This window comes from Citrus clementina, unplaced genomic scaffold (genome assembly GCF_000493195.1).
Source record: "Citrus clementina cultivar Clemenules unplaced genomic scaffold, Citrus_clementina_v1.0 scaffold_5, whole genome shotgun sequence".
NCBI classification, from domain to species: Eukaryota; Viridiplantae; Streptophyta; class Magnoliopsida; order Sapindales; family Rutaceae; genus Citrus; species Citrus x clementina.
The window spans coordinates 35,617,700-35,758,531 of NW_006262201.1; the positions used below are offsets into that span (position 1 = coordinate 35,617,700).

Here is a 140,832-nt window from a genome sequence, read left to right on the forward strand (position 1 = left end):
CGCATTCAAGAAGCTCACGCTTCAAAGCAGGGGAATCGTCGTTATTAGGGTTTTTGAATTTCCCTAAGAATTTACCAGCCTCTAATTCGGGGAGCTCGTCCTCTTCTTTGAAATCGAAAACGCCGAGTTCGCTCTTCATCGCGTGGAGAAGTCGCACGCAGATCGAGTAACCGACTCAGCGAGTCAAAGCGACTCAGCGAGTTTCGACGATCGATTGTAAAAGTATGTAAGTGTTGGGGCTTTGATTAAAATGAAAGAGCTCGCACGCAGAATGGCCAACTCGAGGGAAACAAATTTTTTTAATTAATTTATTTGAGTCAATTTGGGTAAAGCGGCCTGCTCCAGCTCCACGCGGGAGCAGTTGAGTGTGGATTACACTGTTTTAGTCTGATTACAGGACACATTGTAAGAACTAAAGAACTGGTTGTGTGAATACCCACTTGATTCAGCGCGCGTGCATCTGGATGTGTGTTTAGTTTGCAGAAGGAATTAATTAACAATTAATAATCTTTCGAACAAAAGAAAATGGTAAATTTAAATTTTTTTTTTTAAATTTTTTGATTTATGGTAAATTTGAAGTTGATCCATCTAATTAGCTCGCTTTCGTGGAGCGAGTAAAAGTTTAAGTCTCAACTAGTCAACGCCACAAACTGTAGTAACTACGTTACGAGGTCTATACATCATAGCTTGAAATTCTATGTCAAACTAAAGATTGGACTTCTAGAGAGAGAATTCTCATTATATCATGGGAAAAATGAGGATTACCCCTAATTCTTTACAAAAATTCAGTGAAATTTATTTCATGTTTTTAAAAATAAGTCTGAATCCCATGTAGTTAAAATGACATTAATTTTATATATTAGTTTATTAATCTACTCCTAATATTAATGTTAGTAATAAAATTTAAATTTTTAAGAATTTTCTTAAGCAAAATGACTTATATACCATTAATAATTAAATTACTTAAATAACAAATTACAAAGTGTGATGAAAGTATTTATTTAAATGAATATAATAAGTTTGATATATTTTATTTACTTCTTAATCCAGCACACCATTACTTGTTATGTTAGAGAATCATAAGCGGGCCACACCATACACCTTTCTTGTTTTATTACCATTGTCATTGTTGCTTTCTTGCTAATTAAGCAATCTTAATAAAATATTTCTTGTTAAAAAGTAGCAAGTGTGTATGACTTATGATTTTGTCAGTAGTTAGCTTATATATCCCTTTTATATAGTGATTTTTTTTTTCTCTTTAATCTACTATATTTTATTCATTTGTAGTCAATTGCCAGGTCAATTTTTTGTGTTTGGTCCAGTTACTTATTTGGTCTTTATTTGCATGTATATTTGGATTTTTCCTACAATTGTTTTATTTTATGTTTTAAGAGGTATATTTAGAACTCTAGATTTCACACACTTAGAGCATGTACGTTTATACAACTATTATGAGTGTTTATGACATTTCCCTACTTGTAATTATTTTTATATAATTTATAATTTATTATTAAATTAATTTAATAATTAAGGACATATAAGTCATTTTGCTTAAAAATACTCTCAAAATATTTAAATTTTATGGCTAACATCAATATTAGGGATAAAATAATAAAATAATATATAAAACTAATGTCATTTTAAATGCATGGGATTTAAACCTATTTAAAAAAATGAAGTAAGTTTTGCTTAATTTTTCCAATTAATTTTTCTAAATAGTATATGATAATTCTCATTTTCTCTTATATCATGCTTTTAATTCAACTAATTATAATATGTTATATCAATTTATACATAAATTTTTGTGACTATGTCATTACTCAATATTATGATCGAACGAATTATTATCATCGAACAAATATGATTGTCTAATCAACTAGAAAATGAAAAATAAAATTGTTGGTTCTCTATGAAATATTGGGATAAATTGAATTTACCCCTTCATTTTCTATAAACCTTAATGGGCCCCCAATATTTCAATGGTCTACAGCAATACTAGGGGTGGGCAAAAAAACCGTAGTCTTAAAAAAACCGAACCGAACCGACGGTTTTTTCTAATTTGGTACGGTTTTTTTTTAAAAAACCGAACGGTACAATTTATAAAAAAACCGAAAAACCGAATTATTTTTAAATTTTATTAAATTAAATATGTGTTAATTTTTAACCGATTGTGTAAGATAGCTAACATAAACTTGCATACACACAATCAGAGTATATATATATGTTAGTGTTACAATTTCGTAAATTTTTATTTCCCAAAATAAACCCTAAAATCAAATATAAAAAAATTTCGTAAATTTCGTAAATTTCAATTTCTTGAAGAATTTTTTAGGCTAATGTAATCTTAAGAACAACAGCAAGTAGCTGAGGAGTAAATGATAGTTGATTGATGTTGCTTACCAGTAAGTTTTTTTTTTATTTTTTTAAACTAGCATCTTATTATATAGATTGTTTATTTAATTATTTATTAATAGTTAGTAAGATATTATTGATAAAATGTGTTTTGAATACTTTGTATTTATTGTTAATATTTGTAATGAAATTAGGATGAACTTGTTGAAAAAAATTATTACATTTATGAAGCCCAATGGGCTAAAAATTTGAAAATTCAAAATAGGCCCAGAACCGAAAAAACCGAACCGAATCGAACCGAACCGAAAAGAACCGTTTGAGTTCGGTTCTTTTTGAGTTTGGTTCTTATTCGGTTCTTTTTATAAAATAACCGATTTAAATCGGTTCTACTTAATTTCGAATCGAACCGAACCGTGCCCACCCCTAAGCGATACCTCATTTTGTTACTCCTTAGGTTGGTTGCTAAAATAGAAAAATGACAATTGAGATTGATCAAAGAGAAAATTGCATAAAGTACGTATTTTACGATGTTCTTATATGAGCAGTTACAATAGAGATAATTGCATAAAATTTTGTAGAAAATTTTAGCACACTATCACTGTAAGATAAAAAAAAATTACTACAGAAAAAAATTTCACTATAAGATAATTTCTTTTTTGTAATTTATCTTTATTGTATAGATATCATTCAAGATAAGAGTGGCAATATGGGTCAAGATTCGTTTATTCGATTCGATGCGAATATGATAGTTTAATCAACTAGAAAATAAAAAGTAAAATTGTTTATTCGTTTCTTTTTATAATTTTAGCACACTATCACAAATATGATAGTCTAATCAACTAGAAAATGAAAAGTAAAATGGTTGGTTCTCTATGAAATATTGGGATAAATTGAATTTACCCCTTTATTTTCTATAAACCTTAACAAGCCCCCAATATTTCACAGGTTTACAGTGATACCCCATTCTGTTAGGTGGTGTTTGGTTTAAGGAAATTAGAGAAAAGGAGAGGATATGAAATGAGAGGAGTAGAGAGGAAAAGAGAGGAGAGGACGAATGGTTTTCAGATCCTTTATTTGGTTTAGTATAGAATTCTAATAAGAAAGAAATTAATTATTTTTACTTGGACAATTCTACCCTTTAGTCTTAAATTATTTATATTTATTATTAAATATAATTGAAAAGATTTAAATTATAAATTTATTTAATTATTAAATAAATTATTAGTTCAAATTATATTTATATTTTTTATTTTTAATATAATTTTATTATATTATTTTTTATTTTATTTCTTTTTACTATATCCATGCTCTATATATATATAATTATATATATATAGAGAGAGAGAGAGAGAGAGAGAGAGAGAGATTTCAATCCAAAATTAAAGTATCATAAATCTGTCCTGAATTTTAATCCCACGTATATATATAGACATTTATTAATAAAAAAAAGTTAGTAAAAATTTATGAATTGATAGCAAGTGCATTGTTACATAGGTATATAATGGCTGAGGTCAAAGTTGGCAATTCATATATTTTAAAATAACGGAGGCTGAATTCCGCTATTGTAATAGAGGAATCTCAACTCCTCGATCAACCGGAAGATGAATTCCATCTAACAGTAAATTTCGGATCAGTAATGCTAACCAAATAAAAGAAATGACGAAGGAGTTTGAATTATTTTCCTTTTACCCATCCTCTCCGTCCAACTAAACATCACCTTACTTCTTAAGTTAGTCGCTACAATAGAAAAATGACGAGCATAAAAATTAATATAAATTTTAGCACACTATCACTATAAGATAAAAAATTACTACAAAAAAAATCACTATAAAATAATTTCTTTTTGTATTTTATCTTTATTGTACAGACATCATCAACACATTAGTACACCAACACTCATAGGCAATGCCCTAGAATCTCACATTGCCTAGTTGCATGGATTTTCGAGCTATACACATTATGCAATAGATTATTGAGTGATGCAGCGAAAGTTTAAAATTCAAATATTCTGTTGATTCCAGAGAATGTTGGAATAAAAGAACAACTAAACTCACGTTGATTCAAAAGAATGCCGTAAATTTAGCGGTTAAGGCTCGTTGATTCCGCAGAATACCGAGAATTAACGGAACTCAAATACTCACAAAGAGATTTGAAAATTGAAAATATCATTGAAATCGAACATCTGCTTGTAAAAGCTACAAAAGACACTTATTTATACTAAGTAAGACTTATCCTAATATGATTAGAAAACCTATTTTAATAAGACTTATGCATAAATTAATAATATTACCCAAATAAGCAATACCTAAACAATAAGACTCTAAATAGTAAACCAAATTAAACTAGAATACAAATTAATTAAAATATTCCTAAATATTATACATTTAAATCTAATTAGGATTTCTTCAATTTCTTGCTCTGCATCATTCCCGTCAGGTTGGAGAAAATTCGTCCTCGAATTTTGTCTTCAAGAACATCTTCATGTGCATAAGGATTAAATTTTAAAACAGAGCTTTGACATAGACGACAAACTTTAAATTTTCCAACTTTTGTAATAATGTCCATCCAATCACTCCAATGGCGTAAAATAAGTTCTTCTATCAACAACTTCTCCAATAATGTCTTCTCGTATTGTTTGTGTCGAACTTCAACATAGTTGAGGAAAAACGATTTCTTCTCATAATCCACTAACTGTTGAAAAATATCACAACTCTTTTTGTCTTCTTTTGGCAAATCAAGAGAACAATAAGAGATTGTATCAACAACTATCTCTCTTTCCTCCACAAGATCAAAAGATGGATGAACAATTACCTCTTCTCGTCCCACAATATCAAGATACTCATCAAATTTCGGCAGTTGATCCAAATCAATGTCTTTGTGTTGAGGATTTGTTGTAGACATAAATGACCAATTAATATTCTTCTCGAAATGAATAATATTGTCAAGAGAAACAAAGTTACCATTTTCCTCATTATCCTCATAACAAACATCATCATAAACAACTTCATCAAATCCATATGCATGCTTTATGTGTAAAGATTTTCTATCTCAAAGTTTCTCTAAATCTTGAGAAATCAAACGTAAAATCCTCAACATCTTATTTAAAACTTCTTTGAAGACAAAATTTTCGTGGCGATGTTGTCGTTTCATTAATCAATTTTTTTCTTTTCTGTTTTTTTATCTTTTTTTCCTTTTTTTTGTGTTTGTTTGGGTTTTTTTTGCTAAGATTAGAAAACAAAGGGCAATAATGGTATAAATGAAAGAACTGGATCAAAACTATGAATAAGTAAAAAATAGAGTTATTGGCGACGGTGGTCGGAAATCAAGGATAGGTGGAACTGAAAGATTTGATGGTAAGGAACGCAATGGTAGCAACCGTTTAGCCGGATTCATGACGGTTTGGCCGGAAAATCAACTTGAAATGGTGGCGGCTTATGGTGGTTCGTGGCGGTTTTATGGCCGGCATTCAAGGGCAAAGGGTGGTTGGGTTTTGGTCGGCAGAGGATGGGGATGCTTTTGGTGGTGGTGATCGACGGTGAGAGTGGCTAGTTTCGCGGCGGTGAGTGGGAGGAGAGCTTGCGGGTTTTGGGCGTTTTGCGGCTATTCAGGTGGTGGTTGACGGCATCAATGGCTAGAATTTGGTCACTGGATTACGAAGAGTTCGATGGTGGTAGCGGTTGTTTGTGATGTGGTTGGATGGTGGTAGTAGCGATGGTGGGCGGCGGTGTGGTTGGCAGCTAGGGTTTCAAATTCTGTTTTTTTTTTCTTTTTAATTTTTTTTAAGCTAAACAGAGAAAATCAAACAGGGAAAAAAGAAAGGTTTGGTAGTAGATGATGTTAGATTGATGATACCAGGTTTTAGCTCTGATACCAAGCTGATGCAGCGAAAGTTTAAAATTAAAATATTCTGTTGATTCTAGAGAATGTTGGAATAAAATAACAACTAAACTCACGTTGATTCAAAAGAATGCCGTGAATTTAGGGGTTAAGACTCGTTGATTCCGTAGAATACCGAGAATTAACGGAACTCAAATACTCAAAGAGATTTGAAAATTGAAAATATTATTGAAATCGATCATCTGCTTGTAAAAACTACAAAAGACACTTATTTATACTAAGTAAGACTTATCCTAATATGATTAAAAAATCTATTTTAATAAGACTTATACCTAAATTAAGAATATTACCCAAATAAGCAATACCTAAACGACAAGACTCTAAATAAGAAACCAAATTAAACCAGAATATAAATTAATTAAAATATTCCTAAATATTATACATTTAAATCTAATTAGAATTTCTTCAATTTCTTGCTATGCATCATTGAGCCATACTCCGAGAGCTATTTCTAAAGTAGAAAGTGTTTTTTTTTTTTTTCAAAAGCGCATATAAAATACACATGCAGTCGTCTCGAATCTCTTGATTGCGCAAGAGCAAGTTTTATGATTATGGTGTTTCGTGTCTATTAGCTTCAAGTAGCTTCGCCTTACCCAAATTAATACCTTCCGTCATTTGAGTACACAATAGGAAAGCTTCCTGGTTAAGCTTCGTTGCAGCCCACGGCTGATCACATGAACAGGCAGAAAAAATTTCAAACCCGTAAAATCAAGTGAGGGAGACTGCATGATTGAACAGTGAAAAAATACAGGAGCGATTTTGGTTTACAAATTAATATCCTTTTAGTTTGGTGATCATTCTTCCAGCCCACAAGCTTAAATATGTCGGCAATTATCCAGAAGTGCTTACACAATTGGAAAAGACAAATAAAAGTAAAAACCAAAAAATAGCTATCTTGTAGATGTCCACAATTAATGCAAACATATACAGTACAGTACAATCACAAATAGCAGTGACACCAAGCCAACGATAATCGGATCGGCGAGAATCCAGAACAAGTCTCTTCTTGGATATGTTCCGCTTTGACAATTCCATAAACACAACAGCATCTAAAAAATATGGCAGGGTTACGACTTTATTCACTGTGGAATTAATCCTCTTTATTTGATTGTCTGCCCCCAGTTCAGCTGGAGTAGGGAAGCCTGCAAAACAGTTGAAGCAAAAGCTTATATATATGTATAGAGTAGATTAGGAATTGTCATGCTTATGCTTATTTGACTTTTGAATTGCTCGAGGAATAAAAAGCAAACGATTTTCCACCATGCATAAGCATCAAATAATTTAAAGCAAGAATATATATGTGATTAATATAACTTGAACATGAACATGCATGCAAATTGTCGACTGCTAATTAATAAAACTCACCCTAATTTGAGAGAAGTATCAGAACTATCATCCTCAGGAGGAGGGCCACTGCTGCAGCTGCAGACGTTGTTTACAGATTCTGATGACATGCCTTCTTCTTGGATAGCAATATCTGAATCCACTAAAACAACTCTTTTTCCCTTGCACGAGGAGGCCACCTGCAAATTCCAAGAATCTCCATCCGTTGCCATTTTTCAAAATTATGGGAACCCTAGATGGTGGTTCCACAAATCAAATAATCTTACCTTCTGCTTTAGATTCTTGTTCTCCTCCAGCAGCTTAGCTCCCTATATATTATTACCAAATAGTAAATTTGAGAAGTCTTCAACTATAGGAACTTGATAACATGAATTTTGTCTTTTTTTCCTCAAATAAAGAAACTGCTATTAGGTTTCTGACCTTCCTTTCAAGTGTAGAGATCTCATTCATAATCCGGTCACCCTGAAAGAAAAAGTAAGTACTTTTTTTTAGTTACTTTACCAAAGCCTAGCTAGCAATGCACGCATGCTTCACAAAGAAAGCAACTAATAGAAACCTTTGTCTGGAGCACACGGCTAAGTCCCTGTTCAAGCATTGTTTCAAGGTGCTGGAGTTCCTCAATAGTCAATCCATGAAGATCCTCTCCTCTCATCTGCCTGTTGGTTAATATTGGACGGTGTACATGTATATATATAATGAGTTTAATCTGAGATAACTTATGAGAGAGCCAAAATATAAAATACCTTAGTTGACGGCTCTTATCAGCAATTTCCCTGCTCAAACTGAGATACTTGCTATTCTCCAACTATAATGAAGAATGGTACATTGCAAGTGTAATTTTTATTTTTCAAGCTTGAAAATTAGGCAAACACAAAGTACATGATCACAAAATGAAGATGATGATGCAAATCTGCGCAAGCCAAATTATGTACCTGCAGTTCAAGAGATGGATGATTCAATTTGCTGATGTTACTTGAATGCATGTTGTACCTTGCAATTATGTCCTTCATGCTTCACAACACATTACATATACCGACACTGTTAGACATGAAGTGATCAAAACTTCCAGCCGAGTTTCAGATAAATGCATCAAGCAGTACTATAAAGTATAGATTAGCAGGTGATGTTAGAGGAAAACTAAAGATAGTAAGATTACTTAAGAAATCCTATTTATACCAATATAATTACTTAAGAAATCCTATTTATACCAATATAAATTAAGGAAATTTTTAATTTTAAAACTATTATCTAACACTTTACATAGAATAGAAATAGCATCCAAGTAAATCATCCATTCTACACTCAATATACATGTTCAGCTTGTAAACTGACTAATTAACAGCGACAACAAGGCAAAAGGCTAAGTATGTGTGCTTATCTTCTTTGTATGTGGCAGTACTAGGAATCAAGGAAGAGACCCTTTAATAGAAAAATAAATTTCCAAATCATGACAGAATGAATTCTTTTTTTTTTTTTTACTAATTCCATTTTTCATTTTAAGTGTCGCATAAGCAGAAACAAGATTTAAATTCCTTCCTACCTTTGTGCCGATGGGTTTGAACCTAAAATCTTTTATATCACTCCCAAGAGATTTAATCAATTAAATAATATAACATAAACACTATTTTTGTTCACCTTTGATAGCATTCCTCTTTATAGTATCTTTGTTTATTTATTTATTTTTTGGCATAGCATTAGAAGAAACATGATTTCCTACCTACCTTTGTGCAGAAGAGTTTGAACCTAAAATCTTTTGTATCACTCAAAAAAATTTAATCCGTTGAATAATATAACATATACACTATTTTTTGTTCACCTTTTATAGCATTCCTCTTTATACTATCTTTATTATTTATTTATTTATTTATTTTAGTGTTGCATTAGCAGAAACATGATTTCTTTCCTACATTTGTGCAGAAGGATTTGAACCTAAAATCCTTTGTATCACTCCAAAAAATTTAATCAATTAAATAATATAACAGAAACACTAATTTTTGTTCACCTTTGATAACATTCATCTTTATAATATCATAGCAAGTACCACATCAAAGTTTCATAGCGTGGGAGCAACAGCAGTAGAGCATGGTGGATTGCACAGAGTCCAACATTAAAAAAAATAGTCCACATATATGCTGCCACACGCTCTAGAATGTTTGTAATTTCCTTTTAATAAAATAGTAAGGTAAAATCAGATTTGATAAGTAAAATTTGATTAAATTCTAAAGTAAAGCTAAGGTATTTACTAACACTTCAGTATTACATTTTTGCTTTGGAAGCACAAGTTGTCAACCTACCAAGATCTTTTGGAGGCTATCAAAATTATTATAAAGATTTTACGTACCGCATTACATATGCCAAGACTCCTTCAAAATATTCTTAAGAGATAAGAGAAAGGTATAAACAATCTTGAATTAATTCCAACTTGAATGAACAAATGGTGTACTGCTTATGACACGACTAAGTGAATGACTGACAAAATATGTTTTTAAGCATGGGAGTTCAGACCCCCTAAGAAGTATACATGCTTCTCAAATGTAGAGAAAATGTTACCAGTGTCATCAAGGAATAATAAACTCGGTTTAAAAAAAATAAACTCTATACTTGAAGATGTGATCCTTCAAGCTAGACACCAATGACTTGTTAACAAAGCCTTTCATCAATAGACAATTGTTGACAAATTTCAAGCAAGTTCAAAATCCACTTCCTGGCAGTCTCCTTAGAATAAAGATTATTTAGATAGTTAGACTGGCTCCTAAACAATAACAAGGCAAGAGGCTCTTTAAGCACACTGTATGCAGGATTATCTTATTTCAAATAAATAACACATTTGTTTTTGGAACTCACTATCATATATAACAGCAGTAGGAAATCATGAATACATCTGCACACTCTCAAATTGGATCACCTAACAACTAAAATGTCCTTTCATGGAAACTGAGTTTCCAAAATCATCCCATCGTGTGTTCTTTGGTTTCTAAAATTTCTTCTTTAAAATATTACATAATTGTATACCAAAATAGATTCTTTTTGAAAAAAAAAAAATTGGGAGTTCATAAATATAAACCAAACTCCTCCATTTTAGTGGTCGAAAACTCAAATTAAAAAAATATAAACCTAACTCCTACATTTTAGCTGTCAAAAATCAAATCTCTGGTATAACCGAAAAAACCAATTTAATATCTTTTCACAAAAGAAAGTAGAGCTACGAGCAAAGTCTAAATTAAATTTTAACTATCTACATACTCCAAGATTCAAATCAATGTGATCAACTATATAAAACTACTTGAAAGCTACTCAACCAAGTACTTAAGTTAAAAAAAAAAGGAATAATATATAAAACAATAACAATTGACATTTATGAAATATGATCATAGCATTACAAGAATAACCAATAATGGGAGTATGCATGCAACACATATAAAGTTAGGATACAAAATTTATATTCAAGTGCGTATACTAACATAATCGATGATTATCATATCTTATATTAAAGTAGATGTTATTAACTTTCATTAATTAGGTAATGATTATCATTCATCACTAATGAACACATCAAATGCCATATTAGTTACTATACAAGTTTCATATCCCATTTTTTATACTTGATAATACTCAAGAATATAACAATTTTCACTTATGTTTTCACTCTTCAAAGCACTATCTATATTACAGACTCAGATATAAACCTGCAACATTTAATCTTAAAGAGAACAAAGCCAAGTGCAGTTAGTTTATATGCATATTGGTACTACTCAGGCCCCTATAATTTTTTCAAAATGAAAAACTTCAAGATAACATGGAACAACAGTTGGGCAATAAATTTCCAATTTTAAATAATCCATTATGCTATCTTACTATTTAATTAATGAAGCTTCATCGTTAATGATTAAAAAAAAAAGATAGGCCATATTAATTGAGATGAACATGACAAGTTCAAAGGAATTAACTCCACACAACAAGAAAAATCAACCATGAACCAACAAGTAAATCAGTAGTATCTTTGTCTTACTATGATTGCAAAGGTTCTTCCCTTGATTAAAGTGTACCGACCTCAACTTAAGCTACATAATTAATCATGGACTGTGCAATTAAATGTTTAAAGTAATCATAAATGATAGCTTCCTGTTACGCAGGCCCCTGGAATTTTCCAAGTAAACTGAGATATTTTGTCAAGTTATAAAAAAAAACTAATCCCAAAGTTAAAATCAGCTCTCATTTTCTCACTATATCATAATTTGTACTTTGACTCTTTTTTATCTATGACAAGTCATGAAATAACAATATAACTGTCAGAAATATTAGCCTCCGAGCATTCAATTGAAGAAAGTATTCGTAACTCTGCGTTAATTAACACAAATAAAATTTTATAAAATATTAAATAAACCAATCTCCTTCCAACCCTAGTGGTTTAAACCTTAAGACTTTTCATATCATTCTTAGAGGTTTTACAAACTGAACATCCAAAAGTTAACTCATTAATGTAACATACACATATAAATAAACACATTATTTAGAATTTAACATCAATGAAATCTGAGGGTTTTAAACTATTCTTATAAAAGTTCACATGACACCGATCATTAACTTATATGTGTTTATAGTAGAATGCATTTGGTTAACTTTTTGCAGACTTTTTTGAAAAACGAATTGAGAAATTTTCAAACGTCGCATTATGGACTGTAATTATCTCGTTAAATATTGGAAGATCTTTCACTGTTCATCAGAATTATTCATTTCGAACAAATAAACAAATGACCAGAATAATAAATATTTATTCATATTTACTAATTAATAAGCCTTCTTGACTTTCATTTTACTCTCTGAAAAGCTGGTAATATTGGAGCTTTTGTGAAACCAAAGAGTAATGAAACTTGAAAATACACACACACACTCAAGAAAAGCTAAGGTATATAAACAAGGGCTGGGCTTGAAATTAAAAAATAAAATAAAAAAAACCTGGAGCTGGAGGACTCAAAGAGCTTGCCAGTAGCAGAGAAAATGATGACTCCAACCTCAGCATCACAAAGAACAGAAAGCTCTTCTGCTTTCTTGAAAAGGCCTCGTCTTCTCTTTGAGAAAGTCACTTGTAAACAAATATTATGTTATCAATCTTCCTGATCTTGATCTTCTCTCTCGCCATAATCTATATTATTAATTAAGTTTCATGAACAAAATGCCGATAATTCATAATAATAATAATAAAAATAATATATAATAAGCAGAAACCCTAGTGAGAGAATGAAAGAGACAGACCCAGTTCAGATCCAAGTGAAAGAACCCAGAAAAAAATGCCAAATTTTTTTTTTTAAAAAAAAAAAAACCCACCAATAGAAAACTCATGAACATGCAAACAAATTACAAAACTGCAAAAAGAATGAAAGATCTTTCAGGATAGGGATTTGTGTATTTTTTTTACCTATATATGTATATATGGTATTTACCTAATAGGAGGCCTGGTTCAGGACTGATCACAGTAACCTAAAGCCACCAATTACAGAAAGTGAGAAGAAATAGAGACGGAGAGACAGACTTGGATTGTGTGTTCGAGAAAGGAAAGGTTGCCTTCCCTTTTATAGCAAAACAGTATCTTCAATTTCTTTTTCTTTATTTTGCTATCTTCAATACTGTTTTTTCCTTTTATATATATTAAAATGATGCTGTTTATTAGTGCTTATACTGAGTAATATTATTCCAACTAAACAAAATAGAAAGAAAAAGTGTGATGGAGACGAGGAACAGGAATTAGAAGCTTAATATTTTTTTAAAAAAAAGTACTTTAATAAAATATTTTTTTAAAGTTGTTTTTTTGTGGACGATCGCTTTCCGTACAATCTGGGCCATAGGCCACGGGCTATAGCTAATGCCTAACTCTGCCGCGCACCAGCACATGTTCAGATATCCTGCTAATTTTGCATATGGCAATAATGACTTGTACCTTCTTCTTTCAGACTCAGCCGCGTGGTCAATACCGTCCATTTTAGTACTTTAACCATTAGTCCATTACCATGGGACATTTTTCTCTACTTCTTTTTAATTTTTTTTCATTAGTCTATTTGTGGAGTCCTTCTGAGCTGCGTCAGTTGCACAGTGCGGCCACAACATTTTTTCTAAGACTGGGTACGATGTCCCATTTGGTTTGGTTTTAGTAGGGGTGGCATATTTTAACCGAACCGATTCAAATCGACGGTTTAGATCGGTTTCATTAGTAAAAAAATTAATTTCAGTTTATTAGATTGTAAACTGACATCATTCGGTTTGGATCCAATTCAGACATATTATATAATTATATAATATTCTAAGTTAAGTAATCTAACTAATTATATTTATCATTTTATGCAGATTTTGACAAATCAAAAGTAATTGGGCCATAAATTTTGACGGACAAGATACACAATATTTTAATTGTCAAATGTTGTTCAAGTTTATTTTAATTTTGTGAGTTTATTTTGAATAAACATGTTAAGAACTTCTTTATTAAGATGTATTATGCTGTAAACTTGTATGGATGTATCTTTGAATTGTTATGCAAATATCAAAGTAGATATGAATAATATAAAAGAGGTATTAATTTAGATTACGGACACAAAAAATAACAAATAATTTAGGTAAAATAATATAAAAGAAGTAAGATTTTAGCTAATAAGCTCAAACCGAGGATCCAAACCGATCCAGTCAGTTTGGATTGGTTCGGTTTGAAAAAATTTTAAATTGATATCGATTTAAAAATATTTCAAACCGATAAGTTTGGATCGGTTTGAGAATATGTCTCAAACCGATCCAAACCGAATTTGCCCACCCCTAAGTTCTAGCCTATCTATAATCAAATTCAAACCAAAATTAATTGGTTCATATTTTGTGAATTAAATAGTAGAATCAAACCAAACCGAACAAAATTAATTTAGTTCAGTTCAGTTCAGTTAAGTTCGATTTGATTTTATTTTATTTTTTTATTCAAGTTTTTTTACTCCGTATGTTTACTAATAACAACATAACAGTGATATACTGTTTATACAGTAACAATCTTGACTTCATAAATCTAAATCAAATCAAATCAATCAACAGAATAAAGTCAAATACAAAATAAACATACATAGTTTTAAAAATCCACTGCAAATTACAAATCAACAATGATAAATAAAACAAGAAAGCAACAACGCAAAATCACATATTAAAAAAGGAAATCTTAAAGTTTATACTATCACAATAATAATCAATCTATTTTTAATTCTAATATTTTATTTTAATTTTTCTCTCCACACCATTTCGTTTTTCGATTTGTTTTGGTTTAAAAGCAAACCAAACAAAACCAATTGATTTTATAGATTTGTGAACTATTTAGGTTTTACTGAACTAAAATATCGATTTGGTTTGATTCAAACTGAACTAAACGTTGAACCCTAATTTTTTTTGTCATGAAAACTATTTTATTGTTGGAGATAAACTTTTACATTATATGTATAACTTTTGTATTCGCTCAATGTACGTTATGATATCAAACTAGCTATTCGATTTTATTTCTGAGATTTATACAATAGTGATGTTGATTTCACAAAAAGAGCAAATCAAGAAGTGCACAAATGGTGTTCACAGCGACAACATACATTGAAAGAGAATTTATGACATATCTTAACTCAAAATATTGAGCATCTATATATTGGAATAAATATTAGAGACGTCGACGCCTTTATTATTATTATTATTATTTTTTAAATTATTTTAATACAAACTTTGTAGCAATGGACTTGCTAAGGCTCAATGCTCACGCACACCCTAAATTTATAAACTAAAATGGGTTGAAATTTTGTACTTAATTCAGCTCATTGGTTGAATGAATTTATTTCTTATAAAAAAAAACTAAATTGGGTTACGTCTAATTTCAAATATGAATTTCAATATATCTTATCATGCAAGTTAGAAAAGATCCATTAATTAAACCTTTGTGGTATGTTAGGTTTGAGGATTAAAGGAAGCGAAAATCGCCTGTTAAAGCCTAATGACTTAAAAAATATTTACATGCAATAGATGATATACTACAGGGCTTCAAGTACTTTTTTTTTCATGTAGTTCTAAGTTGTAAGTGATTCTTCTCCTCCCCCACCCCCACACCCCCCCCCCCCCCCGGCGGCGCGCCGGGCACACAAAAAAAAGTTATAAAATTGATTAAATTTTTTTATGTTCATCGAAATGAACCAACCTTCATATTTACAATTATTTTACTTAAACGGCAAAGAATTAATATATGGATTACATATTTATATCTTAGTTTTTTATTATTTAATTTAACGAAAACAATAATGTATTCTGAATGCGAGGGACTTGCAGCCGTTCACATACTTTTGACATCTTAAAGTGTTCGCGAAAAGTCATTGTCACGTCTATCAAAATATCAAAGCAATATATATTTTTCTATTAAAATGAAACATGCCTATCATGAACAATCAAGAAAATATCGTTGTAAACCTGTATTTACAGAGTACAAGATCATATAAATGCTTAAATACAATCATTAGGGCAATATCTAACATCTAAGCCTTAGTACAATATTTACAACCATATAATAATTGAGAATTTCTTTCATGATTCTAGTATGACACATATCAAATAACAACCCTTACTTAATATTGGAGGGAAATATACTTTATCTCTAAAACAGCGAGCCAAATAAATCTTTATTAAAGGGGAGTCGATTCCCAATAATGCGAATGCGGCTGAGGTTATTGGACATATGAGTTGTCAATAGGTTACAAGCCTTAATTAAGGTAACGTTTGACAACATAAACACAACTCTAATTATTATGAATGAGGAAAAATCAACTTTACACACTAAAATCTAATGAGGTAAAAGAAAAATTTTAAGAATTTGACTTGTAAGTTAAAAAAAAAAACCTCAATCAAACAGAAAAAAAGAAATTCTTGTAGTACTAATGATACAGAACTAACAAAACACGAGACAGAAACTAACAACTGCTATGTATATGTATAAAGGGTGAGGCTATATGCACTCTAAAAATTACTCTGAACACTCATCTATTAATGTTAACAAAAATTATACTTTGTACACTCTTTAAAATGTCAAAAATGTCCTCATTTAATCATTTTAAATTAATTATCTTTATTTATTCTACATTATACACACTAAAAAAATTTCTCTAAACACTCTTTTATTACTAAAATTAAATTGTTTGGTTATAGGATAAATTTTGCCAATAAGTGAAGAATGATAAATAACAAAATAGGAGCAGAACATTCATTGTCTGGTGTCCAAGTTGATGGCAGAAAGTAGTCTATTAATTGCGGAGATGACAATGTTGTAATATTGATAATATGTAATTGTTTTTGCTTGCAAATTGCAATTCAAATGGGGAGGGTTTTTCTAGTAGAGCTTAAAGGGAGGTCTTATTACAAATTCATAGAGCAAACTTAGTTGTTTTCGCTGATAGCGTTCTTCCTTGGTCTTTTAATTGTCATCGAGGAAGGGCATACATCTTCCATGATATGGAGATGTTGATGCTCTCTAGCATGCACACTGTGAAGGATATATTTTGTTGCTGGTGTAGACAAATTGTTGGCTAGAAATACATTGCTACACATGACAAAAACCAAAATACAAAGAAGGAAAGTTTGTTCTGAAAAATGGAGGATTGTTGGATAGGTCATAGATTGTTGAAGAGGTCACACAGGAACTTATTCTTGAAAGTTCCGAGTAATAATATTATTCCGAGAAATAATATTACACATGCTCTTAATAAAGTGTCCTTAATAATAATTTACATCATGAGTATTTTTGTAATAAATTTTTTTATAATAATATGAGTGTTCAGATTAACTTTAGAGCGCATATAGCCCTACCAATGTATAAAAGTTTACGGGATAACCTACGTTAAAAGTTTCTACCTTAATCCATCAAAACCTCCATGCACCAAACATAACAGATGCTATAATTAACTTTAACACAAGCATTCATTTTTTATCTAGATATTTGAGAGACACCATTTAAGAGGTCACCAAAAAAACCTTGAGGAGCACTGTAGCAGCACAAAACAAATATACAACAGCAAATATAATTAACAACACAAAAATAGAAATACATAATATTAGGTATGGGCAATTTCAAATTCTGAATCCGACCGGATTTTGATTAATTCGGATTAAAAAATATATTATATTCCAAATTTTAACCTCAAATATGATATGATCCTATCTGAATTAGTTCAAATCGAATTCGAATCAAATGAATATTTCGAATAAGTTACAATTTGGATAAGTTCGGACTAAATTCGGATTTTAAGACCTTTTTGACAATTTTCACAAAAAAATCCATGAAATTTATAGTTAATGGAAACATAAGTAATGTAAACCATAAAAAAAGAAAAGAGAATTTATAAAATAAACATTTACCTATGCATTCATTTTGTATAAAGATTCCCTTTCATAAGCAAACGATCCTGGGGCTGGCAGCAGGAAAGGAGCCAAATTTGCTATAATAGTGTCGGTGGTGAGTCTGGTGATATCAATCATTGTTGGTCTCTTCTTCTTGTTATTGATTATTATATTCAAAGCTGAGCTTGGTTAGATTTTCTGATTGTGTCTCTCCGGCGTCGTGGTTTTGGAGGACGTCGATCAAGACGCGGCTAGGTTTGTTTGGCTTGTGTCGTCGGCGGCGTAGGTCATCTTGTGTATCAAGTCAAGTCGTGGGCGTGGTTTGTTCTCGAGGGTCTGGTTTGTGGTCCGGATTCGCAGCTACTTTGTGTCTTGTTGATTTAAGAATTGAGTTTTCATTTTCTTAGTTTCTGCTTTATATTGCAATCTGGTTGGATAATTCATATTAACTCAAATCTGATCGATCCAAATAAAATCCTATCGGATTGCATAAATTATATCTTATTGGACTTGAAACCAAATCCAAATCAGATCCGAATTTGTACGGATTAATATTAAAAAAGACAAAGAAAAGAAAAGAAATACCCATATTGATTGTATACACTGACATGGCAACAGCAGTTTAGCTCTCTTATTACGCGACCATCATTTTTCTTATGAAGAAGAAAGTCTTCGATGGTGACTGTGTATCGCATGACCAACTTATTAGATGTTAAAATTACCATTCACTTATATGCCACACAATAGATACACAATATACTGATATTGATTTAAATATCACATGTCTAAAATTTGTCAAACTATTAATACGTTTGAACATGCATCTAAACAAATTCGTTTTATTTATTTATTTATTTTTGAAAATAGAAATAACTAAATCTATAAATTTCACAATAAAACTTTAGCCAGAGAATTCTAATCTAGCTTTCATTACACAAAAACATGTATGGAGTGCGAATGAAATCACGGGTGCGTGTTAATTCAATTAAGGTCTGTTTAGCACAATATATTGTATTGCTTAACTATATTACATTAGGTTGTATTATATATTATATTTCATTGAGTTGTAATGCAATAGTATAGTTTGCATACCATAGATTGCATTATATAATATAATCTTTTTATTTTAATATTTATATTAAACTAATAATTTAAGATTAATTTATACTTTATTATTTTTATATTCAATTAAAAATTTAAACTTTTATAAGTATAATAAACAATTTTCATCACCAGCCACCACAAACCACTGCGCAGCGCTGCCAGCAATTATATTTTAATGTTATTTGAACTATATTTTAGTATTACTAGAATCCTTATGATCTAAGGTTACAACAAAGAAATTTTCATTAGTCGTAGGTCTATAGTCAGAGTTTTAGTTTTTAAATTTTTTACTATGAATGTATACAAATAGAAACTTTTTTGCCGGTAATAGTTGTACCATTATGTAGCCTTAATCTATTGGTACCAAATTTTCGTACCAAACACCGTGTTATGTAATGACCACCGGTGGCTGGATGCTATTGAACTATCATTGGCAGTTCATCGGCGTGGATATCAGCATTTTGCATTTTTAATTTTATTTAATATTGTGTACTTTTATTTAGTTTTTATTAATTTAATTATAATTTTTTTAAAAAAATTAATGTGAACAGGAAAATTTACCAAATTTAGACTTGCATCGCATTAGAGGTTTGAGATTCGAACCCTAGTCACGTATATACAGTGGTGATGCCGGCAAGGATTTCAGATAAATAGGTTTTCTAATGAAAATGAAAGGAAAAAGGAATCACACCCTTTAACCACCGCCCACCTTGTGTGTTTCTACTCTGCCCATTTCAATCTATCACTTACTGCTTAGTCCTTGTTTATAACCAACACATACTGCCGATGTAGATCGGATCATTGGAATGATAAAGCATTATCGTTGCCGTTTGTTTTGTTATTTCTCTAATCAAATAGCTATGCTTAAGGACAAACCGCCCCCTCTTAACACGCTCACTGACTTCAAGCCATCCAGAACTTCCCATCGCTTCCTTTTTTCTTTTTTTTTTTTCCTATTATTGTCATTTGTAAAACCTATTTAATTGAAATTCGTACCATCGTTGCCAGCGATTTAAGTTAAAGAGCTTTTGGCCTGGGAAGGATTCTCTCACGCCCTTTCCAGGTAGCACGACATTGTTTCTACCCTATTGCTTGTTTTTGTCTGAGCTTTTTCTTTCTTATACCTTTCATTTTGTTTTTTTTATTTGTTGGTTTTTTGTAATTATCTCTGCTGCTTCGGGAGGTGTTTCTAGTGACTATTGATGGCGCATCGAGAGTGTACGTACGCCTGTGTTGAAGTCTCTTTTTTGGCTTTTTGTCAGTGGCGCATCGAGGTTTTCGGATGGCCTAAGGCGAGAGTTTGTCGTGGATTTTATTTATTTATTTTTTTAATAATATCACCGGATTTAGTTCAAATCCAGTGACTATGTTGTTGTTGCGCAATGTAGTAGTGATTTTACCTTACAAATTTGAGTTCAGTAGTCAGACCCATAAAATTCTCCATTACCTCATGAGACCCATCATGCGAAACTACTTTTCATTTTGATTATAAAGAGAAAATTCTATAGTCAACAAGGGTCGAGTCTTAAACTATCTTAGATATTGCATTTCTGTCTATTTGTAACGACATATTAATTATTGACAATTTTCGTCTTTAATGAAAGATTTACTTTTCTTTAAAAAAACGACAACCACGACAACAACGACATCATCGACAATAACAACAACAAAATGACCACGGCAAACAACAAAAACAACAACTTCACTCCACCGTATTCTCATTAAATAAAGAAATTTTCTGGTTTTCAAAATTTATTCTGTGGTCCTAAAAAGGAGTCTCGTTTGTACAAACTTTTACAGTTTTGATAAGGTGTTTCATGCAGTGCACGCACGAAATTACTCTCATTGGTAAACAAATATGCCTGAAATTAAGTTATTCTTGAAGCAATAAACTCACCGGGGGGAAGTTATTGACAGAACCAATCCAAAGACTTACATTAAAGGTTTATAGTAAGAATCTGTAGTGCGGTGAAGGTGCTTGTCACAAAAAGGATTCTTGAATTTTACATCCGTACAAATTCTCACTCTATTATCTTTAAATAAAGGTGGGACTAATGAATATGATAACCACGTGCTTTGTTTCTTTTATGGGTTCCCTCCATGGTTTGCCGAAGGGTGAGAATCAAATTTAGATGAACAAAAATTTCCCAAAGCCCATTTAGATTTTTTCTTCTTTTTCTTTTCTCTCCACACGATCAAAGCTCAAAAGAATCCCCTTTTTTTAGTTGATTTTGTTTCTTAGAATGCTTGTGTTTCTACATGCAAAATGAAGTCAGATGCAACCTCGCAGCTATTGTTTATCACTTTATTGCAACGGTCAAATTTTTTTTTTTTTTAATTACATCTATCAGCTCCTACTTTTATTTTATCTTTAGCACTACAAAATTTTAAAAATATAGTGAACAATTTGCAATTGATAACAAAAAAATTATCCTTGTAAAATATATAAATGGTTATAAATTAAAGTAGACTGACTCAAAATGCAATTGTATAGTTCAATAAGTGGCACACAATTAAGAGAGAGTATGGGTTTTTACTCATGCAGTTATGCGGTTGCAAAACTAAAATTTTGGGTGGTCTGCAACGTAATATTAATAAGGGAGCCTCTAAGTTACAATAATTGTACCATACATCTCTCATGTGAACCACACAAAATTATAGGACCCACAATTTGTGTGGTTCACATGAGAGATGTATGTTACAATTATTGTAACTTAGCATTTGCCTATTAATAAACATTAGTGGGCCATATCATAAAAATGATGAATATGGGTAGCCAACAAAATTTCAGCATAACCTGTTATGTTCTTAGAAATTCCTTTCGCCAGCCTATTTAGTCTTGTACTCGTGGCAATTTGTAAGTCTTGTAACAGATATAGAGTGTGTTTAGAATTGAGGTATTGAAGCTTTTTAAGCTACAGTTGCTGCGAAAAAAAACTGTAATTATGAGATAAAAGTTAGTAATTTATAGTAAATATAAATTTTAAATAATAATTTTGATAAAATTATTAAAGATATAATAAATTTTTCATTATAAAAATAAAAAATCATATCAACATAACTTATAAGTTACAGCAGCTAGTGTTTAAGATACAGCTGCCCAACCTCAATGTCAAACACACCCATAATCCACAGTTATATGTTTTCTAATGGCAATATATGAGTAAAATTTAATTTGTTTCAATTTATTTATTTATTTATTAACTATTCAAAGTTACAGCTGCCCAACCTCAATGTCAAATGCACCCATAATCCACCGTTATATGTTTTCTAATGGCAATACATGAGTAAAATTTAATTTGTTTCAATTTATTTATTTATTTATTAACAATTCAAAGTTATAGTTGCCCAACTTCAATGTCAAACGCACCCATAATCCACCGTTATATGTTTTCTAATGGCAATATATGAGTAAAATTTAATTTGTTTCAATTTATTTATTTATTAACTATTCAAAGTTATAGCTGCCCAACTTCAATGTCAAACGCACCCATAATCCACCGTTATATGTTTTTTAATAGTAATATATGAGTAAGATTTAATTTGTTTAAATTATTTATTTATTTATTAACCATTCATCACCGTTTAAATTTTTACTCCATATAAGTCCATTAGCCAAATGATGCTTTGTTTGCGCAACTTCTTTCGCAATCATAATTTTTGTTTGAACAATAATGCGGGTTAACTGAGCATGTGTTTAGACAAATTTGGCCTTGAAAATCAAAAAATTCTCCTTCACCTACAAAGATGAAAGGACATTAATTAATTGATTAAACAAATTTGCATGACCCTCGTAGCTCGCACCAAGTGTTGATGAGCTTGTACTCTCGTCTCGATTCGAGGAGACCGAGAAACCTCAGGTGGATTTAATTTGCTAAGCCCAAAGTTTTTCCCCCCTTTTTTTTTAGAGAAAAAAAAAGTGTAAATACAGGTAAAAAAAAAGTGATTGCTGCTGCTGTCAAAGTTTCTAAGTTCTATGGTGATGTGTTTATTGCAGAGGCTGAAGCAATCGAATGGGGGCTTCGTCTTGCAGAAAATACCTGTACAGAGCCTTTGATTGTGGAATCAAATGCGCAAGAGGTTGTTAAGTTAATTAACAATAGTCAGGGCTGCAGATCCGAGATCTTCTGGACCATTTCAGAGGTGCAGAGAGTTTTGAAGAGCTTTAGCTCAGTTTGTGTCCAATATACTCATAGATCTTATAATGCAATAGCCCACTCTTTAGCTAAATTAGCTCTAGAAAAACTCGAAACGATTATTTGATTGGGTTCATACCCTCCCTACTTGTTGTACTTGTTTTCTTCTTTAAGCTGAAATGAAGTTATTTTCCTTTCAAAAAAAAAAAAACATCGAAGGAGCTTTACAAAATAATTGGGTATTTTTATGGTGATTTTTGGTTCAACTTTTTGTCAACCAATTAAATCATTCATTGGCTACATGTCAGCACACGTGCATGCGTGCTATGATCCATTAGAATAATAGGATGTATATATTAATTTTTTGAAAGCAGCATTAAGCATCATTTTACAATCCCAAAGTAATGGAAGTAAGTGACATTCGCCATGAAAATGTAATGTGGTCAAGGAGAATCTCATTGCTTCTGATGTCTGAGCTCAAATTTCAGCCTTCCATTTTCATACAACAGAGAGGTGATGGGGTTCAAAAACTTTATATTAGATGAAATTAGAAATTATGGCTGTGGCCTGTGGGTCTTAATATCTCGGCTAAAGTTATAGTCTTATAGGTTGTAATTTTAGGAAAGTAAAAATATAGACTCCGATATAAATCTTTTTTACTTTTACTCGTTATAATTCGTTCAGTTTTTGTCATTTCCATTGACATGTTTAGGAGGCTATAGTGACGGTAAAGTAGGTTGCACGTCACAATTTTAAGCGTTGTTGAGGATGGGCCGGCAATGACTGTAAAAAAAGGAGGCCCATAACGTTTTCAAAAAGAGTGGAACTATATGCACCCCTGTGTTGTTCTAATAAAACCCTACACGTATATTTACAATGTTATCCTTAATTAAAATAAGTACTTTTTACTTTCAAGCTACAAGAATGATTAAACTAAGAATTTGAAATGAGTGCTTTTTACTTTCAACTGCAAACAAGAAAAATAAATCCACCCCATACATGTATCCAACCAATACAAATTAAATCAACTATTAAAATTATGAAAATTATAGTGAAAATTTTTATTTGTGAGGAGACAATATGGTGAAGACTTTTTTTACGTGAGGTTTTAGCGGAAGAAAAATATACGTGGATATTAAGAAAGAAACAAAAGTTGGAGCAGGGTTTTACATAGAAAGGTTAGTTTTGGAAATTGTGGATATGTTAATAGAAGTAACATTTTCCTTTATTATTCGATGGGGTTTAGTTAGAAAAGAGAGCTCAAGGGGATTTCAATAATAAGGGTGCTACTAAGCTCGCCCACTCTTTGAAAAAAAGCCGAATTGCTGTCACTCTTTCACTCTTTCATGGGCTACCCTCCTCGAATTAGAAACCCATCCAAACGAGGCCCAGTTTTTAGACTTTCTTTTTTTCCCCTTTTTTGGCAAGCAGTTTTTAGATTTAAATTATCTCAAGTCCTCAACACCGCATGCATCCCCAGTTTTGGCGAAAATTTATGCAGCCATTGAGGATTATAATAATAATAATAATAATAATTCTGGAGCATTTAAGTTTTACTTCTTGATAAACTAATCATTACACCGTGTATATATATGTATATATGATAGCTATAATATTTCTTTGATTTGTTGATAGTTTATAAAATAATAAATATGTGAGTTTATGTGAACTCAAATTTGACAAGAGAAACAAATTTAAATGTTAGTTCTAAGTTTTGTTATTTAATTTTTTTTTATTTCTAGTTTTTTAAATGCGTAAAACATTTAAATTTCAATTGATATAACATTTATATATTATATGGTTAAATAATAATTTTACAAGAGTTATGCATGATAATCAAGATTCAAATATTAAGAACTCTATTACTATTGTTTTTAAAATTATTTTTTTAAAATCAAATAATTATTCATGTTTTTATATTAGCCCAAGGGTTGCCAAGTTCGCGATAGTAGGGATAGGCAAAATAACCACTGCCCTGAAAAAATCAGACCAAACCTTAATTTTTTTTTTTTAAGAGAAAGAAGATTGATTTATATGAGAAAAAGCCATAAAAAAAACCAATAAAAAACAAAATGATCTGTAGTTGGAAATTGAAAAACCAAATCAAACCGAAACAAAATATTGTTCGTTCAAGGTTCAAATTAAAACATTTCAACTCGAAACAAAATATACACGATGGAATTTTTTTTTTTTAAGAAACAGAAATTGAAACATCATATTCAGTATTCACACGCATCACACATTAGGTCTTGTCAGGGAATTAGAAACCCTATTATTATTGTTTTCAAAATTATTTTTTAAAAAAGTTAATAATTATTCATGTTTTTATCCTAACCCACATATTGCCCAAGTTCACAATAGGAGTAAGAAAAATATTGTTGCTGTAAAAAAACACAAACCAAACCTTAATAGTGTGTTTACTCGAGAGTTTAGGGAATAAAAATAAATAAATAAAAATAAAACACATGTTTATTTAATAAAGTGTAATTTGGGAATGTGAATAAAATTTGTGGGCCTCACACAATTGGGGAGGTTGGGAATGAGGATTCACATTTCCTGAACTGACTTTTGTATTTTTATAATTTTTTTATATTTTATGAATTACTCTCGTTCAAATCACAATTAATTTTATTATTTTAAATGTTATTATTATTATTATCATTATTGAAATTTATTATTATTATCATCATTATTATTAATTTTTTTTAATTAATATCATTTTTATAATAATATTTATACATATATCTAGTTAATGAAAATTACATTATTTAATATTACGAGTATTTTGGTAAATTGATTCTCATTATCATTACTTATTCACATTTATTTTACCGAGTAAATACATTAATGACATTCTAGCATATTCTCATTTTTATTTCTTTTTGTTAAATAAACATTAAAATCTCATTCTCATTCCTCATTCTTATTTCAGTCCATTCATATTCCCAACATATTCTCATTCTACTCCATCCTCATAATCACACTATAAATTTTATTTTATTTTATTTAAAAAAAAGGATCGGTTTATACGAGAAAAAGTTAAAGATTTGAAAAAGAAATACAAAAGAATTTATAGTTTGAAACCGAAACAAGAATCGAACGGCACCCACTTTTTTTTTTTTTGGGAACAACAATCGAAACACAATATTCAGTTATTCACACGCATCACGCATCTGTTCTTGTCCGAAAGTGACCATATTATAATACTAAACCCGCACCACTCATCCTTAAGGACTAATATACCCTTGTCCCCTCGGTTTGTTCATCTGCCATTAAACCAAAACCAAAAGTTCATTTGATTTTATATTTATTTTACCTTCATAACAGTCCCAGCATTTTCTCGCTCCCCAAACAAGACTCGGGAAGAAAAAAGAAAAAGCCAGAAATTAATGGAACCAAATTCGAACAGAGCGGAAGCGGAACGCTTGCTGGGAGTCGCGGAGAAGCTCCTAAATCAACGGGATTTAAACGGGTCAAAAGAATTCGCAATCCTCGCCCAAGAAACCGAACCCCTTTTAGAAGGCTCAGATCAGATCTTGGCCGTCGTCGACGTGCTTCTTGCCGCAGAAAAGCGTGTAAACAACCACCACGACTGGTACTCCATCTTGCAAATCGACCGTCGAACCGACGATCAGGATCTAATCAAGAAACAATACCGCAAACTCGCCCTGCTCTTGCACCCAGACAAGAACAAATACCCTTTCGCAGATCAAGCGTTCACTCTCGTCGTCGACGCGTGGGGGGTGTTATCAGACACCCGTAAGAAAACGCCTTACGATCACGAGCTCAGTCTTTTCACGAAGATCGATTTAACGACTCATTCTGATTCAATGCACCAGAGTAATAAGTTGCCTGTGAGAAGGAGCCAGAGGCCGAGTAGTAATACGAAGAGGCCGAGTAATGCTAGAGGAGTTGATGGCGAGGATCAACGGGCGAGATTGTCCAGTTTCTGGACGGCGTGTCCGTACTGTTATATCTTGTATGAGTACCCGAGGGTTTATGAGAACTGTTGTTTGAGGTGTGAGAATTGTAAGAGAGGGTTCCACGCGGCGTTGGTTCCGAATTTGCCCCCGTTGGTTTCCGGGAAGGATGCGTATTACTGTTGCTGGGGGTTCTTTCCTCTGGGGTTTGTGGCTGGGAATTCCGAAAATGGAGGGCTGCCCACTTCTGGGTTTCCTAATTGGATGCCTCCGCTCTTTACTGGAGGAGGTGGCGGCGGCGGCGATGCTGGTGCTGGTGCTGGTGGTGCTGACGTGGAGGGGCGGGCGAAGGTGGATGGAAATGTTGAGAGAGTGGCCACGGGAGCTAAGAAGAGGGGAAGACCGAGGAAAAATCCGCTGTAGCTGTGACTTTGGGGGCTTGTTAAACATGTTAGAGCAATTACAATGCTTTTTTGGCATGTCTATTCACAAAACCTACTGGATGACAGAACAGAGCTAGGACGGCGATGCTCAGGCTGAAGCTGCTCCTTTCTTGAAATTTCTAGGTATTGTTGTTGTAGTTGTTACTTTTTGTAACTAACTGCTGGCTAGGTGCAGTCATTGTGATATGAGTAATGTTAATTTTTGTTAAGTTCTTAACTTGATTGGATTGAGCCTTGTACATAATGTTGAGTTGAATTTACTGTTCTTGGTTGCTGGTTTTATGTATAAATCATATGTTTTATCTTCACCAGTCTCAAGGTTATAGACCAATTGAATCATGGTAATCTTAAATTCTTGTTAGATTTGTTTGAACATTGGATGGTTATGATGATTTAATTGCAATGTTGCAGAACTTTGTGCATACTGATAGACAGTTGAGTAGCGTGGTATGTTATAAGATTAAAACTGGAAGAGAATAGCTGTGGGTTTGTTATTTGCTGTCGGATTATAGCATTATATGCAATACCCAACAGTGGGGAGGATTCAATGGGTTTTATAAGCATTAGGTTCAAGCTATTTTTATGAATCAGTTATTCTCGCTACGCACCAAATTTTGCTGAAATCTAGGGTCAGTATGGATGGTGAAGTTATAGTAGTTTTGATTTAATGCGAATCATTAACAGCAGGTCTGTTGTTGCATTATTAAAGGCAACAGAACTGAAATCAGTGAAAGATCATTGTTGTTAAAACCTTTTCTATATGAATGATTTTTGTATGTATTTTTTAGTGTGTCATGCTCAAAACTACTTAGCAAGGAGAAATTGATTCTTGATTACTTCTAGTTCAATGGGAAAAATTCGTGTTAAGAGTTATTGATTCTTAATTGATTTTCATTCTACAACTGATATCTGATTTATTCATTTGGTTTACCTTGCATGTTGGTCATATATCGTGCAATAATAACCTCTTTCCAACATTGCAGATGCTCACTAACAATATATTGGTAATGAACCAGCTGCGGAGAACAGAAAAGAGTGGGCTAAATTTGGTTTGTGAATTAAATTTTTTGTGCCTTTGTAATAATTTTCAGTTGAATATTTGGATTGTAATCCTAGAATGAATTGAGGGGAGTTGAATTTGCAGTTGATAGACATCAAGTTGGTGACGAGGAGCCTTTTTTTTTTTTTTAATTGCTCTCTTTCTATTTTCATATTGGCATAAGCGGCATCTTGTGTTGGGCAACTAGTATTATCTCTTAGTGATAAAAATGAATTCTGTTTTTATATTGCGTTTCTAGAAAGCTTGTTTTGTACTTGCTTACCAATTAGACATCCATACATCATTTTCATTCTCCTTGGTGCATAGACAGTTTTTTGGATGAGCAGTCGTTTTCACGGATGCTCACACTTAATACTCAGTTAGATATTTCAAATAATGGGGGAGCCTGTGGCGCAAAGTCTAACTTTAATTGAAGTTAAACCATCCGACCAACTTGAAACTCTTATGTTCCTAGACCATCAACTTGAATAGAATACTAAAGAAAAGGAATAAAGACCAACAAGCTCGTAAGCTTATATGTGTATAATCATCTTTTTTTCAATCAGTATGGCTCAACTCCAATTGTTTCTCAACCATATACACCATTCCCTTCAGGGTTCAAGCACAAACGCAACTTAAACTTAATTCCATCTTCTCTCAATCCGTCTGCTGATGCATAAGTTGTACTTCTCATAGAGTCATACCCAATACAATTCTTACACTGTCCTAACAAGTTTTGGCAGAGTTAAGTTCATTGAAGATGCCAATACATTAAACTGCTACATAGAAGCAATTTTCAGCAGACATGTTAACTCTGCTGTGGTTAAAAACTACTTCTTGGACCCTCCATGGTAAATTGTGCATAAGGAAAACGAAAATGAATGGGCATGCAGTAACCATTCCCCCACCCAAAAGATTCCTACAACAGGAATCATTCCAGTCTGGTGGCTTAGTGGTGGCTGAACAATATTTCCTCCAACCAAGACTGAAGGAAAGGCACCACTTTCATTCTAGCGATATAGCACTTGGGACTTGAAAGAGGATATAGCACTTGGGACTTGAAAGAGGATATAGCACTTGGGACTTGAAAGAGGAGAATAAAATGGAGAAACAAACAATAATTTGAAACATCATGAGAAAATTTTCTAACCATCCTGATTACTAACTACATTGGGCCAACAAATATGATAATCTAGAATCAGATTCTGACAACAAGAACGCAGTTTCAACAGATATAATTGGAACTCATGGAATAGGTATATCAATTCACTAAATTAAATGTATATTGCAAGAAACTAGTTTTAAAAATTCCAGCCAAATAGTAGATAGGGCAACATGAAGACAATGCTATTATGACATGACAGAGGAATTTGATAACCTAAGGCACTCACTTTGGCACTTCCTAAGACATATATCATTCCAATTGGGGACTTGGTGTTGATTGACACAAACAGTTCTTGCACATGCATCAGCACAAGCATCAATCTGAGAAACACCACAAACAGTGACACAAGTGTCAATGGTCGGCTCTTTAGATAATGAACCAACCTTCTTTAGCATCCTCTTTGAAGTGCACACCCTCTCGCATACAAAGATATCATCAGAGCTCTTCTCACGCCCTCTTGCACTCTTCAGCCTCTGTTCTTCCGCTCTCCTTTTCTTCATCCTCAGAGCTTGTCCCATGATTACAGCTGGTATAGCTGCGCCTAATAGTGACCACCATGGATCCACCATGACTGTTAAAAACAAAAACTTGAACGTAAAATAAACCTATACTCTTTCACCTATTGAAGTACAAGCTCAGTTGAGGAATGCCCAGAAGCAAAATCTAAAACACTTGAAGCATGCAACGGGCTTCTTAATATGAATTCCAATTCAACAAAAAATCACTTCGGATGATAAGCCGCCTTTTGTTTGATGAACGTCTAAACAAAAATCTAAGGTGGAACTACACGCGCGCGCACACACACACAGAATTTATACAATGTAATAGGTAATTGAACAGGAATGGATTAAATTAAAAAGAAAAAATCATTTTTTTCTCTAACCCACATGCTTATCTTCCTTCTAATTCAAAACCCTTGAATCATCGGTCAACGCCAAGTCATTTATACCCAAATTGGGCAAAAAAGTTAATTCAAAACATTTTTCACGCTTTACGACAATCTGATATATTCTTGAGCAAATTAATGACTGCCCATTTGTTATTAAGTACCAGGGTGTGTTTTGGACGACGGCTTAAAGAAAAGATTAGCGGAAGTGAGTACAACGGAGGATTTACCTTCAGTGGGAGACGGGGCTTAATGATCTCGGCGATGGCGATGGCGATGGCGGAACGGAGCTTATCGACCGGAGAGGACACGGAAAGAACAGCTAAAGGAGTTTTGCAAATTGGGGTTTTGAGTTTCAAGGGTTTTGGATTTGTTTCTAACTCTAACCTCTTTAAAGTTTGGGGTTTTTTTTTTTTAAGGGTAAAAATTTATTTAGTTTTTATATTTTAATATTAGTATCTGATTAGTATTTATATTTTTTAAAATGGCTCGAAATATTCTTATTATTAAAGTATTGATACTCTTATCGTTATTTTTTATTTTTTTAACTTATTTTTATAATATTATCCTTTTATAATAATTTTTTTGTTTGAACATTAATAAAAAAAATAATTAAATTACTAATTTCACCTTAGAAAATAAAAAAAATTATATTAATTTTTTTACGAGCACCATTTGCACACTCGGTAGTTTGCATACAATTTTTGACAATTTAATTTTTGATAATTAAAAATTAATATAATTTTTTTATTTTTAGGGTTAAATTAATAATTTAATTATTTTCTTTTTATTAATGTCCAAACAAAAAATTATTATAAAAGGGTAATATTGTAAAAGTAAATCAAAAGAAATAAAAAATAACAATTTAATTTTTGACAGTTAAAAATTAATTTTTTTTATTTCTTAGGATTAAATTGGTAATTTAATTATTTTCTTTTTATTAATGTCAAAACAAAGAAATTATTATAAAAGGTTAATATTGTAAAAGTAAGACAAAAGAAATAAAAAGTAACGGTAAGGGTATCAATACTTTAACGACATAGATGTTTCGAGACATTTTTTAAAATATAAGGACTAAATGGATATTAATCTTAAAATACATGGACTAAATAAGCTTTTATCCTTTTTGCAAAAATAAAGTTGACTACTTCTGGCCCATTGGCGTGCTCATGCCCTCAGCGTGCCCTCAACAACCTTGAGGGCATGGGTTCAAGTCCCAACGCAGGGTCATTGTTGGGACTTGCCTCCGTGTAAAATGAGAGTTAATTGGCTCCCCACATTGGGGTAGGATCAATTTACCTCTAATAATGGTGAGGGTAAATCTTCTTCCAGTCTAATGAGGATTTATATTCAGACTCTACTGTAATAGAATTACTCAGATAAAATTCCGACGAATTTATGATTATAAATATCATGATTGTAATATATAAGTGTATCCAAGAAAAAAAAAAGTTGACTACTTCTGACTTGGGGAACTGCCTCCACTTATTAATATTTTTTAATTATATTTAAATTTACCTCTTATTTTTTATAAAAAAAAAAATTTCACTCGCATTTTTTATTTTTCACCGCTTGAAAAGTCTAGGATTCAATTCTCACCAGGACGAGAGATCTTCATCTTAAATGAGACAAATTCTCAGGACTTCGACTGTTATAAGATGTAAGTAATGATATATAGAATCGACACGATCTAAACTCTGAACAATAGAATGTCATTGATTTTCCAAAATTTCGTCCCCACATTTGCTTCTCATTGCAATTATTATATTGTCATATCTCGGATACCCAAGGCTTTGAAGCGTGATATTACCAACAAGTTTGAACCTAATAATACAATTCATTTTTACATCCACTTTCTTAATAAATTCTTTATTAAAAATTTAAGAACAAGACATACTTTTCAAACATATGCGTGAAAATAATGTAGATTGATTTAACAGATCTTTGATTGGAAACTACCAATAATATTATAATTTAGAGTTCAGTTATGTTGTAATTGTAGTACCTTACCACAGTTATAATATAATTTTACCTATAATTTAAATAAAAAATGTACTTTTAGATAATTTACTTCATAAGTATATTTTTAAAATAAACTTTTAGAAAAAAAAGGTAAATTTTTTTAAAAAAATTTTATTTGTTCAAATATCCTCATATTTGATTTAAAATATTTTACTGCAATGTAAAACTGTCTATACATATTTTGTCTTTTCTCTTTTTAAATGGAAAGGAGGTACACCTTCCCTTTTCTAAAATAACCTTTTCTAAACAAAAAAAAAAAAAAAAAGACGTGTCGTGTAAAAGTAGATTTTGTTAAATTTTTGAGGGCCCTCCCAGGTAACGTCCAGCACTCTCTAGGGTGAGTTATGTGAGTATCTAACTGGGAGTTTATTTTTGTTCATAATTGAGTAGGAATATATAATACTTTCCCGAATATGTTAAGAGTACGTATGCAGATACATACATATATACTTTTATTTTAAATATATTTATTGCACTTTAAAAATTTATTGAACTAGAAATCAAGATACAATACATTTATAGTGCATCCATAAAACATAAAAACTTAAAAATTTACCCCATAATTATTTAAGAGATAATTACTTTTATAATAGTAATTTTTTTTCCCGAAAACTTAAATAGTTGAACACTTGAACTCATGCTCTCAACATTAATAGAGCATTTATTTGTTGAATTGAGGAATTAAAATTAAAATGAGAATGATCGATGGTGTTTATTTAATAAAATAAAGAGAATGAAAATAAAATATGCGGGGTCTATATATTTTTTGAATTGTGGAATGGAACTCGATTTCCACAAAGGGGTAGGGAATCATGTTTTTATTCTTTGGACTCCCCATTTTATTCCCACCTAAATTTTATAATTCCACTTTTGTCTTCAAATAAAATATTATTATATTATATTATATTATTGTTATTGTTATTGTTTTATTATTATTCTTTTTTTAATTGTTGTTGTTAATAATAATAACGACAATAAAATAAATAATCTGTTCTGATTCTTATTCTCTGTACTTATTCTAATCCCTTCGATTATTATTTAATAAATTCACCGTATAAAGGCACGATTTCTTTTGCCATTGAACTGGGCTGACCTACGTTAGTTTGTAGACGTATTAAAAAAGAAAAGAAAAGAAAAGGAGTGAAGGATGGTATGTTAAAATTTTTAAAATAAATTTTTTAATAAGTAAAAAAATAAAACATTCCCGAGTGGCCGGCCTGCCGAGAAAAATAATCGGGCTTTGTTTATAAGTGAAAATGCAAAAAGGTACGGGCTCCTGCAAATCACAGACATAAAGCTGTTGGATTAGGTGGGTTGCCCGTTTTGCTTGTTTCAAGAACAAGAACCTCCCATGAGTCACAATAACTAGGACTGTTTTTTGCTTTGACTCTTCGCATGAATTTGGGGCCATAACCAGCCAATCCCTTCTCTGCTTAGACAATAGACGCAACGCATTTTGCCAGAAGCTGCAGAACTGTAAGCAGACACAAAACAGCATTCCTTTTTTTTTTTTTTTAATTTTCTTTTCATTTTTTTTTTTTTGGGTTATCAAATTGTTAAGGCTTTTGAAATGTGTGTATACTGTTTGGTTTGCTGAGAAATGTTGGGAAGACGATTAAAGTTTTGATTTTGACACTTTTATATGCATAAGCATAGACTGAGCTTAAAGAGACTACCTCGCGTTGATTGATCGCAGAATTGGCATGATCAAAGATAATAATAATAAAAAAAAGAAATTCTTATCAGCTGTGTGACTTTATTTGGGTCACTAAAAGTTTCATGGTATTGAACTTGTAGATTTGATGATATGAGATTCGCTCTCGTTAACTTTTGTCTGTGGAACATGAAATGGGGATTGAAATTGACAGTTTTAATGCAAAGTAATTTTTTCCCCCCGGCGCATTACTAGTACTTTATCCGGTAATAGAAGAGCAAATGTAGTAGATTTACTAGATGGGTAGTAAGTGTGAAAAGTCAGTTACCTTTGAAAGAAATGTCAATTTTGGTTTTACGTGATGGAAATGTCTTTGTTTGGTTAGGCTTCCTATCTTATTTTTCAGAAAAATTATTTATTGGTAGGTAGTGTTGCACGAAGTATTTTTTGATGTGCTTACTTCAAAAGCTCTGATCATTTACATTTAGGTCACAAAAACGAGCAATGAGAAGTAATCGAGTCTCTGGTGGCAGAAATTGTGATAGTGATCGGGATGGAGAGAAATTTGTGGTCAAGCAGTTAGAAGGACAGTTCTTCCCTGGGGATGTTACTTGGGCTAAGCTCCGTGGTAACAAATGGTGGCCTGCAGTGGTATGCAAATCATGTTTCGGTTGTTTTTATGTAGCATTTTCTGTATGAAATTTTTTATGGTTATGTTTTGTGCCACATAAGTTTGATGCCTAATTTGGCTGAAAATGTTTGACTGCTCAGTTATTTTTTAGGTCGTTGACGAGAACACTGTTAGTGAATGCAATAAACCTAGTAAGAGAGCATCTGGAGGCTTTCTTGTCAGGCTTTATGGAAGCTATGAATAGTTTGTACTATCCCCCCTTAATAATTATTTTTTGTTAACTTCATTCACTAACTTGCAGTGATTAATATATATTTTTTTTGCTTGCAGTTTATATGTAGATCCTATTAAATTTCATTTAGAGTTCCAGAAAGTAAGTTTTGATACAAAGAACCATCGATTTGATGCGGCCTTTCCGCTTTGTAGCTAGATCTTCTTGTTTCTATGCTTTTAAATATTATCAAATGATACTTTGGTTTGAATGCTCAGGTACTTGAACAAAGCAATGGTTCTCATAGGGAAATATTTGAAAAAGCCTTGGAGCAGGTAACCTTAATTTTTGTTTGAAGTCTGTATTCTAGCAATCCTGAGAAGGTTGTTATTCTAGCTAGTTGCTCCCCCCAAGGTATCAAATAATATGCTTTTAATGTGCATTTCCTTTTCTCTTTCGGATATGGATACAGGATTTGTCTCATATGAAATCTGGTTGCTCAAAAGGTATAGGATCAAAATCTACAGGTCAGCCTGTTTTTTTCTTGTGATAATGATTTCTTGTTATTTCTTCTACTTTGTATTGCTTAGGACTACATATGGGATATATGAATAAGTTAGAGGTCAAACACAATTAATATTTACTAAAACAGCACACCCGCTTTGGATTGGAACAATAGTGATAGTCTAAATACAGAACTGCTGGTAACTTAATTGTTCGCATAGAGGAAAACTTTTGGTTCTTCTAGTTCTTTGAACACTTGGAATGGAGAGGAGGTATTCATTTTCCTAGGAAATGTGTGGCATTGTTCTTTGTGTCATGGTAAAAGAGAGATAAGAAGACTTTATGTTGTTTAAGTACATTCTTGGTTAAAAATTTCATTACATTCATTGGGGTGGCATTGTACATGTCACAGGAGATAAATATATGCATTCAATATGATAAGTCTACATAGGCACAAGGAGAAGATTGATCTGTAATGTTTTCATTAGAAATTGCCATATACAGCACTCCATGCTCTTGATGCAACATGAGCTTCTATGTTATATTCACTGAACTCAATAAGTTGAAACTATTACAGAAGGTAAATACAAATCAGATAGCGCAAGTGTTCAAGAACAGCTGAAACGGAAATATTCTAAGCAAGGAAGTGGACACAAGAAGCTCAAGCCAAATAACACAAGTGATGAGAAACGAAGAATGAGTGAGATCTCTATGGAAGAGCAAGATGAGAAACCCATGCTGAATAGCCCTAACTCTGTGAGTTTTATTGCAATTCTTTTTCCAATTTCTTCAAGAAGCTTGCCACTTTACCTTCCTTCCATGCAGAAGCTGAGTTATTATATTGATTATTGCTTCCAGGAAGCAAGTTTATTAGGGACATCTCATGAACTGAGTGCACGGAGATTGAGAGTGATGCAAAGTCTTGGTTTGGTTGCACCTTCTGGATCTCCATTCAGTTAAAATGGACAAATTTTTGTGAGCTCATGATATTTGTTTGAATTAAGTTGTTCTTGTATCAAATATCATGGTACTTGCTCGTCAACTTTTGCACAGTGTAAGACTGTTGTTGCTATTAAATACTGTATACCGTGTCAGCCTTTTGTCGGCAATTTTTTCATACATACTCTTGCTAGTCGATTTCAGGCTTGTATGGGTGGTGCAAAGGATTTTGGCCAGATATGCAATCTAGCAATTGTGTAGAGCACATTCTTATCTTGTCACTGTATCGGATTTCTCTTCAACTTGATATTGACAATCTTTCAGGTCACAGAATAGACCTTGTTTATGGGGTACAATTCTCTTGCTTATGGTTTTCTTTCCACCCAAACTCCCCCAACCCCTCCCCCCCAACACCCCCCTTTCTTTTTTCCCCTTGAAATTTTTAGGCGAGGAAATTGTTTTGCCCGAATAGAAATAAAAATAATTAGAAAAAAAAAAGAGAAAATTACCTTGGCATTGCAGTGAAAAGTCAAGATAGAAAAGAGCCGAAATTCAGATTTAGACTTTGGCAACTATCCTTGTATACGCTGTATATTGAGCATATTGATTGTGCGTACTTTGTGCGCTTATTGTAGTAAACCAATGCCTTAACGAATTCCTTTCTTGGAAGATTAAAGCTGTTAGCCCCCTATAAATTCCTAAGAGTACCCATAATTTTTTTTTGTTTTGGACAGAAAAGTCATGTTTTCATCGATTCAAAGCAAAAATAAACACAAAACTTCGGGTGGCGCATTATCCATCTATACAATAGGTTCTTTGCATCCTAAAGCCCTCTTGGCTAAGGAATGGGCATTAGCATTATGGATTTGAGGAGTGTATTGTATCTGAAAAGTTTGAAAATCTTTCTTTCCTCCGATCTTGATTTTCAAAAACTACCCAGTAAATTTCTGTCCTGTTACCCTTCCTGTTGTTTGCCAGATTTGCAACAACTTGGCAATTTTTTTTCAAAAATGACACGTGATAATAGCAACATCCACATTGGCCCGAAACTATCCACAAGGAGGGGGTCTCCATTAATTGTTCTTGGCAGATTTCTTAATATGTGCTTGACCTTTCAATTTAACTCTCTTGAAGGATTCTAGTACTGCTTCTGCTTTGGCAAAGGACAGAAGAGGATTTGACTTCTTTCCTTCAATAAGAAAACGGTTTCTTGCATTCGAGGCCACCTACCAAATGCATTTTTGCAATTCTCATTTCCGTCCTGCTCAGATTCTGTAAAGCATCTAAAGTAAAATTCATCCAGTCTTGTCCTGGGAACACTGACTTTTCTTGATCAGCAAAATAAGCAAGCCTCTAGAACTCTATCAATACCTATACTTAAAATTCCTTTCCCGCTCAGTCTTTTGTCCGAAAAATGGCTATTCTAAAACTCTATCAATACTTATAACTGATTTGAAAGGCTAATCCTCATTGAACAAAAAGTATCAACATTGTAGAAAAAAAAAAAAATCATTTATTGAAACTGATGAATCTTGAAAGTCATGATTTAATCATCTTAACAAATAAAGTTACGTTTCAACTATTCTTCTCTTTTTCTTCTCATGATCGTGGGATCATGAGTCAAAATTTCATCATTTACAAATGAATTATATTTCTTTTTGTTTTCTTATTTTTTATATTTTACGATAAAAAGAGTCAAAAAAGTAAATTGTTATAAAGAACTACACACTAATTCTAAATTCATTAATTATCGCTTTTCCATTCGGCAATTTCTTTATCCATTTGCGTCAAATTATTATTATTTTTTTAAAAATTGCATCAAATTATTATTATTTTTTAAAAAATTGCATCAAATTACGTTTAAAAGAGAGAGAGTTTGTATTTATGGGGCGTCAAAAGGATAAATTTAACGTCATTGTCTATTTGTGCAATTTAAAAAATCTTTAAATTTATAAATGTTAAAATGGGGTTTCTTAAGGAAATGCAATTGGTTAATAAGGCCTAATTATTGACTAAAACTAAAGAAATCAAAGAGTGACCAAATGCCAAGAGATGAAGAAGATTGTGACCAATGCTCAGATTACAACTCATATTATATGAAATTATTACTGATATATTATAATCAGACAATTCCTAAGATTATAGTCTAAATTTTTACCTTATTTAATATTCGAGAAATGTTTACTCAACTCTCATTTTGAGAGAGAGAAGAGATGAAGAAAATTGAATTAAATAAGATGAGGTTCAAATCAGAAAAAGTTAACTGATATTGAGTCAATTAAGCGTCAGCCAATTATAGTCGATGAACTGTTATAGATAGAGAACGTATTTTAGCACATAATTAGAAAAATCTAAGAATAGTTGTCATTGTTATAAGTCACCGTTGTAAAAAGAAAATAGTTCTGTATTTCGAAACCTCTCCATCTTTCTCCTTGTGTGGCTAATCCCAGCATCAAAACATGGATTTTGTTGGCTAATATATAATAATAAGAAAAAAAATTTGTGATTGTTCTAATAATTCAAATGGAACAGAGAAACACATAAATAAATAAAATAGCCAGAATAATTATCGTATGACATCTACCTTATTTTAGATGCAAAGGCACATAACAGACCAATAAGATATTTTCTTAGTTTATTTTCTCAGTTGGCATCTACGTACTGTTCTCATATATTCATTATAATGTTGAGTAAATTTTTTCTTTAAGAGACATCATATACACTTCGATCGAGTCGCAGTGTTCTTGTTTTTTTGCTTTATATTCGGTTTGTTGTTATCGTATCTTTCATCCATGCAAGTTAATGCTAGTGGTTTGCGAACACAGAATCGAACAGGAGGGATTTTCTGAAGGGTGTGTGCTACTTACTAGAGGACAAGACTGATTAAATGACAAGTCATGAACGAGAGAGGTCGACATGTCGTCAAGGCAATACAAAAAGCAGGACGACAGTAGTGTGTGTTGGACATTAAAGTAAACAATAAATTTTTAATATATATATATATATACACATATTTATTTGACTATAAATAAAATTACCTTAATCTCTTTTCTAAGAGTAATGATACAGCCACAAACTCTTGTACAAACTTATTTTGTACAAACTGACGTGTCATTAATTCATTGGTTGAATGAAAATATAAATTAATAAAAACAAATCATGTAGGCCAAGTGATATTTAATTCAACCAATTTTATCATGCCACATCAGTTTGTACAAAATAAGTTTGTACAAGAATTTGTGGCTGTATCATTACTGATTTTCTAAATACACGATTGACCAAATCTAATAATCACTTTAATTTGCAATACGTTGCTGACCAGACACTTCAGTCTTCACATGACTTAAGAGCAAACGTTATACTGTCTAATAAGTCACAGAACAAATACCAATTAATAAAATAAAGCAAACAGGAGCCTAGGTGGACGGGGACCAATATTCAAAAATGAGTAATGACATTGTTTTTACAAAAATGGCGGTAGGAAACAGCTTCTGAAGATACTATAAATATCAGTGATGACTGAAGACCACAGCATTAGTTACTGTTAAAATGTCAAGCTTTTAGAGGACCCTCCCCAGTGTTGCTTGTCTTAATCATTTTCTCTTTTAGTTTCCTCTTGTTTCTTCAAAAAATTTGGGTTGGGTAATTGGGTCGAAAAAAAAAAAAAAAAAAACAAAGTGAACACCAGAAAATCCATCAGGTTAATTTTCTGGCAAAATGCCCATGTCTCCTCTCTTCACGTGATGTGGCATCACCGTTTTGTCCCTTGGACTTAGTTGCAATTTTCACATCGTGTTGTTATATAAAACACTCTGGATGGCTGGCTGCATCTCTCTTTCAAAAATTATGTAACTTGTAAATTTTCTTTTGAGTGATTCCAGACGTCCGATAGTTTGAATATTCCTCCTCATCTGAATGGAAAGAGAGTTTGTTGAATGAACACACACTAACTTACAAAATCTCACGAACAGTTTGATTCGACTTTTAACAGTTAGGTTTGCGTAGTTGCAATAGCAAGGCATGTTTCTCGGTTCAGATGGATCACAAATGACATATATTATACCATACAAGTTGGGGTCCACGCCGGGAAAGGAGACGCCATTGGTGCCTAGAATCATGCTAATTGCATCAACGAAATGTCATCATCATTCTTCACGAACTTGGAATTTTTTTAATTGCTAATGTTGTCTCTGACCATTAGATGTTGATCGCACCTTTCTGCTTCGATCTGATCTGATCTGATCTGACGGACTCACCGTGGGGGTCCACCCTACACTTTCACATGCAATTTCAACCGCCTTGTCCTAACCTCTAAATTTTTCTTCTCGTGGTGATCTTTTCTTTTTTGTCCCTTTTGTTTCAACTAATTAATCAAACAAAATTATGACTATTTTAATTAATTGATAATTTGGCGTAATGACATAGGATGAATATTTTGCACAACAAACTCAAATGCGCACACTTAAACAATTTTTGCATGAAATTGTTAAGAAAATCTATTGAACTTCTTAACTAGTTAAGTAATATTGTTTGCGAAAAAAATTATGGAGAAGAAAGAACAAATATAAACCAAATAATAAGTATACTATTAATAAGAGTGTTTACAAGGGAGATTTAATTAATAGCTTACATGTATGCTTGAGTTGCACTTACTTGTTGCTTGCTATGTCTCTCAAATAACAAATGCTAAGCCCTAAGAGGCTTGCCAATTCCTGAATATTCTAAGTTTAGAAAGTTTTCAATCGATTATTGAGGATTCTTATACCTAGCATGGCCTTATTGAGATCAAGGGAATACTATGTATAAGGTAGCTATAAGCTACACTAACCTCATAAATTTTAAAGAATTCCTAGCTATGTACAAGTCATGAGGATGTTGTTAAAATATACTGAAAACTTTTAGAATCAAACCAAACTAGCACACTTGAAGAATCAGTTTACCCCCTTTACTGAAATATCTGAGCGGCTCGCGACTGTAGGCTTGATTAGCTTTTGCAGTTTGAACACAATGATAACAAGGGCCAGAAGGCAGAAAGGAAGTGTGGAAGTGAAGCAATGTATTTTTCTTTCTTTTTTCCCAAAGATATAAAGAAGTTGTCGGCCTATGGAACGATAATAATAATAATAGTTAGTGTGCTGTCAACTTTTAATTCTGATTTCAAATTAAGAAACCAGTTAATTTGACTTGGCGCCGCCGTGTGCTTGTAACTAGTGATGTGCAGCTGCTGTACTTTGAAAATGATGGCCCCACGTTTCGCTACTGATCTATACATCCACCACTACCAATTTGTGGTGGAATTAGCTTTCATGATCGTGACTCACCCCACTACAGCAATTATAGATTTTAATCCCTAATTAGCCATGCACAAGCCATTTGTTTAATTAACTTTTGACTACATACACCAGCAGGTAACGAGTTTTGACCATTATTCTGCTTTATTTTATGCAGAGCAATTCACTATCTAAATTTCATTTGGTTTATTTACCTCTTTACCTTCATAATCCGCCCTCGTATAACGAAAATTAACCTTTTTTAACTGTCAGCTCTGCGGTAAAAGCCACCCCTGTCTGTCTCCTATTTAGTTTTACATTTGTAACTACAGTTCTACTTCAAGTACTTCAACTTTAACTTCTCTCTCAGGATTCTCGTCGCCCTCCTCTTACTACCCCTTTAAAGCTAAGATGTTTCCGTTTCAAAGTCACCATGGTTCATACCAGAACTACTGGTCTCATCAAAACGGCTTTGTTCAAGAACCCAACTGGCCGGGAACGTTGATCAACGGTGAAGGTTCAATCATGAGTAGTACTTCATCGGCCTCAAAGGTGGAGAAGAAATCAACTTCTGATGCATGCAAGAGTCACAAGGAAGCTGAGAGGAGGCGCAGGCAGCGTATCAACTCTCATCTATCCACTCTCCGCACGCTCCTCCCCAACACCATCAAAGTAAACGTTCTTCATCAATATTCAATCCTCTTTATCGTCTTTTTTTGTTGAATCTTGAGGCTATTTTCGGGATATTATTTTTCTAAATGTTAAGTTTTTGTTTGTGAACAACAGACGGACAAGGCTTCGTTGCTAGCAGAGGTGGTGCATCACGTGAAGGAGCTGAGAAGCCAAGCTACGGACGTGGCGGAACGTGATTGGAACTCATGTTGGAGCAGCAGCAGTGGATCGGAGGAGGAGTCATGGCCATTTCCGGGAGAAACAGATGAGTTGACTTTGACTCCTTATTCCGATAATGGAATTGAAGAGAGGCGGCAGGAGCAGCAGCTTATAAAAGCGACTTTGTGTTGCGAGGATAGGCCAGGACTAAACCGGGAGTTGACCCGGGCCATTTCATTGGTCCGAGCTAGGGCGGTCCGGGCTGAGATGACGACGGTTGGTGGGAGAACTAAGACGGTGGTGGTGATAGAATGGGTTGGGGGAGGTGGCGGAAATGAGGAAATGGCGGTTTTGCAAAGGGCTTTGAAAGATGTTGTGGAAAATCGAGCCTCTGGTTATGGCCTGGGCCGAATCGGATCGGGAATTAAACGGGCCCGGGTTGGTGGTTTGGTTGACGAATGTGATCATCGTGATTAGGCTTTTGTGATGTGTTCGTGCGATTTTGTAAAAATTAAGAGGCAAATGAACTTGTTCATATTTTCTTGTTCGCCAAAAAAGAAAGAAAAATTGTTGGTCCAATGTGTTACAAGAAAAGAGATGGAAAGCTGTTTAATTACACAATGTTGGTCGTTGAATATTTTTAGTAAACTAGGGGGTTACAGAATACTTCAAACGTTTTTATATTAAAGTATATGGAGTATGGAGTATGGACGGTGCACTTTCTGCGAGCGTAATGTAATTACTAATGAGAATGGAAAGGAACGGCTGCTGCTTTGTCTCAAAAAGAGAAAAAAGAAAAAAAATTAATAATAAAAATAAAATAAAAAGGCGTTGGTAGTTTTTACCTTTCACTTTCAGGCCCTCCCTCGATCGTTTGCCAACAGTACTGCTCGTTATTTTCACATTTTAAATAAAAAAGAAAAATCTAAAGAAATATTCGAGCATGCACATACCACAAAAGATTGGATAAACATTGGCCACTGGTAATTGGATAAGCATAAGCTTGCGTGTTGTGTTGCCTTCCCATCTCAATTATTATTATTATTATTATTATTATTTCTTGTCTGTATGATCACCGATTAACGTTTAACGACTTTCCAGTTAGCAAAGGCGGGAAGATAAAAATGGTCTACTCAATCCGTAAGTGCTAATAACTAAGCTTTATTAGAGTTGAAATAAAATGATCCTAAATGAAATTTCTCGATATTTTGTTGATGATAATTCATCAGGATCAAAATCTCGTTCTATTATCTCGTCCATGGCAGCTCTAAAAACTTCCGTTGAATCTACATTTGCCAGTTCTCCCATAAACCGCCCGGCTGGTTCAAAGACTGTGAGTTATCTGTTTATAAGATTTGGTTGCAAAATTATTATCACATCTTGATCCTGGTGCTTTCTCTTTTTTTATTTAAAGATGAAATTGGAGAAAATTCGTGATGCCCAGCAAGGATTTACTCCTGTATTGAAGTAAGTCCTTCTGTAGTATTTTCAACAATATAAACAAAGACTTTTAATATGTATATGTGTGTGTGTGTGTGTGTGTGTGTGTGTGTGTATTATCTCATCTGATGCTACAGTTCTGCCACACATCTTGAAAAACAAATTCAATTTGAATATTTTAAATTTTAAAAACTTGTGAATTTTGTGCATTCTCTTTCGTATGTATTGCACTTCCATCAGTTGTATCCATCTGAATGGCAAACCATCAAGCAGCCTAAAAATGGCTCCCAGAACTTTATATCACTGCACAATAACTTTTGCTTTCGGCTCAAAAGATAAGGAAGTATTGCAACACGTTTTACTCTGTGAATAAAGAACGGGCTTCTTCATTTGTAGGAGAAGATCATTTTCGAAATTAGAGACTTCATCTTCAAGCACTGCCGCAGCACTGACTCGAGATCGTACAAGCTATAAAGTGCAAGATGTGGCCAAATCTTGCGGTGGGTTGGACTATTTTGAAGAGATGAAACAGAGGTTTCTCAGCTTTAAGAAGAACAAATATTTGTGAGTAGGCGCCGCAGTTTTTATGTTCTCTGTGATAGCAATGTACTTTTTGTCAGTTTGGTAACGTGATGCTTAATTTGGACAGCGAAGAGTTGGAGCATTTTCAAAATCTTGCCAAAGCTCAATCACCAAAGGTGATCATCATTAGTAAACAAACTCATCCTTCCGTTGCTTTGAGTACACTTTAGCATTTAATTCTGTTTAAATTGACAAGTTGGAGAACAGTTTATGGTGATTGCTTGTGCAGACTCTAGGGTATGTCCCTCTTACATCCTCGGACTCCAACCTGGAGAAACTTTTATGATTCGTAATGTTGCTAATCTTGTTCCCCCGCTTGAGGTATCTGTATAATAACATGTCTAAAGTGTTAACTATAGTGTTTGCAAAGTTGCAATATGAATGTTTAAATGACTTTGCCTAATTTTCCCAAATATGACGCGAGTAATTATTCCTTTACTTGCAGAATGGACCATCAGAAACTAATGCCGCCCTCGAGTTTGCAGTCAATACACTCGAAGTAAGTTAAGACTGCCTATATTGAATCTTCCAATATTTCTGACAAGACAGAAGTTTGATTTATTACACGACTCCTTTTCCGGGATCTGCAAAATTGTTAATGCCTTGTATAGGTTCAAAATATATTAGTTATTGGACATAGTGACTGTGGAGGAATTCAAGCCCTTATGAGAATGCAAGACGACGTAGACTCAAGGTTTTTGATACATCATTCATCTTTTCAATTTCTTGTGCACCTGCAGTTTCTGATGATTAAATCTTACTGGAAGTTTTGCTTTACTTTCTCATTGCAAATTTGATTTGTTCTTTCAGACAAAGCTTAACTGAAAACTGGGTTGTGAATGCTAAAGTTGCCAAGTTTAGAACAAAAGCTTATACAGCCCACCTTAGCTTTGACCAACAATGCAGGCATTGCGAGAAGGTATGTTTGGAATTCGCCACCAGAAACCAGTGCATTGATACTAACCCAAGATTTAATTGATAAACTCAAGCATAACTTTTGCTAAGATATAGGTAGTTAACTTGTTAACTTGTGACAGGAATCGATCAGCCGTTCAATACTTAACTTGTTAACATACCCATGGATAGAAGAGAGAGTCAGGAAAGAGTTACTATTTATTCATGGAGGATATTATGATCTTTTGAATTGTACATTTGAGAAGTGGACACTGGATTACAAGGGAAGCAAAGTTGATGAAGAAGAAGTGGGCAGACACTCCATCAAAGATCATTCATTTTGGTCCTGAATTTTTTTTTTCCCCCTTCTATCATTTACTGTACTGTAACTATTATAGATGTATATAATGTAAGCAATTTGTCACTTTCTAAAGTTACTTAACAAGTAATAAATTCAAGTCCATAAGCTCGAAGAGAACAATATGCCAGTTGCTGAGCTGAACAAAAAATTTTCTGTCACAAAACTAGAAATCTAGAATTACTTTGCTGCAACTTCGTATTATAAAGAAATGTCCTGTGAATCTACCGGGTGGTGATATCAGTTTGCGGTACACATGTAGCATTAATCGCAGTGACCCAAACTAAAAGGCCATTGTTGAAACATTGGAGGTCTATATAGTCACTAGACAGCAAACCTTAAAATCAACATGTCCTTTATTATTTTTTTCCCTTGAATGTGTGACATTAATTTTTAACAACACATCGGGATACAGCAATGTGTATGGGTATGACTTCAATACTGCCCAAATGTTAGGGGTCAAAGTATAATTAACAAAAATTACACATAACGCGCACAAATTGACAAATAAGACTTGAACTCATCAACAAACGAAACAAGCATCAACTCAACACAGCAAAAGCATCAGATCTTAAGTTCAATTTTGCAGCAGGAAAAATGATATCGCAATTCTTCGTACTCTCTCAACGAGGCGATAACATCGTCTTCCGCGACTGTGGGTTCTGTCTCCTTAATTTTCTGTTGCAATCTCTTTCTTCATTCATTTTAATTTTGACACCTGTAGCTCGTTGATCTGAATTAAATTTCTATTAAGCTAGATTCAGCGCGATTCAATTCATTATAAGAGCTCTAAAACGACTATAATTTTCACCGTATTAGGGGTTTCTTAAGTTGTAGTTACTAATATTTTTTAACTGTAGATCGAGGCGAAGTTCAGAAAGGAAGCGCGGAGATATTTTTCCGTAAAGTGAAGTTCTGGAAAGACGATGGAGAGGAAGAGGCGCCACCTGTATTTGTAGGTATTATTTGTAATAATGAACGTTAGGCAATAATAATATGTTTTATTAGGCGCGATCAAAATTCTCTAGCAATTTGTTTAAATTTTTAATTTCAATTCTCTGATTTCAATCTACATTTTAAATTTGTTTCTAAGTGTCGTTACTTCTGTTTGCAATATAATCCATGAAATTGATAACTGATTTTTAGGTTAGTTTATTGATGTTTCTAATTATTCTTTGTTTTTGATTGATAGAATGTGGATGGTGTGAACTACTTTCATGTCAAAGTTGTTGGATTATTGTTTGTTGCAACTACGAGGGTTAATGTGTCACCATCTCTGGTGTTGGAGCTTCTACAAAGGATAGCTCGTGTCATCAAAGATTACCTTGGGGTTCTCAATGAAGATTCACTTCGAAAGAACTTTGTGCTTGTCTATGAATTGCTTGATGAAGTCATCGTAAGTTTTTGTGTGATTCTTCATATCATTTCGGTGGTTTATTTCTTGAGCAAAGTATTATGATTTGCACCCTTTTAATTTTCCATTCATATGCTTATCAGGCCTGATTTATAGATTAGTCTACAACTGTAGGAGCTCTTGGATGCTTGATAATTTCCCCAACTGCAGCCTGTTGTCTTTTCATGATATTTATCCACTAGTCATGAGCAGTTGTTCTAAAATTTGAGACTGTCAAGTGTTAGTGCTGATTGTACGGGACAAATTTGTTCAGGATTATTCCATTGTGATGTAGCTTATACTAATCAGTAGGAACATGTTGTAGAAAAAAGTATTAAGTGTCTCTTTCTGTTTAAGAAGTATTTAGAATGTCTTTCACAAAACTTGTTAACCCTTGTTACTTTACTCATGTTTGATTATTCTTCAATTGGTATCTTTGAAATATCGACTATTGTCTTTTTCCACCAGGATTTTGGTTATGTGCAAACAACGTCTACTGAAGTGTTGAAGTCCTATGTATTTAATGAGCCAATTGTGGTTGATGCTGTACGCCTGCAACCGCTAAGCCCTGCTGCTATTTTTATGGTATGTTGTCGTCTAATCAATCACATTCTCTAGTATATTGTTAACTTGATAGTCAACTTGCACATATGATTTGATTAACTCTAAGAGTTTGGATTTCATGCAGCAAGGGACCAAACGAATGCCAGGAACAGCTGTAACTAAATCTGTTGTGGCGAATGAGCCTGGAGGTAGGAAGAGAGAAGAAATTTTTGTGGATATTATTGAGAAAATTAGCGTGACATTCAGCTCAAGTGTGAGTAGCCATGTCTCCATTTGACTTCAATTTCTATAGTGATTTTCATGCTATTGTCACTTTATGTGTGGATGAATTTTTATTTTTAAGATACAATGTGCATTTGTGGTGCAATTTAAACAAACCAACCTTGATAATTTACAATTAAGTTTGTCAAGAATAAATCTTATCATCAACAAGTAGCTTTGGAAAAAGACAGAGACTACATTAATTTCATAGTCTTTGTCTCTAAGCTTAATACTAGAAGGATTCTCATTCAGGCGTCTTTCTTATCTGCCAGCTCTCTTTATTGATGACGAATCGGCCCCTAAAGTAATATGTCTTGTTATATCATTTAGGTTATTGTTCATACAAATTCTATGTTTATCATTTTTTTTTCAGTTTTAATATATATTCATTTACATCATTAGTTATTACGTTGTTTCATAGCTTTCAATCATGAATTTCATTTTTAAGCAAAGTAATGATGTTTTAACAGGGATATATTCTGACTTCTGAGATTGATGGCACCATTCAAATGAAGAGCTACCTCACTGGAAACCCGGAAATACGTTTGGCTCTTAATGATGACCTGCTCATTGGGAAAGGCGGAAGATCAATCTATGGTACTGAATCTTATACTGTCTTTGTGACACTTCGCAAGTCTATTGCCTTTATTAAAATAAAAGAACCGACATGAAGATTTTTAAGCTTTTAAGCCATTGTTGTTTTTGCATGTGGTTAAAAGTTTAGTTTATATTGGTTTGACAGCTTTTATCATGGCTTTCCAGTCCGTTATTGAAATTATGCTTTTGAAGTTTGTTCTAAGATGGCTATTGCCTTTCTGTGCCAGCAATTAGTATTTAGATATGCTATTGTGGTTTCTTAAAACGTATAATTCAACGGTTCTTATTAATTTCATTTAAAATCTCTCTCTCACCCTGCCCTCCCCTCCCCCACAAAAGAAAAAAGCCTTTTGCAAATCTCATCAGGTTCTTCTTTCTGTGACAGATTACAGAAGTTCAACTGGGTCAGGAGCTGTGGTACTTGATGATTGTAACTTTCATGAATCTGTACGTCTTGATAGTTTTGATGTGGACAGGACTTTGTCCCTGGTGAGTGAAACCAAGAAGATGTGGCTTTGATAATTGTATATAAATTGAAAAGATAATCTATTTCTATGCTGTTGTGTAAAAATTTGTTTAATTCTACTTTTTGTGTCAGGTTCCACCAGACGGTGAATTTCCTGTTATGAACTACCGAATGACCCAGGAATTTAAGCCTCCTTTTCGTATTAATACATTGGTTGAAGAAGCAGGAGCCCTTAAGGTGACTTTTGTCTTTGTTTATGGAATATTTAGAAAACAAGCAGACATGACGCAAGTAAATTTTATTGTGCTGTAACTGTGGATGCCTTGGCTTATTTCTTGTTATTGCCTTATTATTCTCTAGAATATGATCTTTAGCTAAACCTTGACTATGATGCTCTGTGATTGTATAGGCTGAAGTGATCATTAAAATAAGTGCTGAATTCTCCGCAAGCATTACTGCCAACACAATTGTTGTAGAAATGCCGCTGCCAAAATACACTACCAGGTACTATTTTTTCAGACGCCATGTCTTATTTGATGATGTCACTGGATGATTTTTTCTTTGCATCTCCTAGAACTCTTGATTAGATAATTCATGTTCGGTTAAAGTATTCATTTTGTTTTATGGTTTTAACATGTTGCAGTTATTCGCATTATTCCTGTTTTTGCTACTTTATGCAGCCTATTCATTCTTTTCTGGATTTCTATTGATATTCTGAAAAATTTTGATTAACCCTTTGCTCCAATACATATACTCAGAAATAGATAGATGGACTTATAATGCACTTGTTTACAGAAAACAGAATGTGAATTTGTTTTTAACTTATTGGAATGGTTTAGAGATCATGGTTCATTTTTTGTAGTTGCAGATGGTGAATCCACGCAGGTTATACTGCCTTTTCTGACCCTTTTAGAGGAGTCATGTTCAGAATTAAAAAAAAGGGTTTAGAGAATGGTTTCATAGGCAGATCCTTTAGATTTTTCTTTGTATGTTTATATTTAACAGTATACGTGCTCACTTTTTTGGATTATCATTTCTACAGAGTGAGTTTTGGGTTGGAACCTGGAGCAGTTGGGCAAAGAACAGATTTCAAGGAAGCTAATAGGAGACTTGAATGGGGTCTAAAGAAGGCAATAATTTCTTAGCAATTTTCTTATTAGTTGGTGTCTGTAAATAATTTGTCAATTAATAGTACTAGGTTTTCGCCTATGCATTATTCAAAAGTGAAAACCACTGATAAGCACTATGCATAACAGATTGTTGGGGGATCTGAACATACCCTACGTGCAAAGTTGACATTTTCACAGGAATCACACGGTACTGGCTATAGACTTTTGGCAACCATCATTCTGCAAAGTTTAATTATTTTCCCCTTGTTTCCATGTGATGGCTTCTACATTATCTTTTCTGCCTCATCTTTCTTAATATGATTTCCTTTTCCTTTTCCTGCTATATTCATTGTTTGATGCAGGAAATATCACGAAAGAAGTTGGACCTGTTAACATGACTTTCACGATCCCAATGTACAATGCATCAAAGCTTCAGGTAAGATACTATGTTGAGGTTGCTAGTTGTACAACTGTATTCTTTGCTAATAAAAAGTTTCTAACTTAAATTTGTATCGAAATAAAAGTTTGTATCACCTTAATGTATGTTCACCCCTCTATCAAAACCATCTGAGTTGCAATTTTACTGCAAGAGCAGAAGCATTAAGGTTACAGTAGGTTAAAGTATTATGAAATTCTCAATGTGCCATTGTAAATGATCAGCTTCAATATGATCCTCCATGCAGGTGAAATACTTGCAGATAGCAAAGAAATCCAGTACTTATAATCCATATCGATGGGTAAGATATGTAACTCAGGCCAATTCATATGTTGCCCGGATATGAGGGTAGAATTTCCGTCCCATTCCTACCCAATCTGTTGATGTACCCTGTTTATGTGGTGTCATTTTTTAACTACTTGTTACGGGTCAAGTGAAACGAAACTTCAAAGTTTGTAGTCGTGGCTAAGTGGAACTAATCCTTGTACGATTGTATCAATGTCTGTTATATTTACTAATCTTGCAATCTCTTCATACACTTGTCTTATTGTGGATTTGTGAGTTGTTAAAGTGACGGGTAATGTTTTAGTGTAAGATAAAATATCAATTAGGTAAACAAATGCTGACTTTACAAAAATTTGAGCTAATTTGGGCAGGCGCGCTCATCAACCTGTTTTATATTTGTTTTGGTAGATAGATGGTGTTAAACTAACAGCCCCGTTTATGGTGTGTTTCTGTATAAAAGAAGCAGACCTCTTATTTCAAACAATTAAATGATCCTGACATGGCTTCTCACCTCAACTCATCCATTCTCTTCGCTCTGTTGCTCACAGCTCTACTGTTTATCAGCGGCAATGGCGTTGCTGGCTCTCGCCAACTTTTAGAGAAAACGGAGCCTGAGATTCCTGAGTTTCCTAAGCCAAACATTCCAGAGTTTCCGAAGCCTGAATTTCCACCTCTTCCTACAATCCCAACTTTTCCAAAGCCAGAACTTCCACCTTTTCCTTTTATCCCTAATGTGCCAAAGCCTGAGTTTCCATTCGTGCCTCACGCCCCTGCTCTTCAAAAGCCAGAGGTGCGGAAACAGCCTGAATCGCCCCACTCTGCCTCATCTCCCTAATCTGCTGAAACGGCCCCACATTGCCGACCATTCTTCCCTCTCTCTAATACACTCGTTTGTTAAGCCCCAAGTTTCCTATACTATAGCCGCGTTTGGGACAGCTGATCTGTGGTCCCAAACGGGTTCTATGAATATTTACGGCTGCATTGGGACTTAGGATATTTTCTATTAAATGAATGATTAGTGCAGTATTTAGTTAATATAATAGTGATGATATTACTAATAAGATTTGTAGCAATGTTATTATATATATATTTCCGTTGGTTTGCCATGTAAAATATCTTTGTGATTACTAGTCGGTCGATGTGTTTGCTTTGAATTTGTTGTTCTCTGTCTGTTAGTATATTTTGCTGGTTATTTTCGTTGTTTCTTCTCAAAGAATCCCCCTTTCAAGTCAGAACATTCAACGTTGTAGGTCAATAAATGGGATTTACTTCCTCACTCTCTGTTGATACACAAATTTCGGACGCAAGATGAGGTCAAATACTCATAATCCCCAATTTGAAAACGTAATTAAAAACGATTTGTTTGACTACATAAGAAAACTCCAATAACTACATTAAATCATCACAGGAAGAAAAATATTCTAAACCCACCGATGAGAATATGAATTTTTTTAAAAAAAAATTCAATGAATTTTAAAAGGTCAAAAAAAAATTTTTTTTTAAAATAAAGTATGGCTACTGCTTCAAATCTCCAAGTGTATTCCATCGTCACTTATGATAACTTTTAGTTGCCCGAAAATTGCCGCCTTCTACCCTTTTGCTTTTCCAATTGAATGAACAGACGAGAATATGAATTTTAATATCAATAACTTGTACACGCAAAGGCCTCAAGTTTCAACCATGTCTTATCAAACATCCCATTAGTTATCTTTTTTTTTTTTTCTCGCCACGATGATATCACACATTCATGATTTAACCCTAAGAATACGTCCATCTAATCAAATGATGATCTTTCTTGTAACGGCGACCAAATCAATTTGAAGAAAGAAAAGGGGGGGAAAAAAAAGGGCAGAAAAGAAGTTTTACTTGCTTTGGTTTTGCTTTTATTTACTGATTAACTAAAGCAATCTAGGTGTCTACCCTAAAGTGATTCCTCCCTCTGCATGTAAGGTGAACCTATAAAACTCGGCTATATTTAGAAGGAAACGCATCTCTAGCCCTACCGATCTAGGCATCTTGTAGCAGTTCTTTTGTTTGTTTTTAGCCAAAGTGATTTTGGGAGTATCCTTCTGTTCACCATTAATGCGACACCACCCTTCCCTTTTATAAAGAAAAGGAGAAACAAATTACTTGAGGATTCAGTGACATTTTATAAAGATTAAAGAACTTTTTGAATTTGCAATCAATCACGTGAGTAGATAGCTCAGTAATTGGATCAAGTGCAACTAGAAGTCTTGCTTCCGAATAATTGTCGTAACGCACGGGGGATTCGAGTCATTTTTGTACGTGGGCAGGAAGGTGATTTACCACCGGACTAATAGGCGATCCAAGTAAGATTGTGGCTTCTTCTCTTCATACAGGTTCTGTAACGTTGGTTGCCATTTTCCCAAGATAACAAAAGTTGAAATCGTCTGGTTTAAGTTTCAACTTTGACTTAACGACCAACACTCTCAGAAAAAAGCTTTGGTTTCTTCCACCTACTTCTTCTCCTATTTTGACATAACACGATCTCACTTTCGGCTTTTGTTGCACGTGTCGAAGTTGGTGTCCAATTGGGTACCAAAAAATTGAAATTTATGCTTTCGAAATTGGAATCCATGCCCAGTCACTAATATTCTGTACTTGCCATTCAAGCATTGGCATTTACTGCAAACTAAATGGCACGAATCTTTGTTTCAATGGAAATTACGGTATCGGTATCGGTATCGGTGTCTAAGTTAAGCTAATAAATTAATGTGGAACTATTCTATGCATTCAGTCCACCCATTAAAAATGCTTCAGCCAAATTTTTATATTATAAAGAGCAGCAAATTGAGCCCGCCGTCCCAACAAGCATGATTTCGTAAAGGCTACTAAAATTTCGTGTTACGTTAGGATCCTTGTGCTATCAGCTTCCACCTTTTAAGTCAATTCTTGTCTTTGAATCCAATCAATTACGTTCTCCTGCATGTGTTTGTATGTGAGCGAGCTTGTGATGAGTGCGCTGAAAGCACCGTTTCAGGCACCGAAAACACCAGTGAAGTGATACTGCTGATGCCCATATCTAATGGAATTTTGGAAAAAAAATACATTAATTTTGAAATTGACGAATTACTACGACAGTGAATATTAGATAAGAGAAGGAAATACGTGACGTGATTTTTATTTTTTCACTTATTGTACTTTTATCTAGGATCGAAATACCTAAATCTCTTGAAAATACGTACAAATTACGGAGAGAAAATTATTATTATTATTATTATTATACTATAAATGTGTTCATCTCTTGAAAATACGTACAAATTTTCTATTTCTTTTCGTTTTAAATACATAAAAAAATTATTTGCAACTATGCATTTGTTTGAGAATTGAGATGGGGGAATATTTTCTAGAAGTTCTAGGGCTTTCAGTCTTCCTACTTGTTCCTGGATGCCCATCATCAGTCATTTGAAGATAAAAATTTGATTACATCAATGAATGAATGTTCCCTAAACGAGAAAACTCGCCATTTTCGAACACGGTTTTCGCCCTACGACTTTGAATTGAAATTTCTTTTTAGTTGACAGCATGCTCGAAATATCTATAAATGTTCCTTTTATCCCAATTTCTTCTAGGTGCGGTTGCTGTTTCGCTTACTTTTCTGTAATCTGACGTCTCTTGGAAAATTGAATACGGAGAGCTCTAAATATATGATTTTCTTAGTTATAAAACTTTTGTCACGAGTTTAAATATATTGACTCGAAGTAGATAAAATAAGAATTTAAATGGAATATATATATATATATATATATAACTGATCCTACTTGTTAGGCGTTTAAAAAAGAAAAATCCTTGTTAGTGAAATAAAAGGGTGCTAGTTTATTTTTATCATATGCCAGAGGGTCCACTTTGATATTTACTTTTGCACATTTTCTTTGGTTAAAAAAATAGTTTTTTCTTTTGGAGGGGGGGGGGGGGGAGAAAAAATGGTTAAAAAAATAGGTTAAAACAGAAAAGTAGCACTAGTCTTTCTCCTCTTTGTCTTTTAGATTAACCAAAATCCAAATGTGATTCCTAAGCAAAATGATTATCATGCTTGAAAATGGGTCACCTTTGAAATGGAGGCTGAAAATGCTTTAAAAAAGAGTGGGAAAAGTCACCCTTGATCAACCGAAGGAAGTTTGCAGAGAGAGGGCTTCATCTGATTCAAAACAAAAATGAAAAATAATAAATAAACCTCAAGTCAAAGTTAGTGAGCTGAGGTTTAGAATTTAATGCAGATTGGAGAAACTGAACTGCCCGAAAACCAGCCCTAAGCCAATATTGCTCCCATCACTCAGATAATGACTAAAATAGATGATGAAAAATGCGGAACCCACGTTAATGTGAATATGATTGAAACAAAGACAAAGATAAAGAGAATATATTATTATATTCATAGATTGAGCTAGAAATGTGGAGAAGAATAATGTTATTAGTTATTAAATTAAAAAAAAAAATTGCTGGTGCGAGTTTAAGTTTTCGTGAAGAGTAATTTCTTCTATGTAAATTAAATACTTCTTAAAATAATTATAATTATAAATTTTGAATTATGTCTCAACAAATATTTAAAATATATTTTAATACATGTATTTAAATTCATATATAAATATATACATATTTATAGTCTTATCATGCATATTAAAATATAAAAATTTTAAATTTTAATACATTAAAAAAGATAAAACTGCGGTGCCACCGTGCCACAGTTGCACTCAATCGTTGAATTCTTACTTATTTAAATGGACCCTATTTATTTAAGTGGATCCAACCTCTGATGCAATTGTGATACGGTACTACAGTTGCATCAGCCGATAAAACTGTAGCCCCCCATTAAAAAATATATTTTTGTTTATTTATAATATTGTCATTTATCAAAATAAGAATATTTTTATTAAAAAAATTATTATTTTTGTGTGCGTTTATATATGTATGGTTGAAATAATTAAAAAAAAAAGAAAAAAAAAAGGGACATCCCCCATTACCGAAAAAGAAAGAAACATCAAAATTGTCACAATCAAATCAATCCGCTTCGGTCGGATTGGGAAGGACCCAAATGACTTTTCCTATTTGTCTCTCACTCTCTTCAAACTTGACGAAAAGGAAAGCTGAAAGAAAAAAAGTTAAGGCGGTGCAATGTTAAGTTGAGCTAACGAAAGCCGAATCTCTTTGACATTTTTGCCCCTTTTAGCTCTTCGCTTTCTTTCTCTCTCTCCATGGAATGGGCCCTACGTATTACTATTTAGCCCCCAACCAGCGGCGCCACTAGTCTTTTTGTAACTTGGTTTCCAAGCTCACCCACCCTCTCTCTCTCTCTCTCTCTCTCTCTCTCTCTCTCTCTCTCTCTCTCTCTCTTCTTTCATTTATTATAAAACAAATCTAAATAGCCAACATCTATCTTCTTGCTTGCTAGCTTAGCCGCTTCTTTCTTTCTTCTCCATAACTGTGTCAACTTCTCTCCTCTTGTTCTTTCTCTTCTCTTTTTTTTTTTTTTTTATTAATCATTTACACCTACAGCCAAAACCCCAGATCACCCAACCAATCATTCATACGTATACATCAAACCCCATTAAAAATATTAAACCCCCAAAACCCCTCCCCCCCAAAAAAAAAGAGGGTTATAATTTAAAAGAAAATAAAACCCAAAAAAATAAAGAGCATGAAAAGTGATTATGTAGTAGAACCCAAAAACGCAAACTCTCAAACCATGTTCTCGAAACTTCATCACCACCAGCAGCAACAACACCATCCTTTCTCTCATCACTTCCAGCTCTCACGTGACTCTCAGGCCTCCGAGGAAGACACCAACAGCCACAACTCCCCTGTTACCACTCCTCCAACCACCAACCCCGCCGCCGCCGCCGCTAAATCAAGACAACAACAACAACAACAACAACAGCTTCAGGAACCCACCACCACCGGAGGGGATGGTGCTACTATCGAAGTCGTCCGCCGCCCTAGGGGCAGACCCCCTGGCTCCAAGAACAAGCCCAAGCCTCCTGTTTATATCACCCGCGAGCCAGAACCCGGCATGAGCCCTTACATTCTCGAAGTCCCCGGCGGAAACGACGTCGTGGAGACCATCTCCAACTTCTGCAGGCGCAAGAACATCGGTATCTGCGTGCTCACCGGGTCGGGCACCGTCGCTAACGTTACCCTCCGTCAGCCCTCCGCGACTCCTGGGTCCACCATCACGTTCCACGGGAGGTTCGACATTCTCTCGATCTCCGCGACGTTCTTGCCCCAAAACGCAGCGTATCCGCCCTTGCCCAACATATTCGCGATATCTCTGGCTGGGCCGCAGGGGCAGATCGTGGGTGGATCCGTGGTGGGACCGCTGCTGGCTGTTGGGACGGTGTTCGTGGTGGCCGCTACATTTAACAACCCGTCTTATCACCGGCTGCCGGTGCAGGACGAGCAGCAAAGGACTTCAGTTTCAGCTGGCGGTGAAGGGCAGTCGCCTGTGGGATCTAGTGGCGGAGGAGGAGGTGGAGGTGGAACAGAGAGTGGACACGTGGCAGGAGGAGATTCATGTGGGATGTCCATGTATAGTTGCCATTTGCCTCCTGGAGCCGGTGGTAGTGATGTGATATGGGCTCCGACTGCAAGACCACCACCACCGCCTTATTGATTGATGATATGATTACTCAGCGGTCGTTAATTTGTTTTTTGTTTATTGGTTAGTGTTTTAATTTCCTTTTTTTTTTTTCCCTTCCTTTTTTTTCTTTACACTGTCAACTAGAGCGCGAATGATTGAGATTACATCATTTTACATCGCTTGTTAAATTTTGAAAGTTTGGGACATGTTAATGTTAATTATGTAATGTTAATTAATTAATGTTTTAGATTAGTGCAAAGCTAGTAGCTGCTGGCCTAATAGCGGAGGATTTCAGTTTCACTTGGAAATTAAGCAATGAAAGGAGAGAAAGAAGCGCAATACTTTTTTTATTATTATTATTATCTTTGAATTCCGTTTGATGGTGTACTGGTAGTGTAAGTGTGTGACTCATGCGTCTCAATCAAAATTTTGTTTATTTCTTTCTTTCTTACCCTCCCTTGGGTCCTTGCTGCTGCTGCTGCTGCTGTTTAGTTCTGTGAAGCAAATTATTAACAGTTGATGATGATATTGTTGCTGTTGTTACACGTTAAGTTAATACAATAAAGGGTAATGACATGGGCTGGGCTGGGATTAGGATAGATAGATAAATAAAGTGTTTTTTAACTGTTGGTTCGTTTGGGTTTTTTTCTTTTTTTTTTTTGAATTAGTGTTTGGTTGTTTAATTAGCTTTGAAGTTTGAAAAGGAAGAGACGTATGTCGTGTCTGTGGAATCTGCATGATCTGCAGGCGCAGAAGAGTGCAGCTACTGCGCCACTGGCTGAAGAGATAATGCCGCTGCAGATTCCAGTTGATGATGAACGATCTTTTCCTTTTCCTCTTTTTTTCCTTCCTTTTTTTTTTCTTGTCTGGCATAACAGCAAGCAACAGCAGCAGCAGCACCTACTTGAATCCGATAATAAAGCGTATGGCAGTCAAAGAACGTGGCTTAGGGTTATGCTTGCCAGAGAAAGAAAGATATAGATGCAGCGAGAGAGAGAGAGAGAGAGAGAGAGTGGTGTGGTTTGATTTGCTTGATTCAATTAACAATGACCAACAGCTTCTTCAAAGCTGCGTCTGAGACATCCATTCAAAAGAAAGACAACCATATCTCTCTTTCGATCTGAATCCAAAATACGTGTTTTGTACTTTGGTTTGTCTCTTTCTTCTGTCCCATCTGCGTTTCTTTCTTATGTCCCATCTTTGTTTCGTTTGATGGGCAAATTGAAATTAGAAAAACGGAAAGATTTATGAAAAGCAAAGACAGATAGGATTTTTATCAATATATATATCTAATATATCTATCCACCCATCCATTCTGCTGCGATGCGAGCATTTTTTTTTCTTTTTTTTTTTTTTCTATATTTCACTTTGAATCTTAAGCTGTTTCTCACCGTATTATTAACAAGCTAATTGAAGACACTAAATAGCAGTAATATATGCCGGATGTGAATTTTTTTACCCGAGTTAGAATGGGCACCGAGAGACTTTAATGAAAAATCTGATTTGATGATAATTCATCGACTCCCATTCTGTCATTTCTGGGTCCACCAGGGTAATCTCTCTGTAACGTCCGTGTGCCAGCAGTGACCGCCCGCCAGTTGCACAATTGCCCATCATCAACTTGTTCTTCTCTTTCCTGCTCCATTCCAATCCAAATTTGATATTATTAGTTCACTTATAATAACGATTTCTTATTTTCAGAATTTACATGTAAAGATATTTGATTTACACAACCATGCATACTCTTGAACATGCATTGATATCACGTGTATTTAGGGGTTTCTTAAGATTTAGCAACCATACACTTTGTACATAAATGCTACTTTTGATTATATATATATATCTACAATAAAGAAGTAACAATTGATTGTCAAGCATGGATAAAAATCACACATGTCAAAGAATCATCAAGAATGTTAGGATGATGCAGGATCATAAGAGGATTCTTAACTCATATTTCTCATAAATCTCTCAAATTTTAGCACTTCTCCTTTATACTCATATATGATTGCATCATTAATGTTAATTCCAGTTTATATGCATAGAATAGTACATAATTAAGTAATATGTACCGTTTTTTAACAACTAGTTCAGTTATCAAGTTGATAGGTACAAGGGGCATTCCTTCTTTAGTTAGTAACCTAGGGTTCATTTGATAGGTATTAAAGAGGACATCAGTAAAGTGTTTGCAAGATACTTCCAACTATGTAAAAGTTAAGGCGATTTTACCTTGTAGTTGTTTGGTGAAAATCTATATTACTCTTATCAATTAGAACTTCTATTTTACCACAACATAATACCAAATTAAGTCTCATAAATCTAGAAATCTTATATGACTTGAAGATTTGTATGTATGAGTTCCTATAATATTTTCATATTTTACAAACACGAAATAATTTTTTTCTCGAACAAAAAGTTATTAATTCGATAACTAGTGTTAAATAGGTCTTGGAAATTTCGATCTATGGGAAATAAACTATATGTCTAACTTCTGTTGCGAAATGGAGCTCTATTGGTTTGGTTAATGATTAAATCTTTATTCTAAGAAACAACTCAATATGTGGCTACATAATTGTTTCCCCAATCAGGTCTTTTACTTCTTCTGATCATCACTAGCTATTTGAGGTCCAACAAATGTATTTGAGCTATTTGTGACAAAAAGTAACTAATTGCCAAAGGAACCTTATGTCCATAGCTAGTGTCTTTCTCTTTTAAACAACATATAGAAACCCCCAATATCACATTCATAGGTTACATGCATGCATATGCAACTCATTTTTCTTCAATTCTCTGCTCACATCGTGAATGGTTAATTAGGTTGCAAAAAAGTCCAAATTGGTTGGTCGAGATAGCTCTTACCCATCTGCCATTGTCAATTATTGATGATGGCACTGATAACGGATGCTCTTCATCAATTGAACAATCTTTTTCATAACATTGATTTTTAGCTCTGCTACTTTCTTCCCTTTTGGTTAGTAAACCAAAAGTTAACACGAATGTTTACAAATAAGGGTAAATGCTCCGTTATTTTAATTTGAATCAAATACCTAGTTGATCTTTATTGTTTGTAACATTTTGTTCGAATTTTATATAAATATAAATATTATTTTACTCTGAAAAAAAAAAAATTCGTCTGATAATTACCAAAATAACGAAAGGAGTATTTTGAATAACTTTTTCAAAAAATATATAAGAGTAATTAGAAGTCGTGACGGCCATTTTATTTGACCATTCATTGCCTTGATTTCGCACATTTAAATGTCATTGATGCGCATTGCACTTCTTCACGAATATGTTATAAATGAATCAATTGATCAGCAATTCTACAGCTTCAAGCTTTGTCGTTCACTGGGTTTAATGATTGTTACACAGCACACGATCTTTCTTTAGTTCCTTGGGCACCGCCGCGATCTGATTATACTTCTTGGTCTGTCTTTTGCATAATAAAAAAAAACATGCATGCTTAGAAATCTGATGATACTACCTTTTGCCGTCAGCAGTTGACTTCAGTTCCCATTCTGTCGGTGTCGGCGTCGGCGTTTATGCGGTCCATCGGTGGAGATTAGCGAACCAAGATTTGCCTATTAATTAAATTTGGATTTAATTGTATTAATTACAGACAAACAACAAACAGTAAGCTCATCATGTGCACGCATGCATGTGTGGCTGCTGCTATCATCTATCATATACTTGGGATCCGTTTTCTACTACTGTGTAACAGTTGAGCTACCAAAGCAATTTCAACTTTGCTTTAGGGCCTTTGGCCAAAAATTAACAAGAGAAAAAAAAAAAAAAAAAAAAAGCACACTTTCTTTAGGAACCAAGTTACTTGTGATTTTAAAATATTTGATGCAATTTTACCCTTGGCTTCAATTGTCTAAAGCTATCAGTGTCAATTTATGCATTTCCAATAGTATGATCACTTGACTGCTTGCTATCTATGGATGGAGAATAAAAATGTTTTTTAAAGGTTAAAAATAACAAATATATAGTGTACAAATATTCGATTAATTGATAATGAAGCTGCTACGTACTTTAATGGCGTATATTACTATATATATATAGATAAATGAAAAATTTTTTGTACCTAACAAATAAATATAAGAGGATGCAATTCAATGAAAAGACAACTGGAACATGCTTACATAAGGCAATCAAAATATGCCTTATAAAGGCGGTTTATTCCGTTACCACGACAAACACATTGGCTTGGATAATTTTTATTATAATTCTTCATCTCCATCAAGGGTATAAATATATAAACACTTGTGCATTTTGCGCACAATCATTGGTGCCTTTTCATTAAAATTATTGATGCTTTTAAAGGCACTACTCCAAATTGTATTGAAAAGAAATGTATGTAATATTTAATATGCCTATATATAATGCATGCAATACAAGACTAACAAAAATAATTGAGCCGATAAGACAACCAATAATTTGGACATGTGATATAGTTAGATTGTGTAACACTTTATTTTAATCTTTGATATCTTGAGTACATGATTTATATCAAATAAATGAAAAACTTTTCTTATATATATATATATATATAGTATGAGAAAATATAACGTTATGTTAAAATCTCTTATTTTGAGGTTTGAAGTTCTCATTCATATTAGTAAGGATGGAATTAGATAACTATTAAGCATAATTTTTTTTTGGGGGGAGAGGGGGGGGGGGGGGGGGGGTGTTTTTTGTCCCCAGGGTTGGGGGCCAAAAAAAGAAAATTTAAAAATTGTTTGGGCTTTTCTATAAAAACATGAAAAAACCAAAAAAAGGTCCTTCTAACCTTTAGCATCCACTTTTAAAGGGTAAAATTCTTTAAATTTATGATTATAATTTATACACTGAATAAAGTGCGAGAATTATATATTAATTTGCCTTGCATTTTATTAAAATGAAGATGTCGTAATTAAAAGAAAACTTTTGTGTGTACATTTGAATTAGGAATATTAAAGTGAGAGATAAGTGTTTTTTTAAAAAAAAAGATTCCAATATAATGTATTTTGTCATGTAAATTTTTGAAATGTATATTTTTTGTATTTTAAATTTTTATTAGATCTGTAATAAGAAACTCACTATATATATATATATTCAAACCGAGAAGTATTGCTGATTAGCCTCCCAAATAGGAAGCACGAGTCAAATCTTATGACTATTTCTTTCACTTTGCTTGCTTAAAGAATGACTAAAATTAATCAATTTTGGAGCAGGACTGAGATTTTTCATCTGAAACGAAAAAGTTGCGGCCTCTCAAAGACAAAATCGAGAAATATGCATTGCATCAATGATTATTGAATATCCGTTTCCTAATAAAAATCAGGGTCAGGGTCTGGGTTATTTTGTGAGATTGGAATCAATTTTATGTTTGGTTCAGACAAAATGGATGCGTCTTGGGTCCACATTTTTTAATTCTTGACAAAAAAATTTTTTTATCCCAGTTGACACTTGTATTCTTTTAGCTTAAAATAATTAGTTGAATTAGTCCATTCAAATTTGTACGGTGGTGCCACTAGGCGTGGCTTAATCATAACACAAATATGCAAAGCTTGAAAACTGGGTGATTGGAAAGATCCGCAACGAACAGAATGCCAGATGGAACGCCAAGCCAAGCCACCATGCATTGACTTCACGGAATGTCCATATTAATTGTGCTTATTTTAATTATGGGCTGGGCGAGTTGAAAAGAATTGATATGGTGATAAAGATTGAAGAGAGATGAGATTTGAAGATAGACACGCACCATATTGTCTTGCAGCTGGAGCTGCTTTCTTGGACATCTCCTCAACACAAGGGATTCTTGCGTGTCGGCCGGACTCTTTCCTTTTTTATTCTGGCTCAAGTTCAATAAATATATGGATTTTACTTGTTTCTAGGAAAAAGCCACACCAATTAAAGCGTGTGTATGGCGATCACCATCACCATCACCATGACTCTTTGACAAATTTGGCAACTTGTCTACCCTAAAGCTAGATTAACGATTGCCTCAATATGAAAAAGGAAGCTAAATTAATGTGTCCAAGTTCATCCAATCTTCGACTATTTATTGTTGTTATTTATGACCCGTAAATCAAAATCAACTTTGCCAAAATCAATCTCTCCAACCACTTATTTTGAAAAATAGGGAACGAATAGTTTTTAAATTCTAATTTTGAGAATTATTTTTTTCCTTCAATATAATTTTACAAATACTCTTAAAAATTATTACTTAAACCTAAAATTATTCTTATTCAAATTGGAAATAAAATTAATATTTTAATAAATTTTTATTATAATTCATCAATATAAATTTATTAATATCAATTTGTTGGTCGAATTGTTATTAAATTTGTTTCACCATATCATAAATTTAATTATCAGTTGTTTTAAAATAAAAAAAAATCATTATATTATAAATTTTTATTTTTAGTAAAAGTTATTAAATACATAGTTAAAAATGTAATATGTACATGTTTTTATATGTATAAATAAATTTTATCCTACATTATGTATGTTTTAATCATTTATTTTCTCTCAATAATTTAATAGTAAAATTTATCAACTATTCGTAACTACTTTTAAAACTCACAGTACTTTTGAAAATAAAATTTAACAAATAGTTAACCGATTCTCTTCACAGTTAATTATTTATACAACATAACTAACGGTAATTATTTTAAAAGATACAGCATTCCCAAACTGACCCTTAGTAGTACTTGATTGTTGCAATTTTAAAATATCTGCTATCAATTTTTATGTCATAATTGATTAGTATTTCGATGAGAGTTAAAAAATAGATTTTACTAAAATATAAATTTTACTCAGAGCAAGATTCTTGATGTATGCATGCATGTTTTCATCTAAAGAGATGTTCACAAAAATGTACACAATACATTTATAATTCATTCCAACCTCATGAAAGACCGTCCGTCCTTGTGACGACAGACCATATATAATGCCCGAGCCGAGATCGAACGACGAATTTGAGAGTGGGTGACATAAATAACCTCACTGTACTTTTTTATTTAAAAGAACAGAATTAAACATATATGAGATATTGTTTTGGCTTTTGATTTGAAAGCAAAATCGTGTGAATTGGGAACCCATGTCCCAAAGCGAGCAACTTGAAAGCCAAGGGGGGTCCCATGTTATCCCCTGGAAAATTGAGATATGCTGTCTGTGTACTTTTAACTTAAAAAGTTTCATTTCAGAGAGAAAGAGAGATGTAATTATGGGCGTGGGTGGGGACTCCTTTCTCACGGACTTACTTTTGCAATTAATGCTCCCCTCGCTCTTTATGCCATTACCAAATGCCAACTACACGACCGTGTATTCATGTTTACTTCCTCTCTTTCTTTCTTTTCTTTGACAAACATCTCGCATGCATTCAATTCAATTCAATTCAATTCAATTATTCTCCGCCTGCGTTGTTTATTTAGTCCATCTCCTTTTAACTGAATATTGGAAAGAAAGGGCTAAAAAAAAAGGCAACGGTGAGCTGCAGATGCGGCTGCTCTCTGTGTGTGTCCAATTTGGATGGACTAGTATGAGAAAGTGGACTATTTTATTATTTACGACCATCCAATAATCTCATTACCACTCACTACATATCGTTTGTACTTTGCGAACTTGCTTGTAAAGAAAATAAAATGATCACGGATCTTCAAATTCAATTCTCCATTAAAGAATCTGCGTTTGGTGCAATTTCGTTATCGTCTTCGCTGTTCTTCTTCTTCTTGATTGGATTAATAAGGCAGATGAGTAGAGCGAGAACGACCAAAGCAGTTAGGGTCATGGCACTTAAAATAAGCCGCGCATTTCTGGATTTGTACAGCAGAAACAGGTACAAGGCGACACCAATAATACCAATTCCTGTTATACACATCCCTGCCACCGCAACCCATACCATTATTTTTTGTTTTTGAGTCGCCATCTTAACATTCAAGAATGAGATTGTGCTACAAATTTTGTTCTTCTATGGAAGATGCTGCTGGAGAATGACTCTTTGACCACAAAGGTTAATTTATAGCTTTCATTGCATGTCTCATATACTTAGTGACCATGATTGATACATTTAAAAGAAAAGATTCAGGTATGAAATAAATACACAGCGATCACAAAACTAATTAATTATGAGACATGCCTGCTATATTATTATTATTATTATTATTATTATTATTATTATTATTTGAAAAGAAAGTAATTAAAGATAGTTGGCAGTCTCGGAATATTATGCAAAATCATGTTTTAATTGAAAAAAAAATTATTACAAAAATGCACATGTTTTAAATTTAAGTATAACTTAGGATGATCAGTGAATATAGCATCATCACACTCTATCTATATCTAGGAGGCATACGGACCTATTCAAACTACGATTTTCTTGAACTCTAATCGGAACTTTTCTCTCGAACATCTCAAATTTAATAGAAAGCAAAAAGAATTTGAGTTTTAACAAATACTTTTGGAAAAGCAAATAAATATTTTGGGTTACAAAATTAATCCTTTGTGCCACTGATTGTTATTTTGACTATGACTATTGACTACCATCCCTAATAAAAAAAACCCAGCGGCTTCAGTCAAAAACAAAATAAACAACAAAATAAAGGTACCCAGATTATATAGCTTTTTTAATATTCTAATAAAAAGTAAATAGGAGTAACGAAACTTAAAAAAGAATTAGCTTTGAGTATATGTGGCAAATAATTTATATGGCTGTATGGTGTATTAGCGTTAATAAAGATGCTTCATGCTAAGGGTTATTGTGAAGATTTATTTGGCATTTGAAAGGTAAGCAAAAAGAATTAATTTCTTAAATTTATAAAATGGGTATATAGAGAAAAGTTGTTTAAAGTGTAATTTATGAGCAAAATTGCAAATAGTCCTGTCCAAAGTAAAAACAACATTTTCATATTTTTGTAATAAATTTTTTTACCGTAAAAGACCTTATTAATTTTTTTTTTTTTTTTGGGGGAGAAAAAACAGAAAAGTAAAACAAAAGGCAATGGGGAGCTAAAATGGTTAAAGCAATAACGAATGGCTGCGGTGTGCGTTCAATTTGGTTAAGACTTTTTTTTTAAAGAGAGTGCGTGAGCTATCTCAATGAGACCATTCAGTAATACACCACGAGCTAAAATTATTTAAATTTTTAATGCACTTTGCGGTTAACCTTACTTATAAAGAAAATGATCGTGGACTACTAAATTTAGTTCTTAGTATGTTCATGTAATCTTCGGCATGAATTAAATACAAGAGTAAATTAATTTCAAATTGCTTAACATGTATCGTCAATATGTATGCATTAACTCCATTACTAATTTTTCTTTTGAGTTGAGTTTTCTGAAATTCTGTGTGTTCGGAATCTAATCCGATCCGCTCAATTTGTCTAATCCGCAAAAATTCGATCTATGGATTGGTGGATTAGATTGGATTCAAATTTAAAAAATACACAATCGGTGAATTGAATATGTATTTACTTTTATAAATCCGCAAAAAAAATGTATTTATTTAATTAAAAAATAAAATTTGTAAATGTGGCGTTACTATTTACTAATAAATAAATAAGTTAAAATGTAGTTACATTAACACTATACATATCTTATCCGATAATAATATATAATAAACATGATTAAATAATTGAATTTTAAATAAATAAATATAGATTTCTAAACAATTAATTTTCGTTAATTTTTATGTATTGATTTAAACAAATTAGATTTTTTCTTTTCACTGTGTTATATTTTGAGATTTTGAATGTATTATTCTATCTTTATATAAACACTTAATTTATTTAAATTTTATTCAATTTGAATTTGATTGGTAATAAAATTATTTTTATTTAAGATTTTTTATTGAATTAGTTCGTAGAATAAACATAATTAAACATTTTTAATCCGCAGACATATAGATTAGATTTGGATTGAATTCGACAATCCGTGAATTAAATTGGATTGAAAATTATAATCTGTAAAATCATAGATAAGATATGGATTGATGTCCAATCTGTAAAATTCGATCCGCGAACACTCCTACTCCAGACTATGAAATTAAATCAATAATCATTCAAGGGAAAGTCATTTGCTGAATTTTTTTACTAAAAGAGATAGAAATTGTTTCCAAATTGAACATTAAATCAAACTACAAAGGTTAAAATAATAATAATAAAAAGAAAGATCTTTCCAATTATTCATTAACATTTAACATTATAGTGTAAGCTAATTAAAACGAGGAGCTATGCGGGTGATTCGGCATCTGCCCTTGAGTCTTTCTTCTTGAGCCAGAAGAATGTGACGAGAAGCAGAATGATGGATGAACCGAGGGCAATGCCGCAACCCAAGAGGAGTCCAAGAATGCCTGCTGCTATTACATACGTCGCAATCACCGGCACGATCCCTATCATTTTTTTTTTTGTTTAAGAGTCGACATCTTTTCAAAAAAAAAAAAAAAAAATTCAAGAATGATCGAGACGGTGACACGAATGAATTTTGTTCTCCTAGACAATATGTTATATACAAAGGGAGAAATTAATTATATTGACGGTAGACATGATTGGTACATTTAAAGAAACAGAAAGATATTTTGACATAAACAAAAGCGCACACAAAACTAATTAATTACGAGACATGCATTGCACGCTATTTACTGGACTTTGAAATTAATGTGCGTGTCAAGTCGGCAAAATTAATGTCCAAATCCAAACAATTAAATTGCCGGGGATCCACATGCAGATGATCTGCTTCCACCTACTCACTAATTTCTCGTCAAATGACGAACTGATTGTACACGTTTACGGTTCCATGTGTAATTTTCGTTCAATTGTCAATTTAAGGGGCCAGGCCGAATGCAAATGCAAATTACAAAGTCAATACAAACCAAATGCTCTTACTCCTAATCCACAAGGATCATATCCATAAGTAGTTGTAGACCATTAAAAATAAAATTAAAAAAAAAAAATAAAAAAAGGGCAACAGAAGGTGGAGAGTATGGGATGTTTGTCGTGTCATGTACACTGAATGTATTGTACACGTATCCATCATGGGTTATCATGTATGACTTACACCCATTAAGATGTTTGATTTGGTGGGCACTACTTGTGGTTGGATTCATTAGTCCGCTCTCTCCCCGCACTTGCAGGTCCTTCTGTCATGCGCTGTTCAATACCGAACGTGCATCTCTTTGACGAAAAATACTTGTATGGGCTGGCCCAATCAGGGTCAGTCAAAATGATAGAATAAGTGGGTCCTATATGTATGCTATACACTACTTTAAAATCAAGTACCTAGAGGCAGGCCGGCCCTCCGGCGCCCTATTTTACAAAGCGTGTAATTTACATTTTATGTAATTTAGTATCACTTTTTTTTTTTCTTTTTAGTTTGGTATGACTTTTTTTTTTCAATTTTTTTTTTTTTTAAATTTTGGTCAAAATCTAGTGGTGGGATCATCTACTTTAATGTTCTGGGATACTCATCTACTCTTGTCATTTGCTAGACCTCATCGATTGACTGAAACTGGACTCCACCTCAGCTGACCCACACAAACTTTTCTCCTATTTGGGCTTGGCCTTCTCCACGCTGCGATCCGTTTCTTAATAATTCAACACATGATACCATAAGAGTTCAAGAAAATAAAGAGTTACGGAAATTAATTATTGTATTTATTCCATTGTAATATGAAACAAAGAGTCGATTAAATTTACATCCCCTAAGGGTCTCATTTCATGGGAGCTCCCTTTCCGCTGTACACTCTATGCAAATGTTCAACATACGACCATTTCTTCTTGAAGGGAAAGACATGAGACAAAATGGCAATAGCTGAATCTTCCCGGCTAGCTACAAGAGTACATTAGATACTACTACTGCCTCTCTCATATTCTTCATTTACTCTCCCTCTCTTAACCTGTTCTAGTCCTCCTTAAATAAAACTTTGTTTAATCTGTACTTACCTTAGTTGGTTTTCTAAATACTACACTAGATTTTACATCATTAAAAGGGCTAACCCTTCCTAATCTCTCTGAGTCAGTCTCTCTACAACCGCTACCACTACTAGTTGACTTTCTACATTGTTTACTCGTGTCGGAATACAAAAAAGGTTCACTTCCTGTACCTTCCAAATTTGCAAGCCTGTTGTTACTCCTACTAGATATCCTTTCCCTAAGGCCATCGCACTCCATACTTGGTTGTGCATTACCAACTTGGATTCTACTTGTTTCTGGACAACTAGAAACACAAGGGACTGAGTTGGCAAGGGAAGAATGCCTTGAGTACAACATAGAGGAAGAGGAAGGCGACGGTGTGTCCGAATCAGAATAAGTTCTCCAGTGGCTGTTCCAACCACAACCTGGATCACCACCAAATATGAAATCAGAAGTGTCATCAGCACTGGAAGAGTCTCGAGTGCTCTCAGTACTGCAGGAGCCATCATCAGAGTTGCTGCTAATCAGAGAAGAGCAGTCACTTGATGAGTCCTCTTCTAAAATCCTTTGCAGTCGGTGGAATCTTGAATAAAATGTTTCAATGCTCGCTGAACCATCGGGAGGATTAGAGCCAGGGTGACACTGATCAACATTTGATTGCAAGGAAGGTGATCTTAACCTCGACATAGTACTCTTCCCGGTGACCCACGAAGGAAGAATTTTGTTTCTACCATCATGAGATATTATGCTGTTCCTTATCAATCTAGGGGCCCTGGGTGAGCACCTGGAAGACAAATAACTAGTCACATACATGACCACTAGATTATTGAAATCTTATAATCTTTATCCAGAGAACAATTTGCAAGATCTGTCACCTTGCATAAAGGAGCATGTATGCCCCTTCTGTTAATACCCTTTCCCGTTCCACAGCTGTTACCTATCCAATCAAGACAAAAATATAATAGTTAGAAGCCTACAAAGCACTTCAAAGTAGGAGGAAAGAGAGGCATGTGAAGAACAATATGGTTCCGGAGTTACAATAATTTGGTAATGCTACTTAGCTGAACCCAGAGTCAATAAAAATGAAAGCGAAAAAAGTTGGGAAATGACATGCACCAGCACAAGAGAAGCTAGCACACAGAATAAGATTAAGGAAATAGCTGACGTACCGTGCTGTCGTCAACCTTGAACCACTTGTTTTGGGTACTTTTTATGTAGCAAACATAATGACCAGAAAATGCAGCATTCATGATATCCAAGTGGACCACAACTCCATAAAGCCTGTATATAGGCAACTTATCACTCGTCCCACTCATATATGGAGCCAAGTCCAATATTTCTGGGAACTGAATGGATTTATTGAGCTTTCCAAATTTACCCGACTGCAACATCATGTAAGATGAAGAAAAAGATAATGAGAATCGGTAAATAGCACACTGTAAAATATCACGCTTGATTCAAAAAGAAATAGGGAGGGGGGAAAAAACCTGAAATCGCTTTAATGCAATTGTAAGGATATTTGGAGCCTCAACTATTGTCAGTTTCTTCTTGGCCTTCTCATAAGATTTGCATCTGATTCAAGATAATGATAAAAAGGTAAGTTAGTTGTCTTCAAATTCCAAATAAAATAGAGAATTTAGTGCAAGAATCACTTATTTAAAAGCTAAGAAAAAGATAGCCAGCAACCTTTGAAAACCATAAAGTAGATGTTTTCCACTAACATCAAAACCCCAAGAGAAAAAGGAAACTCTGGGATCTGGGTAAGTGCTTTAAACCAAACTTGAAGTCAACAATTCTCAGAAATTTCACTTCTTCACAGGGCAGAATTACTTATTTTCAATAGGCTCCAAATGTATATAAGAACATTATATCCTATTCCTAGCCCTAGATGAAGCATATGACAACAACAACGATATTCAATCTTAACCAATATACAGCTAGTAAATCTAAGAATCTCTTTCCAGAGATGACAATCATTTTCAAACCATCATTTGCAGCAGTTTCATATGAAATTGAACTTTTTAAAGCACAAACTCTGAGAGTAACTTCGCCAGATCTAGCACTCACAGGCCACGACAGAGCAAGATAACTTACTAGGCTTTTACTAGCATAACAGTTTGTTTGACGAAGGGAGGCCTCATCAAACATCTCAATAGCCAAATTTAATCAGCAGAGTCGGAACTGAACTTTCTGCTGGTGTAGGTTATTATAAGATTAGAAAAAAATCCAATAATATTCATAGTCGAAGAAAAGATTCAAATTCACTATTTCTTCTAGGCAATGTGTTTAAAGTCTGACCAAATTGTAGATCTTTGTATGGAAGATTCTTTATGGCACAAGCTAAAAATGCTTAATCAGTGAACTCCAAGCCAACAATATCCTTAAGTTAAAAAAGCACAAACTCTGAGAGTAACTTCGTACAATAGTCTGCTCCAATAGTAAGTGCATATTATATCCTGAATATTGATGAAAAAACCAAATGTTGCTCTCACAAGAACTTCCCAAACATGAGTAACCAGACTAACCTGTCACATTTGTACTTATTTTCTCCATCCAGGATCTCGGTTCCTGTATAGCGTCGAAGAGCCTCTTCTAGGTTTCCTATATCCCCTTCTATCTCAACAGTAAGATCCATCATCCTTTCCTGCCGTTCAGATTTGCCATGGCATTTTGTGCATTTTATCTGCAAAATAACAATAAGAAGGTACATGCCTCTTTTATTGTACACTATGGAATTCATAGAAGTGGCAACAAGATATTACAACTTGAAATCGGGACAAGGAACAAAAACTTGCACGGCTGTTAAAATTTTGGACAAAATTTGTTTCCATGGTATTACCTTTGATCGAAGGTAACCTCCAAATGTAAGGCCTATAAGAGTTGTTTCATCTTCTAATGGGCCAGAAGCATTCACCCCAGCTTCCTTAATGCAGACAGATTGCATTGTATCAATAGCATACCTGTCAAATCATTTCATTAACATTCCTTTCATAGAAAGATAAAATGATAAGAACATAGAAATTATCTAAATTCAGTAATATGCTCCATAATTGAAAACACAGCTCACCTTAGAAATTCATGTGCGTCTTCTTCTCTCCCATTACCAAGTTGACTTCCTATACTTTGTAGCCGTGATAGTATCCCAATGGGAGACAAAGGGGATTTTCCGTCTTTTGCCCTCAAAATTAGATTTTCTAACTCACAGGTGAAACACCAGTCTTTCTTTGCACCTGTTATAGAAAATAATTTTGAAGAAAATTTATATTACATTAAAGTTTCCACAAATACTATTTACCAAAATGATACAAGTCAAAAGTATGTGATAGGGATAGTGATCTTAACATACATTCTTTGGAATGGAGTCCCTGAAGAAAGTAAGCAGTCAGAGGAGGAGTAAATGCCAAGCACTGGAGCACAACATTGGCATAGCAGCTGCAGAAAAGATATAAACATTGTGTTAACATAAGTGGCGGGAAATTTCTACAGGGTACACAAATTAAATATTTGTTTAGTAGCTCTGCAGCCCTTAAGACTGGTGCCTGAGACATAAAATCTCCAAATTGGACTGCGCATCCTCAAAAATTTAAATAATAAAGAAAAAAAAAAGTACTTGGGTGTGAGTGTAGGTTGATCAAAATTTGATGCATTGATAATGAATCAGTAAAAGGTGAAAAATGGAAAGTAGCTATCAGTACGGTGAGATTTTGGGGAAATAGAAATGATGCATGATCACCTTGAGACTAGGAAAGGTGAGGTGTCACCAAATTCCCAAAAGTTTGTTAATTGACGGCAAAGATACTTACTATCTGTGGTGAGATAGAAGACACCAATAAACTATTTAATTAGTCACCAAACTGAGACTGCAGATATACTTCACACTACTTTACATGAAAAGAAGAGCAAAATAAACAAATAGAAAATATCATGCATCCATTAGTTTAATAAATTATCTACAGGAAAGAACATTTCACATCACCTGTTTCCACAATTTATGAGACCGCATGGTTGCAGTTCTACCTTATTCCAGTTATATAACTTGACAAACAATTCGTACGAGAAGAGCCCCTGCAAAACATAAACACAGCAGGAAAAATTCAATATACATTCATGCGACAGAGGATAAAATGTTTTCAGCCACAAGATGAAAAGATAGGATCCAGTCAAAACCTTGTCACTATATCTTCCAGCGGTCTCACACCCAACTGACAGACATTGCTTTGAAGATTTAGATCCTCTAAACTGGTCAACTGCTTTCCACAAAGATGTTTTCAAACCATTCCCAACATTGGATGGGCTATTCTCAATCTGAGCAGACATAGATGAACTTCTCTGAACATTATCAAATCTTTCAGATCTCACACTTGGAACTGAAGGCATTCCAACAAAATTTGATGAACTACCAATGTCATTAGTCACAATATTTGACTTTTCAAACCTCAAGGATGTCCCACCACTAATATTCAAGCCATTGGAACAAACCGAATCTCTTCCAACACAAGAAAGTGGAGGACCGTAAGATGACAAAGATACTGATGATTTAACTTCTCCAGACTTAACCATGTGTGAACCACTTTTAGTGCCATTTACTGCATGACTGGATGATTTGCAGTTCAAGGATGAGGAATTCTTCACCTCTGGAGCATCCATGTTAGTATTTTCCATTAAAACTACTCCTTCAGTATCCCTAGTGTTCCCCAGCACGGCTGGATGAACAATTTTGGGTGAAAAAACATTCGCCTTAGGACTTTTTTCAGGCAAAGAAGGTGAAGGGGACTCATTAATTGAAGATAGTAAGGAAGATCTAGAATCAGATAACTTGCTCTTACTAGCTCCATTGGAATCAGGCAGAGCAGCATCACTGCAACTATCCATTTTCGGCTCAAGTGTTCTTCCCCAAAAACTAGAAGAAACAGTAGAACGTTCAGCATTTACATTCATGTGACTAGCTCCCAAACCCAAAGAATTAGCTGGTGTGCACTGAAGATCCCCACTACAACCAGGTTTAGTCTCACAGAATCTATTTAATTTGGTAAAATTGTCTACAGAATCGACCAACTTAGCAAATTTTGGGGATAACGGCTTCCTCTCCTCCAGTTTTTTAACATTCAAAGCATTATCAAGCATGTCAAGTGTAATATCAGCAGATAAAGGCCCATCCAATTTCTCAGACTCATTTGAAATAATGCTCTCACAGACAGAAACATCATCAGATGACTCACTACTTGTATGAGAAGCAGAGAATCCAGAAAATGATGCATCAGAAGATTCATAAGTACAACTTGCTCCTTCCCCATCTGCATGAAACTCAACTTCTACCTCATCATCCTTCCTTTGTGGAACTTCACTAGAGCTACTTCTATCAGACGATTCAGATTCCTCAGATGACATTTGAATTGGTTTTGCAGGTAGTTTGCTTTCAAACTTAAATCTATCGCCATACGCTTCAGATTGGTCTGGCTCAGCTGCCTTCTGACTTGTAAAATTGCCAACATCATTAATCTCATGAGAAATGCTAGGAGGTTGACATTCGTCTTTGTGGCCTTGTCTCCAATGCACAATTTGACACTTCCCAGAACTATAACACGAAGAATCAGAGTGTCATTTATATGAAACATCTCAACTATCATTCATGTAAAGCACATATAACCAAAGAATAACAAGCAAACCAAATACTCAGACATTTTCTGTGTCGACAAATGGATATATCAACATATAGTAGTACTGATCAAGTCTTTTATTAATAGGAACATCCCTAAACATGAAAGAATTTAACAACTATTACATAAGATTACAATGTGGACTCATAACTAATCCTTTTTTGTGGGTAAGAAAGAAAAAACAAGTAACTTTATCCAGTCAACCCAAATTAGCAATTGACAACACATGAAACATGATTACCTGCAAATGATACATACATCTAACAGATACTGTTCTAGATAACAAGCTAGATCTTCCTACTAAACAAAAGAAGCTTGACATAAAAATTCATATAAGAAAACAAAGCTTAATTCCACATACAATAGGGTGGTTTATAGGGGAATTTTCATCTAAAAATCAGCATTACCATTTTATAGCATTCATAGAATGCAATTATTCCTCTGCCTTTGGTCTATCGTTCAAATTTTTAAATTAGGTACTCATCACCACTTCCTACTTTATACATTGTTTCATTTTCCTTTTTCTTTCAGTTTGCATCTATAGCACAGAACAAGTGCCAAAAGGTCGAAGTAAAGAATCAGATTCATGCCAAGCACTGTTAAAACAAATTTGCCCTTTTTTTTTTTTTCCACATTAATGAAATCTTAAGTTCACAAACTAACACAAAATAATCAATTTTATTCATAGTTAACGTACCAGTAACGAACGGCCTTGCACCGGGCACACCGAGTGGTGGTTGGAGAGAAACAAACGGCGCACTGAGGATGCTGCGGGACATAAACGGTGGTGCTGTATCCGTAAGAGGCCTCGAACTCGGCCCTAGCAGCCTCCTCGGAGGCCAAGATCAACAGCCTCTTGATCTCCTCCTTTCTGGCAACAGCCCGCCTCCATTTTCGGCGGATAATCAGAGCGATCGCCGGAAAAACGAAACTAACAACAAGGACCAGAATAGAAAACCCTAGATCCCCAGTCACATGCATTTATTATCCCGTTACCTAATACCGCAAAACCAGCGAAATCATCACATTCACACCTAATCCCTCCACTACACATACACATAGATTGACTGCTTGTTGTCACGGCTTCTGCATGCACCGATTGATAGCCGATGATCGGCGCGCTCCGATGATTTGTTGCGATGACAACTTTTTTAAATCAACGGTTAAATAAAAATGTCAGAATTGCTTGTGGTTTCTAGAAAGGGAAAGTGAGTTTATCAGTCTGTGACTGAGTGAACTCGACGATTTTTCAACAATGAAAATTTTGTGATCAGATCGAGAATTTAGGGCTAGTATTTTTAGACCAGAAATGAAAGAGAAGACGCGGAAAAATAAATTGATTCGGTTAAATAGGATTTTAAATTAATTATAACTCGACACGGAATATTTTTATTTAATTTTCGTACGTTTAAAAAGAGAAAAATATAAAAAAGGAAATTTGATGGTCGACGGAAAAGAATTTTGTTTTCAGGCATTGAGAAACGTGAATTCTTTGCTCATCAAATATTCGGACCGTTTGGGCCCACCGGTTCGAAATGAAACTTCCCGGTTCAGCTATTTATTAAATTAATTTATTGGCGGTAATAGTTAAAATAGTTAGTGTTATATATTATTTTATTCACCGGTGTTTGATTTTCTTTGTGAAAGGGACTGGATTGGATTGTTGCCTGTTGGAGCATGTGATGGGTACATGGGGAGGAGGAGTGGAATTGGACGGTGGAGATTTGTTTGTGATTACTTGATTCGGTGGGGGGAGCAGGCTTGATGATGATGGCTCACTCACCATTTTCTAAAAATGGTTTGGCTTTCATGTTGGATACTTCTGCACTCAGCAGGTAGAATTAACCATCGAACAAGTAATCGCCTTTACAAGGCATTTGATTGGTGGAAGAGACTATGATATAATTTTAGCATTTTGATAATGAGTAGCCTTTGAATTTAGTTGCTTAGATTGATAGCCAATTAATGCGATAACCATGTAATTTTTTTTTTTTAAAGATGATTATTAAACTGTTATTATCGCCAATTAAGATATTGGGTTGGGCTTTAGTCGGTGATTACAAATTTGTTTGATGCGTGGACTGGGTCCAAGAATGCACAGAAGAAATCAAGAAATTAGAAATTTAGCGGGCGGCGACTCTGTGGGTCAATGACCAGTGCATTATTTCTAAATAAAGTCTAACACACGACGTATCAATTTTCTAACTTGTGTGAGGCGGAGTAGAAATTAATTTGTATGAAAGCGAAAGGTGACACATGGATGACTAATGTTGACTCGATAACCTTCAATTGGGTATTATGCCAGCCACAAAATTTATGCCTTCTTTTAACGAAGTATACTAGTTGGGAGTTGGAACTAAAGCTTAGTTAAATGGTTACCGAATCGTATTTGCATAGTCACAAATTTAGGCGGATTCAAATAACATCTAGTTAATAATCGCATCAAAATATTATGATCATAATTTAATAAAAAAATAAATGAATTTATCTAATAACCCAGTTTATATTTATATATTTAACAAAATTTATTTATATATAATACAGGTCTATCAATATTTTACACATTTATACTATTGAACTTATGAATTTATATAGAATTTTATAAATGAAACACCGTGTATATATTCATCCTTTCAAAAAAAAAAGAAAAAGAGAAAGAGATTATTATGCCCAATATTTAAGTTTTAACGACAAGAACATACAAATTGATTTAGAATAAAAAAAATATAATCGTGTCATTAATTGAGTAAATGGGTCAAGAACTTGACTCAAGATTTAACCCATTAAATAATTGTGTCAAATTTGACTACTCGTACCTATTTATTCGTATTCATGTCGAGTAATAAAGTCATATCAAGTTTTATCAATTCTATTTAAAACCACCACGTCACAATTGTTATGGGTTGATGTTCTTGTTGAATTTAGTTTTAGGTGTGCAAGTGTGATAATTATTTGATTCGACAAATTAATTTTATTACAAAAAAAGTCTTAGCTCTCTAGTATCCATATCCATAATTCTGCACGTGCCAAAAGATTGGCAACTGAATCTTTGTTGTTTAATTATTGCATGTAATAAGTTCCCCACAATATTGTACAAATGTACAATAGAGTTTCATATTCATCATTTGTGATTTTAATGAATGGGAGCTGAATAGATATGGTCCAACATCAATTAGAGATAGCTCGTTTTGTAGCCATGAAAAATAACTCGCAAACATAAATGAACTAGTTCGCCCATTGGCGTGCCTGAAGAGCCGTCACATTCGATAACAGAATTGCACAGTTGCACGTAATAGTAATACAACGACTAAGAGTGACATCAACATCTGTATCTCTCGAGCATCCATCATCAGTTGAGTCAAACCCCAAATAATAATCATGTCTAGTGACTTAGGATGCGTGATCGTGGCCGTTGATGGCAGCGAGGAGAGCATGGATGCCTTGAGATTGGAGATCAATAACCTCAAGCTCCGATCCCCTGCTCCTGGTTCCACTAAGCCTCCCGATTCCTTCATCGTCCTCCAAGTTCAACCTCCACCTACCATCGCCGCTGGCCTTAATCCAGGGACCATCCCTTCCAGTGGGCCCAGTTAAGTCCACTTCCCTAAGCTAATATGAATTTAGTTGAAAAAACCAGATGACTCAATTAGCGTATTTGCTGATTTATTTCAAAATTTTGAAGTTTTAGGTCATGTGGAAGTTCCTGCCTTTACTGCAGCCATAAAAGCGCAGTAACTTCATATTTCTTTCTTAATAATTATTTTCTTGAAGGAATTTGAGTGGATGGAATTTGGATGCTTGAAAGAAAAGAACAATTAGTATCTTTCTCTTTGGTAAGTAATTTAGACTTAATTTATTCTTTGATTTCAAAATGAAAAAAAAAAAGTAATAGAAAACAATTGATTGGCTTGTCTTGAGTATTTCAGTTATACATTTAAGTTTAATTCTTTACCAAGAAGTGCTGTATAAGGAAGCAATACCAACTGAATAGCAACAAATATCTTAATGGAAAGGGCAAAATGGTTCAATAATAAAAAGTAAAACAAAATGTTGCCTTAGTAATGATCATTTATCTTTTAACACTGGTCTGCTAAAATTTGAATGGCCAATGGGCGAGGATTAAATTTGTGCTAAACCGCTATATTTGTGAATGGGTATTAGGTCCAAGTATTAAACAATATTTACAAAAACCTTGTCATAGAGATGACGTGTCTTTTTGTTTATTTTATTTTTTAATAAAAAAAGTGCAAATGTTGTTTTAGGTAAATGTTAAATCAAAGGTGGTCATTGGGGATGCAATGGAAAAAGTCTGTGAACTAGTTGAGAAGTTGCATGCTGATTTGCTTGTGATGGGCTCTCATACTTTTGGCCATATTAAAAGGTATTAAATCTTTTAAAATAAACTTTTTAAAATTTTTTTTACTTTATATTCATAATTTTAGTCTTCCATTGTGGTTATAAAGTAACTAGTATTAGTTACTATCCTTACAGAACTGGTGGCCATCTTCTAGTCATAGAATTGCAAGTCATATTTCATATATTGCTTGATCAGTAATTTGCCAAGATTTGCCTATATTAACTCTGTTATGGTGTAGCTTGAATATTTGTCTCCAGAATGGGCATGTTTGCTACCAAATATTTGGACAATAATCTCCCCCCACTAATAATCTAATGGGGGCACTTGAACTCATTCCCATGTTAGAAGGAAAGTGTGTTGCCACTCAATTAGTGGGATGTTTCTGTTACTCTTCCATTTAGGATTGTTAGAAATGCTGATTAGTATTCAATAAATGATTTGCATGGAATAAATGCCCGGCCCGGCCCAAGTCCATACCCTTAGCTGACAGAGGGCCTGGACATGGGCTTGAAAAAACCCGGCCCAGGCCCGCTGTTTGCCATCCCTAGATATATCTGTCCAATCAAACATTTTTATTGTGGAGAGTTGTGTAAGGCTTTTTGGGGGTAGAGCATATGACTTACTTATTTTTATTTTTTGGTGTTGTCTAAGAATACTCTTCAATGTTCGAAGTGTTACAAAATTCATTGTATGTCAAGAGGATGTTCTTGGGAAGCATAAACAATTATTGTGCCAACCATGCACAATGTCTAGTTGTGGTAGTTAAACGGAAGGGCATATCTTCTTAAGTTAGGTATGAATTTCGCTACTCTGTTTGATTATTGCAGGATTGCACATTGCCTTATCTAACTTTGAAGTGTCCGGTGTAATAAAGGTTGTGTGGTCAATGGATTTTTTTTAAGGACATTAATTGTCAAAGAATTAATTAAACATTTACATTATTGACTTTTATGATTCCCACATTCCTCTCGCTCATTGTGGTACAACACAATTTAGCATACATCTATATTTTCTTTTCTGGGTGATTAATTGGGAAATATCCATGGTCATTTCCTTTTTAAATTGCCATAAAATATTTTTATGGACTTTTTATTACATTTGATGGATCAAAATTAAAAGACACTCCATATTAATAATATAGGTCAGCCTACTAATTGTTGGTGTAAAAATTAACAGCTAACAGGTATAAAGCCCATACAACAAATATTAATGGAGAAATTTGATGAATCTTTCTTTTTGGGGGGAAGTGGTTTGATAAAAACAATGCAGCTGGAGAGAGGGAATGTGATTTTTCAGATGCTAGAGGTAAAAAGACATAACTTGATGATTCGGGATGGTATTTTTGTAACCTTTTTGCATCTTCCTTTTCTATAATTAGAGTGAAAGACCTTGCGGCTTTTATAAGTGTAATATTAGAATTTGAGATACATTTTTAAAAAAAAAATTATTATAAGTATATTTATAGTAATGTATTAGTTTAAAAGTTTATTTACGTATTCTTTCTTATTTAATAATTATTACTTGCGAAATTATACATAACTCAGCACAAAACTATCATCTTAATTATATATTTATGTCTGTAATATTTACTTTATAAATAATTTGGCATACAATGAGGATAGAGAAAAATAATATTACATTAATTATCTAAAATAGTTAATATTAATTAAAAACATGATGGTCCACGAGATGAAGTTAATAAACAAATTATCAACAATAAATAATGTATATGACGTACAATTCTCTGAGAAATCAAATGAATATATATGACATCCCATAAAATAGAATTCGACAACCAATAAAGTGAATGGACATACAAATATCATGGTCCACCAACTGAATTAAACACTTAATGCCTGAATTCAATTGAAGTATTATCATGATAATTAAAATTAAATTCTAAGAGACTCTTCTAACATTTTTTTCTCGTTCGCTAAAATATGTATGGCTAACCCCACCATTGGTGCGCGGCAACGCCCTCATCCCTCAGCCTCCTATACAAAGACAAACATTCCCAATATGCCCTTATACTTCTGTTTCCTTTCCCTCTTGGCTTGCACTCCAAGGAAAGTTCATCAACTAACCTAATTGTCTTACTTTTCACCACCCCTTCCACTATCTCCGCCTTTGCTTTCATCACCACACACTCTTCTTCCTTCACATTCTTCTTCACCTAATTCAACATCCCTATCTCGGCCACCTTCTTTCCCTCACATTCCTCGCTTACAATCTCAATCTTGTACATCTGAAAATCAAGATTCCTCATTGGATAATGCTTCAAAAATCAGTCCATTCCAGTTCCACTTGTACGACCCGCCTTTCTATTAATATTATCCGGCAACCCAACGTCAACAAACACGCGACGAGGGTAACTCTCAAGACTGTCCCCTATTAGATTCGATAAAAACCTTGTTTTTCTTCAAGTACTTACTGGATCTTCTTGAAGCAAACCACGGTGGTTCTAGTGAAACATCTTCTAGTTCGTTCAATGCAGCTCTCTTTGCTTCTAATGATGATATCTTGCTTAAAACAAGTCGTTTATGCAGCTGCGGACTTTGGGTGTGTTTGGAATTGAGGTTGGACAACTATAGTTAAAAGTTACAGTACTAAAGTATTTGGTAAACCCTAGTTACTGTAGTTTGAAAGTTATGTTGATGTAATTTTTTACCTGCATAATAAAAAATTTATTAATATCTTTAATAATTTTGTCAAAATTATTATTTAAAATTTATATTTACTACATATTATTAATTTTTGTTTCATAATTACAGTTTTTTTTCCACAACAACTATAAGCTACAACACTTCAATCCCAAACAGGACCTTGGTGTTTGATTAGAATTTTGTTTCATGACCAGCATTGTTTTTTTTTTTTTTTCAATGGCTGTTATGACGTTTGAATTATTGAATCGTTTGAAATACATTGTTTGGTAATTTGATGGTTTATTGATTAATGCCAAAGAAGGACGGCGTCACACGTTTGAACAGCAATAATGCCGCCTAATTTAAGCGTCTGGTCGATGAGCTACGAGGCTGCATGGAAGTTAAATGTGAAGACAAAGTCAAATGATTCATTTAGAATTACGTCTTGTCGTTTTAAATCTTTAGAATAAACGATATACATGTCATTATTGTTTAGAATGTGAAAATTGTAAATGAAATCCTCATTAGCGTCGGTTAAGAAGAGAGCTTGATCTACGAGTCTTGAAATGCCTTCGTTTTTCAAGTCTCGAAAGAAAAACAACAAGAAATCAGAGGTAACTATGAAATCAGAGCCGACTTCATCATGAGGATCAATAATATCAACGTTATTTTTAGGGTTTAGGGTTACCCCAAAAACGAACCCTATCCAAAGTAATGAAGCAATGAGCACCACCAAGAGCAATGATCGAACAAGAAGCTTCAAGAGCCAAGAATTAGGGAGCTTGATCATCAAATACTCGTCGGATTTGAACCCTTGAATAACTTTGATTGCCATTTGAAAGATTTCTTGCGATGAAAGATGAGATGGACGATGGGGAGGTGTTGAGGTGAAACAAATAAAACTAATTAACAAGTACAAAACCTAGCACTTGTTTAATTACACAAAATGATCGATGACTCTGAATTTAATCCCCTGTACCTCCGCGCATATGTTCTAGCTTCATGCTTTTGATCAATGATTAATCCCCTTTTAACATCAATCTTTATCCATTTTCGCTGCCTATCGCAAGATCAAAATCCATATCAATGCCCCAAAAAGAGAGAGAGAGAGAGAAGAGAGAATAAGTAAAGCTATTGTTCTCTCTTCTGTATTGACTTAATTTGGGAATTATTATTATTATATTATTTTATTTTTCTGTAGGGTTTTCTTGTTTTTGGTGGGATGGGGTGATTAATTATTATGCAAGTGAAGAAGATGAATGAAATGAGGGAAAAAAATTATGAGGAGAAAATTTTTTAAAAAGGGTTGTTGAGTTTTTGGGATAATGGTGGCTGAAGATACGAGACATGAGTTTAACCATTGCTACAAGTGATGGGTTAATTTTGTTTTTGTGTCCAACGATTAAATTTAATGCATGGAATAAAATACTATTGTTTGAAATCACTTTGTGTTTGTTAATTAAGCTAATTTTGGGTGACACTGACATGCATGTCTTGACTTATATTTGGATCAATCACGAGTTTGCACTTTTTTTTTCTGGCTTTACTTTTAAGGATTAGTTGAATTTTTAGTGAGAACTGAATTAATGGCTAGAATAATTTTAAATTTTTATTTTTTATTTATCTTGTATAATAACCATTGATTCAGTAATTAAAAAAAAAACTCAGCTCAATATTGAATCCTTATTTTTTATTTTTAAATTCTAAGATCAAGCTACGGAAAAGGCAAACGTTATGGTTGGTTGGATATGTATACTTATTTTACTTATTTAGTACTATATTAGAGGTGTCAACAATTACTGATCTCTTCTAAAAATGATATATTAATCTTTTAGCAAACTTTAATTATACAACAATAATGCAGTTGCTAGTTTCCAATGAATATATATAGGGATAAAGATTCCGTCCTCTATGATTTTGCTTTTGGGCTATATGTAAATGAGCCTGTATCCCTATAATTATATAGTTTTCCTTGAATGAGAGTATCAATATCCGTATCTTATTCACACATATCTTAAATTTATTCTATTCACACATATCTTATCCGTATATGATTTAAATTTATTTTCTTATATTATTATGTGTTATAAATGAGCCTGTATCCCTATAATTATATAGTTTTCCTTGAATGAGAGTATCAATATTAATTTCATTAAACTAACATTTGTCTTCCAAACGAATATATATCCATCTTATTAAATATTTTTTTTTCACGTACACGTATATAGTGAAACAAAAATAATAACCTAATAAATGTTGAAATCAAGTACTTCTAAATAGATTTGTTGAAGTAGAAAAATATAACGAATTATTTCTAATATGTAAGCGACTAGACTCATCAAAACCGCCGATTAAGATTTTATATAATGCCGAGAAAAACCATAAACGAGGACTCTGGCAGTCTGGCTTTGGTAATTGGTAACAGAAGAATAAAGTGAAATCGAACCGATTGGATCAGTTCGATTTTAGGTTCGGTTTTGTTTTGAATGTCAGAAACCGAACCGGTTTGATTGCAGTTCGAATCAAATTCCGTCGCTGTCTTTTGGAAAAGAGGAAGTCACTGCTATGAAGCAATAGATCGCTCAACTCTCGCGCCAGTTTTTACCTCCAAAGAAATATTGTGCCAGCCAGCCCACATAACAACAATACTTTAAACTTATACTGTAATTCAGATCAACGGGCAAGAGAACATGTTCGGTGATCGAGGAGAAACTCCTTCTAGGTACAGATATTTCTTCGCACCCAGTTCAATTAGAGTGTATTTGTTTATTTATTTAATTAATTTAGATATTTTATCAAAATGCAGAATTTAGTGTCTGAAATTTGAATTCAATTTTGTATTCTGTAAAACATGTAATATTAATTCGAGTCAAATTGAGTCAAATTAACTACACACTGTAGTTTAATTAGAGACAGTAAGTTTATTAACAAACGATTTTGTTTTGAAATGAAATGTTTATATGATAGGAGTGATTTTTTTTTGAAATGAAATGTTTGTATGTTAGGAGTGAATTGTTGAGTATGGTGAAAAAGCACTCGAACTTGTTGGGGAAAACATTGGTAGAAGAGCAAGATGCAGTAGATGTAGAAATGGATTCTCGATTTTGGCACGATGTTTTCGATTTGTACTTTATCCGTGGTAAAGAGTCGAGAGGACGACAAGATGACGATCTCTTATTTTTCGTCAGGAAAGTGGTATGCTGATGTGAATGTTGAGAATTCTATATGTGGTCTTTAAACCCTGTGCTGTATTATTGATCTAGTCAAATTATGGTGATATAGAGTTTGCATGGAATCGTTTTCAATGATAACGAGGAAGATCTTACTTCTTACTTTGTACGCAGGTGGGCACCTAAGGTAAAAGCACCTGAAATAATGTAACTTCTTTTTACTTTGAGCATTAATTGTGCTAGAGTGTGATGTCAATAAATATGTGCTATTGCTAACAGTTGGATGATTTGCTTGGCAAAAACTTAAGCGAGGTGGATTGGAGGCGGTCATTTTACTTGAACATGATTGCTCACACAGCATTTTCAGTTACAGTGGCAATTTGCAGGTAACTTTTTCTGACTTTTTGTATTATTGCTTGTTCAGCAGATTCCTCATGTATTTGTTGGTATGTAGGTTAAACAAGCATTTTTAGCTGCTCTCATTATTATTTTTTCCACAATTTTATAACTGGTTCTGGAGGCAATGATGCAATCTGATTTGTTAATGTTGGTTATAATTTTACCAGTACATCAATATTTACTTCTATATTTTAGCTTTTCTTTCCGGATGTACTAACTTTATTTAAATCATATTTGATTTTCCTGAGCTATCATGGGAAAAGGGATAATTGTCCTGCTATATTTAGTACAAAAGTTTGATTGAGAATATCAATTGCTTTATTCTCGATCAAAATATAGCAGGATTTTGAAATATTTGCTGCTGTTGTATTCTTTTTTCAGTCATCAAGTACTTAGAAATCATCAAGCCGGGACAGATACACCATTATCTCCTATATACAAGGTAACCCTTGTTTCAATTATCATAATGGTTTATACAATTTTTTAAGGCAGAAAGAATTACTTGAATCTTCCCTGAAATGTTCTTGGTGCAACTTCAAAATGTTCATGGTAAATTTTAAACATACTGTTTAATTTTCTTGTTCAAAAAGAAGAAGAAGAAGAAGTATAATGCTGAAAAGGGGAAAAGAAAAAAAAATACTGTTATTGGTTAACATGAACCAGTTAAGACTTTAAGATAACCACTTATGAAAAAGTATTTTTATGAATCCTTTCTGCTTAATTGCTCCTGCCAGAGTTGATTGAGAACAAGAGGAACACATTATCTTGGAATTACTGCCCTGTTTGCAAGACTTTTTTTTTTTTGGTGTTAAGTTACAGATGTTGGTATGTGGTATTGGTTAAATACTGTTGCTAAGTTCTTTTCTTTAATTTTAAGCTTTTCAGATTAATGGTTCATCATGGTATTAAAGCCTAATTCCACAAGAGGGATCGTTCTTGGTTACCTAAAATGAATTTTGTTTTGTTAACTATTTACAGTGCAGAACAAGATGGGCTGTATTTGGATCCACATGAGAAGTCAATTAACTAAATTTGTCCTTGTATTTGAAGGCATTTCTTATATTATAAATTTTCTTGTTGGGCTTTTTTCAATAATCTTATTTTGGTATTAATGGTTGTTCAGTGGATGCCAAATAGCTGAATATGAGAATTTTTGTTCCTAAACAAATTGTTTGTAAGTCATTGTCATTATCATTCAATGGTAATTGGCCTTTTACTTTAAAGTAAGTGCTTGGCATCCTACCTGATATTGAAGATCCAAGTTATTCTATTTGTTATAGATAAGAAAACTTAAGTTCTTGTTGGAACTGTTTTTCTTATTGTATTCCTTGGGTTACGTGGATCATGGGTGAGATAAAATAATTGATTGTCAATGCAAAATCTCACATACTCTGGGCCAATTCAGTTACAATGAGAAGGAGAATATTATCTTTAGCTTCTAAGTTTTTGTGTGCATGATCCTCCCTATGATCCCCTCTTGGATTGTTCAGGGCCTGGTTGGGGTGTGGTTTTCAAGGTTTTAAATCTTAGAATTTTCTCTTTAAAACCGCTATAGTAATGTATCTAAATTAAAATCACAGTGATTGAATTCTTAATTCCTGCTAACTAGCTACCATTTCATACGGACTTTCATGTGAATATGCACAGTATCCTAATTTCTGGTTTGCCTGTGACATTAGGTTGTTAAGACTGTTTATGCATCTCCTAGCCGTGTAAATTTTCAGTTGGACTCAAAGAAGGCAAGTTTAGTTATTATCATCAAACTGCAATCAATTACATCTATCTTCAATTTCTGACAGTGCTGCTAATATGTATGTAGGAAGTAGAGACAAAACCTGCCTATCCAGATATCTGTTTTGCGGTAGATGATTTTGACTCCACTTTTGATGCTGTGGTAAGCAGGACCTTAGAGTGATTGTTGAATGTTTTTGGCATGTGATAGTTGAACCATCTTGTGCCTCTTTTAGAGTTTTAGTAAAGCTCACTGCATAGTTTCCATACATATATTGATTACTTTTACTGCATCAATTTATTTGTGCTTGCTTGTGGAGTTTTAAAAATTTTATATTTATCTAATTTACATTAACTTATATGTTGCTTGCGATAATTTAGTAGTGTCAACCTAGGTACCAGGCTTCTAGCAAGATGTATTACTGGTTACTTCACATGTTATGATGAGAAATGATCTAATTTTGTAGTCATTAAGTTTTATTTCAGACTGCATTTTCAGTTTTCATTATGCAATCTGAGATGATTTATGTACAGGATATAGGAGATAGACATGGGTATAATTTTGTAACACTTAAAAAGTGTATGAATATGTATATGCATTTGACTTGATTATATATCTCATTTATCATTAATGAAGTTTACTTATAAAATTTTGCCATCTTTTAAGAATTTTGAGGCATTCGTTTGTATAATCAATCTGTATGTGCACTTGGCTTTATCTTTATTAACTTTGTGTTTATGTATGTACATAGGTTAGGAACAGAGTGGACTGTTATTATCATCATCTTTGCATTTGTTACCATTTGCTGAAATGATTACCTAATTTGTGCAGGTCTTGTCTGACACAGACCACTGCTATTGTGTGATTCTAAATGCACACGGTGGGGCAGCATTTCCTAGTGAAAAAGAGGCCAATAATAGCAGCTCTAGTAATAGTTCACCTATGAAAACTGATATGGACTCTGGAAAGACGAGAAATGCCAAGGTTTAGTGAGCTTCATATTCAAGAGTTTGAAATTTATGGTAGTTTAAGAAATGCGTGATTTCATATAATTAGCAATTGATACCTTGAAGTTGTCTCAAATATTCCAGTAGTTTTTAATCATGTCTTGCTTAAATTGAAACTTGAGATTTAGATTATTGTTTTTGTCTTTAGATTCTTTAAAATGCTATTTGATTTCACAGAAACACATAATCTAGTTGACTTGCTGGTAGTTGTGATTGCAGCTTACTCTTTTCTCTGGATTTGTCAGCTATCAAATGGTTCGAGAAGCATATGATGGTACATCTTTTTATAAATCACTCAAAATAACTTAACTTATTAGTTTGCTATGCATTTATGACTGCACTGTTTATACTTTTACATGTAGATATTATGAACTTGATGCCAGGAATTTCATTGACTCATGTAGTTTTCATCTCCTCTCTCTTTCATATTTAGCTGGAAAATCTCGATTTGGGAGCCTACTTTCTCTCAGTCATTCCCTGGGCAAAACAGACAGACTGTATATGAAAGGCCCTGGAGGACGTGGAGAAGTGGAAGTAGCCGTTTCTGGTGTAGCAGGTAACTGAAAGAATTCATTTCTTCTATTTTTATTATTTCTTATTCAGATATTGTATGTTTTGGTGCTTTAGATGGAAAGCTGCAACTGTGATCAGTTATGACCTTTTAAAACTTGTATAATGTTTGTTTATAATTTTATTTTATACCTTATACTGATTATAATTTCTACAACTAGTCATAGCGTGTGACAATTCTATTTATTACATAAAAAACATTTGTCGATGTAATCATGTTTTTGTTTTTAGAATTTTGTTAAAAGCAAAGTGACTACTAAACGATACTAAAGAACATAAATACATGTCTTCGGTAATTATTATAAAATTTTAGAAGTATTATAAGAGATGAAGACACATGAATATTTAATTTTTGAAGTCCACTTGACCATAAAAAATAGATTGATGATTCAACTTATTGATTTTTGCTAAATACAAGTGAAATAAAATTCAATTCAATATAAACTTGAATAATAAAAAAGGAAAAAATATATTTTATTTTTTAATTACCTTTTCATAAAAATTTACCAACAAGATAGACTCTTTCTTTTAGTATTAAATACTGAAAGTTTAATATGAAAATTATGTTTATCCAAACAAAAAATATTTCATTTCTTTCCATTTGAAATATCAAATCCTTTTCCCTCTCTAATTCCATACCTGTACTATTTACATCCCATCGTTCGAACCAAACATCACCTTATCACATGATAATTATTTACCAGCGATATACAAGTGGATTGCCTGAAATGTTAAAAACCCATGGCTTTCTGGATAGACATAGTTGTGAATGTTTTGCTTGCGTCTGAAATCACTTATACTTCTGGATATCATCCCTTCTTTTTTTTTCTCCTGTATGGTGGGCTGATTTCTAGTCCCGTAAAGGAAGAGAAGAGGGACTGCTGTGCTTCTTTTTTTTTTGGAGTGAAATAAAGATCATATTGAATGATTAAATAATCATATAAAGTGAATTTGTGTAAAGACGGTGCTAAATTCTGATTATAATGTGATGACATCAGATCAAAGCGATCAGGATTCGGCCCCCTTTTCACCAGTTGTATCCAAAAGAGGATTTGCGATTGGCTCAATAGTGCGTAAAGCAGCATCTGTTGCATCAGTGGCCGCAAAGCATGCATATGCAGCTGCTGCTGCCACCACCACTTCCGATGATGAGATGTTGCCTCTTAAATGCTGCTTAATGTCCATATCTTTGCCCTGGGAACACATTGCTTATGATCTTCTGTTTAAGGTAAGCTTGCAATTCACTTAGAAAATATTACACCACAGTGTCAAATATGGTGCAATCAGTGAAAAAAAAAAGCATAACCTGATAACCATCTGATGGTCTCTGATATTGTCCTATGCTACATTATAATGTAATGATTGAAAGAATCAAAATTATTCTACAAAATAGTGTATGATAATAGTGTATGATAAGATTTGGTTGAAGTTGTAATGAAAAGAAAGTGTCTTGCACTGCAGTGTAGGATAATACATTACCTTCCACTGCAATGTAGTGGAAAGAATAGAAGAGAGTATTTGTTGCTATTAGATCTTATTGCTTTGCTAAAGTTGTGTGCTAGGTAAGACGTATATTCGATAAGAGCACTAGTACTGGGTTTGCTTTTTCCTTTCTGATAAAAATGGAAATAGTTGTTTGTGCAAAATTCTGCTTTGGTGTTTTTTAGATTTAACTTTCCTTGTTCATTTCTAATGTGATTATATAAGGTAATGTTTCCAATTGCCTTTTCACGCATGCATGAGAGAATAATAATGATTCTTATCTTGATTGTCAAATTCAGGGAAGTCCTCCTGTGAACTTGTAACCTGTCTTATTTACCTGTCGCTGGAAATTACAAAACAATCATCACCTGCAAGAACAAAACATGGAAGAGATGTGTCTGATGGGGAGACTAAATGTTGCCACCTTGGTAGAAAAGAGATTAGTCTGTGTTCGAAATTAAATTTGTAAATTCTTCTTTATGGAATAGCCCAATTTGTTTGGCCTTTTATAATGGACGCGAGAGATCAAGGGATCGATTTTCCCAAACACCAGTGTTAGAGGGGGAATAATTTATTTGGGATGAGACAACTCAAAAAAAAAAAATTGTAAATTCTCTCTGGTGTCGAGGCCATCATCTTTGGGCTGTATGTTCAAATTTATGTTGTATATCATTTTAATCATGTGTTTAGTAACTAAAGCAGCATCAATCCATAATACATTCGTTGCCAATTCTCTGTTCGGTTTCCATAGGATTCGTTTTTTGTCTCTTGGATTTGTCAGTTTCATCATTACCTTTACTATTGACTACATGACACTTGATTTCCCAGATCATTTGCTAGAGGGTTGCTCAGGGGTTTCCTTCTGAAGGAACCTTGTGGATGTATTTCCCTGGATTCAGTGACTCTTTGATTCCCCTTACTAGTTCTAGCTATTGAGATTCTTTTAAGTAGGCAGACATCAACTCGCTCAAATTTTTGGTGCTTGTGATTAGGTTTCCGCTCTAATTTCTTGTAAATGAATGGATTTGATTAGAGGTGATGCTACTCAGCGTAAGGTTGAGAAACTTTTTCTACTTTCATAGGAATTTCTTGGTAGTGTTTGTGCATTGGACGAATGGTTGATTAATTACTCATTCAGTGTTTATGAAGCAATGGTACAATTTCTTTTCGGGTAATTATCATTTAACAGCCTTTATATTGTGCCTCACAAAACGGAGATTTTAATGAACGTTCAAATGTCAACAAATCAAGTCAACGAAGATTGAAATAAGTTTTCCGAATAAAACTGAGCATAAAATACACCCATGCTCGCTAATCAGCGACGAACGTTCAAATGTCAACAAATCAAGTCAACAAAGATTGAAATAATTTTTCCGAATAGAATTGAGCATAAAATGCACCCATGCTCGCTAATGAGCGACGACTCATTTGATTGATGATTTTCTTTCACATTCAAATTTTTGTGAAACAATTTCATTAAAATAAACACAATTAAGTGACATAGAACATTCAACAAAATTGGTATATAGACAATTTATAACAAGTAATTACAATGAAGACGTGAGAGAAAAACTAAAGGTGATTACCGGTTTTGACTCGCCGATTGCTTCCTTCATTCCTTCTTACTCTGTATAAAACAAATGAGTATTCCACCTAGTATTCTATAGAAGTTACTCAAGACGAGGGAATAGTCCTTTTTAATTTTAGAATTGTCACTTCTTGTGGGTTTTGTAAACATTTTCATCGAGGAGATTGTTGTAATGCATGTGTATGACATCTAGCAATAAAATGACGAACGAAACTGTGGATTTGTGTATACAAGCGTTAAGGTGTCACCTACATATCAAATATATAACTTAGTAAAAAGCATAGTTATTTGAAGAAGTAAGACAACAGGAAGACAAAAACATGAATACTGTTTATGAAATGACAACATTGTTTAAGCTACAGTGCTATGATTTTGTCTGTTTAAACAACATTTTCCTCCATAAAATTTTAAAAATAACGTCATACAGCCTCAGCTTTTTATAGCCTAAGGCAGCTATATGAGTTGTAACTTCAAGACAGCAATAAACAATAAGTATATAACAAGCATTAATGATAAGGAAACAGAAGAAAGAGAAGTACAATATTTCAAAAATATAGCTCATTTTGACATTGGAAAATATCACCGTCCATTTGTTTTTTTTTTTATTTTTTTAAAAATACATAATTTTTTTTTATTGAAATCTACCTACAATTACATTTTGTTTCACTTTTCCACTTCCGTTTGAAATCCATTAAGAAAATTAACGGAAACTTAAAAAAATGACCATTTTTACCTCTCAAATCGAAAATTTCAATTTCACCCTAAAAATTATCAAAAATAATCAGATTAAATCTAATTATTTTCTTCATCGGTCAATAAAGAAATTAATTCCACAACCATCAAATGCATGATTTTTTTAAAAATAGCTAAATCTCACAAACCATCAATTGAATTTAAGATAAATATGAGTTGTATTATTCATTGAGTTATAATTTCTAGTAGTTAAGATTTTTTTATACTTCATTAACGTACCAATAATGATATTCTTTATTGAATCTGATTATTTTTGGCATATTTTAGAGTGAAATTGTAATTTTCGTTTGGGGGTAAAATAGTCATTTTTTAAAGTTTCCGTTAGTTTTCTTAACGGATTCCAAACGAAAGTAGAAAAGTGAAACAAAATATAACTTTAGGTAGATTTTAGTAAAAAAAAAATTATATATTTTTAAAAAAATTAAAAAAAACGGATGGACGGTGAATATTTTCTATTTTGATATTAATAGACTAGTCATTTATACCACTAAACATGTGCCACTAAGTTCGAATAAAAGTAGCCATTTAAGTAGTCATTTTACAACACCAAACATAGTATGCCAGCAAGTTCTGGTAAAAGTTACTCAGCAATTGTCTTGTCATTAAGATTGGACTCCTCTTCGCGAAACAGCTTTGAGGGGTCACACGGTTGTTTCTTCATGTTCTCCTCATTCTTCTTGTTCTTATTAGGAATGCTAAACCATTTATTTGACTAGCCAAAATGGCGAAGGTCAAGCATTTCTTCTAAAAGAAAGAAAAAAAAAAAGTTAGTTCTCGACATTAAAAATGTATAGACTAAAAATTATATAAAAAATAAATCATTATTCCTCCAACAGAATGTACTACTCATCTACCCACAAGTCTTATACTAATACAAAAAAGTTGCCTCATGTCTTAATACCTACAAAAGTAGTTAAAAAACAACGTTATACAATTAATAACTTATACTGATCAAATGTTAAAATGAAAAAAATAAAATCATTATTATGACAAATATGATATTGAACTTTGCAAAATTTGACAAATCAAATCTTTAAGTCACTCAAATCAAACCCAGAAATAGCAGCAAATCCACCCAAAAACAACAACAATCAAAAGTCTCTGTAATCAAACCCAAAAACAAAAGAAAATCAGCAAATCAAAACCAAAAATTGCAATCAAAATTAACCTACAATCAGCAAAAAAAAATTTTAAAAAATGCCAGAAATCAAACCCAAAAATAGTAGCAAAGTAACCAAGAAACAACAGAAAATCAAATCCAAAAACAACACAAATGAACACAAAAAGAGCAGGAAATCAACCCAACAAAAAAAGCAAAAAATGCCCAACACCAATAGCAAGTAAAAAAAATAAAATTTGGCGATTGCAAAATAGAATATAATATGAGTGAACGTGTTTAGAGTAATGAACGCGTTTCCAGAAGCCACATTAGGCCACCATATTAAACAAATATCAAATTTACCATCCATCACTTCACTCTTCATAGATGCCTATGATGCATCAACCATCGAAATTTATCATCCATCACTTCACTTTTGGGTGGAGTGTGTGTTTTTATAAGTCTGAAAAATAAAACCTTAGTTTGCCTTATATATGAAGTACCTTGGCTACCCCACCATGTGGCACCTTCCTAGTGGTGATTTGGCTGTCTTTTTCAAGGTTCTCTCGTCCTATGATGATTTTTGGGCCGTTAGGAGTATGCTTGGGGAGCAAAAAGAACGTTTTGAGGCATAAGTTGTTTTCTTGCACACATGGTATACGCTATAGTGCGGTCCTAGACAGCTCTACAAAAGTTATTGGGGCACAATTGAGGACTATTGTCCATGGCGCGCTGCTTTTTACTTTTTACAGGTGTGACAGCTAGTTGTCCTCTCTTTTCTAACAAGATATTTTTTGTTTAATTTTGTCAAATCAAATATTCTCTCTGACCGATGAAGACAACACGTATGGTGGATTTTTTGAATATTTTCTTTAATACCTTAATTTTGCCATGACATACCCCGCATTCCAACTCAATTAGCAGGTATACCTAGTATAGGTCAGGTACTCCACGAAAACTATTTATAGTCATAAAACCTTCATGTTGACACGTGGCGCTTCTTTTCTAATTTCGTATGTATTCCCCAAACATGAGTCAATTTTTATGTTATTATTGTTGTAATTTAATTGTTAGTGATTGTTTTGGTTAGTGAATGATTTTTTTTTTTTTATTGCTTTGAGCATATATACCTTGTGTTGGTCTAATGGTAATGGGAAAATAGTAACAGGAATTAAAAATAATAAATATACCAACCTGATGAAGTTTTTATTTTGAGAGGACTCGTGGCAGTAATTGGTTTTCCATCTGCAGCACACACGGGTAATAAGACAATTAAGAAAACTTGAGTTAAAGAAAACACAATTACATGGTACTCAATTGTGGATGAAGATAAGATTCTCCCGATATTGTGTGATATATTTATGAGAAGAACTAACATAAAATTCCTAGTAATATGGAGTATTATTAATTCTTTTGTATGGATAATTTACCCAGATTGTGTTTGTTCAATTTCTTTGGATATGTTATTATACATATATCAAATTGATGGAAACTCAAAATGTGATACGGACATTTCTTACTTATTACTACAGTATGTGCTTCTTTGAATAATATTAAGGGAGTTATTCGATTTTGGGGAGGTAAACACAAGACGACAAGTCATTTATCAAAATTTTTTAATTATGCCATTAACAAAATGAATAGACGACCAGTCGTCGTTTATTTGCTGAACACACTGAAATTGAGTTGTGATGTGTAAACTAAATTTATCTATCAGATTCTTTGAATAATATGCAGAGTTATGCAGTTTTGGCTGTGTAAACACAAGAGACGAGTCGTTTACGAAATTTTTTAATCACGTTAATAACAAAATGAATAGACTACCAGCTAATCCTTTATTTCTTAAACACACTGAAACTGAATTGTAATGTGTAAATTAAATTTATCTACCAGATTCTTTCTGCTAAACATTTAATTCTTCACTTTCTTTCCGCTTCAGTATTCCGAAGTCACTTCTTGCCCAATATTTCAGAATATGCATACTTTGAAAACAAATAGATGCAATTGATAAAGAATAAACCAAAAGAATGCATAAAGGCATCAAAAGAATAGACATTTTATTTATTTTCAGAAACAGAAATAACAAAGCTCATAATGATTCCTCAAGAATCACAAAGCAGACGATCAAGAAAGCAATTGAAACAGAAAAGCAAGAACGACAACTTGACATCTTTCAAGAATTGTAAATTCCTAGACCTAAGATTGTTTCTTGACCGCAAAAAACTTAAAAAGACGTGTAATAACAAGATTAGCCTGGACAAGATTCAGAAATTTACACTCTACTTTCGGCACTTCCGCGAATCAAATCCTTAATTCTTGATCTAATCCGTCAACGTTGCAAGAAAAAGTTCAGAATCAGAAACTGCTTCGTCATCAATATCGTCTCCTGATGAAGAATTCAATGCTAGTTTACCAAGAAGCCTCTCCATCACATCTCCATCCTTTTTCAAAAATTCCTGAACACCCTTTTCGCTTTCTTCTTCAGTACTACTAGACAAACCAAGCACAGCAAAATCAATCCCATCAATCCCAGTTCCAGTGAGGCTACTATCACCATAATGATCATCATAGTTGACATCATCAGCATCTTCATAGATCAAACCCTTGCCCTTCTCTAGACCTTCAATAGCAGTGAAAACTTTCAATCCAAGATCAATGCTACATTTGATTTCGAAAACCTCAATTATCAACTCTTTCAACTTCTTGATTACGTGGGTACCATCTTCTTTCTTGCAACCACCATCTTTGTTTTCAATCAAGATAGCATTCATCCTCTGCTTCGCATCTTCAAGATTAAGCCTCAGAAAAGAAATCTCTAACACTGAAGCCTTAGCTACGGCCTCGTCTTTCAACCACTCTGTTTTCGCCATGAGTTGAGTAAGCCTTTCATCCAATTCTTCAAAGCAAAAATTCAGCCCAGAAACTCTGTTGCGGATTCCGAGATCAATCTGTTCTGGCCACGGGCTCTTATCATCTGAAGACACCGATGATGATTCCATGGCTTACAAAGAAAGGACCAAGATTGGATCAAAGACTCGGTTTCTGATTTGTGAACTAGAAAGAGAGAGTTGGCGGCCAATGGGGAACTTTCACGAAGTGAGCTTTCAGGAGAAACGCCAGGCAGTTATTTCTGTTATGGTTAGTGCAGAGTTAGTCCTAGACCCACCTGCCGGTGACATTTCATTGAATAACAGTAGAGTGTAGACGCAACCTAAAATCAATTCTCCAAAAGCTTGGCGTTAATATTGAGTTAAATGAGGGCCATAGGATGTAAATCGTCGGTTAAGATTAAATACAAAGCACTCTTAGCGAGTGTGCGCATAATAAAGTTGATTAATTTTGAAAGTTCTACTAGACTGCGTTCCATAAAAATAGTTGGAGCTTTCTTCTCATCAGAAATAGCACATACAAGTTGTGGAGAAATAAAATTAAAAAATTGAATCGAGCTTTTACCTTCTGAAAATAGGTTTTATTAAGTGTATTAAAAAGCAAACAACTCCTACTCCTTGATGAAGTATTAGAGGGGAATATACTGAATTCCTAAAGTGCATTGCATGCTAAAGATATATTCTGTCCAATCCATAATGGAGTAAGTGCTGCAATTATTTGAAAAACTCTCCCTGCTCGTTATTTGCTGCCAACTGTTGCAATTTCGAGTTATTTTAAAAATTATGTCAATTTTTGGCTATAATGTTTCAGTGCTTTAGCTGCCAAGTCCTTCGAATGTGATGTATTTATCGATAAAATTATAAAATTATCTATAAAATTAAAATTATCTATGCTCTTAACTCAATAAAAGGCTTACCAGGTACAATTCCTTCCTCTATTGCAGCCTTGGCAGCATTTAGGGAATTCTTATAGATAATTTTAATTTTAATTTTATAGATAATTTGAAAATTTTATTTCTGTCCAACCTTAATCAAAACAAACTCATCATATACGTATTGAGTTAAGAGCATAGATAACCCACATGGTCAAGAGGCCACAACTAAACACTTGCAGAAGTAAATTTGTAATTCCTAACCTCCGAACCTTAAAATTAAATAGCAGCTCCTCTAGAAAGCTTTCGAAGCCACTCTTCTAACAGCTTAATTTCATAATCTAAAGTGCTCAATTTAATTGCGGATCCCAACTGTAACAACAATCACAGGAATATTTAGAATAATTAATAATCAAGAGGGCTAGGAAAGAAAGCTAACAATATTGTTGAAAAACATATCAAACACAGACAAAAGAAACCTGTTCACATCTTTTGTTAATGCGTGCTTGGATACCAGACCCACCATGGATAATCATCTCATTGTCTCTCACAATAGACTATGATGATGGACAGGGATAAAATATATATTATTTGAAAAAAGGTTTTCTCAACGTGAGCAGAGATGCTGTTACAATAATGCAAATCTATAATACATATTAAATATCTCACCTCTTTGCATGAACCAAGCATTAGTGGAATAACCCCACAATTAGAACGACATAGTTACAACAACCTTGAAAAAAAGAAAAGAAAAAAAAGGGAACATGCACATTGATAATGTATTCAATCATGATGCAAAATGAGAAAGAAAATTACCAAATGAACCTACCCGGCCGCCTGTGAGAATGGCAAGGTCTTGCATAATCCCTTTCAAGTTTTCCTCATAGACTGCTTTCAAATTTTCTTCATAGTCTCTGCCTTCAAATTTTCTTCAAATTCAGGAGGTTTGACGATGCAAAACTTCATCCAATTCACAAACAATACCTCCATAATTAAAATAAATAGAACACATTATTTTGTAAAACTAAAGTAATATTTGCAGGATATATGACACCAATTATTTTTTTCCACAAAAAAATTAGTCCTAACCTCGTTGAATGGCAGGCAAAAGAAACCATAGCTCACACCCAAACTGAAACAAACTGTTTGGGTTGGATTTAAAATTCATGGATTGGGTTAAGATCCGTCAATTCAAATTTATTATGAGTTGATAACGCCAGTGCTACAAAAGTCTCCATCAGGACCTGGTGATTTTTTCGCAGAACACTGATCAACTGCACTTCTGACCTCCTCGACCTCAAAAAGCCTTTCCAGCCTTGCTAGTAGAAATAGGACTTCAATGAAGGCCATAAATTCTAGGCCTTGGAATTCCTTCAGCGGAATACAAAATTTTTTAAAGTAATCGGCGATCTCTTTTTCAGCACTTCTCATGTCCTCCAGAATAATCCCCTCCCTTGACTCAATTTTGTTAATGAGGCTTCTGCTTTGCCTTCCATTAACAGTTCTGTGAAACAGTTTGGAGGTGTTATCGCCCTTTTTGGCCCAAAGAGCCTTAGCCTTTTGTCTCCACAAGATTCTTCCTTGAACACAATCTTTTCTAAATTACATATAATCTAAAATCTCTGTGTGCAAAGCTTCATTCCGTCCTCCTCCCTCCTCCGGCGAATCAAGCTCCTGAATTCGCTGCCCTAGGTGAGCCTTCCTATCTTTCACGTTACCAAAGACTTCCTTATTCCTTGTTCCAAAATTTCAATTTGTTTTTCACAAATTCTAATATTTTCAGGAACCTGTAACCTGCTACAATTAGCTTCTGACCACCGATTCTTAAAAATTTGCTTGAATTGATGATGCTCCAACCAAACATTTTCAAACCTGACAGGTACAGGGCCCCAAGTAATAGCACTGGAGTCTAATAAGATAGGACACTGATCTGACACTGATGTAGTCAAAACTTCTTGTCTAACACTGCCACAACCACTCTCCCACTCCATCAAAAAAAAAAAAATTTTCTGTCCAGCCTTCAACACACTGCATTTAATCTAAGATTCCACCAAGAAAATGCAGCTCCGTTTAAAACTGGAAGCGCAACCGAATTCTAACTTTAACGCAAACTTCCTACTCCTTTCAGTAATTTTTAACGCATTATGATGAGCAAATGTAATTGATGTGCTATTAATTAATTAGTTCAACTTGGGAAAAAATTAATCTGAGTTTGGGCTTATTTCTAGGGCCTAAACCCAAACTACATAACCAAAGTTGAACAGAAGCAACTTTAATTGGTTTACGTTGGGCTGAATTGTATTCTAACTACACCAACCCTTTTGGGTTAGGTTTTGAGTTATGTTAGGTGGGTTTAGACACGCCCTGCCACCAAGGCACCCCTAACTTTGATTACCGCAGTTTGAAGATATGTCTTGTCTAGAAATAGAGATCCTCCCACTTCCAATTCAACATCCTTGGCAACAATCAACAAAGGTCGTTTCTGAAAAAGACAAAAAATGTCAATCATATTCGTTAATCAAACAATAAGCCTTAACGTTCACTTTCTTCAGACAAACCCTCTTACATAATCAGTCCATAAACATGCTTGCTTAACAATATTCTTGTCCGAAATTTTATTCTCATGAATTAAAACAAATGAATTTCTCAAAACCTGGCAAAATAAAAACAGTAGCTGTGTTATAACGAAGAATGAAACATCATTATACTACTGAAGAAAAATCAATGCAACATATATTTAGCTTCTTTCCCTTGAAATTTACGAAATGCTTACACAAGTTCGGTCCACCTCATTCATAAGGTAAGAAGATACGGCACCCCAATCTAGCTTCATTCCATTCACAAACTCTATTTTGTTAATAGATTTTTTCTTACCCTGCAACATTTTCAAGGAAGACGGTGATCTCAAATTCTCAATTACTTTGAGTATGACAATAATCTTGTCATTTTCGAATTTTAAGAAAAAGGAATAAATATAATTATAAAAAAAGAACAAGATCTGTGGGAATAAATATATTCCTTCATACTCATCAAACTCCATCCCATCCTCCTCAAGTGCAAACGCAAAGAAAATTCAATGACACAAGTCCTACTATTAAAAAGACCCCAGGTTCTGGAATTAAGTCAAAATGCTCTTAAAATTAAGGATTTCCCTAACGTACATTTAATGTATGTTAGGGATTGCCCAAAATTAATTAAGAAGTGTTAAATTATGTGATCATTCCTCGTCTTTACCATCTTTAATAAGAGAATATATGAGCCGATAGTCCATTGAAAAGTCAAGGACTTTTTCCACTAAATCTTAGTTTTTTATGTTGTGGAACCAACATGACTTTTATAGGCAACTTGAAGATTTAAATGCTCCTCAAGTGATCCCTCTATCCTGATTTTGAAGCTAAGATTCCTACTGAAGCGAAGGTGTAGGTTTGCTTTCCCACCCAATATTGTTAAGAGAAGACCAAATATATCTTAATGTGAGATGAGCTCATCTAGTTATGGGGTCATTTAGTTTTTAATCTTATTTTATTTTGATTAGGATCTTATTTTCTCATTTGGGTTACTTTTTTCAGTGGATTTAACTCTCTTGTCCGAGACTGCTCTTCGTTGTGTTTTTTATAAGAAACTCAAAATTGTATTAATGATGAAGATTTAAAATAAAGAGTGGACCAGTTGTCCTAAAAAAACAAAAAACTAAAACTTTTTGTGCTATACAAAAGTATAGCCGTTAACCCCTACATAAGGCTAGATCAGCTATAACACCTTATCTCAAAACTCCATTCCAGTTTAGATGAATGAAGAGAAAAGCTGAATCTTGAAACTCCTTGGAACCAAAGCCCAAAGCGAAGCAAGAAGACGAGCACTATCCCACAGTTCTTCAATATCGTTTGCAGTTTTGACAGTTCTTATTTGAGTTAAGAGTAGGTCTTTTATTTCAATGTTTAAAGAAGGCTACTGTTTATGGGGTTCTAATGGAGGGATAAGATTATGGCTATTTTCTGAGTGTTGTGGATATAGATAGAAACATAAGAACTTTCAAGATTGAACCTATGAGACAGAGTTCATATTTTGGCCTCTACTTGATCAGAGTTTAGAAATATGCCCTTAGCTTTTCATTTTTCCCTTTGGTATTGGGAAAAAACAGTGTGTCTAAAGATATCCACTTCTTCTTAAATTTAAGAGTATGGTATCTACATCTTAGTTTATTCATTTGTTTTATCAAATTTTTCTTGTTACCTAGCTCTAAGCAGTCAAACACATTCTTATGGATTTTAAGAACAACAAAAAGTTTAAAAAGAAAAAAGAAAGAAAGCTATCTTGTTTTCTATATATATTTTTCCACTTTAACATCTTAGGTATCCTTTTACTGATACTTTACCTTTCTCCAAATTGTTCAACTCCCTCCAAATGAAGATGAGAAAGATTGACAGTAATTAACACTTAAGAGCATGACATATTTTATTAAAATATTAAAGAAAAGAAAGAAATGTAATACACAAGTGTAATGAAAATTAAAAAAAAAAAAATGCAACAAACGAATAATTAACAGCAAACAAAGAGGAAGGATTGCATAAATTCAGTAGGCAACTCACATAGATGATAAAAGCACCCTCTTTTCCAAAAGACGTTTTTTTTGGAACCATCAACAAAGTAAAATTGAGAAAGTGCATGCCTGACTTCGAATGCGAGTCCAGCGGCAAACCGGAACATGCTTTAGGAAATCTGCGGGACGTATCTCGTCGAGAGAAAGGGAATTAACTATTTAGAATTAAGGTAAGACTGTAACTTAAATATTAAGTTAATTTAATTTTACACTTGTATATTAAAAATTTATTATATTTTTATTAATTTTATCAAAATTATTATTTATAAATTATATTTATTATATATTATTAATTTTTATTTTATTTTATAATTATACTTTTTTTCACAATAATTATTATTTAAAAGTTATGATCCATCATTGAATGTCTTATTGGTTTGCTCCCTTCTTTGGTAAACTGTTAGGAATTTGTATATTGCTAAAATCATATCATCGAAACCTTGTTACGAAATATGTTCCTGATAAGGTTAATAATAGGCTGTAACTTAAACCGGGTGTAAGTTTCTGGTAAGGCTAATTACAATGTATAATTCTTTTATACCGGGTGGTGGTAACAAGGATTATTATTTTAAAAATTATATTTATTATATATTATTAACTTTTATTTTATTTTATTGTAACGGCCGTTAGGAAATCATAATACATATCAATACCACGTCATTGAATGTCTGACATTCTCGTACGACCCAAACATTAGCTGTATATTGCTAAAATCATATGATCCACTTATAACCTAAAAGAAAATGACAAGAAAGTACTGATTTTGGAATTACAACACAATGCAAATGGAATGAGAAAATTACCGAATCAACTTACCTGGCTGCCTATAATAATAGCAAGGTTATGCATGATCTCCTTCCAATTTTTTTTTTTTTTTATCTTTAGGAGGTGTGACAACACAAACCTTCAGCCAATTCAAAAACTCACCAAATTCAGACAATACACGAAACATTTAGTAAAGCTACATGAATAATTTAATGATAAATGATACTTTTTAAATATCTTGTGATTAGATATAAGTATACAAAACCAATAAATTAAAAACTCTAAATTTATAAATTATTAAAATTCAGACTTGAGATTAAAAAAAAAAATGAGAAACCCTTACTCAAACAGCAATTTTAATTAAATTGGCAAGTGCAAAATACTTTCCAAAAGAACTAACCCCTACTCTTACCATGCACTAATTAGAGTCGTTTGATAGAAGTATTTTTCTAGCTGCTAATTGGGCCTCGGCTTGGCGTTAGGTCCGTGAAACAATGACACGGTTTTTTTGTTTTTGGCTTTTTAAATGTGCATAAAATTAGGGTTTGATATATTGAGTAACGTCAAAGTCAAAGAGCGGAACCCAACTACGCTTTAGTGAAGAACCGGTCTCCTGCGTAGCACTGGCACAAGCCATTTCCGCGTGTGCGGCTTCGGTTTCTTTCCTCCTTCCTTTCTGATTTCGCCTTCTCATTCTCTTTTCTCACTATAAATACTTCAATTCTCATTTCTTTACACACCATCAGCAAGCAAGCATTACTATTACATTACGCGCTTGACACTCTTCACTTTGTTTCCTGATCCTCCAATTTTTTTTTAATTATTATTATTATTGTTATTTTTAAATCATGGGTGTTAAAGGATTTGTTGAGGGCGGAATTGCTTCAATTGTAGCTGGTTGCTCTACACATCCTCTCGATCTAATTAAAGTTCGCATGCAACTCCAAGGCGAAAACGTCGCCGTTCCCCAGCAAGTCCACTCTCTCCGTCCGGCTCTGGCTTTTCATTCCAACTCAGCCACTGTCTTTCCCTCTAATTCCATCCATATCCCCACCACCGCACCAGAGCTGCCGCCACGTGTCGGTCCTATCTCCGTCGGAGTCAAGATCTTTCAAACCGAAGGCGTCGCCGCTTTGTTCTCTGGCGTTTCCGCCACCGTGCTGAGACAAACATTGTACTCCACCACTCGCATGGGGCTTTACGATGTGCTCAAACAAAAGTGGACTGACAAAGACTCCAACCGCATGACGTTGAGCCGCAAAGTAGCGGCCGGTTTGATCTCCGGAGCAGTTGGGGCCACGGTTGGCAACCCCGCTGACGTGGCAATGGTCCGCATGCAAGCCGACGGCCGCCTCCCACCGGCTCAGCGGCGTAACTACAAGAGCGTAATCGACGCGATCACGCAAATGTTGAGGCAAGAGGGGGTCGCCAGTCTCTGGCGCGGATCATCGCTGACGGTGAACCGGGCGATGATCGTGACGGCGTCGCAGCTGGCGACGTACGATCAGGTGAAGGAGATGATTCTGAAGAAGGGGGTGATGAGGGACGGACTGGGGACGCACGTGACGGCGAGTTTTGCGGCGGGGTTTGTGGCGTCGGTGGCGTCGAATCCGGTGGACGTGATTAAGACGAGGGTCATGAATATGACCGTTGAGGCTGGGAGGGACCCACCGTATAAGGGGGCCTTAGATTGCGCGTTGAAGACAGTGAGAGCTGAAGGGCCCATGGCCCTTTATAAAGGGTTCATTCCAACCATTTCGAGGCAGGGCCCTTTCACTGTAGTGTTGTTTGTGACATTAGAGCAAGTGAGGAAGCTGCTCAAAGAGTTTTGATTATTTTCGGACGATGATAATAAAGTTAAAACGAGGCAAATTTAATGTTATTATTGTAACTGTTAGCAGTTGTTTCGGTTAGTGAATGATTTTTTGATTGTTTTGTCACTGAGCTGCAAGGAATCGGCACAAGCAAACCTTGGATTTCTTAGCAACTACATAAAACGCGAAAACGAATCTTTTACTGCCATTTGTCTCAGAAAGAAAATATAGTTTGTTATTATTTATTTATTATTAACAGTTTTGGAGGCCAGCCTGCATTTCAAGTGCTGCAGCCTCCAGGCGTGTGGGAGGAACGAGTTGAAGACTTGAAGTGGTCGCTCGTTGCTCCAGAACCACGTGCACACACATGGGGCCATAGATTGACGTTTGGCGAAGTGAAGGTCTTTCCGTCTTTCCCGGGGACTGGGGCCCATTACTTTGTGATCGGAAGCCAGTTGTACGCCCAATTTCCTTAAGCCCTGTACGTCAATCTTTAATTGCCAAATGCTTAGACGATTCTTAATATTTGATGGCACCGAGAAATTGATGTCAATCTTTACTGGCAATACACTTGAATAATTCTTAATATTTTATGACGCCAAGGAATTGTTAAAGCGAAGCGACTTACCGTCCATTTGTTCATATTAGACCGAGAGATATATTAGAATATTTTTGAGATATAATAAATAAATAATATTATGACACATGTATATTTATTTGAAGAATTAACAGATAATTAAAGGGTATATAAAATTTAAATACACACTTCATATCTATAATTGATTGTACTACTTTTAATATATTCCAGAATTTCTCCATAACAGACCACAAAATTTGGATTCTAAGAGATAAATGTCATATTTGCTATGGTCTCAAGCTTGAGTTAGAGAGGCCTGAATTTGTGAGGCTTTCTCAGGGTTGCGCGATGCAACTTCTCTTAAATTCTCAATAGCATTTGTGCATTATAAGAATGCAAATGACTGTACAAACTACTTTGACACTAAACTAGGGAAAAAATAAAATAAAATAAAATAAAATAATCCAACAATCATCATTAACATCAAGAAGTTGATCTATACATTCCATGCTTGTCTGGGGAGGGAAAGGGGGGTTTCAGGATTTAAGACATCTCCTTCATTATTGGCATCGAAATCAATGTTGTTGGGTTCCTTTGCTGTAAATTTCCTCATCCCCTACGCACATGATCAAATGTTGAACATTGTTGTGAACATAACCAATCTCAGATGTGCACAAAACAATGACTGGGATATCATAAAAAGCCTCTGGTATCATCTGGAGAAAGTTCGAGTGGGCATGTTGTGGGATTGACCATCTAATCTTTGGCTTTTATCTGATTCATAGGACATATGACCTTCAGATTTTCCTCTGTCCAGACATGAGGTTTCAGGTCTTTGACCTCCATCCTCGGTATGGGTAGAATATATATTTGATTTCCTGAACTTTTCTGAATCTTGTACTGATTGACCTTCTTTTCCAATTCCTTTGTCCAAGTTTTGGATTGATTGACTGCTCTCACATTCTCCACCTTTTTCTGATTGTGGAACAGGTTGAATCTCTGATGCTTGAGATTTTTCTTGATTCTGAAGTGATTGTTGGGGTTCCGATCCTTGGCTGGAACCTCGACTTTTATCCATAAGCTCATTTGCTATCTGACTTCGTCGTTCTTTCAGAAAGTTCAATCGGGTTGTCAACTTTGTCAGTGCAAAAGAAGTGGGGTTGCTTCCCTGTGGTGCACACAATTGGAGAGGTGCACAATTAACAAAATGAGGTCACTAGATGACAGTCATAATTTGTAGAATCAATTAAGCAAACTCATTAAGCAATTCCGTAGGCAATGAGATTTCAGAAGTCCCCAGCCCACATAAAATTAGTCACCTGAACCAAAAAGGTTATAATAACACACATTTTTTTTCTCCCTTTTTCTGTTAATAACAATGCCAACAGTTTACAACTTGAAACATATATTCTAAACAAGCCATAAAATGAAATCAGTATTAATGTTGTGAAATAATAAGAAAAACATATTCCTCAAGATGTTTGTCTTATCATAAGCTGATTTTATTGATTCAGTGCCCCAGACCCCGCCAGCACCCTCTGTAAAAACTGAAAAAAGTTGTAACAGTCTTGGGTTCATTCAACTACTATTACCTCAACTAAACTGACTAAATATTCAAACTCAGTAAAACCTACCTCACTCCTTGTGCCAGATTTCCTAGAATTTATTGGAGCAGTGGACCTGGAGGTAACAGTATGCATTGAATCCACCTGCTGGTTTTGAGGTGGAAGCTTATTTGGAAATGATAATGATTCCTGCTTTTTCTCATTGTCACTTTCTGCTGCTCCATCTTTATTTACTTCCTGCTGTACCAAAACCTTGAGGTTCAATGCAAAAGATGATAGAGATTTAAAAACAGCATGAGCTTGATGCTTAATATATATCATATTATACTATAAGCCTGAGACTCATAATCCAATCAAATGGATAAATCTCATATTATATACCCAAGTCAACCTTGAAAAGACCTCTTCTGAACATGGCTTATTCTCCGAATCAAACATTCAACTACTGGCTTATTCTTCGAATCATATTCAAGGCATAAAGTCTACAGTTCCTTTGCCAGAATCTAAAAAAGTAAAAAACTCTGGGTCGTTGGATTACCAGTAGATAATATTATTTGTTTAAATAATGTTTGAGAAAGAAACAAATTGTTTTTTGGAACTTGCATGTGCAGTCTTCAATGCCAATAAACACAAGAGATTGATGGTGAAAAAACAATGCTTTGGCACCCTTATCTCCGAACTCACTCTCAAATTAAACCAAACATTCAACTATTTTGTCAACAATATGCCTCAAATACCAACTTATGTTAGCATCCTTATATTAACTGACCTTGATTCTCAACCTTTCAGTAGCAGCTTCATTATCCCTCTGTTTGTCCTTTCTGTGATCCGAAAAATAAATAAATAAATAAACTGAATCAACAGATAAAAGGACATTAAATGTGAGGACACACTCTTCGTAAAAATTCCAAAGTAGATGACTTTTCCATCTCCGAATTACTTGTTTTGAAGCACAAACTATGGCTTTGTGCACAAATGTTGAGTAAACATGTAAGACTCAATAGTATCTTCAGTTTCAGACTTAAAACTTACTTGGGGTGACCTAAAATTAAGAACAATTCTATGAAAAAGTCTCAGCATAAGAAGATGCAGTGATAGAAGAAAAAATAAAAATAATCAAGAGCATACAGTTTTGTTGATGTTTGATGGAGCTGATTGCTTGAATCACCTACAAAACCATCATTTTTTTCAAGCTGTTCGCTAAGCTGCACTCGAAGATCCTTTGCCTTCTGCTTTAAATTAATAATGTCTGTCTCTGCCTGAGCTATTTCACCGAGCTCTACCTTTGTCTTTAAACAATTTTGCATGTTAAAATTTTTATATGCATAATTGAGACCAATTAGATCAGTTAGTGGGAGGAAGACTAACCTTTTCATCAATTGTATCTGGAATAGGAAAGGAACCGTTAAATTCACCAAGTCCTGCTTCCATAGCTGTCCTCTTATCTCTCTCCTTTTGTAACTGATCCTTTAGTCTAGCCACCTGTAAATACAATTAACTCCTTCTGTTTTAGTTAACCTCCCTTAACAAGTTCATACAAAAGCAATAATATATACCAAATTTCAAGCACCAATATGGTGGTTAAATTTCATGGCATCATTTCCTGTGCTTCATCAAGGGCCTTACTGTTTATTAGTTTTTACCATTGATATTCAACCCACAGCACCATCAAACCAGTGAAAAGCACATATGCCAAGGCAAAATACTCAAATGATCAACCAAAATGAAACATACATCATTCTCAAGAGCAAGACGGCGCTCATGCAAGGCCTTCTTTCGGCTTTCCAGACTGGCTTCCAGAATCTCATTTCCTTTCACCTATAGCAGAACATTTATATGAAAACATTGAAAATCCAATCCATACAGGATATCCACGAGGAGACATATAGTCTCTACCTCATCTGCAATTTTTCTTTGCAGGTCAGATTTAGTGTCCTCAAGCCTCTGGATTTCAACCCTACAGATGGGCCAAAGCTCAGATGCATAGATCATAAGAATTAAGAAGTACAAAAGTTAGCAGTAACAAATTCTGGATAAAATCCGAAATGCAATTGTTCAACCTAGGAAAAACATATTGTGCATGTTCAACTAAAGGGCAAAGTTGTGTCTTCCCACATTATAAGTTCATCTCTTGTAGATTCAAGTCCAAAATGGCTTTATCAGTAGCTCTTGTAGGTTCAAGTTCAAAAATCAATTTGAATGTCATGAAAATGAAACTTTATCTGTAGACATAATTTCAAATGAGTAGCATTGCATTTAGTGTAACATCTTGAATCAGAAGACACTGAGAAAAAAAAAATTGCAGGAACCACAAAAATATAAAAAAGGCTGATGTATATAATTGCTCTCACACGAGATATTATATCACTTACTCGTTATCGGAGGGACCATCAATGGATTCCATGGAAAGGTTCTTTCTCGCCTGAAATGGTGGAAAAGAGAAATAATATATGTATGTGACTAAATTGATACAAGATACACACAGATGATAAGAAATTAAAAACTAGAGATTTGGAAGTTTCAAACTCCCTTTTCCAAGAAAGAGAATTAACACAATGGAAAACCATTTTTCTCTTGAAGTAAAGAACTAATGATAGAAACCCAAATGAGAGAGCCAAATCATGAGTTCAAAAAACTTGTACTCACAGCAGTTCGTCCCCAAACAGTGGGACGTTTAGAACCATAGACTGATTCATTTGAGACTGGTGAAGATTTCTCCAAGCATGACTTTGGACTTTGACAATTTAACTTGAACTCTGAACTTGTTCCTGAAGATACATCTACTAATAGTTCAGCAGATTCATTAACCTGCCTTGAGGAGTTATTTTCACTCTGATTCTGAATATTTTTACTATCTTTTACATCCTCATTTTGCGGCAATGCCTTTTCATGCGAAGTTGATGATGGGTTCTGATTGATTTCAGAATTGTCATTTCTTTCAGGAGACTTCGAGCCCACTCCAACATCCTGCATCTTTAGCACATAGTATAAAAATGGTGCTATATTTTTCTGAAAGAAGTAAACAACTGTCACAGTGAAAGAAGAAAACAAAATTGCACATACTGTAGCAAATGCCAACACGTGCATACAAATGGGGATAAAATATAGTTATAGAAGTCCAAAAACAGTGAATAAAATCTGCATCACTAACCATACAGAAGATTAAATTACATATAAAAATCACAAAATTGAGGGAAAAAGAGAATAGCAGAGTAATACTGTGTTGGGTTCGGTTCTATGGACATTGTGGCAGTCCATCCAAAGAAGAAAAAAGAAAAGGCGGCTGATAGCCTAAATCAGAGCCTAATTATAGCTAACCCTTCCAGAGAACTATGGTGCTTATGTTGTCCAATCAAATTAGAGTACAAACTAATTCAAAGCCTTAAACCTCTAATGTTTCATGAAGCCAAAATTAGATCAATAACATTCTAATAACTAAAATGTTTATATAACAGAGTTTATTTGTAATCTCGCAAGCAAAATATGATCAAACAATTTAGTAGTATATGAACTAAGGTAGGTTCATCATCTGGACCCAAAAACAATGACAAGGAAGAATAAAGACTTCAAGTAAATATTGTTAAGTTGATAATAATAACAGTAATGCTCCGCAAGATATTTGTCCTATGAGCAGACAGAACTAGTGTTTTTAAAAGAGAACCATGATTTGTCCAGCTAAGGTTCAGAAGCCAGAAGAAGGACTTTAGCGTCTAAGACTGACAGGTGCTTATGTTACCTACAAAATAAGATAACTCAAAATTTTAGGTATGATATTTTGTCAGAATCAAGGGACAGTATCAAATTCCGTAAATGACTTGAAATCCAATATGATCCTGCAAAGAGGAAATATGCACTCTACCAACATAACCACAAAGATGTAGAACAAATCATAACCAAATATCAATCAAACAGCCTAGGAACATGAGGAATCAATTACTCATCCTGAGCATCAAAGAGAAATCTAGCATGATGTATATAAATGGTTTTAACCATCCTAGGAAATATACAACCACAATATCATGTTTAGAAGCAAAGATGACCATGATAAGAGTGTACGGTAACAAACCTTATCCTTATACACAACACTATCTCCAGATTCACCGCTCTCACTGCAAGATCTACTTGATGCGTTATCAAGATCATCATCTGTATATGCATCTGACTCCGGCGTTGCACCATCCTGATCATCGTCTTCATAGGACTCATCATCATCAGTAGCCTCTTCAGTTCCACTTCCACTTAGTTCTGATTCTGAGTACAATTCTTCAGGGGATGCAGAACCTTCCTGAAAACACAAAGCTACTTAATAAAGTATAAACTCTCTAAGTTAAAGCTAAGTAGCTAAAATAATCAACATAAGAGAATGGAAAGAAGTGCACTTAATATTTTTAATTTTCACGTTTGTCATCATATTTTAAAGCAATAAATTATTTCAGTTATACCATATAAATCAAAGTTTTTATTGGTTTAATCCATCTTGTATTTTGCTTTACTGATAAAGAAAAACCCCCATATTTCTTGTTCCTGCTGATAAGGTAAGATCATATTAACATGGTAATAAACAGACATAAATAGAGACATTTTGAGGAGTCAAACTTAAGGTTCTATAAGCAGAATTAGTAATTAAAATTCAATCAGTGAAGTGGCTCTTAATCACTTATGATTTATGGGATTCAAATTTAGAAAGAAAAAAATGAATTAGATCCATTGCAACTGATTTAGACTCCAAAAAAGTTCATGCAGTTGACAATATCCCCAGAGAAAATGTCTAAGTACAAGACAAACTGCGGGAAATATGCATCACCCAAGTTTTAACAGAAAAGAAATCATTACAGCTTACCCCAAATATCTTATCATATTCCTCCAGCAATGTTATGACAATGGCTTGAGCATGATTTGCTGCAGCTGCTGCTTGCAGAAGCTGAGCAGAACCGTCACCACCCACATTGAAATCAGTTTCAATCTCACATTCACCAGCTAGAAGGGGACGAAGAAGTAGAGGTGCCATGCAAGCCGCCACTGCTGAAGTGCTCATTCGATTTTGATTTTTGGAAGAAGCAACAGTTTGCATCATCATAAGTATTCTAAACATAAAGAAAGAAATAAATGGATTAAAATGTGGAGCAATGCAACTGGTTGCCAAATCAGAGCGTGAAAACAGATCAATACGAACAAGAAAAGAAAAGAAATTTCTGCCCAACTTGATTACTCAACAGAAATGAAATCAAGAAAAGATTAACCTGATTCCAGTCTTAATTTAAAAAATAAATAATCAAAGGATAATTTTACTGCTTGAACAGTTTTGCATTACTAAGCAGTTTCTGCAGCTTTAAAGAATTTACTTACTATTTTTTAATTCAATAAACAGAATTTGTCATGGAGTAGATAATAAGATAAACCAAATAATTCAGACAAGATCTTGACCAGAGTTATGCAATAGAACTGAAGAAAAAGATTAATTAGGCCTCTTATTAAAACACAGAGAGCAAAACATAACCTCATAAAACTAATGAAACAACTACCTCTGCAGCAATTTACGATTTGGCTCAGGGAATGTTTCCAATATTGCAGTACGCATGGCACTGACTCTACTGCCTCGATCAGTTCCTAACGGTTGTAGACTAATTAGCAAAATAATAAATAAAAATACCATGAAAGTACACAATACTGCATAACATAGTAATTTCTACTATAAAAGATGCTGTAATTCAGCCCAGGAGAACTTAACGATTTTGATTCTTAAACAGTAACAAAAAATTCCACATTTGGTTGCTTTTGAAATTTGTCGTGCAATTGAGTGATCTAGTAACACAGTGTAAAGCAAGACCTTTGGCTAGCCCAGAACCTGGTGTTTCCTACAATACTTATCAAAGGCATACTTTCTTTAGGAACTTGGAGTCTTAAGACTCCCATTGTGAAGGGGATGATCAGATCATAAATGATGTACATTTGGATCAAAAATGCAAAATCTTAGATGTTAATGATTTGAAAGGTGTTTGTATGTAGGTTAAAGAACAAAAGGGTGTTCATAGGCAAAATAATATAATTTCATAAGCAACATAAGAACTACAGGGTATAAAGTCTTTATCTGTGGTAATATCAAGTTGAATATCACAAGGTATACCCTGCTTAACAACCTACAGTGTACAAACATTAAAATTTCAAGGACTAGAAGTTCCCCACTAAACCTGAAACCAGCACAGCACATTTCCCAAATTTTCAGATTTAAACTATGTATAAGGCTTCAAATATTTGCACATTGTTCAACAATAAAAGTATACATTTAAATGCATTTAGTTTTGGCTCTGATCTGCAGAGTATTTGTTTCTATAGATATATTGCTACTAAAGAGCAAAATATATATACAAGCAGATTTTAATTGTAAACAAATAAGAATAAAGCAAACAAGTCACGGAGAACTTTGGAAGATAATTTACATTGTTAACCATAATTTCAGACATTTCAAGAATTTAAAGCCCAGAACACCTAAATTTCTGCTTATTTTAACTTAATAGTGTCTATTTGAAGTGGTAGACGAAAGTTCTCTGCAGGATCAGACCATGCAATTCTATTTCAGATTGTATGTACGCGTAAGCTCTGCATGTGGTATTTGTAAAATAATCTCCATAAAACACTATATTAACAATCCATCACATTTCAATAGTTGTTTGTTCACTATTATTGCCAACTTATACAGTAATTAATTGAAGAAATTCAAACAAACAAATGAATATTACAGCAGACTTACGACGTGCTTCTAGCAGGGCATTACAGCATGATGCAGGTACCGGGGAGGAGGGCAGTTCCCGAATGACATACTAGAAAATTGCATTAAGGTCAATAAATACTAATGCACAATATGCTGCAACCAACAAGAAGAAATCAATATATTGTAGTAACTGAAGAGTAGATACCTTGACACAATCAGCAATGATATGTGCATCCTCCTCAGGAGAAAATTCAGTTTTTCCTGAATCAGAATGCATAACCCAGAAACTTTAGGATGCAGCGGAATGACTCGAAACAGAAATATTTCTGATGCAGAACTACCATAGATAATTTTACTTCTATGTTAACTACGTAAGGAATGAGGGTGACAATATAAATACCACACCATAATATAGCTTACAGAACTATCGCAACTCTGTATGTGATGTAGTATTTATATAACAATTAACTAAAAGGCCAGCAAATCAAAACAAAACATTTGGAAATTTGACAAAAGGACAAAACCGATTGTATATATGGAGATAAAGAGAAGATTTCAGAACTAGTAAAGGAACACAGCAGAACTGAACAAACCCTGCTCAAATTCCCGAATTCTGCGGTGAACATCATCAACATATGCAGCTTGTCTTAAGATGCCTTCTACCTGGACTCCTGTTGTTTTAGTTTCAACCGATCAGATTCATATATTTGAAAGAAAGAATAAATAAAATCACTATAGTAGAAGTGAATTTTCTTCAGGTCACAATGGCCTAGTTCCTTCACAATTAGATATTACAGCCAGAAAAAATAACACCCAGGTTTGAAGTTGGAATGATTGTGATACTCTCCTCAAAGATTCTTCAATGAAAATGAGAAAATACAGTTTCAACTTCTTGATTGCTAGATCATTCCCAAATATTAGCCTTCAGCATAGCAATAGTTCAACCAAGACAATGCAAAATTATTGTATATGTACTCCGCAACAATTATGTGACCAACATCTTAATAACCCTTTAAATCAATGTAAAGGTTTCCATAATCAGTTTCTCCCAGGTTCTGCATGGAAACTCGATTAAGTGAATTTTACAAACCCGAATGATTCTATGTGAATCCTATCAAAAAGTTAAATATCAATGCATCCCGTAGCAACAAACCCAGAGATGTGAACAAGTTGTAGAAATTTTTGGAGGTTTAAATTCCTTCTAGTCTTTAATATTCATTAAAGAAGGAAGAATGTCGGATCAACAATAATTCATCCATTACAATATAATAGCTTATAAAATGGTACAATAAAAAATTGAGTTATAGTGCCTTTAATGATGCCCACTCGCTCTTTCAAGCATAAAATACACGTATCTACTGGAAAAATAAGGAAAATACTTATAATATTAATCACGGATCATATTCATAAATAAGCGGTCTAGTTCAGTGAGTAACATGTTAAAATAGCAGCATATTAGACTGCATAGAAAAAGAAAAACTCACCATGCTCTTCTATGAACCTAATAGCTTTTTCCAAAAACGATGGAGTTCCATCAACATCTTCTAAAGCAAGTAAAATTGGTCTACCAATGACCGGGAATTTCACAGGTTTTTCTTTCACTGCAAGAGAAACGCATAGGAAAATCAATTTGTTAATGATTGGAGTAAAAAACCACAGCAAACAAGTAATCCAATTCAAAGGACTAATTGAATGACATCATTGAAGAACCCATGTCGCAACCATACCATTTAAAAGGGGGAAAAATGGAATTTGATAAAAATAAACCAGCCATGAATAGCACTCGAAAATCAGAGAGGCACAGAAAACCTGTTGAAAAATGTATGTAATTTAGATGTGAAAAAAGAAGACCATACACTGTTCCACAGAGCCATTAGCTGCCTCAGCCTTATCATTCTTGAGGATGCCATTTTGCCCAGTTGCAGAACCAGTACTTGGTGCTTGTGCCAAAGCGTTTTCCAGAGCAGTCTTCCAGTCATATAAATCCTCCAAAGACTCAGCCTTTATCACCGGTAATTAAAATATTTAAAAAAAAAAAAATCAGTCAGTAGTGAATTGCAAAGGATTGAAGTTTAAGATCAGAGAAGCTCACTTTTACTGCAAGAATTTTAAATTTGTAAAGTTTGCACTTGTAATGTTTCACACAGTAAAACGATGCATCATGGCCCCCACACCTTGTAGATAAAGATGGCCGGCATTCATTCACTTGCAATATTAATGCAACTTTCACCACTGACTCATAACAAAAGTTCCAATTGCAAAGAGATATTATTCACATAGGAATCAATTTGAAAGTCCTCGATACTGAAAAAGTTTCAATTTCTATTTCAGGCACATTTTAGTAGTCTTTAGGTGATCATCAAGTTCCAAATTCTGTTGAAACTAATCTTGATCAGGAGTAGTTTGGTCTCAATTACTGATATTGAAGTTTCTATTGTTTCATAATTGATTTCAATACTTCATACTGTCAATGATATTTTCCTCTTTAGCGAATAAAAAATAAAAGAATGCATATTAATGAAGAACACTAACGTCCCATGGGATGAATAATAATAAATAGGAAAAATGTGCTACACAATGGTGGAAAATGTAATATCAAAATGACCAAAAACGAGAGGGGAAAAGGAAGAAGGAAGCACCTTGAGTGTGAAGGCTCGTCCATCACGACCATCAGGAAATAGTACTGTCAAGAGTTTTTTATCTGCTTTGACAACCACACTAGAAATTTTCCAAGGTAGAGTTACACGGTTAGTTAACCTCTCTAACTTCCCTCACGGTAACAACTGCATGAAGAACGCCAGAATAATTTCAAAAAGCAAGCCAACCTGCCTGAATTGTTGAGGTCAATACCACCAAGGGTCAAATTGACTTCACTCCCCTTTTGAGGAATAGCACTCTGAAAAGTAAAACAACAGCAGCAGCAGATGAATTTTCAAAATCTTAATAATGCAATGAGCATTGAAGGGAGGAAAAGGTGGGGTAAGGTAACAAAATTATATACCCTGAATATAAATAAAACCAACAGAACTCATACAAGTTTTGTACTAATCCAAATCCTCTCGTCATGTCAGAAATACATAAAAATCTTACTACTCCATATAATTTAGGCTATTTTGAAATGGCCTGAAGTATCTAAGAAAACGAGAAAAAATGAAGCATATTTTTCTTCCCAACCATCAACATTAAGTTTAACCCAATAAGAATTGGGAGGATCAGAATTGTTTCCTTTCATTCTCATATAAATTATGTTTGAGAAAACCAAACAGAGATCGACATCTTATGACAATTGAACGATCGTTCTATGAGCTTTCATGATATCAGTTTAACATTAACTCCACATTATTTAAAAAAAAAAAAAAAAGACGAGACTATCTGCCACAATGCAAGTACTTACTGGATCACTTCTGAAGAAAACCAGAGAAGTATGAGTTAAGATAAACCATCTCTTCTTCCAGGATGTCCATCCAATTCCTATTAAAAGTAAATATGATAAAAAGGAAGATTTTGAAATGAAATGTTAATATCAAGCCCTTGAAAAATTGTGCCACACAGATACTATCCCCAAGCACAGGATTCCTCTAAACATAATAACATTGGACCATCACTTAGAAAAAGAAAATATTTTATTAAATAGAAACAGCGAGTTCTCGTGACTGGACATTTACAATTTTCGAAAATCAGCACCAGCATACAGAGAGTCGCTACAAGACAAAGAAAAACTATCAACTCCAATGCATTGTCGATGCAACTCTTTGTCTATAAAGTTGAGTAAATTTTTGTTTTTCAGACAGGGAGTTGCTAGTCTGAATTATAACAAAATCTCAACAAATGCAGGAGAAAAAGACTCCATAAAAAAAAGTCAGATCATTTTTGCTAGTTAAATAACAAACTATTTCATTTCAAACAAACATTTGCAAATAGACAAATAGCTGCTTTGCCGGAAAACAAACTAAAATAAAAATAGTCAAAATTTTGAAAAGATGGATCACAACAGTGCAACGCTTATTGACTATGAATTTTTCTATGATTCAGTCTAATTTAAACTACAACCCAAAGAAGTAAAAACACACCTTTAGATGATATAAAGAGTGGTCCACTTTTGAAAACCTGCATGAGTATTTCGATTAGAATTTGGCAAAATCAAGCAGTAATGTATCAACTAAAGGCATAAATCATACTCTTGAAGAAGCAATTTCATGAATAATGATAATTTCATCAAGCAAATTGTTAACAATGTTACTGGCATCTCGAATCAAATACAATTAGAGGCAAGACTCAAATGCTTTTTTAGAAATTAATTAAAAAGGAAAAGGAATTACGGCATTTCCAGCACGAGTAATGCGATGATCATTCGGGCCGGGTGGCGGACCGGGAGGCTGGCCAGATGGCGGGCCGCCAGGCGGATTAGTAGCCATAGGAGGAGTGCCTGCATCTCCCTAAAAACAAACATAAATAAATAATTACTTATTTATATTCATATTTTAAGCACTCACATTCACAAAAAAAAAAGAAGAATAAAAATAAAAATACTGACAGATTTTTTCGCCTGAGACCATTCGGTGCTTTTACTGACCATATCCCGATCACAAGATCACCGGCGTCTGCAACAATTACACACGAATCAGAGAAACACCCCAATGCCAAAGATCAAACGAAAAAACAAATGACGGGAAGTTGAAGCTGAAGGTACCTTGAATGAAAATAAAAAAATAAAATAAAAATAATGGTTTTGATTTGGGAGAAAAAAAAAAATGAGGAAGCGTAAAGGTTAACAGGAGAGAGTGTGTTTTTTTTTTTTTTGGATTAATTGTTTTCGCTTTTTTGTGTGTTGCGCAGAAATCTTTGCACACAACGGAAACCCGCTGGTCAAGCGAAAAAGGCCCAAATAGAACGGGTCCTTCCACTTGTACACGTCGACCGTGATTGCAGCTCTCCGCGAAAATACTATGTGTTGGAGGGAAAATTTGGAAAATTGGCATTTCTGGTAATTTCAGTTATATCACTGTCCTCTTTCTTACAATTGGTAGTTGTCTGTACGTGGATTGGTCCTTTACAGACGTGGCTTCCATCTGTTACATGATGCATCACCAATCTCAGATTTCGCGTGGGACCCTTTTATTATAGAATAGAATATAATTATGGTTTCCGTTTTCCACCTCAGCAAATATTAAAACAGCAATGTTAAAACCCTTACCTAAATGCCAAATGGTAGGGAATTAATAAATACTGTCATTAAATACTAATGGTGGTATTTACAAAAAATGTTGGTTTGGGGTTGGATTTCATTTTTTTTGTTTTTTTTGTTTATATCGCACAAATTTAGAGCCAATCATATTGTTGGCAAATATCACAAAGAAGAGAATAATTGTGAAGGCTGACGTGGCGGCAATAAAGAATTTAGGTAAAGCTTGAAGAAGCACGAGCGCATTTCGAAATATTGAATTGGTGGATGTCTTTGCACCAGCTGACTTTTTCACAATTAGTGCCCTTGATGGGGGAAATGAATGGAAAAATAAAAAGCCAAACCGCATCATTAAGAAATTGTCCCCTTGTTCTCTACTGAAAAGTGTTTCGCATAATTGCCTTTTTAACTGCTGGTAGTTCCTGAAGTTATGCGTCATCAATATCGGTTCCGTGAGTAATTTTGAATAACGTGTCTAGCCAGCCAAGTCTTCAAGTATACACCATAATCTGTTTTTCATCGTCCAAGACGCTGATTCTCATGCATTTGTTGCGATGATTGCGCGCAATATTTTCACCAATGTGAATAAGTGAACAGGAATGCAGGACCTGTCGTCTAAACGACTTCGGGTAGAGTGGAATTTTTAGCCCAACTCAATGTCAATAGTGGATCAAGTTTAGGCCTAATTTAAAACTTTAACTGGATATGAATTCTAGCCCAATTGAAGCTGGTCCAAGTTGAAGCCCGAAGGAGCTTCTAGCCACATCTAGTCTAAACGTCTCTTCGGGCTCGGGAGTTGGATCACTGTACTCTGATTTGCAACACTAATGCAATTTTACTCGGTGAATAGTTTTTCAATAATAATAATAATAATATAAGTAAAAGTGAATTTCGAAGAGGGATTTTATTAATAAAAATGTAAAATTAATGTAAAATACAAAAAAAAAAATTAACAGTGTAGTAATCAGCATTTTTTAACCTCATCACTGAGATTAAGGTTTAAATGTCTCCATATGTCGTGGAAATGAAATTTCTCCTTACATAAAAGTTGATTTTGAACTGAATTTGTTGGATAATTAAGATATCACAAGTTGAAATTCCTATTAAAATTAATCACTTGACCTTTGTCTGAGTGGTCAGAGCCTACTCTCACAATTAACGGGGTTGGATTGAGTCCTCACAAAGCATTGTGTGACTTAATTCTTTCTTTAATTACATAACATAATTGAATGAAAAAAAAAATCTCCTTCTTAAAATATGAATAGAATAGATATATCTCAAATATAAAAGAGAATAAAAATCTGAATTATAACATAAGTAATAATCTCATGTAATTCAAATCAGCATTCCTATTAAGATTAAGACAAAATTTAAGAAAAAAAGAGATAAATAACTAAAACGTCACATAACACGACAACAGTTACCTAATGAATTTTTGTTGTGTATTCTAAAAATTTCAAAAATATCAGCGCCCCTCAATGATTATTAATCAAGTCAACACGTGGTTAGCAGAATTGTACCGTGCTGGCATGTTCCAGCGACTGCAGATAAAAACAAAGTCATAACTGTAAACGTAATAAAGTACATAGGTATTCGAAATAAGGCTGATGGACAAAGATCAATTTGCAGTGGCGTGTAATTGAGAGAAACCGCAAAGCCAAAGTAATTAGACCTGTAGACCTCAAAGCCATCATGTAGCTAAAAGCCTATGGCGGCTTTTGGCCCGCTTTTCGGTTTTCCTCGTGCATTTTTCTTTCCTCTTATTTTGCCAATTTAGACACACAACACAAACAAGCAGCACAACCGAAGCACATGTCAAAATTCAAAACAAACACCAGCCAGATCGATTTCGACGATTTTTTATTCTTGATACATTGAAATTCAAGGACGAATTTAATAATCGAATAAGAATTGACTGGGATTTTAAACTTCTAGGGTTTGCTATGGAAATCGAGGTGTCCAAGTCGAGTGCGTTGTCGTTGGACGTCGAGAGGAAGAGAGACGAAGAGAAAGAGAAAGTTCGCGTGAAAAGGAAGACTTTAGAGGCTGTCCTCCAGCAGTGCCAGAGAGCTCTTGAATTGCTCAGTAACGGTTTCGACGAAGACGATAACGATGTCGGCGCCGTGATGTCCGATGAAGAGACGAGCCGCGAAGGGTCGTCTAATCAGCGCATCGATCGAGAAGCCGATGAGGTACCGAACGAAGCTTCTTCTTTTTTGTGTTAATTTTGCGCTAGTTGTTTGGATTCTGGAAAATTGTTCAATTTAACTGCTGAACACAACTGGACGTGATTTTGAAAGCTTAATTTTGCTTGAATTTTTGCTGTTTGTGTTCACTGAAGCTTTCAATCGGTTTGATTTTTATATAAACAGTATTCCGCTCGTTATGGTGTTGCTATTGCTTGTGGTTATGTTGTGGATGTTTTGTCTGCTGAATTTTCTTAGCTAAGTAATTGTTTTTTTTGGCATGTGGCTGGATAACTGATAAGCCCTTGCCAGCCTACCATGAGGACTTAGTTTCTGATGATATATGATAAGTGATATGAATAAAATCCAAAGTTATTTGATCTAAGCTTTCCAAATTTTAAATTTGATAACATATATTGGATTTGACTTTGTAAGATGGCATATGTTTAACTTTATAAGCTTTTGAAAATATAATCATATTTTTTGTGTTGTCTCCACTTTTTCCTTGATGCAGCTTTGCGATCTTCTGAGATCTAGAGTTGAATGCCCTGACTTCCTCGATAAGTTGGAGTATGCACAGCTGTCAGGTCCACCAAATAATATTGGTATGCATTCAGAATAGACCCTGTGAATAACTTTTCCTTGCTCTTCATATCTTAACAGCATTAAAACTACTCTTTGGTGCCAGAAGAAGGTAGTTCATGGGACATGGTCAGTGATAATGATCTCTGGGAAAGTGGAAATATCGATTTGGATCGAGAAGATTATGTCCTTGTGAGTGAAGAAGATATAGTAGATGGTATTGCATGCTTCATGGCTGCGTATTTGTTGTCACTTAAACAGGCCAAGGTAAGGAATTTTCCCACCACCCTTCATTAAATTTCTGAAGTTCTCAAAATCAAATGGATTTTGTACCTAAAATGATTATTGTAGTCACCACCTAATTTTCTGATTGAACTATGATCTCCTTGCTGTACAGAACATAGCTATATAGATATACATGTATGCTGTAGGCCTGTAAACTTTACTGGGATGAGCTATCGTCAAACACTGCTGATGTTGTATTTTGCCTCTTCACGGTTTTATATAGTCATAACCTCATGTAACTATCATGCTTAAGATTTTTTGCTCTGCATCCGAAAGCAATAGCATGCATATAATGGGTTTAGGTTGGAGTAGAAATTGTGATCAGTTAGGTTGGTTTGTAAGTGCCCATCATAACACCTGCAAACTTTCTAGACTGCTCTGTTTTTTAACTGCTATTGGATTCAGTTTTATTTTACTACACATAAAAGGTTTTTGATTAATTGGTAACTGATACTTTTTCATGGAGTGGCAAATATTGTCTGGTTACCCAGTGTAATACCCTTAAGTTTTGGCTTGCCTTTGGCATAACTTAGATTTATAGACCTTTGAGGTGAAGCATCTAATTTGCTGTTTGTTTGCAGAATTTGACCCCCAATCAACTTCAGGAAGGTGAGTTTTGCTTTGTCCCAGTAAGGTTAACTTGCACTTATATTTGATGGCGATGTCTTTCAAAAAGGTTTCAAGAGAAATTTTTACTAAATAGCTTGCGGTATTTCTTTTTCAAACAAGCTTCATGCATTAACTGGAACAAGTTTTGTTCTCAGTAGTTTTGCTAAGCATTCTGAACATTTTATGTTGGATCATTTCAGCCTTAAGCAAGACTTTCTCTGTGAAGAAGAGAAAAGGAAAGCTTCGGAAAGCATGGGACGGAAGCAAAGTCATTTATAATGTGGCTTCCTGGGGGGCAACTGCTGTTGGGTAGGCAGTTCAAGAAACTAATTGGCTTGCTTTATTTTTCCTGCATTATTCTGTTTTATTGTTCTTCTTTGGGGTGCAAGTCTGGTTATAGTGAATGAAATGTCATTTGACTCATTTCTGTAACTCTTTCAGATTTACTTTTTGTCAACGGTTCAGCTTCCTTTACTTCACATTTTTCTTTTCCAGTCTTCTCTACTTATATTTTACTTATCCCTTTATTTTTCCATTGTGCATTCCTAACAGGATATATCAGAACCCCGTTATTCTTAGGGCTGCCTCTAAAGCCTTCTGGACTTCTTGCCATGTTATATCAAAGCTTCTCTGATTCACTTGTGTAGCTTGGTGGATAGTAGTTGTGTTGGGACTTGAGATGCAATGTTGTATCATGCTTGACTGCCAATGCAGCTCGGTCTTTCACCATTTGTGTAATGTTATTGCTATTCTTTGGGTGTTGCAGGATCTCCATTGATTGTTGTGTCATAAAATTTGTCTTGTAAATATTTCTTCCTCTTTAAGCAATTCTGAGTGCAATTCAAAATCATTTTTCATTGGTTATCTCCTTGCAACATTTTATGTCCTTTATATAAATTGTCCATATGCACTTGTATGTGTAGCTCCTGTTATTTCGATTAAAATTCTTTTGTTGAAGTAGGATAAAAAATTTCTTTTAGGCCATGTTTGGTTTGAAGAAAGGGGAGGAGAGGAAAAGAGTGGAATGGAAGGAAAATGAGAAGAAAGGAGTGGAGGAGAGTAGTGAAATTAGATTTCATTGTTTTGTTTGATATAAAATTTGATAAGGAAAAGAATTATAATTTTTTTCTTTAAACAAATTTATTCTTTACTTTAAATATTAAACTATTTATATTAGTAATAAAATCGAATTTAATATATATAAAAAATAAAATAAAATAGTAGTCCGATGGCAATCGGCGGTGGTTCGGTGACTTTCCGGCAATGCTCTGATGGAGTTTTGATGACTTTTCGGCAACATTCGATGGAGGTCCAATGACTTTTCGGCGACGGTCGGTGGAGGTTCGATGGCAATTTGTATTTTTATATTAAATAAATAAGTTTATTTATTTTGTTAAGTTTCTTAAATCATTTATTAAATTAATAAAATAAAATTATTTATAATATTAAATTAATAAAATAAAATTATAAATAATAATTATTAATGACATTAAATAAGTTAAAAAGTTGAAAGGTAATTTTAGAAACTTTAGTTTCTAACATAAGAGTAATTTAAATTCTTCACTACTTTGTGTGGAATTCAAATTCTACATTATGATAAGATTGGTTGAATTAAATATCACTTGACCCACATGATTTATTTTTATTATTTTATATTTTCATTCAACCAATGAATTAATGTCACGTAAGTTTGTACTTTAAAGTAATGATACAACCACAAACTCTTGTACAAACTTATTTTGTATAAACTGATGTGGCATGATAAGATTAATTGAATTAAATATCACTTGGCCCACATGATTTGTTTTTATTATTTTATATTTTCATTCAACCAATGAATTAATGTAACGTTAGTTTGTACAAAATAAGTTTGTACAAGAGTTTGTGGCTGTATCATTACTCTAAATTTTAATAAAAATTAAATTCTTATATATTTTCTCCAATCAAACAATAAAAATAAAAATAGAATTTAAATTCTTTTCCTCTTCTTCATTCTCTTTTACCAATCAAGTACCGCCTTAGTTCAATTCAACAGCATGTAAATTGTTGAGTTGGAAATGACTGGCGATGTCCTTCGATCGACGAGAGATCTACTTCAGTCAATTTCCAGATAAGGCAATGGTTTCTTTCTTTTGGACGAGGACTATTCTAGTCAATTTATATATTGTACTGCATTGTTTGAATTTAATAGAAGGTTTTTTATTATTTTAAAAAATATATATAATTTTTTCCGCTAAAAATGTAACAACACTAGAAAAAATAATAGTGAAATGTTTTAGAAAATGAATATAAGTCATAAGGTAGTAATTAGTGTTTTCATATAATCCAACGAACAAGAATATAAGTGAAATACTGAAATGGTAGGCAGTGTTTACTTTCTGGAGTGGGAGCATGGAGTATGAATTCCTCCCACTCCAGTGTTTACTTACCTTAAAAAAGGGGAAGTGGGAGTGGGAATCTGTGGGTCTCACTCAATTTTGGAGTGGAGAGTGAGATTCTCACTCCCATGGGAGGAGGTGGGAGTGGGAATCCACTCTCTACTCTTTTCATTTTATCCTTATAATTAAAATAAATAAATAATATTTAATAAAATAAATAATATCATATTTATTAAAAATAATAATTATATCATATTTATTTTATTAAATAAAAATAAATAAATATTATATTTAAATTAATAATATTAAACATTAATTTTAATAAATATTATTTATTTATTTAATTAATAACAATAAATATTTTATTCTAAAAAATATTAATTTTGTACTATATTATCAATAATAATATTTCATTTGTGTTACTATTATTAATAATTTTTATTCACATAATTTAAATTAAAATTAATAAAAAATTATGATTTACATAATTAAGAATATTAGTAATTATTATTAATTTATAAATATAATTATTATTAATTAATGCCACATCAGTTTGTACAAGATAAGTTTGTACAAAAATTTATGGTTGTATCATCACTCTATTATAAATAATAATAATAATAACAACAACAACAACAACATTAGTAATCATTATTATTATTAATTATTATTATTTATAATCATTACATTAATAATAATAATAATAATAATTATTATTATTATTATTAATAGTAGTAGTACAAGCAATAATAATAAGTATTAATTATAATGATTAATAATTATAATTAATATTTAATAGTAACAATTTTATCATCATCAACAACAATAAATTTATTATTAATAAAATGAAAATTTTCCATTTCCATCAACAATAAAATGAAAATTTCAAAATTTAAATGGAGATAATATGATCATTTTAAAGAATGAAATTTCCATTCTCACATCCTCCCATAGGTATAAGAACTCCTGTAATTATTCCCAATATTGAGTGGAGCTCACCACTTTAATTCCCATTTCATCTCTTATTTAAGTAAACATATCATTTATTCGCATTCCTATTCTTAGTAAGTATAAACGCCATTAGTCTTCAGGACGGGTACATGGTAATCGACAAGGAATTCGAGAAAGGAAAAGCTATTATATTATATATATTTGCAGATGTGGATTACAAAAAATTTAAATCTTTTTCAGTGACATATATAATTGAATATATATAACAAAAAACAGAAACTCGAGGGGATGCAAACTTGGGAATTTAGAGAGCAGCTGAGTTGTTTGCTTCCTAAACAAAATTTGCAGATGCTGATGACGAAATTCACCATCAACTTGTCAATAGGCCAAGGAGATCATCTCATCTCACAGCACCTTGTATGTCTCCAAGCAAAGAAATACTCATATGTACCACATTCCCTTCCAGTGCATCTCAACTCCTAATAGTAGTATGTATTATCCTTGTGATTGGGAGTATCCTTGCATAACATTGAACGCACTTCCATGATAGCTCTTGGGGGCTCCAGGTCTTTCTCTTGTAGTGCATTCCCAAGTAGCTGCTGCATCTGTGAGCCAAATGTATCATCAAGAATCTGCAAAGTATCAAAACCATAAGTTAGTTAAAAATAATAATAAAATGAACAGGGAAATTTTTGTGGACTTGGAATCAGAAGTCAGAAAAAAGAAGGAAATGGTTCTCTCATTAATTTTACAAATGGATTTCCAACAGTTGTGTAAAGATTGGCACGCAAATAAGATTTTTACAGTTATACAATATGTTCAGGCAGCAAAATACCATTAGCATTACTGCATCAATTATGAAAAAGTTGGAATTTTCAATTTCACAGCCAATGCATGTGCCTAATATGTTTTGCTTACTGCTTGTATGCATGCAATATTGCCATTGCAGAGCTCTGCTGTGTTTTCATTGTAATCACTTTGCATATATGTAAAGCTAGACTACAACTTGACAACTTGAACTTCTATAGTTGTGATGCTACTACTTACAGAAACTGCAATTTGTGAACCCTTATACCATGACCTATTCTCTTTCCTGTTCTCCAAGAAACTTAAAACATCCTGTAACAGAAAAAATTGTGCGGGGTCAGATAAAATAACAAAACTGTGACTTGGTGCCAACTTTCTACTATAAGATCCATCAGCATGCAACTTACTTGCCCCATACGGTCCCAGTAGCCCCGACAGATTGCAACAAACACACGAGTCTCGAAGACAGTATGCAGATGATTTATTGTGTTCGTCAGCTGGTCTTTAAGTGGCTGCATTCTTCCTCGAATATCAGATTCTCCCACAGTTTCCTTAGCATCTTGGAGAATCTTTTTTAATTTTGTAGCACTTTGTAACTTGGTCTAGAGCAACATTAAAAATAAAAATAAAGATAAGGACATATTCAAATATCAATACCTAGGTTGAAGTCAATTAAAATAGCCGTGCCCAACTGTCTTAGTAGGGGAAATTGATAAAAATGTTTCACATGGTAATTACAAGCCAGCTAGAATGATTATGATAAGCATCCATACAAACATTCAAATTTTATGAACCAATGATCTATCTCTATCATTTTTAAATTGATTGCTTCACAAATAAAATTCAAATATACAGTTTAAAACATCTATCGATTGTATCTTCATTCATTCAGGCTTTTACAAATTCTTTTTCCCCCCCAAAATGTCATTCTGTGTATTTTCTAAATGATAATGTTTTCCCTTTTCCTACAACACAATTTCTTTCTTCAATTTACTGAGACATGATATATCTCATTTACTTTCAAACTTATATTTCATCTCGACTCATAAAACAGAAGCCAAACAAGTAAAAGAAACTGTGTTACTTTCAGAAGGATACTCACATTCTCTGCAAGTTTCTCATCAACAGCTTGCAAATAATTTCTGAACTTTGTTCTCAGCATTACTGTTACTCCACTAAGACGCTCCCCAGGAACAGCATTTCCACGATCAGGGATGCAAGAACCCCACGATTTGAACTGACTTTCTATCTTGGGCCGCAAGACATCAAGCATCCTTTTCATGGAGTTCAGCAAAATTCCAAGCTGAAATGGAAAAAAACAAATATTAAAACAAAAAATATGCCCATCTAAAGGAGCCTAAAAAATTAGTGAAGTTATGGCACACCTCATCGGGGACAGTATAGGCACATACGGACCGTTTGGCAAGTTTCTGAACGTACTTGAGGCCAAATTTTTTAGGTGCCAAATTTTCCTTCAATGGTGATAGGACATCTGCATATTGCTTGTCCAAAGCTTCAACAATTGCCTTTTCTACATCAGCAATAGCCTATTTGTAGAAACGCAACACCCATAAAATCAATAAGGTTTTGTATTCTCTCTCTCTTTTAAAAATAATTAAGCCTCTATAAGAAGATGAAAATGAGAGGATCAGCACACTATTGAAACATACCTCCTCAAGCACAAAAACATACTCCGGCCACCGACAAATGATTACTTCATAGTCATTCAAGGTCTCTCGTAGCCGATCATACACCTCATCAATGAAAGGAGTCGTAGAATGTTGTGTCCTAACTCCTGACCATTTAACCTGCAAGCAAAATAACATGCTGTAAGTCCTTGAAGCATCATTCAATTAAAACCTTCATGTTGCTGGTAAAAGAAAATTATTTCAAAACCGTCAATTTCATTATGTGCTCTATGCCAAGCAATTTCACTTCCATATTAGAGAAAGAATTATACTCTGTCGAGTAATAAATGTATGCAGCTTGTGCCTGAATACCGAAATGCCCTCATGAGTCATGACAAGTTAAAGGAACACGACAAGTAAATAATGAAATATGTGATACTTGTACAAATAAAAGAAAGAAATAAAGCAACTGAATTAAGCCCCCAATTTTCATTAGAAAGGCATGCACCATTAAAGATCAAGAAATATAAGACAATATTATTGCTTAATCCATTACTTTTTCCTATCCCAGAGAAAAATCTACATTTAATAGAAACAAAAAGAGGACTTTACAAGGAGTGAACTAGAGGTCCACCTTCACAATTGCTCGGTGCATTGCGTACCTTATCTAATTTGCATGATTCCAGCAATGAGTGGCGCTTATCTTGAATCCACACCATAATATACAGATGGAACAAATCTTTAGCATTAACTCCACCTTTCACAGGACTGGAACCAACAGGGAAAAAAAAAAAAAAAGAATTGAGTACAAAATAATGACAAACACAACAATAGCTACAACAACAGCAGTTGGTTGCCTTGATAGTTACCTAATTTTCCAGCTGGTAAGATCTTTCTGAAAATCTGCTGTTGCAATTATGAGTTCCGCTACATGAGGTGAAGGACCTGATGGAGGGCATGCAACGAGGAACGCATGCAATCTACCAGCAAGCTCAGTGCTGTATATGGAGGAAGATAAATTTGGTAGGTCTACGAAACTGCAAGAAAAGAAACACCAATATTAGAATCTTGCATGTGAACATCAAATAGCAAAACCAGCAAGCAAGGAAAAGCACAGATAAACCTATTTCTTTAATAAGAATCAGTTCAAGAAAGTGAGACCACAAGGAAAAATTCCTCTCCAAGTGCATTTGCATGCCGATTGTCAAGTTTTAAATGGTAACCATCTTATCCTTAATCTGCTAAGTTTGAATTTGTAGCAACATTTACGAAACAAAATGGTATCGGCAACTTTTTTAGGTCACACTCCGCCATATGGATGAATTACTTTAACAAAGTTCACATGACATTCAAGGAAAAAACTTGCCTGGGTAGTGTATGTTGGTTGTGGATCTCAATGTCAGTAAAAATTTCATTTTTGAAGCTTAGACAGATGGAAGTCATCTTTTTGTAAGCAGTGGCCATAGCAACAGTGTCCATGTAATTGAATTCATTGTTGGACACATATTCATCGGTCTCAGCCAAGTGCCTTCTTGATCTCTTTTTAGCAGCAGCCTGGAAAGAGACTACCATTAGAAAGAAAATGTTTAGTAATGAAGCATCCAAAAGACAAAAAATCCAGTTCTTTTTACCTGGAAATAGTGGCACAGATTGTTCTGCGCCTCTGGAGACAATATATCATGAAGGAGAGTATACAGTTTCACAGCAGGTTCTAGTGCCAGGGGTGCGACCCCAGTTGCAGGTTTGAAGACATCAACAATCCCTGAGAAGGCTGATTCATCAACGGCTTTATAGTTCTCAAAAACAAGAGCAAGAATCTGTTCAATCTGATCCTTGGTTTCTCCCAGGATTCGATTCTGAAAATGCAGATAACAATAAAAATGTTGTGTTGAGAATTGATTCTATCCATATTATAACCAGAAAATATACTAATAATGATGGAAATAATTAAAAAAAAAAAAGACAACTCTAATAATAATGTTAATAGTGGTGATCATAGTAGTAATGAAATAATATTGACTGTTGTAGTTACAAAAAGCTCTGTTTAGAGCAAATGATTTGTACCTCCTTCCAGAGGATTTGTTTCCATTCCGGTTTACCACAGTAATCAAATAAAACAGAAATGAGATACCTCTTGATGACTCAGAGTGGTCCTGCTATGGCCTTTCATAACGACGGGCATCAATAATTCATACACCAAGTTGAGGCAATCAGCTGTGGGAGTGGCCACATCCATTACATAGGAAAGATATCTGCCAATTACATATTAGAGATAGAATCATTCTCATAAATTTCCAAAATAAAAAATGTTCAGGCTCATTACCGCAGCTTTGTATAGACATCAGAAACCCCATAGTACGAGGAAAACTCTGTTAATAACCATTTCCAAGAACCATACAGCAACAAGTTCCTTTGCTGAAAACCTTGAACCTTCATAGCACTCTCTAAAACTAGGTCATATGCAACTGTTTCCGCAACAGAGCCACACTGTGACCAAAAAGAAGGATAGTTAAGATCACTAATATATTTACCAAACCACAAATAAGTAAGACGATAATAATTCTTGTGTTTCGACTATGGTACTCCTTACATGAATAAAAATAGAAATGCATCAAATTAAATAACAAGAATATTAGCCTTTATTCAGTTAATAATGACCAACCACAGTCAAACACCAGATGATGTTTTTTTAATAATGACTTTCACACACTTGTATCTCTCCGTACCAGACAACATACCATAATGTACCTTAATTCGAAAGAGCAAGTTTGCTTCAACAGCTTATAACCCACATCGCTAGAAACAAAAACTGATACCCTTTTCGAGTTTTAAGAATGTAAAAACAAGACCATTTCCTGATTTCTAGAGTGTATTTAGCCTCAATTATCAATTCTATGCAATGATAAAAATATAAATATGTATATAATTACTAGTCAAAAGAAGTGGGAATGTGGGATTAGTAGTGCTTCAGATTACAAGGATTCTTCTTTTATTCAATAACACAACAAATTAGCAGAAACTTTTTCAGTTATTAACTTCTTTGGAAAATAAATATTTAACTTATTAAAAGGCAATTACAATATAAAATAACTCACCTTGAGATGACTATTATCATCTGAACTCGTTGAATAATAGATATACAGTTGTAATTTGCCCACAAGCTCATGTTCGGGCTCACGATAAATAGACCACCAACGCAATTTGTCAGTCTACATCAAACATTATTAGCCTTCCACCAAACTATAACCAATGCAAACTTTTTTCAAACTAAATGTAAAGGATCAGAAAAATACCAGGTCCTCAGCAATAGTTGCTACTTGAGCCAGTACACGACCATAATGCTTCCCTTTGGAATCATGGACTTCAATAATTAGATCATCTCCTAGACTATCTGGAAAGCTGTGGAAGTTGTCAATGCCTATCCAAGCAAATTCTGATTTTAAAAGAAGGTGAAAATAGGACAAGGGAACATACAAGACATGTGTTTCGCCAGATCCAGGTTGCATCCGAATGGCATCTTGTTCAGTTGAACTTTTCAATCTTAACATACAAGTGTATGTTTCTATTGACATTTGTGGACGGAGAGGAATGAGAAAAAGGAAACAAGAATAAATTAGAGATGCAAATGGGGAAAAAAAAAACACCCCAAGTCAATGGATTTGCAAGAACAAGGAGGACTTATCAAGTGATTATTCAGTATCAAGTACAACTTAGAAGACAGTTTCATAAAAAAAATAAAAAATAAAAAATAATAATAATTAAAAAAAAAACATAGAAGTCAGTACATAGCAATTCTTGTTTAAGGGTGAGAGCGGAGAGTGTGTAGTCCTTTCACTCCAGTGTTTACATGCTCACTTAAAGGTGAGAGTGAGAATAGGGTACCCAGTTTTGGAGTGTGAAGTGGGCTTCCCACTCCCACCTAGTCCTTTTTAGCCTCACCTTTAAATATAACATGATTATATTTATTAAAATAAAATAATACTACATTTATTTAAAAATAATAATATCATATTTATTTAAATAATATTATTATATTATTAAATAATATTACATTGATTTATTTATATTATTTATATATATTATTTATTTATTCATTAAAAATAATAATTTACATTGATTCCAAGTTTAAATTACTTAAAAATAATGCTATTATATTCACATAGAATTAATAATATTACTATATAATATCTTTATTTGTATTAAAATTAAATAAATATAATATTATTATATTTATTTAAAATTAATAATTGATAATAATAAATAGTTTATTCTAAGAAATATTAATTTTCTACTATATTATTTATAATAATGTTTCATTTGTGTTGCTCTTTTCAATAATTTTTAATTTACATGATTAAAATTAATATTAATAAAAAATTTATGATTTACATAATTTAGAATATTCATAATAATTATTAACTTATATAATTAAAATTAATAATAAATAAATAGTTTATTTTAGAAATATATTTTTTATTCACTTGATAATTAAGAACTACAATTCTTTATATAAGGGTAAAACTGTAATATGAAACAATTTACTCCTAATCCAAGACAAAATAAACAAATAAATGGGATTTTGATTTCTATTCCACACTCTCATTCTAATGTAAGCAAACACTCACACTCCACACTCCTAATCCCAAGATTCTTACTACTCAGAATTCCCAATATAATCCAAAAAGTAAACGCTACATCAATAGCACGGATATCATTAATGCAAACAATTAGATGCCACCATCGAAGTGGCCTAGTTCTCCAAAGCAGCCCAACAAAAGCACATTATCAAAAAAATTACTTTGAACTAAATGCTTTGTAAGCAGCTCTAAGCCAAACAACAGCACAGTACACATGTAACTGCGTCAACAGACTTAAGAAAGATGATAACGTCAACAATTAGAAAGCACCAAACCTAACAAAATCAGCACATAACTTTGCAAACAACCAACTCCCCACAAAAGGGGGTGGGGGGAGGGAGCGGGTGAGGTTGGGGGGTGGAAAGGTTAATTGATTCCTTTTTGATGAATAACTTAAGTAACAATAAAGCATGCAATTTGCAACTTTAATACCTTGCATAGTGTCATAAGATGATGAACTAGAGCGTAGACTCGTCACACCCGTTTTTAAGAGTCCAGACACCTGTTTTATATACTGAGAGCTGGCATGCACATATGCCAAGCTCTGACGTGAGAAAGAACCATTTGCAGCTAGTCGAGGTACACAACGAATTTTTCTCAGAGCTTGCCATCCAGAAGATAGGGTTGACTGAACATTATAGAAGTGATACCGGATTGAGTCCAGTTTTATCACTGGTGGCTTAAGAGATGACATACTACATCCGGTAGGTGGATCTACGCTTGTCTTCACTTTCCGTACTGCATAATGAAGAATATCTCATTAGTCAGGACATTCCATTACTTAGCTCTTGAAATGGGAGGATGTCAAAAATAGGATGACAAATTACCTTGAACCTTCATCTTCCCAATTACTTTCTTAGGTTTAGGTGCAGCACCCTCGCTGGTAGGCTCTGAAGAGGGCTTGACCATTAGTTCCTCTTCTGATTGCAATAGCACATTCTGCAATCTATAAATTCAATAACCAAAGTTTTAGATGCGTAAGAGTAAACTCCTGGAAAATCAATGATCGGGCAAATGCTGCATGCTCTACCATTTATCATGTAGAAGCAATTTCTAAAATCTGCACGGTCAGTTGTATAAGTTTTGACTTTCAAGAGGCATTTAGATTTTTGTCCCTTTTAAATGGACACTGTCATGTCAGATTGATTTTGAACTTTGTTGTCATAATATAAAACTTTGAAATGCACTGCAGTTGACAATAAAGTTTATTGCAATAACCAAAAGATCCTTGGGTTTGAAAATTAAACAAAATCAGTAATACTTTAAGAAACTTCAAGTTCAAAACCCTAGCACTGAACCAAAAAGCAAGCTACATTTCAGTTTTTTGTTTCTGTCACTTCTTCCGACAATTTCTTACATTTCTAGCACTGTTAGATATGACAAGGCCCAGTAATTGGCCATTGAAATAATACTTTTACAGAACCTTAGTACATCAGAAGTGCAGTTGTGGAAGCCACCACTGAACTGGGCAGAAATAAAATAAGTTCAACAATGACAGATGTAATTCAACACTGAGACATGCAAGCTTTGGTGAAGAACTATTTGACTAAAGGGAGAGATGGACCATCTCAATATTCCTCAATGTTCTTAGAAATAGAAGAAATTTCCTGACAGCTTTTGAATGGCTATTTCTATTTTTTTTTTTTCCTTTTGTTGATGCCCAAATCGGTCAACCTTTCCATATTCACTAAGTTTGAAATGGGCATTTTCGCCAGACTTTACAACCTTAATTGTCAGGAAACTTTTGGTGGCCCCAAGGGGTTTCAAACGACCTCTTGTTTGAATCCAACTGCATTAACCTCTCAACCCCTTTTTTCTTAGCATGAAATTTTCATAAGATTCATTCAACCTATTCCTTAGCCTTCTGATTATCAGTTATAACAGTGCCAGATTAATGGGAAAGATAGATCTTTTCAGATTAATGTATCCAGTTTCTCCCACTTAGAGTGCAGAAATGTCTGCAGGAACTATAACATAAACCCCAATTGATCACTCAACACATCATAAACAATGCAACAAACCTAACATGGTCAATGTACTCCAAAAGAACAAGGCTAAGAAAATATGACTCACCCGAATGCATCACGTAGTAGAGCACATTCATTGTCCAAAAATACAGGTGCTTCCATGCAACCCCTAGCCCAGGCATGAAGGCAAAGTCGAACACATGCATCATATGCAATTACAGCATGCCATGGCCCTAGAGCACTGAATTTGATATACGAAAAATGAGCAAAGTTGGTGAACAGAATAGATAGCAGAAATTGATTTATTGGGCAATTAGCACCATCTGCCCTAAATTGTTGGGTTAAAAATACCTTGCATGAAATGTTGGCAGGCGAGCAGGGTGGGAACTTGAAGGCACAGCAGAGTCTACAACAGCTGCAGTTCTGTAAACATAGAACCAAAAAAAGGACAACAGTAATGTTAATATATCCCAATAAAACAACAAATTCTTGAGTGTGTGTAAAATGGAACTACACCGATGTGGCTTTATGTGCACCAAATTCTACCAAGTAGAACCATCAAAAAATTTGTACAGAACTCATAAACTGTTCAGAGTACCTGCTGCCAGTATTATCAGAGGGTTTAACCCCAGACAAAGGTTTAGATGCATTTGGATCTTGCTGGGTTGATGAGGCATGTGCATGCGTTGTAACCGTAGCACTCTGTACTCTAGATGCTGGAATTTGTTCTCGACATTGTTTAATCTCCAGAGAAGAACCAGAAAACGGAGGTGCACTGGGAACATCATCATCCTCGTCATCAGTGAACTTTTCCATGTGCATGTTTCTGGAACGCAAATCCTGGAAAAATAGGCCAAGATAGCAACAGCATTACATACAATTAAAGGAGAATTAGGCTACAAAAGTTAAGAAAAATAATACGTATTCAACTTGATTTCCGCATATTAGCAAAAATAATATGTATTCATCTTTATTTCTGTAAGGAGAGATTTCCAAGGCATTCTCAAAAGAAAAGGGAAGATTCGCTTATGCTTATGCAGAGCAAACAAAACTTTGAAAAGCGAAAGGAGGCGCTCTGGTGGAAAAACAAAAAATAAATTTATATGATGTCAAAGATCTTAGTAGAGGATTGGGCAATGCTCTGTAGACCAAATGGATTATCTGTACCAGTGCAACAGGCATGTTTATACCACCAAAATCTTTTGATATGTGGATTTTCATCAATGCATCTTCTAGGGAAGTTTCAATCATAATGGGTGGTTCAACGTCTTGAAGTTTACTAAAATATATGATGTTAAGGAAAGATGTATTTTGCTGAGGATGAAGTGAAATTTTTGTATTGACATGTCTAGTAATGACACTTCATGCTTGGAACACAGTTACCAAAAAGAAAACCCACACAAATATACAATAAACAAATCAACTCAAATCTATATGCACTTACCTTTGACATAGCACCAATTATAGCTAGTGCGAATAAAGGGTAAAAGATCAGTATTAATGATTATGCAAAAAAGTAGGACAAAAGTGAAAGTTCTTCTCAAAGTTTAAGCACATAACATTTCTGAAACAAGTCAATTCAAAATATAGAAACTATCCAAACAGACAATAATACCAACCTTTTCACTTGTACTTTTTACATTGGCACCGGAAGCCACACTTGAAGCATATCCTTCCGAGACATTTGCTCTTCTCCTCATCCCACTAGCACCACTAACACTGGCCACTTGCGTAGTTGAAAACTCTGAGCTAGCAGCCGAATCCGACTCTTCCTCATCTTCCTCGGTATACACAGTCCTCTCACTTCCCCTTACGAACCTCCCTCCCACATTCCTCTCCCTCCCAAAAATGGTCTCCCTCGATGAACTCACATCTGAATAACCATAATCACTCGCATAACGTGCATGTCTTTGTGCAGAATTTCCATGAGGAGGAATTCTTTGGTCTTGTGGTGATGAATCCAGCGAGTATCTTCCACAGTACACATCATCCTCAGAATCAGTGATCATCTCATTTTCAGAAGCAGAGGCACTCTCCTCTGCATCTCTCGGTAATGTTCTAGATAACGGGATGGCAGTCGTCGGCAAGTGGCCGCTCCTGAATTTTGAGGGCGGGGGCAAGTCAAATCCCCTGCGGTGAGTAATGGGGTCAATTCGAGGTCTTAGATTTGAATTTGAATATGGAACCTGCTTCTGCATAACAAACATTTCAGAAAGAAAATAGAATCAGATTAGCCTTCAACAACGTGGATAAATTGACATACGCCATGCCTAAATCACACTACAGACTATCAGCATTAAAATTTTAAAAATAAAAAAGCGAAAAAGTGAGAATTCGTGAAACTGACCTCTCTAACCCAGCGAAGGGAACTGTTGTCAAGACCGTCAGTGAACATGACTTTTTAGGGCACTGTTTCACCTACAGCCATAACCAAATCTAAGATACATCTTGTGAACTCAACAATATAAATATTAAAACGAGGCAAAAAAGGGAAAAAAAAAACTCTGACAGTGAAGACCGACATTATAAACAAGTGCTGTACTGAAAACCGAACAGAAGGCAAAGGTGACTTACATATGAAATGAGGTTGAGGGTTTCACTTTCACAGGTGGCTGGGTTTGGCGAAAGTAAAGAGGAGAGATAATGAGTGAAGAGATCAACTTGAACAACGTAACAAGAGTACGAGATTTGAGAAGAAAAGGCTTTTGCTTCTTTTAAAAGCTTCTTTTGTTCAGCTCTCTCAGACCTCAGTTGCTCAGACCCAAAGCTGTCTCTACTCTCTCGCTAAATGGCTTTGTCACTCTTTTCCAGTGTTAAATTTTCATTTTTTTACTTTTTTTTTTTAATTTTAGATTTTAAATTTTATAGTCTTATTTTTCTCTCTCTTTTTAAATTGCGTAATTAACTAATAATCCAATGGAATTAAATATACACTGATCAAACCAATATTACGACGCCGTTAATTGCCTTGGAGTCTTTAATGACAGTACGAAGATTAATTTATCAGATTAATAAGTACGTATCGCGGAAATGAAGCGCACGTAAAGTCGTAAATTAGTCTCCTCAAAAAAAAAAAAAAGTCGTAAATTAGTGGGTGGGAGTAAGGACGGTAACGGGTAGAGTGACATGGCAAACGGAGAGCGAATTTTTTGCATTAAATAAATTTGGTGATTCGAACGTTGTAAGTGGGGACACACACAGTTTTCGTCTAATTTCCCGCGATGTACCAAAAGAATTAAGAATCACCAGTCACCACCATTGTCACAGGGCATGGTGGGTCCCCCACAGGACCCATGCTCTTTCTTGTCACGTTGTGCCGTGTTAAGCTAGGGGATTCTTCGTTTTCCTTTCAAATTTATTTATCTTTTTAATTTCCACTGTTCCGCTCATTGGCAATTACATTTATTGACCACCATCCACCATTTTTTCTCAGAGCTCGTCTGATTTATCATGCATCAACCATAGGTTTGACATTTTTTATTTATTTATTTATTGATTAAGATTGAAATTTACTTGAAGAAAGTTGTAATCAAAACTCATGTGAACCAATAAGAAATTTACTTACTCTCTGGTGGGACTAAGCTATGTTCAAATTTAGTGAAAGTCTTAGGTGTACTGCCCTATCATTCCACGTTGACGGCGGCAATCAAAAGAAAAATACTTTAATTTGAAAAATTTTGAATGTGCGAATGCTTGTGATAAGCTTCTTCTTTTTTTATTATTTTTTCAACGTATTATTATATACTCTATACTCTTGGTCGTTTAAGGGCTGGGACCACACACGGTTTCCATAATCAAAAGGAGCTTAAGAGGTTCGTCCAATATGGTATTGATCATTTATCAGGCAGTGACATTTAACCAAATTATTAGCAAAAAAGAGATGAATCTAACCAAATTATTATCAAAAAAGAGATGAAGTGTCCTTTTGAGTGGTGAGGTTAAACTTGCAGAAAAAATTCAACAGCCTGCATTATTATCCTCACCATTTGTCGTCAGTGGGGAGCCTCGCGTAGCTTGCTCTAAAGACAACGGAGCAATACCCATGGATGATGGAGCACTTACCTAACAAAATTACTGAAGAGAAAGGAAGATGAGGAACTTGATTGTAAGAGGCCATGACAAAGATGTCAAGCAGCTTTCAGTTGAGTTGAGCATTGGTCCAGCTGTTGGCACAGGGGAGACTAGTATACCACCACTATTTTCAGTGAAAATCAACTAATTTTGAGGAGTTTTTAATTATTTTCTGATCCAACAAAAATTCCCCAATTTTCAACTTTGATTCAAGAAGACAATGCTAACGCTAGTTTATTGGAGCTCTTTTGTCTAACTTAAAACACAAGCATGAACTCTGAAATATGACACTTATGAGTGAAACTTAAGCATACAATCCATCAACGTTACATTCCCCAAGATAAACTTTTATGCTACGTGGTGAACCACAACTGCCTTCAGCAATCAGCGCTCTATCATTGGCAGCCATGTGAGCAATGATCTTGTAGATCATTTCAATCTGCAGTCATAAACTAAAGGTCAGCAAAATATTTCATTGTTAAAATGGTTTTTTAAACAGGGTTAGTACATACATCTTCGGGAGTATGGCAACGTTCAGCAACTTCATCAATTGTTAATGGTTCAACAGGTTCCTTGCAGCTGAAGAAAGAAACACATATCACCAATCAATTGAAAGACAAAAAGATAATTTAAGCAAAGGAACACTAAATTATCAGAAATCAAATCACACGGTAAAATAAACTTCCTTTTCCGGCTTTGGTAAATATCAGGGTTAAATTCTAATACTGCCAAAAGCAGAGACCATGATTTCAAATTTACGTACTCCAAGTTTATTGATGCTAGTTCTTTTAAGGTGTACTCTTTTTAATTTCACAAAATTGGTCCTTCCCTATCCTTTTTTGAGCAGATGTAATTAAGCCATTGGGCAGTTTTTAAAGAACTTTCTTCTTTTGAAGCAAAAATCCAAAACCTCAGAACAAATGCAAAGTAAATGCTACATTGCTGAATCCTACCTGGCCTCATTTAGTACTGCCAGAACCCGTTTCTGGAGAGCTAACACTTCCCCAGCTGCCTTTTTCCCAGCTTCCACACCTGAATTTGTAATTAAATGCAGATAGACCCACGGAAAAAACAAAAGCAATCAGATGAACTCATTTATAAAGCAAAACAAGTCCTGTGATCGTGACAATAAGCCTTCCCTCACCCCCCCCAACCCCCCCACCCCCCCAAGTAATTCTCATTTCAAGAACATAATTTGTTAGATAGAAGAAACACATATTTACCAGGTTGATGGTAAGCATTAATGTTGACAAGTGAGGCATATATCCCAACTGCTCGCTCATAAAGTGCCACAAGAGCCCCCACCGATCTAGGTGTCACTTCTTGCACAGTGACTGTAACGGACTCCCTATCATTAGCATACAGAGCCGACCTTGTTCCCTGTAATGCTTGAATCAGTTTTATTATGTAAAGGAAGATATAATGCAATTTATCTCTAGATCCAGTGCCACCAGGCAGTGTTTAAAATGGTTTGAATCATGTACTTAACCTGAAGCATTCCAAACAAGTAATCACCGCATGTAACACCTGGTTCAAGCTCCCAATCATGACCAGGGGGTCTATCACGTAGCACTTCAATGAAAGTCGCAAAGAAATTGTGTACACCCTCTCTCAGTTGTTGGATGTAGCTAAAATTTCAAACATGAGAAGATTGGATAACTAAGCACAGCATTAATAGACTGATATACTTCATTTACCATTA

At 33.9% G+C, this 140,832-nt stretch overlaps 17 protein-coding genes, 1 long non-coding RNA gene and 1 pseudogene across 29 annotated transcripts in view; 11 read left to right on the forward strand and 8 right to left on the reverse strand.

Moving 5' to 3' along the window:
- The window catches only part of LOC18041270 (probable ubiquitin-like-specific protease 2B), a 7,905-nt gene extending 7,478 nt beyond the window's left edge, over positions 1-427 (reverse strand). For both annotated transcript variants that reach the window (XM_006433765.2, XM_024184017.1), the window contains exon 1: positions 1-427. In XM_006433765.2, coding sequence (XP_006433828.1) covers positions 1-139 — 139 coding nt within the window. In that variant the 5' untranslated portion in view covers positions 140-427.
- Positions 428-7,114: 6,687 nt separating this feature from the next.
- Positions 7,115-13,186, reverse strand: LOC18041088 (annotated as a pseudogene).
- Positions 13,187-26,352: 13,166 nt separating this feature from the next.
- LOC18041243 lies at positions 26,353-28,739 on the forward strand. Its single transcript, XM_006433769.2, has 2 exons — positions 26,353-27,699; positions 28,560-28,739. Exon 1 carries the CDS (start codon positions 26,603-26,605, stop codon positions 27,554-27,556), a length of 954 nt encoding a protein of 317 aa, XP_006433832.1. The 5' UTR covers positions 26,353-26,602; the 3' UTR covers positions 27,557-27,699; positions 28,560-28,739.
- A 1,142-nt stretch (positions 28,740-29,881) lies between these two features.
- LOC18041244 (uncharacterized protein At5g64816) lies at positions 29,882-31,070 on the reverse strand. Its single transcript, XM_006433770.2, has 2 exons — positions 30,897-31,070; positions 29,882-30,351 (listed from the first exon to the last, which is right to left on the reverse strand). The coding sequence occupies exon 2, from the start codon at positions 30,347-30,349 to the stop codon at positions 29,966-29,968; it is 384 nt and encodes a 127-aa protein (XP_006433833.1). The 5' UTR covers positions 30,350-30,351; positions 30,897-31,070; the 3' UTR covers positions 29,882-29,965.
- A 2,847-nt stretch (positions 31,071-33,917) lies between these two features.
- Positions 33,918-36,980, forward strand: LOC18040844 (putative oxidoreductase GLYR1). Of its 2 annotated transcripts, none has more exons than XM_006433773.2 (8): positions 33,918-34,164; positions 34,831-34,993; positions 35,125-35,216; positions 35,304-35,346; positions 35,463-35,519; positions 35,657-35,711; positions 36,266-36,444; positions 36,547-36,980. In XM_006433773.2, the coding sequence occupies exons 2-8, from the start codon at positions 34,847-34,849 to the stop codon at positions 36,646-36,648; spliced, it is 675 nt and encodes a 224-aa protein (XP_006433836.1). In that variant the 5' UTR covers positions 33,918-34,164; positions 34,831-34,846; the 3' UTR covers positions 36,649-36,980. The 2 variants fall into 2 exon arrangements, with proteins under 2 accessions (XP_006433836.1, XP_006433835.1); XM_006433772.2 differs by having other exon boundaries at positions 35,657-35,690.
- Positions 36,981-42,245: 5,265 nt separating this feature from the next.
- LOC18040845 (putative transcription factor bHLH107) lies at positions 42,246-43,490 on the forward strand. The gene is made up of 2 exons (XM_006433774.2): positions 42,246-42,569; positions 42,684-43,490. The coding sequence occupies exons 1-2, from the start codon at positions 42,309-42,311 to the stop codon at positions 43,203-43,205; spliced, it is 783 nt and encodes a 260-aa protein (XP_006433837.1). The 5' UTR covers positions 42,246-42,308; the 3' UTR covers positions 43,206-43,490.
- A 103-nt stretch (positions 43,491-43,593) lies between these two features.
- LOC18040341 (beta carbonic anhydrase 5, chloroplastic) lies at positions 43,594-46,110 on the forward strand. Of its 3 annotated transcripts, XM_006433777.2 has the most exons (11): positions 43,594-43,711; positions 43,830-43,868; positions 43,958-44,061; positions 44,143-44,195; positions 44,565-44,732; positions 44,818-44,866; positions 44,958-45,071; positions 45,196-45,249; positions 45,362-45,444; positions 45,561-45,669; positions 45,788-46,110. In XM_006433777.2, the coding sequence occupies exons 2-11, from the start codon at positions 43,853-43,855 to the stop codon at positions 45,992-45,994; spliced, it is 957 nt and encodes a 318-aa protein (XP_006433840.1). In that variant the 5' UTR covers positions 43,594-43,711; positions 43,830-43,852; the 3' UTR covers positions 45,995-46,110. The 3 variants fall into 3 exon arrangements, with proteins under 3 accessions (XP_006433840.1, XP_006433839.1, XP_024040853.1); XM_006433776.2 differs by lacking the exon at positions 43,594-43,711 and having other exon boundaries at positions 43,775-43,868; positions 44,958-44,987; XM_024185085.1 differs by lacking the exon at positions 43,594-43,711 and having other exon boundaries at positions 43,775-43,868; positions 44,823-44,866; positions 44,980-45,071.
- Positions 46,111-46,503: 393 nt separating this feature from the next.
- LOC18040342 (AP-4 complex subunit mu) lies at positions 46,504-51,375 on the forward strand. The gene is made up of 13 exons (XM_006433778.2): positions 46,504-46,657; positions 46,863-46,957; positions 47,195-47,398; positions 47,864-47,980; positions 48,084-48,212; positions 48,691-48,817; positions 49,203-49,306; positions 49,416-49,520; positions 49,693-49,787; positions 50,326-50,413; positions 50,540-50,600; positions 50,755-50,828; positions 51,076-51,375. The coding sequence occupies exons 1-13, from the start codon at positions 46,600-46,602 to the stop codon at positions 51,172-51,174; spliced, it is 1,356 nt and encodes a 451-aa protein (XP_006433841.1). The 5' UTR covers positions 46,504-46,599; the 3' UTR covers positions 51,175-51,375.
- Positions 51,376-51,444: 69 nt separating this feature from the next.
- LOC112098437 (protein PELPK1-like) lies at positions 51,445-52,155 on the forward strand. The gene has a single exon (XM_024184804.1). The coding sequence runs from the start codon at positions 51,613-51,615 to the stop codon at positions 51,946-51,948; it is 336 nt and encodes a 111-aa protein (XP_024040572.1). The 5' UTR covers positions 51,445-51,612; the 3' UTR covers positions 51,949-52,155.
- A 4,289-nt stretch (positions 52,156-56,444) lies between these two features.
- LOC18040462 (AT-hook motif nuclear-localized protein 17) lies at positions 56,445-58,064 on the forward strand. The gene has a single exon (XM_006433779.2). It carries the CDS (start codon positions 56,770-56,772, stop codon positions 57,739-57,741), a length of 972 nt encoding a protein of 323 aa, XP_006433842.1. The 5' UTR covers positions 56,445-56,769; the 3' UTR covers positions 57,742-58,064.
- An 11,264-nt stretch (positions 58,065-69,328) lies between these two features.
- LOC18040463 (ubiquitin carboxyl-terminal hydrolase 16) lies at positions 69,329-76,619 on the reverse strand. The gene is made up of 11 exons (XM_006433780.2): positions 75,956-76,619; positions 73,769-75,176; positions 73,578-73,666; positions 72,948-73,033; positions 72,669-72,831; positions 72,441-72,561; positions 72,127-72,284; positions 71,089-71,173; positions 70,771-70,983; positions 70,477-70,538; positions 69,329-70,385 (listed from the first exon to the last, which is right to left on the reverse strand). The coding sequence occupies exons 1-11, from the start codon at positions 76,237-76,239 to the stop codon at positions 69,617-69,619; spliced, it is 3,438 nt and encodes a 1,145-aa protein (XP_006433843.1). The 5' UTR covers positions 76,240-76,619; the 3' UTR covers positions 69,329-69,616.
- A 1,805-nt stretch (positions 76,620-78,424) lies between these two features.
- Positions 78,425-81,004, forward strand: LOC18040464. Its single transcript, XR_002905531.1, has 3 exons — positions 78,425-79,091; positions 79,521-79,639; positions 80,792-81,004. It is a non-coding gene; the product is annotated as an uncharacterized LOC18040464 (long non-coding RNA).
- Positions 81,005-84,577: 3,573 nt separating this feature from the next.
- LOC18040344 (uncharacterized protein KIAA0930 homolog) lies at positions 84,578-91,533 on the forward strand. Of its 3 annotated transcripts, none has more exons than XM_024184775.1 (12): positions 84,578-84,979; positions 85,263-85,452; positions 85,540-85,634; positions 85,736-85,813; positions 86,208-86,268; positions 87,506-87,565; positions 87,646-87,720; positions 88,390-88,542; positions 88,785-88,839; positions 88,999-89,121; positions 90,134-90,363; positions 90,917-91,533. In XM_024184775.1, exons 1-12 carry the CDS (start codon positions 84,948-84,950, stop codon positions 90,938-90,940), a joined length of 1,176 nt encoding a protein of 391 aa, XP_024040543.1. In that variant the 5' UTR covers positions 84,578-84,947; the 3' UTR covers positions 90,941-91,533. The 3 variants fall into 3 exon arrangements, with proteins under 3 accessions (XP_024040543.1, XP_006433846.1, XP_024040544.1); XM_006433783.2 differs by having other exon boundaries at positions 84,579-84,979; positions 85,540-85,614; positions 85,707-85,813; positions 90,917-91,531; XM_024184776.1 differs by lacking the exon at positions 85,540-85,634 and having other exon boundaries at positions 84,579-84,979; positions 85,707-85,813; positions 90,917-91,532.
- A 4,635-nt stretch (positions 91,534-96,168) lies between these two features.
- Positions 96,169-98,654, reverse strand: LOC112097723. Its single transcript, XM_024183104.1, has 2 exons — positions 98,634-98,654; positions 96,169-97,187 (listed from the first exon to the last, which is right to left on the reverse strand). The coding sequence occupies exon 2, from the start codon at positions 97,054-97,056 to the stop codon at positions 96,379-96,381; it is 678 nt and encodes a 225-aa protein (XP_024038872.1). The 5' UTR covers positions 97,057-97,187; positions 98,634-98,654; the 3' UTR covers positions 96,169-96,378.
- Positions 98,655-103,755: 5,101 nt separating this feature from the next.
- Positions 103,756-105,204, forward strand: LOC18040863 (mitochondrial uncoupling protein 5). The gene has a single exon (XM_006433784.2). The coding sequence runs from the start codon at positions 104,031-104,033 to the stop codon at positions 105,012-105,014; it is 984 nt and encodes a 327-aa protein (XP_006433847.1). The 5' UTR covers positions 103,756-104,030; the 3' UTR covers positions 105,015-105,204.
- A 566-nt stretch (positions 105,205-105,770) lies between these two features.
- Positions 105,771-118,770, reverse strand: LOC18040864 (rho GTPase-activating protein REN1). 5 transcript variants are annotated; one of them, XM_024184696.1, is made up of 24 exons: positions 118,538-118,770; positions 118,382-118,448; positions 118,167-118,283; positions 117,918-117,954; positions 117,242-117,318; positions 116,673-116,743; positions 116,487-116,565; positions 115,704-115,848; positions 115,332-115,448; positions 114,441-114,518; positions 114,053-114,108; positions 113,887-113,956; positions 112,661-112,745; positions 111,979-112,222; positions 111,205-111,423; positions 109,785-110,105; positions 109,511-109,560; positions 109,035-109,095; positions 108,873-108,956; positions 108,507-108,620; positions 108,267-108,427; positions 107,908-107,959; positions 107,208-107,390; positions 105,771-106,741 (listed from the first exon to the last, which is right to left on the reverse strand). In XM_024184696.1, the coding sequence occupies exons 2-24, from the start codon at positions 118,421-118,423 to the stop codon at positions 106,286-106,288; spliced, it is 2,919 nt and encodes a 972-aa protein (XP_024040464.1). In that variant the 5' UTR covers positions 118,424-118,448; positions 118,538-118,770; the 3' UTR covers positions 105,771-106,285. The 5 variants fall into 5 exon arrangements, with proteins under 5 accessions (XP_024040464.1, XP_024040466.1, XP_024040465.1 ...); XM_024184698.1 differs by having other exon boundaries at positions 107,208-107,375; positions 109,785-110,111; XM_024184697.1 differs by having other exon boundaries at positions 107,208-107,378; positions 109,785-110,111.
- Positions 118,771-120,624: 1,854 nt separating this feature from the next.
- LOC18040865 lies at positions 120,625-123,555 on the forward strand. Of its 2 annotated transcripts, none has more exons than XM_024184541.1 (6): positions 120,625-121,221; positions 121,730-121,820; positions 121,907-122,064; positions 122,664-122,691; positions 122,892-123,000; positions 123,244-123,555. In XM_024184541.1, exons 1-6 carry the CDS (start codon positions 120,973-120,975, stop codon positions 123,323-123,325), a joined length of 717 nt encoding a protein of 238 aa, XP_024040309.1. In that variant the 5' UTR covers positions 120,625-120,972; the 3' UTR covers positions 123,326-123,555. The 2 variants fall into 2 exon arrangements, with proteins under 2 accessions (XP_024040309.1, XP_006433851.1); XM_006433788.2 differs by having other exon boundaries at positions 120,626-121,221; positions 121,904-122,064.
- Positions 123,556-126,160: 2,605 nt separating this feature from the next.
- Positions 126,161-137,856, reverse strand: LOC18042979. The gene is made up of 23 exons (XM_006433789.2): positions 137,634-137,856; positions 137,407-137,477; positions 136,679-137,251; positions 135,658-135,899; positions 135,411-135,482; positions 135,166-135,300; positions 133,920-134,038; positions 133,525-133,830; positions 131,930-132,017; positions 131,749-131,854; positions 131,551-131,664; positions 130,779-130,942; positions 130,587-130,707; positions 130,087-130,311; positions 129,822-130,009; positions 129,325-129,492; positions 129,118-129,223; positions 128,498-128,635; positions 128,213-128,374; positions 127,930-128,130; positions 127,235-127,429; positions 127,068-127,139; positions 126,161-126,652 (listed from the first exon to the last, which is right to left on the reverse strand). Exons 2-23 carry the CDS (start codon positions 137,452-137,454, stop codon positions 126,500-126,502), a joined length of 3,696 nt encoding a protein of 1,231 aa, XP_006433852.1. The 5' UTR covers positions 137,455-137,477; positions 137,634-137,856; the 3' UTR covers positions 126,161-126,499.
- A 1,278-nt stretch (positions 137,857-139,134) lies between these two features.
- The window catches only part of LOC18041984 (glucose-6-phosphate isomerase 1, chloroplastic), a 5,690-nt gene continuing 3,992 nt past the window's right edge, over positions 139,135-140,832 (reverse strand). Inside the window, exons 10-14 of the mRNA XM_006433790.2 lie at positions 140,620-140,758; positions 140,354-140,510; positions 140,084-140,162; positions 139,643-139,709; positions 139,135-139,569 (exon numbers count right to left, since the gene is read on the reverse strand). Coding sequence (XP_006433853.1) covers positions 139,435-139,569; positions 139,643-139,709; positions 140,084-140,162; positions 140,354-140,510; positions 140,620-140,758 — 577 coding nt within the window. The 3' untranslated portion in view covers positions 139,135-139,434. The remainder of the gene's footprint in view (positions 139,570-139,642; positions 139,710-140,083; positions 140,163-140,353; positions 140,511-140,619; positions 140,759-140,832) is intronic.

Excerpts from the sequence above, each read along its gene's own strand:
- LOC18040845 (XM_006433774.2), top strand. The coding sequence starts at position 42,309 with ATGTTTCCGTTTCAAAGTCACCATGGTTCATACCAGAACTACTGGTCT. Across the intron at positions 42,570-42,683 it reads TCCTCCCCAACACCATCAAA|ACGGACAAGGCTTCGTTGCT; the intron begins GTAAACGTTCTT and ends TGTGAACAACAG.
- LOC18040863 (XM_006433784.2), top strand. The coding sequence starts at position 104,031 with ATGGGTGTTAAAGGATTTGTTGAGGGCGGAATTGCTTCAATTGTAGCT.
- LOC18040864 (XM_024184695.1), bottom strand. The coding sequence starts at position 118,423 with ATGGTCAGTAAAAGCACCGAATGGTCTCAGGCGAAAAAATCT. Across the intron at positions 109,561-109,784 it reads CTGTTTGGGGACGAACTGCT|GCGAGAAAGAACCTTTCCAT; the intron begins GTGAGTACAAGT and ends CCACCATTTCAG. Across the intron at positions 108,428-108,506 it reads CAGATACAATTGATGAAAAG|ACAAAGGTAGAGCTCGGTGA; the intron begins GTTAGTCTTCCT and ends AATTGTTTAAAG.
- LOC18040844 (XM_006433773.2), top strand. The coding sequence starts at position 34,847 with ATGAGAAGTAATCGAGTCTCTGGTGGCAGAAATTGTGATAGTGATCGG. Across the intron at positions 35,217-35,303 it reads CTTTATGGAAGCTATGAATA|TTTATATGTAGATCCTATTA; the intron begins GTTTGTACTATC and ends TTTTGCTTGCAG. Across the intron at positions 35,712-36,265 it reads TATAGGATCAAAATCTACAG|AAGGTAAATACAAATCAGAT; the intron begins GTCAGCCTGTTT and ends AAACTATTACAG.
- LOC112098437 (XM_024184804.1), top strand. The coding sequence starts at position 51,613 with ATGGCTTCTCACCTCAACTCATCCATTCTCTTCGCTCTGTTGCTCACA.
- LOC18040463 (XM_006433780.2), bottom strand. The coding sequence starts at position 76,239 with ATGCATGTGACTGGGGATCTAGGGTTTTCTATTCTGGTCCTTGTTGTT. Across the intron at positions 73,667-73,768 it reads CTGGAAGATATAGTGACAAG|GGGCTCTTCTCGTACGAATT; the intron begins GTTTTGACTGGA and ends TATGTTTTGCAG. Across the intron at positions 72,285-72,440 it reads GAGGTTACCTTCGATCAAAG|ATAAAATGCACAAAATGCCA; the intron begins GTAATACCATGG and ends GTTATTTTGCAG.
- LOC18040342 (XM_006433778.2), top strand. The coding sequence starts at position 46,600 with ATGATATCGCAATTCTTCGTACTCTCTCAACGAGGCGATAACATCGTC. Across the intron at positions 49,307-49,415 it reads TGGACAGGACTTTGTCCCTG|GTTCCACCAGACGGTGAATT; the intron begins GTGAGTGAAACC and ends TTTTTGTGTCAG. Across the intron at positions 50,829-51,075 it reads ACAATGCATCAAAGCTTCAG|GTGAAATACTTGCAGATAGC; the intron begins GTAAGATACTAT and ends TCCTCCATGCAG.
- LOC18040462 (XM_006433779.2), top strand. The coding sequence starts at position 56,770 with ATGAAAAGTGATTATGTAGTAGAACCCAAAAACGCAAACTCTCAAACC.
- LOC18041243 (XM_006433769.2), top strand. The coding sequence starts at position 26,603 with ATGGAACCAAATTCGAACAGAGCGGAAGCGGAACGCTTGCTGGGAGTC.
- LOC18040341 (XM_006433777.2), top strand. Across the intron at positions 44,062-44,142 it reads GCCCGGCTGGTTCAAAGACT|ATGAAATTGGAGAAAATTCG; the intron begins GTGAGTTATCTG and ends TTTTATTTAAAG. Across the intron at positions 45,670-45,787 it reads AATGCAGGCATTGCGAGAAG|GAATCGATCAGCCGTTCAAT; the intron begins GTATGTTTGGAA and ends AACTTGTGACAG.
- LOC112097723 (XM_024183104.1), bottom strand. The coding sequence starts at position 97,056 with ATGGAATCATCATCGGTGTCTTCAGATGATAAGAGCCCGTGGCCAGAA.
- LOC18040344 (XM_006433783.2), top strand. The coding sequence starts at position 84,948 with ATGTTCGGTGATCGAGGAGAAACTCCTTCTAG. Across the intron at positions 87,566-87,645 it reads TTCAGTTGGACTCAAAGAAG|GAAGTAGAGACAAAACCTGC; the intron begins GCAAGTTTAGTT and ends ATATGTATGTAG. Across the intron at positions 88,840-88,998 it reads GGTTCGAGAAGCATATGATG|CTGGAAAATCTCGATTTGGG; the intron begins GTACATCTTTTT and ends TTTCATATTTAG.
- LOC18041244 (XM_006433770.2), bottom strand. The coding sequence starts at position 30,349 with ATGGTGGATCCATGGTGGTCACTATTAGGCGCAGCTATACCAGCTGTA.
- LOC18040865 (XM_006433788.2), top strand. The coding sequence starts at position 120,973 with ATGGAAATCGAGGTGTCCAAGTCGAGTGCGTTGTCGTTGGACGTCGAG. Across the intron at positions 122,065-122,663 it reads TGTCACTTAAACAGGCCAAG|AATTTGACCCCCAATCAACT; the intron begins GTAAGGAATTTT and ends GTTTGTTTGCAG. Across the intron at positions 123,001-123,243 it reads TGGGGGGCAACTGCTGTTGG|GATATATCAGAACCCCGTTA; the intron begins GTAGGCAGTTCA and ends CATTCCTAACAG.
- LOC18042979 (XM_006433789.2), bottom strand. The coding sequence starts at position 137,454 with ATGTTCACTGACGGTCTTGACAACAGTTCCCTTCGCTGGGTTAGAGAG. Across the intron at positions 137,252-137,406 it reads CCCTTCGCTGGGTTAGAGAG|AAGCAGGTTCCATATTCAAA; the intron begins GTCAGTTTCACG and ends TTTGTTATGCAG. Across the intron at positions 134,039-135,165 it reads CTACTACGTGATGCATTCGG|ATTGCAGAATGTGCTATTGC; the intron begins GTGAGTCATATT and ends TTGAATTTATAG.